This window comes from Arachis ipaensis, chromosome B5, assembly GCF_059453495.1.
Source record: "Arachis ipaensis isolate K30076 ecotype BB chromosome B5, ASM5945349v1, whole genome shotgun sequence".
Classification (NCBI taxonomy): domain Eukaryota; kingdom Viridiplantae; phylum Streptophyta; class Magnoliopsida; order Fabales; family Fabaceae; genus Arachis; species Arachis ipaensis.
In genome coordinates this window covers 143,127,124-143,271,302 of record NC_142440.1, presented here as the reverse complement: position 1 = coordinate 143,271,302, position 144,179 = coordinate 143,127,124, and the positions used below count along the sequence as shown (strand labels likewise).

The 144,179-nt window shown below is 34.4% G+C and overlaps 13 protein-coding genes, 1 long non-coding RNA gene and 2 pseudogenes across 18 annotated transcripts; 6 read left to right on the top strand and 10 right to left on the bottom strand.

Moving 5' to 3' along the window:
* Nucleotides 1-1,755: 1,755 nt before the first annotated feature.
* On the bottom strand, nt 1,756-2,268 carry LOC148566064 (uncharacterized). The gene has a single exon (XM_088487753.1). The coding sequence runs from the start codon at nt 2,266-2,268 to the stop codon at nt 1,756-1,758; it is 513 nt and encodes a 170-aa protein (XP_088343879.1).
* Nucleotides 2,269-36,567: 34,299 nt separating this feature from the next.
* Nucleotides 36,568-43,199, bottom strand: LOC107644247 (nuclear poly(A) polymerase 1). The gene is made up of 13 exons (XM_088488921.1): nt 43,095-43,199; nt 42,319-42,952; nt 42,145-42,222; nt 41,957-42,064; nt 40,985-41,047; nt 40,746-40,907; nt 40,265-40,378; nt 40,097-40,159; nt 39,651-39,980; nt 38,799-38,963; nt 37,593-38,531; nt 37,057-37,127; nt 36,568-36,954 (listed from the first exon to the last, which is right to left on the bottom strand). Exons 2-13 carry the CDS (start codon nt 42,436-42,438, stop codon nt 36,906-36,908), a joined length of 2,262 nt encoding a protein of 753 aa, XP_088345047.1. The 5' UTR covers nt 42,439-42,952; nt 43,095-43,199; the 3' UTR covers nt 36,568-36,905.
* A 667-nt stretch (nt 43,200-43,866) lies between these two features.
* Nucleotides 43,867-45,121, bottom strand: LOC148566063 (uncharacterized). Its single transcript, XM_088487358.1, has 4 exons — nt 44,873-45,121; nt 44,376-44,784; nt 44,176-44,258; nt 43,867-44,076 (listed from the first exon to the last, which is right to left on the bottom strand). The coding sequence occupies exons 1-4, from the start codon at nt 45,119-45,121 to the stop codon at nt 43,867-43,869; spliced, it is 951 nt and encodes a 316-aa protein (XP_088343484.1).
* Nucleotides 45,122-55,977: 10,856 nt separating this feature from the next.
* LOC148566062 (uncharacterized) lies at nt 55,978-56,394 on the bottom strand. The gene has a single exon (XM_088487357.1). It carries the CDS (start codon nt 56,392-56,394, stop codon nt 55,978-55,980), a length of 417 nt encoding a protein of 138 aa, XP_088343483.1.
* Nucleotides 56,395-65,448: 9,054 nt separating this feature from the next.
* On the top strand, nt 65,449-67,340 carry LOC107641170 (uncharacterized). Its single transcript, XM_088487355.1, has 4 exons — nt 65,449-66,049; nt 66,159-66,914; nt 67,023-67,151; nt 67,243-67,340. The coding sequence occupies exons 1-4, from the start codon at nt 65,449-65,451 to the stop codon at nt 67,338-67,340; spliced, it is 1,584 nt and encodes a 527-aa protein (XP_088343481.1).
* A 303-nt stretch (nt 67,341-67,643) lies between these two features.
* On the top strand, nt 67,644-68,063 carry LOC148566061 (uncharacterized). The gene has a single exon (XM_088487354.1). It carries the CDS (start codon nt 67,644-67,646, stop codon nt 68,061-68,063), a length of 420 nt encoding a protein of 139 aa, XP_088343480.1.
* Nucleotides 68,064-68,877: 814 nt separating this feature from the next.
* On the bottom strand, nt 68,878-70,772 carry LOC148566060 (serine/threonine-protein phosphatase 7 long form homolog). Its single transcript, XM_088487353.1, has 4 exons — nt 70,710-70,772; nt 69,882-70,594; nt 69,678-69,768; nt 68,878-69,585 (listed from the first exon to the last, which is right to left on the bottom strand). Exons 1-4 carry the CDS (start codon nt 70,770-70,772, stop codon nt 68,878-68,880), a joined length of 1,575 nt encoding a protein of 524 aa, XP_088343479.1.
* Nucleotides 70,773-81,655: 10,883 nt separating this feature from the next.
* Nucleotides 81,656-84,114, bottom strand: LOC107644246 (uncharacterized). Its single transcript, XM_016348060.3, has 3 exons — nt 83,306-84,114; nt 82,851-83,036; nt 81,656-82,283 (listed from the first exon to the last, which is right to left on the bottom strand). The coding sequence occupies exons 1-3, from the start codon at nt 83,777-83,779 to the stop codon at nt 81,996-81,998; spliced, it is 948 nt and encodes a 315-aa protein (XP_016203546.1). The 5' UTR covers nt 83,780-84,114; the 3' UTR covers nt 81,656-81,995.
* A 1,519-nt stretch (nt 84,115-85,633) lies between these two features.
* Nucleotides 85,634-90,182, bottom strand: LOC107644245 (2-oxoglutarate and iron-dependent oxygenase domain-containing protein CP2). 2 transcript variants are annotated; one of them, XR_002347320.2, is made up of 9 exons: nt 89,498-90,138; nt 89,069-89,116; nt 88,292-88,468; nt 87,723-87,873; nt 87,476-87,559; nt 87,066-87,190; nt 86,509-86,670; nt 86,074-86,185; nt 85,634-85,986 (listed from the first exon to the last, which is right to left on the bottom strand). XR_002347320.2 is itself a non-coding variant. In XM_016348058.3 (9 exons), exons 1-9 carry the CDS (start codon nt 89,801-89,803, stop codon nt 85,948-85,950), a joined length of 1,161 nt encoding a protein of 386 aa, XP_016203544.1. In that variant the 5' UTR covers nt 89,804-90,182; the 3' UTR covers nt 85,634-85,947. The 2 variants fall into 2 exon arrangements, 1 of the variants encoding a protein (XP_016203544.1); XM_016348058.3 differs by having other exon boundaries at nt 86,509-86,627; nt 89,498-90,182.
* A 15,809-nt stretch (nt 90,183-105,991) lies between these two features.
* LOC110263024 (dynamin-related protein 12A-like) lies at nt 105,992-107,938 on the top strand. 2 transcript variants are annotated; one of them, XM_088488790.1, is made up of 6 exons: nt 105,992-106,456; nt 106,679-106,767; nt 106,917-106,986; nt 107,259-107,360; nt 107,492-107,542; nt 107,658-107,938. In XM_088488790.1, exons 2-6 carry the CDS (start codon nt 106,765-106,767, stop codon nt 107,720-107,722), a joined length of 291 nt encoding a protein of 96 aa, XP_088344916.1. In that variant the 5' UTR covers nt 105,992-106,456; nt 106,679-106,764; the 3' UTR covers nt 107,723-107,938. The 2 variants fall into 2 exon arrangements, with proteins under 2 accessions (XP_088344916.1, XP_088344915.1); XM_088488789.1 differs by having other exon boundaries at nt 105,992-106,767.
* A 725-nt stretch (nt 107,939-108,663) lies between these two features.
* LOC107644242 (uncharacterized) lies at nt 108,664-110,774 on the bottom strand. The gene is made up of 4 exons (XR_015883464.1): nt 110,427-110,774; nt 109,976-110,123; nt 109,112-109,869; nt 108,664-108,987 (listed from the first exon to the last, which is right to left on the bottom strand). It is a non-coding gene; the product is annotated as an uncharacterized LOC107644242 (long non-coding RNA).
* A 1,532-nt stretch (nt 110,775-112,306) lies between these two features.
* On the bottom strand, nt 112,307-114,988 carry LOC148566059 (uncharacterized; annotated as a pseudogene).
* An 8,425-nt stretch (nt 114,989-123,413) lies between these two features.
* LOC107644240 (peptidyl-prolyl cis-trans isomerase FKBP62) lies at nt 123,414-124,643 on the top strand. The gene is made up of 5 exons (XM_088487352.1): nt 123,414-123,426; nt 123,529-123,603; nt 123,713-123,793; nt 123,877-124,078; nt 124,170-124,643. Exons 1-4 carry the CDS (start codon nt 123,414-123,416, stop codon nt 124,047-124,049), a joined length of 342 nt encoding a protein of 113 aa, XP_088343478.1. The 3' UTR covers nt 124,050-124,078; nt 124,170-124,643.
* Nucleotides 124,644-126,345: 1,702 nt separating this feature from the next.
* On the top strand, nt 126,346-129,906 carry LOC107644238 (protein BREAST CANCER SUSCEPTIBILITY 1 homolog). Of its 2 annotated transcripts, none has more exons than XM_021102839.2 (7): nt 126,346-126,572; nt 127,116-127,213; nt 127,318-127,371; nt 127,456-127,526; nt 127,600-127,713; nt 128,007-128,304; nt 129,545-129,906. In XM_021102839.2, exons 2-6 carry the CDS (start codon nt 127,158-127,160, stop codon nt 128,126-128,128), a joined length of 417 nt encoding a protein of 138 aa, XP_020958498.1. In that variant the 5' UTR covers nt 126,346-126,572; nt 127,116-127,157; the 3' UTR covers nt 128,129-128,304; nt 129,545-129,906. The 2 variants fall into 2 exon arrangements, with proteins under 2 accessions (XP_020958498.1, XP_020958497.1); XM_021102838.2 differs by having other exon boundaries at nt 127,110-127,213.
* Nucleotides 129,907-131,315: 1,409 nt separating this feature from the next.
* On the top strand, nt 131,316-131,916 carry LOC107644239 (CSC1-like protein ERD4). The gene is made up of 2 exons (XM_016348053.3): nt 131,316-131,451; nt 131,602-131,916. Exons 1-2 carry the CDS (start codon nt 131,428-131,430, stop codon nt 131,914-131,916), a joined length of 339 nt encoding a protein of 112 aa, XP_016203539.2. The 5' UTR covers nt 131,316-131,427.
* Nucleotides 131,637-134,622, bottom strand: LOC107644237 (uncharacterized; annotated as a pseudogene). The gene is made up of 2 exons (XR_015883463.1): nt 133,294-134,622; nt 131,637-132,032 (listed from the first exon to the last, which is right to left on the bottom strand). The product of XR_015883463.1 is annotated as an uncharacterized LOC107644237 (transcript).
* Between the last annotated feature and the right edge of the window lie 9,557 nt (nt 134,623-144,179).

Here is a 144,179-nt window from a genome sequence, read left to right as displayed (position 1 = left end):
TAAGTTAAAAGGCCTAATCCAGCAGATTGACCTTTACTATTTGTCTGACCTCCTTAAGAGGTCGGGTTCGATGTAAGCAGGCGCTTAACACTTATCTAAGTGAATAACTGTCTCCTCTATAAATCTCTCTCCCATTTTTAGAAGAGAGATCTCAACAACCCTAAGATAAAAGAACGATTATCCACCATCAGAAGTGAAACTATTTCAACGGTGGTTATTGACTCATCTCCTATAAATACCCTGACACACTCTGATACATCTAAAATTCAATATTCTAAACCTGATTAACCCTTTACTGACTTAGACATCAAAGTGTCTTGCAGGTACCACCCCCTTCCTATTCAAACATACAAACAACTTGAAAGGCGGCTCATGGACGCGAACTAGTCTAAAATCCCTCTTTTTAACATTTGGGCTACACATTTAAACCCAATCAGTCCGATTTTAGATAATTTCCAAAACAGTAATATTATAAAGTCAACAAAGTTTATTATTATTTGGTCAACAATTAATTAGTAATATATCAAAATAATGGATAAAAATATTGTATTGTATTGTTGGTCTAAATGTATTAGATTGTTGGCTAAAATTATTGGTCAATATAAATTAAAATTGCTAATCCTTAAACATTTTTCTTCTAAAAGTTTTCGTAATTGTGTTAAATAGAATCGTAATTCCTTTTTCATTTTAAAATAGAGTAATTTGTTTTAAATTTATATTTTTTTACTTAAGTATCTTAATATCTTATAGTAAAATTTATTAGAAATTTATTTGTCTAAAATGTTTATTAAAAATTTGATTAAAAACAAATTAATTTATCCAACAAAAATAATTTTTAAAAACTTTAAGAGAATAAAAATTTATTAAAAATTAAAATATTTAATATAAAATTATTTGAAGACAAATTTAAATATTTACTCTTTAATATTTTTGGATTGAGACCTGGACAATCATATAGCCTCGCTCAATTCATGAGTAAATCTTTAATTCGGTTTTTATTTATCTTTATGAAATACTACGTGTGTTTTTTTTTTAAATGACAAAGCAATATTTAATTATTTGTTTTTTGAGATATATTAGTTTAAACTTTAATGACGCCATTTTTTTTGAAGAATAGAGATTATATGATCCACAATTAGAAAATGGAATAATCCAGACAGATTTATAGACATATTTAGTCTTTATTACAGACAGATTTTTGGTAACCGACGAAATTATCGACGGATTTTGTCCCTTTGTAAAAGTTCCGTCGGAAATTATTTACCGACGGATTTTTTCTGTCGGAAAATTACCGACGGATTTTTACTAGTTACCGACGGATTTTTCCTCTATAAATTCTCCATCCATTTCCCCAAAGGCGACGAACTTTTCGACCGATTTTCCGTCTGTAATTACAGACGGATTTTCCGACAAATTTTTCGTCTGTAATTTGAACTTTGGAAAATCATCTCACACTCTGATTACAGACAGAAAATTCGTCTGTAAATTCGTTAGTAAGGTAAAATAGAAATTTTTTATTTTTTTAATTACAAAATAAACTTGTTTTCATATAAAATAAATATAAATTTAATACAAATTTTTATCTAATTTGTATTCGAATATTTATAATATTTCAAAAAATAAACAAATTCATCGTATTATCAAACTAAAAGAAAAGTACTATAAACAAGCAAGTCAATATAATTCAAAACATAAACAAAATGTATTGATCATCAACTATAATTCCTAGTATATTGTTCAACCATACTAAAACTATCAGCTATAGTCTTCAGTGTCATCTTCATCCTCATCATCATCATAGTACTCATCCGAAGACATTGAGGGTGGCGGTGGTGGCGGTGGTAGTGGAACTGCACTAGAACTACATGACGCTCTAACCTTCTCATAATAGCTAACATAAGCCTCATTCCATCTCTTCTGTTTCAGCTTTTCCTTCTTGGCCTTTCCAATTGCCCGTTCCAACTTTTCTAACTTCTTTTGAGTCTTTTCCAAAGGAGCCAAGCGTGTATCTAACAACTTACTAATACGCTCATCTGTTTGTTGAGTAACACGCTGAAAAAGCTCTTCATTGAGATTATAAATCTGTTCTCGCAAATCAGGAACAGAATTTTGATTTCTTGGTGCTCTTTCAGATACAAAATTGGCAGAAGTGATTCCAGACTTGATAGAACTAGAAAAAAATGACCTTTTTCCGTAAACTCGATTCTTCTTTTGCCCACCACGCACTTTCTTCCAAATCAAGTCTTCATCAATTGGTTGTAGCTCCATTCCCTGTGCTTGAGCCTCGGCATGTTAGGCCTGAACTTCTGCCAACTTTTTTATAAACTTCTCCTGTTGCACAATGATTATATCAATTATATTATTATTATTAAAACAAATAGCCATGCATATCACAGTGCAGCAAATGCAGATTATAGAAAACCAAGCTGATGATTCTATTGACTTTTGTAATTGAGATAGCTTAGTTATAAGCTTCTTCCACAAGGTCTAGATTAGAGAGAAGTAAAAAGATTCATTTGATGATGGGTTGGTATTTGGTAAACCCAATCCACACTAACTAATAACCCAAATATACAAAGTAAGTGTGACATGGTAGATGGGCGTATTCAAGGCTCTAACATGGTATCCTATGCTAATCATATCATCATATATATAAAAGAAAGAAAAATAATTGAAAATAATTAAACTGATAAAAAAATATATTAATAATTATATATGTGACAGATTTAGACAATCAATTTTTTGGGGTTTTATGTTCAGTTTAGATAAGCTTCAAAGAAAAACACAATCTTGTTTAATTACTATATCAATTCAGTTTACATTTTCTGTTTTCAAAAGAGCTACCTTCTTATTCTTCAATTCATCATATGCCTTCTTGTTCTTCAATTCATCAATATTTCTATTTCTCTTTAAAGAATTAAGATAATTATTAAAAATATATTATATACAATATATAATATATGCACATACAATATATATATATATATATATATATATATATATATTCTCAAGTGGCAGCATGTCATTAATTTAACATTAATTTAACCACTTCTTGAACCACCTTCCTCACAATTATTGAATCCCGTCTGATCAATCCCTATGTCGTCAATCTCTCCATGTTTTGTCCAAATCCAATAATTTGGCATAAACCCCTTTTTCCACAAATGCATCTTAATAATGTTCAGCTCTTTATAATTTGTGCATCTACACTTAACGCATGGGCATCTACACTTTCCTTCCGACTTCACAACATCTAACTTACTAATTGTTTCTATAAACTTCTCAACCTTGTCATAAAACTCAGGTTTAATACCCCCTCTTGTTGGATTCAACCTATCATACATCCACACTCGATGGTGCCAAGACATTTCTTACGAAGTCGATATTTTTAGTACCTATAAATCATCCAACACAAGCAAAATTTCATCTATCATACAACATCCTATCAATATTTAACCATATCAATGTTTTCAATGCAATACAAGCAAAAACACAACACAAGTAATATTTCATTTATCATACAATACCCTAGAAATCAATGAAGTTTACAACACAAGAATTGCACTAACCTTAACTCCAAGCAAAAAGTTGAAGGGATTGGACCAAAAATCTCTGAGCGATTTGTGTCTTCTACATCTTAGTTAAACACAATATACTTCAATAACATTGTAAAACACTGACTTCTTCCTATATCAAAAATAAAAAATGAGCATAAAATTCTAAGAATATATTTTAAAAGTATCAGTTATCTAAGACAGAAAATTGTTAGAAATGACCCAGTTCTTCTAACCAATATACTTAACATCCAGGCAACTGAAAACACAAGTGAAATGCAAAGGATAACCTTTAATGAACCAAACTAACTAAGAGGGTGAGAAACTCACTAGATTGCTATTTGAGTATATTTGAGTCCTTAGCAGATCAGTTTGAGGCCCAATTACAACTGGTAGTAAAAGTAGAAGTAATACATTAGCCAAACAAGAGAGAAAACAAAGTCAGAGATTCATATAACTCATCTAAAAGAAAACAACGTGGCAATAAGCAAGAGCAGCAAGCAAAGACAAGTTAGAGTAATATAATATTAAGCAGAACATGCAGCCAAGAAAAGAAGCACATGTTCCTAACTGATATTTATTAAAGTGTAGTTATGTGTCACCACAAGAATATGAAAGAAAGAGATACAGAATATAGAAGAATATATCAAAATAGTTTCCAATATGACTCCAATCTAATTCCCTATATCTATATTAAAAATCCAACATGGGGACCATGCCTTTTAGATTCATTAACCCCAAATTCAATAACAAAAAATCAAAATACTATACAAAATCAATACAAGAAATAGCTTAGATCTTCATCTCTTTAATTAGCCACTGATATACCATAAAAATATATATAGGATTAACATCAAAATGAAAATAAAAAATAAAGATCCTAATAAATACAAAAATTAAAAATTGAATTATTAGAAGGTTTAGAAGCTAGCTCTTTTAAGAGAAGTAAGGGTAATCTTAGAGCCCAAGGGTGAAGTTCCAACTTGAATCTCAAAGGAATCATAACGAAAGAAGAGTTAAAAAACAAGAAGCCTTGAAACAAGCACAACAAAATCCTTTCCAGCACATTGCTTGTTGGAAACACTGGAATTATGGAGAATTTTGAGAGCTAAAATTCTAATCCTTCATCCAATACAATACCATTGCATCACTTCCCATCAATCCAAAAAAAAAGTTTAACTAAAAAGCTAAAACAGTAGGAAAATATATTATGGAGAATTTTGAGAGCAAATCCTCCATTGCCAACACATTTTTACAAAATTTAGAATTTCAAAATGCTAATACCTGGGTCCTTGATTTGATGGTTTTCCAATGAAGAGATAACGAATGCCTGTAGCACGCTTAGATATATGATAATAAAGGCCTGCAAAAAATAGGAAAAAATGGAATGCATGTAGAGAAGTTACTTCTGGAAATTTTATCATCTCAATGAGCCTATCGAGCAAAAAGATCACCTTTAAAGTAGAACAACATTAGATTAGCACAAAGAATCAGTGTGTCAAATCACGCACAAAAGGGAGCATCTGGTGGCAGGGTATTAAAACTTTATTCAGTAAAAGCAAAATATTCTTTTAGACAAAGCCAGTTCAAACTTTGTAAGCTTAAGCAAACATACAGCTCCAACAAAAGAAGAAAATAATCGGGTTTCATACAAGGATCAGCCAAGTATAATTAAAATTGTGAGTTATGACTTTTCATACAATTTTGAAGGGAGAACAAATAGTAGAACAGTATATAACTATAACAGTTTTTACAAAAATTATTGAGGATAAATATACCACAGGCCATCGCTGAACCACATGCAACCAAAAATCACTCAGTTTTTGCTTCAATCTTGAAAGAGTTGTACTATGTTGTCCTGATGTTGAAGGACTAACCGCAGAGTCCTGTGAACTACGGCTCCTGTAGCACTTTCACCATAATTCTCAGCAAACTCTGAATCAGCAAGGGCAGTGCCACGGGAAGCAATTCATGAATCGTCAAATAAACAATCAAGTCATCACAAAACTTAACACACAGTGGCTCTTTCATGGTGAATAATCAAAGAACTCGATGAGTTAATCCAAATTTAGGAGAAATAGGCAAACGCAGAGATTAAATCACAAAATCGGAAATGAAATCACAAAATCAAATCCAAACGCTAGCTTAATCCTAAATAAAAAACGCGAGGAGCAGAGAATCAGAAACAACGCACGGCGAGGAGGGGAGGAACCCTTCGCGACGGCGATGCCACGAGCTCAACTCAGAACTTCGTGCGACGGCGAGGAGAGGAGGAACGATGCGGAGAGGGCCGAGTAGAGCTTCCCCAGATGACGAAGGCACCCACGGTCTGTCCCCGCCGGTGGCGACAACACCTTCTACCGGAGGAGAAGAGTTCGAGGGATGAGGGCGAAGGGTTCGACAGCACCTTCTACAGCAACGTTCGAATGGAGTGTGAATGGGTGGTGATAAAATTAGGGTTACCTCAATATTTCCAACGGAAAATTTAAATTATAGACGGATTTTCCGTCTGTAATAATTTAATAAAACGCAGTGTTTTGTCTATTTAATTACAGACGGATTTTCCGTCTGTAACCATTTCCCACGGAAAAAAATTAATTTTTCGACGGAATTATCGACGGATTCTCTTTTCCATTTGTAATTTATGCTAATCCATTTTTTTTGTTTTTCGACAAAAAATTCCTCTGAAATTTCCTCTGTATTTCTGTAGGATAAAATCCGTCGAAAATATCCGTCTGTAATAACTAGTTTATCTCACGGAAATATCCGTCTGTAATATCTCCCAAAACAATGTTATTTTGGATGATAAGTGACTTGTATGTTTTCAAATAGTGAATGATTAGATATTATTTTATCATTTATTTTTTATTAGAGCTCGTATGGCACGTTGTATATTTGCTCAAATTTTATTTGAATTTACAAAAATAAAGCAATATATAAGATTCGATTTTTAGACGTTTTAATGGTAGAAAATATGTATGATATTATGTATTTTTTTATTTTAGTAGTTATATATCTAACGAAATATATTTATATATCTTAACAAAATATATTTATATAGCTAGCTACCAAATTAAAATAGTTTTAATTTTTTTTATAGACAAACATTTTTAAAATAAATTCGACAATATAATAAATATGGGTAAACTACCAAAAATATATTCAAATAAATTTTTTACTGACAAAAATACATCTGAATTTTTCTATCGACAAAAATACTTTCAAATAATTTAAAAATACGACAAAAATATCTAACATTAAATATGTATTTTTCAAAAAATACTTTAGAAATTGAATTATGATGCAATATTTTGTAAATATAATTAAAAAATGAGATATTTTTATTTTTAAAAATTTGACAATTTTTCGCTAACTATATATTTTTTGTAATTTTTTAAAAGTATTATTGCTTGTTGACAAAAAAAATTACAAAAAATATAAATTTTAAGAATAAAAATATATCATTTTTTAATCATACTTACAAAAAATCACATCAAAATTTAATATCTAAAACATTTTTTAAAAATACATATTAAATATTTTTATCTTATTTTTAAATTATTTAAAAACATTTTTATCGATAATAAAACTTAAATGCATTTTTGGTTTATCCATAGAATATTACCAAATTGTGTAGAATTAGTAACTTAAAAAGATTAAGTTTTGTAATTCAAGCGATGTTATCGAACTCGAGTCATTTGTTATATTTTTTATATATTATTAATTTTATAATTAAAATATTTTTATAATATTTTTTATTATAATTAAATTTTTCTTTTAAATTAAAGAGGTTTTTTTTCTTTTATATTTTTACTTTTTATTTTTACATCTACTCTCTCTCTCTATTATATATTTATAACCAAAATACATCATATGATACTATTTTTTGTTACAATTAAAAGTATCCTTCCTCTTTTCTCCCTTCTTTATTTTTCTCCTTCTTTCACCCATTTTATCTTTTTTATTAATTTATAATATCAAATAAAAAAATCACTTTTCCATATATATATATATATATATATTACAAAAAGAAAATACCTTCCTCCACCTCGTCTATCTTTATTCTTATTTTATATTATCAAATAAAAAGGTTAAAAATTTTTTTATATATTAATATAAAAAGAATGATTTTAAAAAGTTGGACATCGCAATCCTATAAAATGATATATCGATTAGGTCGATTGATGACCTGTCAATACTGACTTATTATTAACTTATCAATCGATCATCCTATAACTGATACTTGTCATCTAGCCCACTAAAAGACCCAAACTAATCGATTGACACAGATGACGACCTATCCTGTTCGACTGTAGAGAATCACAACTGACCAACCAACCAACCACCCACTTAACCAACCAAAGATCATCTAGTGTTTGACACCTGATAACCGATCCGCTAATGCCTCCCAACTCCCGACAAATCTATTACTATCCTACCGATATCAAATGAGCCACCACCCGTCGACCGATGACCACCCGTCGACCTACCCGACCAACTGTCTACCGATTGACTACCTACCTAATCGATTGGCTACTGACCCCGATTGATCGATTTCCTACTCCTTAATTCACCGCCTGTTGACCTACCTTGATACGTCGACCCACCACCGACCTATTGACCCACTGCCGACTTATCTTGACCTATCGGCACATTGTCGACCCACCACGACCTGTTGACCCACCGCAAACTTACCCCAAATGATTGACCGACACTTTTGGAATCGATGCCGATTATCCATCAACCTACCAACCAACAACACTGTGATTGACGCTAGTCATCTAACCGATCGACCTTGAGTAATCAACTAATCGTCTGCCCAACTAGTGACTAATAGGCGGACCGATTGCCCTACAACCTACATCAACTTATCGACCACCAACCTATTGTGCATAAATAACCACCGACCTCTTGCTGATCTACCACGATCGACCTCTAATGGCTACTTGTCGAATTGCCCCACCAACCTACCCAGACCTATTATCGACTGACCTCGATCATCACAAACAATTGATCAACTACTGGCCAATGTTGGTGGAATAACATCGGCTGATCATCGAACAACACTTGCCAACCTAACTTGCCAAACCTTTATCAATTGTTGGACGACCCCAAAATGTGCAAGTTAACTACCATTACTCATCTCTAAATGTTTGCCAACCGACCTTATATGACTTCTTTGGACCACGAGAGCTCTTAGCTTTGGTCCACTTGGTTCACGGGAGCTTTTGGCACTACAACCTTTTTGTAAAAGTGGCCTCTTGGTCCTATCGATATTTTACATAGTACTATGTGCTACGATTATTAAGTTAATATAGGGTTGACACTATTGACAATACTACATGTCTCTTTTTTCTCTAATTTGATAAAATCTTTAGTATTTTTTACAAAAAGCGTTAGATATTATTAATTTTTTAACTTCGTAATAAAAATTAAACATTAAGATACAATTTATTTCAAAAATCTTACTATTCTTTAATATTATTACGCACAAAAATAATAATATTGCCTCTAATTTTCTGAAGTCTACGAGAATTCATGAAGAAGAGATTACTAGTACTCCAATATTAACATATAATTTGCCGTTGCCACTCATTGTTGCCATTGTTATGCTCTTTGTTGTTTAGATCTCTCCATCTCCTTTCCGTCTTGTGCTTGAAGTTGGGTGATGTTAGTTTGTGTATGTTGTTTGAGAGTAGAATTGCATTGCAATTTGTTATGTGCTCATGAAGTGATGGTTAACATTGTCAAAGTTACTTGATTATTATATTTTTTTGCACCTTCTCTAAACCAGATTTAGATCTAATCTTAACTTTGGCTCGAAAATATATAATAGGATTTCACAAGGTTTAAAGTCAGGTAAAAATCTAAAAAGTATGACTCAATAAAATTATTGGGCCAATCTAGACCAAGTCAAATAACATTTTACCCGACTTAGAACATTACTAAGTTATATATATATATATATATATATATATATATATATATATATATAATTTTAAAATTTTGCACAAAAAAACATCTTATTATTTTTGCTTTTTAGACTAAAAATATCTTGAAAACAAAGATATACATTAAAAAGAAAAATAGAAAATATTTCCTCAATAAACATACCCCTTATTTTTGCTCTTGTAGTGTGATTAGGCAGTTAGTTATTTTTTTTGTTTTTCTAATTCTCTCTGTCTTATTAATGGATAATCACTATAGTATCATTCTGTATATAATTAATAAATATTATTTTACATAAGATAAATTCTGACTAATTTTGACTTTATTTTTTTATTATCAAATATTTTGAGCCTCTTATATAGCTTTCAATATAAAAAGAAAATCACTCCCATAGTAGTGTCCCTGAATTTATGAGTAGTCCACCATGCCCGTTAACGTACAATTGATTGTGACTTTGCAACCATGCGTTACATAGCATCACCCACTAACCTTAGCTTTCAGCACTGCTGTATTGTGTTGTTAGGTTTCTTTTAACTTTTAAGTGTCTATGCATCTATATAGGGTAAATCAATTCATACAAGTCATATCAATCACTCTTCACCTTCCAATTTTAGTCTAGAAGATAATGAGAGATAATGACATATGATGTGTTTCCCATGTAATAAATTAAAGTCAGCTTCTACTACTATTGGTCCTAATTAAATACCTCTTACGTTAGAAACAATGAAACATCTTGATTTTATTTCAGATAAATACATTAAATTGAGTATACAAAATAAACATGAGATTAATCAAATGGGTTACACCTAGAAAAAAGTTGATTATACAAATTAAAATCAATCCCGTTACTAATAATATTTCTACCAACTTCTGCCAACTCTTGTTTATGACTATGTTTGTATTTAATAGAAATATCTTTATAGATGTGTCTAATAAAAATATTTTTTTATAGTTGTATCTAATGAAAATATCTTTATAAATGTATTTTCTAGATATGTCTCTTTATACATGTGTTTAAAATATAATAATTAATTATTATTGACAATAAATTTATAAATAATATATTGGTAGCCTATACTTTTCTAATTAAAATTATCTATAATAGATAATACATATCTTTTCTTTTCTAATTTGCTCTCACTTCCTATTTATTCGCTAATTTCATTTAAATCATACTGTATGAGTATGACCAATAATTTGGTAACGAATATAAAAAAGAACAAAGAAAAAAATAAAATAACTAATATAAGTATGCTATCTCTTCTTTTTTTGAAAGAGAGTTAAAATAAGATCGTTAATTATACAAATGTTGACTAAAATACTGTTGGCTCACCTGTATTTAGTATTCTGTAGCGGTTAATTTCAAAACAGTTTCGAAAAATCAATTGCACATCAATTTAGTATTTATAATATTAATTAATAAATGTCTCAAATTGGTCATTGAAATATATAATTATAAATTAAATTGATTATTCTATTAGTTAGATGATAACATCCGTCATAATTATTTGGCAACATGTTATTTAATAAGAGAAAAATTAATTTAATTTATTATTGTATCTTTGAGTTTGAGGAACCAGTTTCAAATGTTTAATTTGATCTTGCGAGAATCGAATCGACAAACACATTATCTTTTAGCTAGGGACCATTTACACTATTATTCCTATTTTCCAATTATTTTTTTCCATTTAAAAGTGATATTTATAGAGACAGGAAAAAAATTGATATAGTATGTTGTATGATCTAGAATTTATTTTGGTGCAGCACTTGATAGGTTGAGTTGCCATGACCCATGCAAGGTCCCTACTACTACGGAGAATTTGAATTGTGGGCCAAACACACCACTAATGGCAAGTGAAGAAGATAGATGTGAACAAATCACAACAACCATATGTATGGCATATGGATCACTAAGTTGGTAGCAAAAATATGATGATGATCTCACTAGATTTATAGAAATCCCATTGCACATGGGTGCATATATTACATTATCATCACTCTTGCATAACCCAACATAATGTGTAGGATATTTGATGGACCCTATAGTCTTTGCACCATTCTCTCTTGCAACTTGCAAGCACTAAGATTTGTTATTTATTGAATTCGTAAATATTTGAAGAGTATAATAAATATAAATTAATTAAGGAATTATTAAAATTTAAAAATAATAGTTAATTTAATTTTTAAAATAAAACTTAAAAAAAATAACAATTTGACCAGTTCAAATGATGAGTTAACCTGGATTGATGATTGGGTGATTGAGTTTTTGTTTCTTATAAATTGCGAATATGTCAAGGACCGTTTAGACCAGTAACCAGAATCACTTAAACCTATTATTACTTGAATGTTTAAGAATCAATTAAAAATTTTTAAATTATGAAGGATGCTTGTTCTTTAGAAAATGGTCAAAGACTGAAAAAAGACATTTATTCTTATTTATGTGTGTTTTATTTAATATCTTATGATTTTAGGAGAGATAATTTATTATATGCTATCATAATTTCTATAACCAAAATATTTAATATATAGAATTTGATTTATATAAGTTGTTCTTATTTTTTCTTTATAAACGTCTTAACAATGGAATTCTAGCTGTAATGTCTGTTGAGTTATTGGATGGATAAAATCTAACAATGCAACTAAACATAAGGAAGTTATTGTGTGTATTTTAAACTAAGAAAACTAATAGAATGCAGTTTTAGAAGGTCCATGTTATCTTGAATAGGTCATCATATATTATTAGTGATTCAAGTAAAATTGAGAGCACTAGATAGTGATCTTCCATAAGAAGTAAGGGAGTTAGAGAAGATCAAAATATTTGCACATATTAGGAAACCAATTTGGAATGCATGATTTTTTACATGAAGTACGTGTGAATGGATTAGGAAGTTACCAAAGTGTGTCCTTTTGAGGATATATTTTCTCGTGAAAAAAAGTGGTTACACAATCAAGAGTACATGAAAAGGGTCATGGCAATCAATAGTACTAGCAGTAACTGCTTTGTGGAATCAAACCCTTTTTTAATGGTGCCTACTCTCATGAATGAACTGCTACAAAGAAATAACAACAATAACATGACTTGTGAAGTTTTTTTTCCCTCTTTTTTATAAAAATACCGTATATATTGAAAATGTCACTAAATATTTATATTTAAATATATATAATTTAATTTATTTTTAAAATATATTTTATTTTTTAATATATATTTTATATTAGTGACTTATTTTGATATACACTTAATTAGTATGATTTTTTTTTAATAGGAGCACAATAAAATCTCTTTATCCTATGTATAGTATTGATTTGTAAATGAGTATATTCTTAATTTTTTAATTTTTCCATTCTTTCTAGCCATCCTTTGAAAATATTTTCAAAGTAGAAATAATAATAAATAAAATATTTTATATGCAAATTTTAGCACTACTTTAATTTAGAAACTAACACTGTCTCTTATTTTAACTGCATATTTGATATATAATTGTTATCAAGTGTATTGAAACTAATTAAATAAGATATAGGAAGTAGGAAAAAAAACTAAAAAGTTTTCTTTATGTTAGAATAAGAATATTTCTCCTATAAATAGTCGCTCTTGACCCTTGAGAAAACCAACACAAAAGCATTCCATATAGTTTCCAAGCTATCTTTCTCTTCTCTTTATTTATTCTAATTCTTTTACTGTGTTAAGTTCTTTGGAGGAAGATGAGAGAAGGAATGAAGGAGGCACTATTGGTAGAGTTGTTGACAGAAGATAGAGAGCACAAAAGATGATATGCATATAGATATATAGTCACATACATACACATATGGATGGATCAAAAGCCAATTGCATTTTATTTCTTTGTGCTCTCTAAGCTTCTGTCATCACTCTTCAGCCTCCATTTCTATCTCACACTCTCTCCCGTTATACTCTAATTCTAGTCTTATCATGTTCTTGAATATTTTACTCATATTATAGAGTTAAATGTTAGTTAAATGTTTTTTGGTTAGACCAACAAGCAAATGACTTTATTTCACATGTTCACGAAGAAATTAATTAAACTTTGATTATTCTTCTCAAAATTACAGTTTGATTCAACTATATTATGAGTTTGTTGTTACGAGTTCCTTATATAAAATATTTGAATATACTATCTGATCATTAACAAATAGATTTCTTCTTTAAAACTACTAGATGGCTATCAATTGTAGTGGTTGGACATAATGAATATAATAATCTATTTGCTAATAAAACATTAATATGGAAAAGTAAATGTAAAGTTTGTCATCTTCTCAAAAACAAAAATGTTCATCATAATATTTAGAATAAAATTCCATACGTATAAATTGAATAAAAGAAAATAGATATTGATCTTTTATATGTCTTATTATTTTATTTTAATTCGAATATATATTTTAAATATGTTCAGTTGTTTTATATCGTGATAATGTCATATATTAAGTGATAAATATATAAAATGAAGTTTTTGTAACGATAAATTATAAGTCTACAGCTTGCTTGAAGGAGAAATGGACCAATGAAGGAAAGACATACAAGAGCATAATCAAGCTTAGCAACAATGGCATAGTGTAGGGCATATATGGATCACCATTTTTCTCAAGACAGTACCCCACAATTCACTGATTGGCATGTTAAGTTGACATCTAATGTATTAATCAATATTCTTTATTTATTGGATATACGATGATTTTTCTTGAAGGCATAATCTATAATTATATGTTTAGAATATTTTTTAATTTATTATATCTTATTAAGAATTAATTGATTAGTATAGTTACCATCTTTGAAACGTTTGTTAGAAGATCTATAATATTATTTAAGAAAAAAATTAGATGATCAATAATTCTAATTTTTCTCTCCCTTTCTTTGTTAATGATCAATAGACTTATGTTGGTTACATAATTTTAGATAACAAAAACACAAGTTTATATCTAGAGAGAGATGAATTCTGATGTAAAAATATTTTAGTAGTTACCATGGTTATACAAATGCTGCTAAAATTAAAATTATATTTTTTTATATTGTGATAATATTTTTTAAAGTACCATAGTTACGGTAACCAAAATGCATCATATATAATTATATATACACTGAAAAGACTACTTTGTTATACTCACAATAATCTATATATATGTATCACAATGACTACACGCATTGAAAATAATAATTAGTTGCATGGTAAGATAATCAGTACGTACGTATAGTGGATGATGAGTTAAAGTTCCACCGATTAATGCAAATTTAAAAATTAAAGATGCAAGAAAACCATTACTCAATATAGATAATTAGATGTGAATGGTATCTATCCATAATTAGAATCCATGTGGCACTTTATGCCCAAAATTCAGTTTGTGTTATCATTAAAAGTGATGACGTGCGTATTCCAAGTTTCCAATTGTGGCAGCGAATCAATATATCCCATTAATTAGAGAGGTTGCACTTTCTGTTTTTGAGTCTTAAAGACGAATGAGGAGAGATGTTCTCATTTTCTTTTTATTACACTATTATATATTTAACGATACAATAAGTTAAATTTATTAGGCAGAACCGACCAGATAAAATGATGATAAATTTGTTCCTAAATTAATTAGTTTGTGATAATCCAGTGGCCCAATCATGATTTCTGGTACTATATATTTATAAGTTTTCCACTCTTATTATTGTTCATAAAAAAAATATTCATGGACTCTACCATATTAACAAACTAATCTTTTAAAAATTAATTTATAATTACATTATGATATATTTTTTAAAAGCTAAATTGTCAGCATTCTGATATAAAATTTATAAAATTCAATTTAAGTTACTTGTATGTATATATTTTTCTCATACATATGTAGATAGAGAATTTTAAAATATAATAATCCATATAGATTGCTATAAAAAAATAAACAAAAAAAAATTCTTAAAAAAACTGAATTTATATTCACAAATTAAATCATATTGCATGTGAAAAAAAATTTATAATAAATATATTCTTCGTATATTATTTGTGTATTTTTTATGTACTCTTTATGTACTCTTTCAATTTTATTGACATGTACTACACAATTCAAAAGTAACACATTAAATCCTAAAGTCTAAATAAAAAAGTATTTAAAGTACAAAAAATAATATATCTAAAGTTTAAAAGATAATTATCTAAAAAATAAAAGATAATATCTAATTTTATTTTTATTTAATTTCAAATAAAAAATAATAATAATTTATTTAATTTAGTATTTATAATAATAAATAAAATTATTATTATATAAATTATTTAATTTAAAATAACATAATTTATAATTATTATCCACTAACAAATTCAAACTTTAAAATAATCTGTGTTCGATTACGGACGACAGGGTCAATGCTTCTCCAAACAATCCCTCGTTGCAGAGCTCATATACTGTAAGTGCGTATACTTGTATCAATGTCACTCTCTTTTTTAATGCATGAAATAAAATATTTTATTTTATGTAAAATAATTTAAAAAATAACTTAAAAAATATTAAAAATACTATAAAAATTTATAATATTTGAGTGACTTAATAAATACATGCATGTACTCAAATTTTAAAATACTTTATATAGTCAATAATAATTTAAAAATTAAAAAAAAATATTTTTATCATGTAATTACTTTAAGTTACTAGGATATTATAAATTTTTATAGTACTCTTAATATTTTTTAAATCATTTTTTTAAATTATTTTATATGGAATAAAATATTTTTGTGACATAATTTAAATAAATTTATTAAAAAATTAATAATTTAAAAATTAAAAAATATATATTTTATTCTATACATTAAAAATAAAGCTAACAAAATATTTAATTACGAGACTTCTTCAAAGTATTTATGAGCTATCAATTCGAATTCCATACAATACTCTTCCGCGGTTCCGCCCATTCTTGATAACTCATCAATATTTTGAAAAAGTCTCGTAATTAAATATTGGAAAAGTATAGGATACCAACATATTATCTGCCAACTTCTGCCAACTCTTATTTATAATTTTGTTTCATGGAAGTGTGTTCGTGGATGTGTCTAATAATTAATATATTTTAAATACATATATAAAGAGACACATCCAGAAAATATATCTATAAAGACACTCCTATTAAACATAGCTATAAAAAAAACATTTTTATTAGACACATCCACGAACACACTCTCATGAAACACAATTATAAATAAGAGTTGGCAGAAGTTGGCAGATATGCTGTTGGTAACATAGCGGAACCGATAAATATTTTGTTAGCTTTTTTTTAATACATGTAATAAAATATATATTTTTTAATTTTTAAATTATTAATAATTTTAATAAATTTATTTAAATTATGTCACAAAAAATATTTTATTTCATGCAAAATAATTTTAAAAAATGGCTTAAAAGATGTTAGAAGTAATATAAAAATTTGTAATGTCCTATTGACTTAGCCACTTAGGTACACATATGCATGTACTCAAATTTTAAATAAAATACTCTACATAGTCCATAATAATTTAGAAATTAAAAAAAATATCATATATTTACTTAAGTCACTAGGACATTACAAATTTTTATAGTACTCCTAACATCTTTTAAGCTATTTTTTTAATTTGTTTTGTATGGAATAAAATATTTTTTTGTGACAAATTTAAATAAATTTATTTAAAAAATTAATAATTTAAAAATTAAAAAATATATATTTTATTCCATACATTAAAAAAACCTAACAAAATATTTAATTACGATACTTTTTCAAAATATTCATGAGCTATAAAAATGGCCGGAAGAGTATCGTATGAATTCGAATTGATAGCTCATAAATATTTTGAAAAAGTCTCGTAATTAAATATTTGGTGTTTGCTACGGTACGATCATAAATTTATACGTATCGATACGTTTAAAAGATGGACAAATAACAATAAGCCATGTAGAGCCAATGAGTTATAACTCAAATAGCATAGTCTCCCCATATTCAATTAAGAAGTTGCGGCTTTGAGTCTCCTATCTTTGGTAAAAAAAAATAAGCCATGTAGAATTTATTTCTCACATCAACATCTATTTTTTTAAAAATATATATATATATTATATCACTAATTTTACTAAAATATCTTTATAATTTAATAAAAATAAAAAATATATTTTATTTAATTTTTTAAAAGATTTAAATACCCTTTTTTTAAATAATTATCTTTTTAAATTAATTAAATTGAATTAAATTGTTTAATTTTACAATTTTAAAATTTAAATAATTCAAAAAACAAAAACAAAAACACATTTAATTATTTATCTATACTAAAAAAATTATTTCAATCTTATTAACATCTTTCATAAACCATAATCATTCATTCATACCAAAAAAATAAACAAATTTAAAAAATACAAAAAAAATATCACTTTGTTCTTTTTTTACTAGGTTTCTCACCGAACCTTCGTATCTCTTCTCTGTCTCCCTCTCTTCTCTTCACACTCTCTTCTCTCCAGTAAAGAAGACGAAGAAGCTTCCTCCACGGCGACCTGTCACCGCAGCATTCGTCGCGCGCCTCACCTAGTCGAGGAGAACGTTGTCGTGTCAGAGGGTGTCGCCGTCTTCCTCGTTCATCATCACCGTCGTCAGCCTTTCCCTTCCAGTAACATCCTCTCTGTAAGAAAGACTTTGAATTCATATTTGTGGCATGCTTGTGTTGGTCCTCTTGTCTCTTTACAAATAATTTTGCATCGTTTGAGTTAAAAAAGACAAATATAATGTATAGTATGAACTAAAGTGTGTGATTGCATTATTATTATTCTTGTTTCTGAACAATCTAATTGACAAGGATGTATTTGGATATAAAGGTTGAATCTTAAGACACTGATGCCTAATTGGTGGTTAAAAACATGGAAGATGTTTTGTTTATTCTTTAAATTTGTTAGTATGGCAACATCAATCAATTTCAAATAATCAAATATTGTTGACAATTTTATGATGTATGTGTAACAAGTTTCAAGTTTTAGTTCATGTGATTTTCCATGTTTATATAGTCTTTTAAACACTTCAATTTCTCTCGTTGTTGGATTAAGCAGAAAAGAAAAGAAAAAGCATTTCCAAATTTGATGTGTTCTTGTTGCCTTTGAAGAAGGGGTGGTGTAACTAGAAATTGAAACCATTACATTATGGATTTGGATACCTATAGACAAACTTTCTATGATGGTCTTGGCTTTGGTTAGATCTCTGATTCATTCTTTTTATTTATTTGTTGAGTGTGTAGAGGCTGAAAAGGGAGAAACTTTAAACCCTGTCAATGCCAAACTTAACTACTCAAGAATGGCAGATAAGAAGAGCTTAGTTACTATTTTTTATTTTCAATTATTATAGGCCGCAACAAACAGCTTTAGCAAAAATTAAATGGCTTTGTTGTCTAAATCCAACACGAAGTTTAGGTCTTGTGAGGGATTCTGTAAGTTGTGGTGGGTTTGGTTATTTGGATAGTGGTTTTGCCACTTTCTGTATCTATAATCTAATATTACTGCAGCCATATGCAAGACTTGCTAGCTAACCTTTGCAATTGTGTATTCACAGAGCCTCTTAAGTCCTTCTAATAGATATTGATAAGCTGTTTGGAGAAAGTCTTGAGCTATATCCAGAGTGATTTCAGTCGATCCAGTGTATATAAATCTGGACATTGATCAAATAAAAAGAATATTAGTTGCTCAAAAACTACTAAAAAGTTTCTATAAAAGATATGGCTGCAGAATTTATTAGACCTCATCATCAGCTCAAAAATTTTCCATCTAATATTTGGAATCTCAATATCCTTTGCATCCTTCTCCTGACATGAATAGAACATTTGTATATTAGTGCCAGAAATCTAATAATCTATCTCACTTACTGCTTGAAATTGCAATACAAGTTTTATCAATTATATAAATTCTAAAAAAACAAATATTGCAGTACATGTTATTATAAGGTTGAAAGAATATAACAGCCGATATTGGTGATTTTAGGAATATTATGGGGTGTGAGTGGTGCACTGGTGAAGGCTAAGTTCAAGAATGGTGGAAGTGGTGCCGAGTTATGGTTCGCTTGCATGGTTGGACCTGTAGGCATGTGGATTCGATGGTTCTTAGCTCGGCTCAACGGTCGTGGATTAGGAAGGGCAGGGTTGTTTAAATGGATGCCATTTGGAACTCTTATTGCCAATGTATCAGCTGCTTGTGTAATGGCTGCACTTTCCACCGTAAAGGAAGCAGTAAGTTTCTTTTGTGCTCCTCTCCCAATGCTCCAATATTTGCTGCATTTACTAATCTCTAACCTAATAATAGTAATAGGATTACAATTAAATTAGATACCATTGAGAAATTGTTACAATTGTGTCTAGATACATTAATTTATGAATGTATAAAAAAAGGTTAGTACAACCATCAAAAGTACTGTGTTAAACATACAAGAAATAGCAAATTAGAATCATTTGTACATTAATATATTCCTGATGTAAAGATTTTATTGTTACAAATCCAAATCTTCAACAACCTCTAAAGGTGGATTCATATGAGTCATTCACAAAAAAGTTGTAGTGTGATTGATGTGATATCCGATGGCTGGTACGAAGTCTATAAAGAGTTTGTGATATAAAGTTTAGCTTTAGATAAAGAGAAAACAATTTCACATTGCAAAAATAAAAGAAAAACTCATTTTTCTCATTACAAATTTTGTAGGTCAATACCAAAGATTGTGACACTATTGTAATCGGAACACAGTTAGGTCTCTTGGGGTGTTTGAGTACTGTCTCAACTTTTGCAGCTGAGTTCAATGCAATGAAAGAAAATAGGATGCAAAGAACTCCTGCGGGTAGTACAAGTGGTGGACCGACAAACCACGGCATCTCCCGGATCCGATGGTCTCTCGTCAACCCATCGCTCCCAGAAAATATCCGCGAAGAACTCCTTGCAGCTTTTGACGTTTCCAGAAGTACGGACAGACTCTAACATTTCAATACCCCTTTGCATTTCTTCTTCATTCTCGTGATCACACAGTAGCAACATGGCAGAGACAGGTAACCTGCTTCGACGCTGCCCTCCGTCCAGGCCCTAGAAAGCAGTTCCATCCCAATGTCACGGCGGATAATCCAGAAATACTCCGTCAACCCCTGTCGGAGTATAGCATCCGCATTTCCTGCTTCAACGCAGCGATCGATGAACCTCCTCTCCGGCCGGTCAAGGTAAAATAAAAAGGACACTAACGGTATAACACGCATCGTCACATGTTGGTACATAGTTTCGGAACTCGCTGCATCCAGAAAAACTTTGCAACTTGCCTGCATATTGAACAGATCATGAATCGAATTCAATGCAACCTTAGTGGCAATCCTCACCCATATATCGCGAGGAAGAAGATTCAGCGATCATTCATGCTCGACGGGCACGTTCCCTTCCTTTCTGTTTGTCTTGGAAGATCCAGCCATTTGCAAGGGCTCGCCAGAGGCAGGAGGGTGGTTGTTGAGGGATTATCGGAAATTATTAACTTATCGCGATAATACCAATTTCCAAAACGTTTATATCCTCAACTGTAACACTAATTTTCTATCCTATAAAAGTTAATTTATCTATAAATATATATGTATATAATATATTATATTATATACTGACATTAATTAATTATTACGGCTTAGCGCGTTAGTCGTTTCGTTGCCCAACGTTATGGATAATACCGGATAATTAATACATTTAATATATGTACTTATACCCATATTTATATATACGTACAAGAAGAAGTGTCTTTCTTGGGCTGCCAAATGGCGGTGGGCAGTCTCATTTTTATTTTCCAGTTTACCTCGATATTCGGAAATGGGAAATGGGAAACGTGAAAGACGTTTTTGTTGTTTGCAATTTTAATGAAGCTCATCGATAATGGTTAATATTGAGAAGCATCAGATAAAACAATTAAATACATGTTGTAACTGTGTAGATTAGGGAATCTTAAACCGATTAAAAAACCGTGAATGATCACATTCGAATTAAATGATAAATTTTTTATTTGCATTTAATTGGATTCAATGTAAAATATTGATTGACAGAACAAACCTTTTTTCTTTCTATCTAAGTGGGGTGCAGTACACCCCTACCCCTGACTCTGGTATCCCTGCACATCTGCTTCTGAACCTACTTTGGCTTGAAGTACACGCTTACTCCTGAACGTGGGGTCCGCGTGACAGTGCACCTCTACTTTTTCCCTTTTGAGCATCCAGGCGAGGGAAAACCCCTAAACCAATTTACACCATCAAGCTTAACCAAGTCAAACTAACTAAGATCTTCATGGAACCTCCAGCCATTTTGCAAGAAACTTGGGCCAAGGATTATGGAAAATACCAAGACGACACACGACCACCAAAGAAACATTTTGTGCTATTATTATATCTTTTTTTAAATGGTTCAGTGCGTCGTACGTTTCTTTACTGATTGTTATGGAAAAGATAAGATAATTAATAAGTAAGGGAAGAACGAAATACTCGTTTTACAATGCAAGAATTTAATGTTCACTGTTCGAAATTTGTGTTATATTTATGTCAACTTTAGTTGCTTACCTTAATTACTCGCTGAATAAATGTTATCTTTTCTTTCTATTTTTTTCCCATCAAAGTAGTTTAATTTAATGTTTTATTTTCCTGAAAATAAAGCCCCATTATTGACACATGGACACATTAGTTACGAAAAAAAAGATACCAAGCAACTTTCTACCTACATCATAATATAATATATAAATATAAATATACGTGCCCGTTATTGACAACCCCTAACCCTACTAAGTACCAACCCTTCTTCACTTCTTCCATGCCGTAACTCATTCTCTCAACTCTCTGTCTACCCTTCTCCATTATTACTACCATACGTCATCCTCTTATCCTAAGAAAATGTCGGAGAAACCCGTCACCGACCATGCCATTAGTCCAGACGACCTAGCGGATCTCTCGATCGACACACTTATCGACATCATCCGCGTAGATGAAAAGTTCGCAGATTATGACCTCGTTGAGGCCGCACTGGTCAAGAGGGAGGAGATGTTGAAGGCTGCACTCGTAACGACCAGCGCAAAACTGAGGCAGGCGAAGGTGGAGATGATGGCCGCCAAGTTCGTTTTCGAGGCAAAGAAGGATGAACTGGAGGAAGAGGTACAGGAAAGGCAACGGCTGAAAAGGGATTTGAAAATAGAGCAGCGAAAAATGATGTGCTCCTTCACCAGTTGGATGTCACAGAAAAGGAATTAAAGGCAGAAGTTGCCAAGCGCCGTGAACGGGAACAGGTGGAGGCTCTATCGTAGCGTGACCTGGAACGCAGGATCAACGTTTGGGAGGAAAAACATAAGTTTTTGCTCCGTCGGGGTCGTCATCCAATCGGGCAGAATGAAGACGGAGCCGGAGTTATTTGACCTGCTGCACATGCAAGATATCTGAATGTCATGTTTTCCGTTGAGGCCTGTATAATCCTTTTATTTCCTTTGTTTGTTCTGTCGCCCATTTGATCTTCTGTAGTGGAACTTAAACCCTGGTAATATAATTATACATACTTTAATCTTTCTGTTCTTAACCTGTTAAAACACAATTAGGGATTTATATTACGACGGAGCCAAACGCTAATACCTAATTGTTGAGATCGGAGCCAAATACCAGAGGCAGCGCGATTGATTTTCACGAATGTTTACGGGTTCCTTCTGATTTAAGGTCACGTACCGTCATTTTACACTAGACACTAGATAATAAAACAAAGGAATGCAGACATAGTGTCGTTTTTTTTATATCCTAATATTATATGATATTATAGGAAATACATCTTTCAAAATAGATTGCTTGGACGAACAAAGAATACGAAGCCATTGATCGAAACAAAATTCAAATTAGTTCTCTCTCATGTTATATAATAAAACATACATTTAGTGCGATTACATAATAAAAACTCCTTAAAATATTAAAGCAAATTTTGTTCATTAAAGGATAGGTATTGAATCTCTCACCCGGTTATATTATGCGAATACAATCCCGTGGTTCAATTTGAGCATATCCGCATGATCATTATTCAAACTCTGTACAGATTTTATACACCATCGTCAATTATCATTATTGCTCATACAAAATTTATCCCGTACCCATTTTTTACATGACTTCTTTCGGTCACTCCCTATTGCCTATCCAAGTTACCAGTTTTGCATAAATTCACTGTCGCGGTCTTAGTACCCAGCCCCAGAAAAAACCTTCCGATGGTGTAAAAGATTGATTGACTAAACAGTCTTCTGTCCATTCAAACGTCACTTCAATAGTGCAAGGTCCAGATCATATCCCAGTCAAGAAGAAAGAATTATTTGGACTAAATTATAGCCAAGATACGCATTAATTGCGTCGTCTGTGTACTCCACATGATAATTGATCGAACAGACTGTTCTTTAACAAAAAAAATTACAAAAATTAAATAAAATACATCATCAGTACGCATAGCAATTAGCAAGGGGTCAATGAAGGATCGTAACAAACCGGCAATTGCTAGCCACTGTATTGGCGGATTACAACATAGGCTGACCGAAAATGCGCGGACGAAGCATGATCAGCACCTCCATCATCGGGGTTTAGAAAACTACTTAAACGCAATAAGTCCCTAAGAACTTCCGCACCTCGTAATCAGCCAGGCATTGCACACACGACACACTGGACAAATCGCTCGCATCACCAATGGTTCCACGGGTACGGCAACTACCGGAACGGCATGACACGGGCTCTTCTGGGTCCACCGGGGGTATATCCGACCACGGGCCCGCGAACACCTGCGTGAAGACCTCTTTGCACCTTTCAACTGCGCCGGACTCACGGACCACGCCAAAAAATTCGAATCCACGGTGGATCTCATCATCGGTCTTGTCACCAAGCGACAGTAGCAACATCGCAGAGATGTAGCAGGTCTCCACATTGCCCAACTCTGCTGCCTCAGTCAGGGTCCATATACCACCTCTGCGGTGGCCACACCAGAATAAATGAGACATCCCCACGCGGAGCATAGCGGCCGGATTCCGCATTTTGGCGCAAAAATGTCATTGCAGGCCGCCCAGAGTAGTCCAGGAAGCAAGCGATCGGCAACACCGACACCAAGGCATGCTTGTACACGGTGTCGAAATTGCATGCAGATGCAAATAACCTGCAACTCGCCTGCATGTTGAACAGATCATCAATCGAATTCGATGCAACCATCGTGGCAATACTCGACCATATTTTGAGAGAAAGAAGATTCGGCAGACATTCGTGCTGAATGGATACGTCCAGTTTCGTTTTGCCCTTTTAGGAACTTCCGGCCATTTGGAGGGACTTCGTGGATGGATTATTGGAGATTACAAAAAGAGGATGGACGAATTTGTAAATGACCTTGTGGCATTTTGCTTTTAATATACTGCCGTTGGGGGGGGGTAGGGGAGGGGGGTTGTGGTTCAGTACCGCATACGTTTCCCTAGATGTTTTTGTTTACCGATGCGTTCAGATAGTATAATAATTATATTGATTAAAGAAGCATTTATCGCATTTAACTGGATTCCCATTTCCTAGGTGGGGCTAATATTCTCAAGAATGAAGTAATTTAAAGGAGCCTTAATAGTGGTGAATAAGATAAATGTTATTAATTTGTTCTTTGCTGGTGCAAGTACACCACTATTCGTGAACCTAGTCCCTGCACCCCTACTCCTGAACATAGGGTCCGCGTGAAAGTAAACCTCGACTGCTATTGCACCCCCCACCATTCTAGTTGCTTTATTTGTTTACTCTTCCATTTCTTAGCCTCCAGGTGAGAGAAAAACCCATAAACTGTATATTCTACCATCAACCCTAACCACCTCTCCCTATTAAGGGTGTACCAGATCTCCTCTAACAGTCTGATGGCAATGCGCACAGAAGGTGTTTGGTACGTCGTCTTTAGAGGGAGGATACCCGGAATATACCCCAACAGCGAAACGGCAGCGGCTCAGGTGGATGGCTTTCCACGGAACCTGCTTCTTCATTACCGGAGTTACCAAGAGGCCGTGAACGCCTGGAACGACTACTTCCAGGTGAATGCAATGCCTGTTACGGAGCTGGGCAGCGAGCTCCCGCCGGCGTTAGAGTTCAATAAACTCGTTCGCGGCGGACAGCACGATTCGATGGTGACGACGACTCCGCCTGTTCCAGGTCTGGGCAGTGAGCTCCCGCCGCCGTCTGAGTTCAATCGATTCGTCATTCACGGTAAACGGCACGATACGACGGTGAGAAATATTACCGCGATGGAACCGGTGCATTTGATAAGCGAAAAATGTGTTCTTGCGACACCCCCACGTCTAGTCACTTGCGTCGGTATCAATACGTTGCTAACAAAGTTACATCACTTGTAGCCAGCCAATCGATTGAGGACATACAACGGGCCGTTGCGTCAATCGAGTACCGTATATCCCAGATGGAGAGAGAGAGACAGAGACTCAGGACTCAAGTGGGAGAAATCATACAGTAGCTGGCCGACGTTTTGCTGGATAGGTGAAGTCCCAGGTCTTAGGGGTCAGTGCAACAACGGGATGGAGACACCGTAAACCGACCCCTCCCCTCCCTGGCAATGTATGTTTAGGTCTAGCATTGTACTATTTAGGCCCAACGCTAATATTGAACTGTTCTGGTGTGTTTGTTTTTTTTTTTTATATATTCCGCTTGGCTTATTAGCTAATGAAGTTATGAAATAGTGCTTCTATCGAAGGTTATGCGTGTGAGTGTTTAAAAGTTAAAACATGGTGATATGCATCGGTTCGAATATGTCATTTGTCTGACCCATGAAAGCGAAAATTTACAAAGCCACCCAACTCAACCGCACGAATCATTAGCAATGAAATACATTCAACTTTGGTTACAACGAAGCTTCATCTGAAAGTAAACAGACTAAGGAAATGCAACACCTCGAACTTGGCAAGGCAGCGGACGCATGACACACTTGACGAATCGTTGGCGGCACCCATGGTCCCGCGGGTCGGGCAGACGCTTGACCGGTAGACGACAGGCTTCCCTGGATCCGACGGGTGCACCCCAATCAGCGGATTTCCGAACAACTGCCCAAAGAGTTCTCTACATAATTCGATTTTTCCAGCAGCCAGTACATTCTCATATATTTCAACCCCCTACCAGCGTCCGCTTTGTCCCCAACACCTGGCGTCAGTAGCAGCATCGCACACATGTAGCGGGCTTGGACGTCGCCTGCATCGGCGGCCTCAAGCAAGGTGTCGCACCCACCGACTTCTCGGCCCATCCAGAAGAATTCCCTCATTCCTATACGGAATATAGCGGCCGGATTTCCTGCGCGCGCACTTTTATAAAGGAACCCATCCTCAGGACGGTCCTCCATGTCATAACCGAACACGACGGGTATCTCCGCCATGGAGGCCACCTTGTACACCGCAGATGAGCGGGCTGCGTCCAAAAACACCTTGCAGGTCGCCTGCATGTTAAACAGATCATGGATCGAGGCCGACGCAACCCTTGCTGCAATTCTCTCCCATATTTCGCGAGGCAGAAGAGTCAGCGGACAGACGCGTGGTGGCACCCCTTTCCCTTTCCCTTTCCTTCTCCCATATCCGGCCTTCTTTCCCCTTCTGCCTTTCTCGGAGGTTGCACCAAATTTCATCCTATTTGATTTAAATTTATTGAATATATGGTGGAAGGGGAAGGTTACAGAAGGACCGTCGTTAGTATGGATCACCAGACGCGATGAAGGAAAGCTGGGTAGTGAACTTATATACTGCAAAACGACTCACCAGATAAGTCAGGTACCGTGCCACATACGCCTTCATTTACGCCCACTGTAACCGATGCTTCATTTTTGGGTTTGGCACGGGAATTGAAGACATCATAAACGTAATTTTAAAAGCTGAACACTGAAAAATAATTTTAAATTTAAATTTAAATTTAAAACTATATTAAACTTGTTATCCCTTCTCTTTCCTTAAATATAAATCGTTTATTTTTCCAAAAAAAAAAAACGAAGTATTACTCATTTTCTACGAAAAAAATATTCGAAGCAGCTTCCCACTTTACACTATATATGTATACGTGCCCGTTAATGACAAACCATATCCCTCCTAATGCTTCTTTCCCAGTTTTTCTTTGCCGTAACTCCTTCTCTCACCTCTCCGTCTATCCTTATCCCCCTCCTTATTTCTGTCACCATCCACTGCTCTCTCCGCTGTGTACTTCTGAGAAAATGTCGAAGGAGACCGTCACCGACCACATGGTTAGTCCCGTCGACCTCACAGAATAGCCGATGTCCAATCTGATCGACATCGTCCGTACAGATGAGAAGTCCGCGAATTGTGACCTCGTTGAGGCCGAAGTTGTCAGGAGGCAGGAAATTTGGGAGGCTAGGCTTGAAAAATTCTTAGATGAACTTTTCGAGGTCAGGTCCGAGAGGTTAAAGTTAATGGTCAAGTTGAAGAAAAAGGAGGTTCAACTGAAGGAAGAGGAGAAGGCACGGCGCCTGGAGGAAAAGTTGCTGCGCAGGGAGCAGCAAAAGTGTGAAGCAACCGTTCGCCGAATGTATGACAAAGCAAACGAAATGATGGCGGAAAGCTCAAGGTAGCGTGACCTGGCACAAAGGGTCGTCGATGTCTTGGAGGTCAAGGAGAAATCTTTGTCCCGCCAGGCAGGCGTTCAACTGGTGCAGATTGAAGACAGTGACGGAGGTATTTGACCTGGTGCACATGTGTGACATCTTTATGTTGTTTTGGTTTTTTGTCGAGGCTTGAAGCCCTGAATGATCTATCTGGTTTGTTTGTTTGGTCGTCCTTTTGATCTTATGAAATGCTAATTAAAACCCTGTAGCGATTATTATATCTACTTTCATTGGTTCGATATTAAAAATCTGTTTATCTTCAATTGTTAATCGGTTTATCCTTCCTCGCCAGTGAGTATCACACGAAAAGAACAAAATTTCTGAGTTATTTCCATTTTGATTGCCATTGATTCGGAAGATTAATATTCTATGCTTCGTAGCCAGTATAAATTCGTTTAATCCAGATGCGGTTAACAATCAATATCTTCTCATCTCCTTGCTTGTTAGTAATAGTTTGAATTGATTTAAATTGAAATAAATATTTCCTAAACATAAGCAAAATACGTTTTTTGGTGACTCCCCATTGACTATCCGAGTTACCAATTTTCTGGGCTGTTTGGTATAAATTAATTGTGACGGTATCATATAGTTCACAGCCCCAAGCAAAAAATGGGGGATGTAAATCATCCAATATAAAACAAGTCATCTGAGTGGTTAATCCATAATTAGGGAATTATCTTGCGTTGTTAGCATGGAAGACCAGACGCGATGAAGGAAAGCTGGGGAGGGAACTTATATACTGCAAAACAGCTCGCCAGATAAGTCAGGTACCGTGCCACATACGCCTTCATTTACGCCCACTGTAACTGATGCTCCGTCTGTGGATTTGGCACGTGAATCGAAGAGATCCTAGACGTAATTATTAAAGCTGAGCATTGAAATTGAAAAACAAACTTAAAACTATATTAACGTGAAATGTTAATTTAAGGTATTATGTAACTAAATTATTATCTCTTCTTTTTTTTTTCTTCCATCGAACTAGTTTAAATATAAATCGTTTATTTTCCCAAAAATAAACGAAGTACATTAATTACTCATTTTCTACGAAAAAAAGTATTCGAAGCAGCTTCCCACGTTACACTATATATGTATACGTGCCCTTTAATGACAAATCCTATCCCTCCTAACGCTTCTTTCCCAGTTCTTCTCTGCCGTAACTCCTTCTCCCACCTCTCTGTCTATCCTTGTCCCCCTCCTTATTTCTGCCACCCTCCACTGCTCTCTCCACTGTGACTTCTGAGAAAATGTCGAAGGAGACCGTCACCGACCCCACCATTAGTCCAGTCGACCTCACGAATGAGCCGATATCCAATCTGATCAACATCGTCCGTACAGATCAAAAGTCCGTGGATTGTGGTCTCGTTGAGGCCGAACTTCTCAGGAGGGAGGATTTTTGGGAGGAGAGGCTTGTAAAAGCCTCAGGTGAACTCTTTGAGGTCAATAACGAGAGGTTAGCCTTAATGGTCAAGTTGAAGAAAAAGAAGAATCAACTGGAGGAAGAGGAGAAGGCACGGTGCGGGCAGGAAAAGTTGCTTCGCAGGGCCTTGCAACAGTCTGAAGCGACCGCTCGCCGACTGTATGACAAAGCAAGCGAAATGATGGCGGAAAGCTCAAAGTTGCGTCTCCTGGCAAACAGTGTCGTCGATGTTTTGAAGGTCAAGGAGAAATCTTTGTCCCGCCAGGCAGGCGTTCAATCGGTGCAGATTGAAGACAGTGACGGAGGTATTTGACCTAGTGCACATGGGTGATATCTTTATGTTGTTTTGGTTTTTTGTCGAGGCCTGAAGCCCTGAATGATCTATTTGGTTTGTTTGTTTGGTCGCCCCTTTGATCTTCTGAAATGCTAATTAAAACTCGGTAACAATTATTATATCTACTTTCATCGGTTCGTTCTCTGCTTATCGTGAATTGTTTGGAGTTACTCATAACTCAGCCCCTCTGCCTATAAATCAGCCAAATAAAACAAGTCGTTTGAGTGGTTTAAACAAAATTAGGGAATTATCTTGTGCCGTTAGTATTTAACGTTTCCAAATCATGATCCTAGAACATTTCAGCAACTATTTACGGGTGCATTATGAAAGACCTGTCTATCGAGTTATCCTTGCAAATCAGTTTTACACTTCCGGAATAAACATTCGGAATTATTTTCATTTACCGTATCGTAATGTTATGCCAAATTCCGTTCCTTTATAAAGGATAAACCTGTTTCCAACTAAAATAATTGGATCAACAAAGAATACGAAGGGACTGGTTTAAACAAGTTTCAAAGTACGTACCTCAGTGTGAGGCTATAATAAACCAATTAGTGAAATCAAATAATAGAATCTCCTTAAAAAACCTCATTGCTCATTAAAGGACAGGTATTGAACCTCAACCAACTATATTGTACGAATACAACCCGTGATCAACTGGAAAATATGTGCATCAACGTTTCTATAATTTTATGCACCAGCATCATTTTTTTAGTGCACATCTGGCAAAACCTTACATTAACCTGCTAAGTTTGTTTTGCATAGTATTTTAATTATTATATCATACAGAAAATTAATATTGCTGTTAAACGGTTCAACAAATTATTATACATGCAATAACTATTTTGGTGTTCCTCTTCCTTGTGCAGCCATGTGAGGATTTTTTTTTTCGTGCAGTGAAAAGGACCATACTAAACTATTTATCTAGTTTTAACAACATTTTTAATAGCCCAACACTTGAGCCCACTATTGGTTCAGAAAAAATGTGCATCTCAAGAAAAAAAAATATACTCCAGAAGCCCATCAAGATTGATCCAAGTTCAACCAACTGTGTTCTAACCTAACCCGCCCGACCCGTAACACCATCGACCATCTCCTTCGTCATCCTCTCGCCACTATCCCCACGCCGCTTCGATCCTTCCTTGTTGGTCGTCTCCGGCAAAGCCATACATCTAGCCGAAACACTATGCAGCTCCGGCGAGGACACTATGCAGATCTTCATCCTCCGAACTAACGAGTCGCGACAGAGGCCGCACTTCGGAGAGCAGGCAGCTTTGCAGTGTGACTCCGCGGAAGAAAGCTTCCTGCAACTCCATTACTCCATTGACGGGTCAGTGACGGATACGTAGACATCGCAGCTTATCTTGTATGCGTCAAACGACGTCCACGGCACTTTTCCTTTCCTCCCAACCCTCCTCCATCATCTCTGATTTAGCGTTAAACAGAATCACTAACTGCTATTAATTTAGTTCTTAAAATATGATAAACTAATTCTACATAAACCTAAATAATTTTTTATTGTAACAAAAATAACCAGCTACAAAGTGAATTTCGCAGACTAACCCCTCTGACACATGATGCCCACTAACCAATCATAGAAGGAGAGAGAAAGAGTAATCTCTACCATTGGATTGAAAAAGCAGAGAGATCCGACGGCCAATATCAAATGGCGCACCGGTCAGCCAAACATAAGTGTCATGTGCACTGGTGTGCCAAAGAATTTTGGCACACCGAATCTGCGCCCAACAAATTGTGCCATTCCTCCAAACTCAAACTACACATACAAGTTTTAAACCAAGGATCAGATTGGCACCTTTTCCTACTTTCCATCAACTGCATTTCACAAAGCCGCTGGAAGATTTGGAGGACTCAATATCTATCACAAATCTGTCATCCCAATCCCTACTCAATATCTATCACAAATCTGTCATCCCAATCCCTTATCCAAACCCTGCTGGTGATTTCACTTTGCTCATTGGTGATTGGTTCAAGACCAACCACAAGGTAATTAACCAACCAGGATTATTACACTTTGCTCCATTCTTGATGAATCATAAAGAAATTGAATGTTAGTCTTCCTGATTGCAAACATTAAGGCAGACTTTGGATTAAAGCAATAATTGACAAAATTAACAACAACGAATATAAAATCACAGAAATTAAAGTAAATCACATTAATTACAGAAATCACTACAGTGCTATAATAATTAAAAGAAGTCACGGAGGGGGAGTTACCGGAAGGGAAAGGCTGACGACGGTGACGAAGAACGAGAAAGACGGCGACGCTGTCTGACGTGACGACGTTCTCCTTGGCTGGGTGAGGCGCGCGACGAATGCTGCAGTGACCTTGGCAGGGCGCCATGGAGGAAAAGAAGGAAGAGGATGGAGAAGGGAGCTGTCAAAGAAAATCGGGAGCCGAGTGCGAAGGAGAAGAGACAAAGAAGAGACTATGGCAGTGAGTTTGAGATTTGAAGGTTGGGTAAGAAACCAGGAACATTTTGATATTTTTTTTAGTACGGTTTAAATTTGTTTTTTTTTTTTTGGTATGAATGATTAACTAGGATTCATGAAAAATGTCAATAAAATTAAAATAATTTTTTTTAGTATAGATAAATAATTAAATGTGTTTTTATTTTTATTTTTTAAATTATTTAAATTTTAACACAGTAAGATTAAATTATTTGATTAATTTAAAAGTGTAATTTGTTGTCTAATATAAAAAAAAGGGTATTTAAGTCTTTTAAAAAATAAATAAAAAATATTTTTTTATTTTTATTAAATTATAAGAGTGTTTTAGTAAAATTAGTGATATAATATATATTTTCTTTTAAAAAAATTAGATGTTGATGTAGAAAATAAATTCTACGTGGCTTATTGTTATTTGTCCATATTTTAAACGTATCTGTACGTATGAATTTATGATTGTACCGTAGCAAACACCTTTAATGCATGGAAAAAGTAGTGAAATCCTCTTTCTCATCATTTTCTAAACTAATCAGATAGACACTATTCAAATAGATGAACCATATACACAATTTGCAAATTGGAAACATAATTCTCATCATTTTTTGAAAGGCCCAAACTTTAGGTATAACATTTAATTAAGTTTAAGTATGTTAAAGTCCTTAATTAAATTACAGTTTTATTTGTTGTTGTCTTCGTCAGAGTCAGATATATATAGAGAGAACTTCTCGTGAAATTTAAATTCATGCTATATTATGCCCTTTCATATTCAATGTCTATAGTTGTAGTTAGAAGTTAGCAAGAGTAAAATGACTATTGAAAATAAACTACAAGCAAATTGAAGAACTTAAGTTGAATTCCAAATGGTAGAAATTACTTGAAGATATAATTGTTGCGAAATTACTAAGTGCACCAACATGCATGTACCTAACTTTTCTAGTAGAACTCTAGCTAGTTAATTATTACTATTTTAATATTTGTTGTAAAAGAAAAATTAGCAAAAACAGAAGTTAGATGGTGGAAGATGAGGACGTAGAGTCTAAAGATAAAGCTATTAAAGTTTGAAGAGTAGAAACTCAATCGAAGTTGACATATAGTGATGATGAAGCAGTAGTAGTCTATCTCAGAAAGAAACTAGCCGAAACTGAGAACACAAATGAGATATCCATCAAAACAAGATTAAGAGGGAGAAGAATGGCAAACCAAAGACATAAAGGTGACATCAATTAAGAACTTCATTCACATGAAAAGAGAAGAGATCTTACAAAGTAAAATCTTTTTTGTAGGTGATATTAGATTACTTAGATGGTGTATTTGTAAGGTGTTATTGCTTAGGTTAGGAATCTTTTTAGTATTTGTGTTTTCATTGTTTTGTTTTTATTAAGTTGATATGAACTTCTGTTTGTTGTCTTATAGGAGTGCTTACTTTTTTTTTTTTTTATGGATTGAGAGTTTTACCAATGATCGAAAAAATATTTTTATCCTGTAAATATTTTTGTAGCACTGTGATTAAAGAAGTTACAAATATCTATAAGTTAAATTGAAAATCTTTACTTCTTTATTACAAGAGTATAATCAAGAGTAGAGATATATATTCTAATTTTGCTTTGCTTTTTTTTTTTTTTATATGTCTATATGTTAATGCCTAAAAAAGAAATTACATTTGAGAATTATTCTGAGTTAGTTGTTTTGATTTGTATAATGTTAAATAGCGACCATGAGTCCATGAATCGAAAGCAGCAACGCGATAACAAGACATTAACTCCAAGAGGATATTGCATGATATAGTATTAGAACCTTAGCTATTTTGTTTAGGGAAAAAACAAGTTATATTTTTCAAGTTTTTAAATATTTTAAATCATATAATTCAATTAAAGTCAAAGTCTTTAGGAAAAATAAGTTTTAATTTAAAACATGCTTTGGAGTTTAAGGATTAATTTTTAATTAAAAAAAAATCAAAATCATTGACTTAGGTTTTGAAAAATTGGACTTTTGTTGTTTTTATCCATGAAGATCGATCACTACAGTAAAAATTGAATTGTCGTTGGATGTGTAAATTAAATTTCTTAAAAATTAGGGTAAAAAACACAAATAAACTAATGGAGGATAGTTATTACATGAATAAGCCAAATTGAAGATTGATTCACAAATAAGCCAAAGCATACTTAATGTAATTTGAACCTATTTGGTTCGAACTCCAATTGTATATAAATCGAACCTATTTGATTCGAACTAGACACATAATTCGAACCTAATTGGTTCGAATTACACACGAATTGGGCTATCACATAATTCGAATTACTAAGGAATAAGTGTGAATATGTTACGTGCATGAGATTGTAATTGAAATGAAACAAATTTAAAATGTTAGTAATTTAAAATGTTGTATAACTGAAAATTGGAATTAAATTAAAAATACACTTTATATATGCAACTTGAGGATTATTTAATTTTATTTAATTTGAATTTTATTTTATTAGGATTTAATTTTCTTTAATTAAATTGAAATAAGGATAAAATTAACACAAAATAAAATGTTGAAAGTAAATCTAAACGAAATAAAATTTAACATTAAAAAATTAAGACAATTAAAGATATAAAGTATATTTTTCTCTTACAAAATTTGTAAACCAATTATTAAAAAAAAGTTAAAAAAGATTTGATTTTAGAAACATTTTTTAACAACGCAGAACATTAAAACTAAATAGAGACTAATATATTTAAAAAAAAAAAGCCTAATTTTTTATTACAATAAGTGATAAGTAAAGTACAAGTTATATTAGAAACCAAAAGATTTTACACTAACTATAATTTAGAGAAGTTTAGAATTGGTCTTAAAGATATTTTTTATAAATTTTATATAATAAATAATTTTTTCGTATATATTACACGATTTTAAATTTGTTCCATTTCAATGAATATATAATTTATTACAAACATTTTTTAATGTCAATAAAAAATTTGATTTGCCAATGAGTTATAGCTCAAATGGCATAGTCTCCCCATACTTATCTAAGAGGTTGCGGGTTCGAGTCTTACGTGTATATTTCTTTAGCTCATCGCGCTATTTCTAAAGATTATATAGTTAAATATTTGAATTAAATTAAAAATACACTTTATATATGCAATTTGAAGATTATTTTAATTTTATTCTTAAATTTTATTTTATTTAACTTTATTTAATTTTAATTTTATTTTATTAGGATTTAATGTTCTTTAATTAAATTGAAGTAAGGATAAAATTAACACAAAATAAAATGTAAAAGTAAATTGAAACGAAATGAAATTTAAGATTAAAAAACTAAGACAATTAAAGATATAAAGTATATTTTTTTCTTAAAAAATTTGTAATCAAATTATTAAAAAAAAATAAAAAAAGATTTGATTTTAGAAGCATTTTTTAACGAGGCATACAATTAAACCCAAGTAGATACTAATATATTAAAAAAAAACTTATTTTTTTTACAATAAATAATAAGTAAAATATAAGTAATCTTAGAAATTAAAAGAGTACATTAATTATAATTTAAAAAAGTTTAGAATTAATTTTAAAGATATTTTTTATAAACTTTATATAATAAATAATTTTTCTGTATATGTTACAACATTTTAAATTTGTTTCATTTCAATTACAATCCTATGCACGTAACATATTCACACTTATTCCTTAGTAATTCGAACCAATTAGGTTCGAATGATGTGATAGCCCAATTCGTGTGTAATATGTGTGTCTAGTTCGAACCAAATAGATTCGATTTATATGCAATTGAAGTTCGAACCAAATAGATTCGAATTACATATAAGTATACTTTGGCTCATTCGTGAATCAATTTTCAATTTGGCTTATTTATGTAATAACTATCTTCCATTGATTTATTTGTGTTTTTTACCCCAAATTTTATGTATAACAAAATTATTTGATAAGTAACCAAAATAGATTTCAATCATTGACAAATGACAACGTTGCAATAATTAGAAGAATTATCAAATCACGTAAAAAAAATGATAAATTATAATGAAATAATAAATTACGTTACGAATTTAAAATTTAAAATTTTTACTCATCATAGAATTTAAAATAAAAGTAATAAATGTGACAATAAATATCCAAAATTCAACTAAATTAGTTTTAGGGCATATGAATCTTGTTAAGTGCAGATTTAGTTTTATCTCTCAAATTTAAAATGTTTTAAATTAAATTAAAAATGATTTTAAGTAATACAATTCAAATTGGTTTAAGATAAAATTATATATATATATATTTTTTTTTTGAGAAATTTTTGAGAGATTTAGACAGGGCTACTAATACATTTCAAAATTATACAAAGACACATTCAAAAATTAAGTTAATTACAAACCCAGCTTACTATAGTTGAAACATTAACCTTGGTCAAATTTGGACAAGCCAAATAGTGACCAAATCAAATAACCAACCATTAAGAAATTAACATTAGTTCAGGATAGGAATCTCCCTCCCATGGAGTGTCTCAATTTCAAGCCTCCATTGATGGCTGTTCTAGCTCAGGATTGTTCACTGCATAATAGTTATTACAAAAATGAAAGCTTTCCAGCTAGCAGCCTAAGCTTTAAGCGTCTAAGTACCTTCTTTGTCAGAAGCTTTCCCTAAAGAGGTGAAGTTCAACCTGAAGAGCAAGAAACCAACCAACCAAGTTTTAGCACAACTTAACCAATGCATTTACTCTATAATTGAATCTATATGAATATACGAAGATATTGTTGATTACCTGATAAGAGGCTTCTTCTGAGGTAGAGGTGCAGGATTCATGCATAAAAATGGTGCTGTCAGTTCAGCAGGCTTTCCCAAAATGTAAAAGGTAAAACAATGGAAGGAACCATGCGGAAGAGAGGAAAAAGAAAAAGTTAATAGTCAGAACAGTGTCAATTTGTTGATGCTATTGCATGGAACCATACTACAATACTATCATATTTGCCATCTTTTAGCCATATTAGTACCAAATATAATTGGACCAAATTACATGAACCAAATTCTATCTGAAATACCAAAAAATTAGACAAGGAAAACTACCAAAAACATGAAAGACATTGTGCAAGAGTGCATGCATGCAAGTAGAGTTAGACATTAGATCCAACCTAACTTGTAATTATAGCTGTCATACAGATTTGGCAGAATTTTGAGAAATATTTGCAGTGACAATTGCACGAAATTCATGAAAAAATGGTATCTAGAATCTACAATTGTTGTATAAATTGAATATGACAATCTAAATCTTCCAAATTTAAGCAATAATAAGTGGTTAACCTCAAGCTCCTCCAAGCCCCCATTAGTGCATAACTGAGTCGAACATGTTTCCTTGGAAATAACTGGATGTTCCGAGACAGCCAACTTTGAGATTGAAGAGTCCGAGTTGTCTCTTTTCATATCCCGACCATTCTCTCTAACTTGATTACTACCCGCATTATTATCTTCAAGCTCTTCAGGTTCTTCTGGAAATGCTTGAGGTTGATGTGCTTCATATGGACCAGATATGATCTTGTCACTGGATAGCTTTTCTTCTTTAGAAACAGATGTATCAGTAACGGGAAGTATAGGGTCGAGTTCTCTGTTGATTCTCAATGATCCATTGGTCTCACTATCTCCAGACGGAAATTGTAAAGAAGGTTTCTCACTCTTTTGGTCACCCATATTGTTAACTTCAGTCTCATCAAACTTCACAGAACAAGTACTGGAAGCGCTAATGAAAGTTCTATCTTCGTGAACTTCCCGGCTGAAGGGCGTTAAAGATGTTAAGGACTTGGAAACCTTCGAGTTATCATCCATGTTGTCCTCCGATCGTTTTCTCTTCCTCCCGTCATCTGCTCCAGATACAGCTCCTTGAGACATTTCTGCTTGGCCATTCTGGCCAGAAACCCTTAATTCAGAACTTCGTTTACTGTCCCAAGTTATTTTAGATGGGTGGGAAGGTCGGACACCACCAGGAAATACAAAGTTAGGTATATTACGTCGTTTCACATGGGAAACATGGATGCCCATTCCAGGTTTCAATAGAGTATATGCATTAACAGAGTGCTTGAATTCGTCAACGGTTAGCCTTATATCAAATTGTTCACCTTCATTCACTGGAACTCCTTGCTTACGCTGAAGTCCCATAAAGTAACAATGATGGAAAGGTCTAGATTTGTCTGAAAATTCACCAGGGTGTGGATGACATTGAAGCATGCCATAAGTGTGCCTCTCAATCTAGAAAAACAAATTACGTCATACACCGAGAACAGAACATATGCAAAACCATGTTATCCACCACCCCCCAATCCATGAAAAAATGAAAATAAAAAATAAATAACAAGAACCAACAAAACAGGGGAAGCAAGAAAGAACAAAACAAACAGGTAATTGCAACAACCGTTTACCCCAACTAAGTGGGGTCAATTGTGCGGATTATAAGCATCGTTGCTTAATTATAAACCATGTCTGTAGGCAAGACAAACATGTAGAACAGTGTTATACCTTCAGTGTCAACTGCCGGAGGCGAGATTCGACCCAGCCCTTCCATTGTCTGAGATCATCCGCATTCTCCGCAGCAATGTCAATCCGTAGATAATTCTTGTAAGCTTCAAAAAAGGGATAACGCTCAAAAAGGGTGTCCCAATCAGCATCTCCTGCCTCCATTTCCTACAAATACCATAAATCCAGGAGATTGACTATACTTTTAAGTAATTCAAATATCATAACAAGGTTATAGCAAAAAAATAAAATAAAATAACAATGGAAACAAAATAAAAATCTCACAACAAGAACATAACTATTCTTTGTGGGATTGTTTATGAAAATTCAACCAACATGTAAGGCTTGTCTTTAATAGGTCAGGTCATCTACATCAATAAATGTTCAAAACTGCTATGAAAACTTCAATGCTTATAAAAAAAATTCGCCTTGATAGGGACCCAGTTATTTATGTATAAATAAGCATACTTAGTGTCATCGAACAAACAAAAATTGGCTCATGGCAAGGCTTCCCCATTTAGTTCAATTCAAATCAGAAGCAGCAAAGTTATTGCAGACAAGCGAAGTATCTACTAGAAAGCATCATGTTAGTCAAGAGAAGCCAGACTTCTCTAAATGAATATTTAACCTGCATATCTAACATAACTTCAACATAATTATAGCACCATACTTGATCACGGAAACTCTAAATTGAAGCCCGTGATATAAATCATCTTGGTGAATGGGTAGCAACAAAAAGAGGGTTTAGGCTTTTAGGGGAGGCTTGAACAAAGAATTATTCAAATTTTCAATTTCCATAAACACTGAACTTCCCAAGATTTTTCGGAGAAAAAATGTTGAAAAACAATGTAATACCTCACATATTTCACTTCCCCTCTGAAATTCCTGTGACATAATACGCAAAGTACTTGATGTCACATTGTAGGTAGAGTTCATGCAAGGATAAGCAGGAGTAATTATAGGCATCAAATGATATCTATCCCTGGGATTTCTTCTAGGATCCCAAATAGGAAGTCCAAGAGATCCTTCTTCAATAGCACAAAGCATGACTGGATTAGGCCACCGCCACTGAGTATATACCCTAAAGAATCGAGACACTAACATATTAGGCAGTGCATTAGGATATAGCTGGCATATTCGGGCAACAAGCAATGCCAAGTTTATACCACCAAGAAAACCTGAAACCTGCACATGAAATAGCAACAATATGCATTAGAGAAATCAAAGGAATATATCAAAAGATGATAGAGAACAAGTTCAGAACAGAAAATAAGCTATCCTGGATGCGAGCTATGCCATACATTTGAATAAACACCACGACGCTTTGCCCAAAACCTCATGCATCTCAATGTGGTGTGAAAATTCTGTATTTCAGGGGGAAAATAGATTCAATCAGTGATAAGAATGTCATAAAAAACACTGGAGAAATATAAAATAGAAAATCAGTGAGTAAATGTTTAATCCACCACCTGAATATTAGGAACCAAACGTAAGACTTGATCAGTTACTCTGCAACCATTAAGACTAAGAACAGTTTGTTCATCTGCATTTTGCAATATTGAATCTTGCGATATATCTAAGTCCTGACCCACAAAAAACCCATGATTACGATAAAGAGAAGATTAGGTGCAATTTACACTTTTAGATCATAGTGCAAGCACACAAAACATGAGGAAGTAAGATGTATGCATGTCCCTAGAAGATTCGCTTTCAAAGGATCTAAATGTTCTAAATCACAAATTAACAGTCTCTTCCCTGCCACCAACCAAGGAAGGACAAGTCTTTAACACAGTAAAGAAACAGTTTAGAGACCAAATGACAATGCTGTCCAAATGACATTCATATATGTTCCTTGAACTTGATGCTTTCAAAATATCTGGAAAAACCAAGTCCATAACTCCAGGGAAGGAGATACAGAAAGGAAAAAAAATTATTCCCAAACTCACTCACCTCAGGAATAACCCACAAAGCTAATCTTGCATACAGGAGATCTATAGAAATTCCATTGAACTTGAATTTCATCACAGGGACATGAGCGTCAGGCACAGGGTGCAACTCTGTTACCTGTGGCATCTCCAATAGCATCTTATGTAGCTCACCAAAGAAATCCTCCTAAGACCAATTGAAAAAAACAAGTTTAGCAGCCAGCAGATATGACCTAAAAACAAAATTGAATGAATTTAGCATACTTCTCGGGTTGCATGTCTAGGTCCCACACAAAGAGTGTCTATATCAGCTCCGGGGCCATGTACCTATAAAATTTGTTGAAAAAAATTTCAGTAAGATAATAAGACAACAAATATCATTGAGGATTTTCCTGCTAAGTGGGGATTAAGATAATGTAAGCAACCAGGTTAAACAAAAGTGAGAAATATATTGCACGAACTGAATGTCAGATCTTGGTCCTAGTTTAACATAAATGCAATGGTAGTATCATATGTCGTTCATTCTGAAAAGACTTTTTACCCTACAACCTCAGAAGTCTCTCTCTAGACAGTATCTAAGTTTCAGGACATGCAAAGATGAAAGAAACTCAATGGAACTGTGCATCAGCAAAGATTTTGCAGGTGTGTAATTAACTATCTTGGCTGGCTTTGATGGTAGTTTCTATCATAACTTTCTATGTAATTAACTATCTTCTTCATCAAATACATACAGCTTTGGTAGGTATATCAAACTTCATCAGTTCATCCCCCCATGGGATATTGGGATTTGGGATAGAATAATGAAAATGAAGATGAACAAGTCACCTCAAGAAACTAAATTATCATTACTACAATAGAGCCTAATCTTCAGCACGGACCAATAAGAAACCATACTACCTATGAAAAGCATCAATATATATTTTCGCATATTCCAAGTTAACAACAAGAATACTCTCTGGTCTCTGCATATAACCAAGCTTTGAATAGCAAGACTGAGTAAATAGAGTTGCAAGCTTTAACATCATACAAGCATTTACAAGCTTCTATCACATATAATTCGCATGAAAAACACACTATCATCTAAAAAGGCAATAAGCTATACAACAATACTATCCTAATTAACATGCAGGCACTCCAAACTAAGAATCTGAAAAATGCAGAGCTAATATAAATGTGTATGTACAGGTACATATACAAAAAGAGAGTAAGAACTAGAAGATAAAAGTAGCTCCATACCCCTAGCCGATATGAGCCAAAGGTGAAAATCTTGGCATTTGCTTCATGCACCAGTTGATCATTGAGTCCCTTTGCATGGCTTATGGTTTTAACCCATGTCTTCACAATCTGAATAGCACAACATCAAAATAAAAGATCTAATTCATATAGAACTCCACTAGTTGAACCAAACAATAAACAAGTTGAACCTGGTCTAGCCTGCCAAGAACTTCCTCCCTAACCACTGCCTCCTCCTGACTCTCATATAATCCAGCATCTTGCAAGTACTTTAAAAATTATCCAAATTCAGCACAAAAAAGAACCATAGAAAAAATAACTAAATAATCAGCATGAATTCACAATAAGTTAAAAACAGTAGAAACCTTCTCAAGTTCCCGGGTCTTGATCACATCATACTCAGTTGGTCCAGCCAATGAAATAGGCTCAGTTATGCCTAATCTTTGTTGACCATTACTGAGATTGCTCAATCCATGGATCACCATTATTAAAGTGAGAATATTTTTTCCCTTATTTTTAATATTATATTTGAGATTGTTTCTTTACAATGACAAGGAGCTATGAGAATTATCAGTTATGATTTTTTTTTTTTCAGCCTTTTCCCAAAAAATCAAAGCAACGTTATGAAACAAAAAAAAAAAAAAAACGCCACTATAACAATGTTATGATGTTATGATAATTGTTGATTGTACAGTACTTGGGGGAACATTCAAATCTATGAACTTTGACCATAAAGCAATGAAAGAATAAATTACAACGCCACCTAGAACAACTTCATTGCCAAAAGGGGCAAAAACAGAGTACAAAATTTCAATTAGGTTTCCTACTTCCGAAGCAAAATCGAAACCCTAAAGGACTAAATCAGCACCGAGCAATCACGGGAACCAGATGAAGATGGAGAGATTGTGCTCCCGCGATCAGAACTGGAAAGTCTCAAACTTGAGGAATTCTCGAAGGTTTAGCATTTCCACCAGCTTCGAATATAATTGAAACTCCATGCTTCAAAATAGAAATTAAAACAAAAACGTGCATTGTGAATAAACAAATCAGAAAAAGATATTCAAATAAATAAATGATGAAAATGGAAAAGAAACAAGAGTTATAAAGGATAGAGATTGCAGAAAGGGACAAAAGTGCTTACGAAGAGTAACAGAAAAAAAGGATTGTTTTAGGTTTTGGAAACGGTTTGGAGTGATGAACTGATGATGAAAGCGAAGAAAATGATTTATCTTATTTTCTTATGCTTATATAATTTTTTTTTGACTAGTGTATCACCCCGTGCTTAGCACGGAAAAATTTATAAAAGTAAAAAAAAATATATATATATATATATATATATGCTTCGATATTTAAAATAAAAGTACAAAATAATTATTATTTTAAAAAATTTATAAAATTATTATTAAAATTAAAGTTTAACTTAAAAAAAGTAAGTAATAATTATTTTATATTTTTTAAGGTCAAATAATTATACACTGATACAGAATTTAAAATAAAATTAAAATATTTATATTAGAATACTATTTTTTTCAAAGACTTCTCTATAAACAACATTGATGATTGAATTTGCAGATATTCCTACTTGATTCATAAGTAAAACTTTTAAACCTCTCTTGCTCTTAACTCTTGAAAGTGCCACATATAGTTGGTCATGTGTAAAAACTGGTTTGGGCAAGCACAATCCAACATGAGATAAAGTTTGTCCCTAAAACTTGTTAATTGTCATGGCAAACGATACTATTATAGGAAACTGTCTTCGTTAGAATCTAACTGGGATGGTTTTATTTGTTGATACCATATTCATTCTTGGAATCAAAGCAATATGACCAACATTGTGTTAAGACTTCACATTCTATGACATGATTTCCAAACTTCCTAACTTGTAGCCTTGTACCATTACAAAGACCACTAGATTAGTCAATATTTCTCAGTAACATCACCGGAATACCAATCTTGAGTATTAATTTATGTGGAGGCAAACCAGAGTAATTTATGCTATTCAATAATTCAGGACCATAGAGATCTAGCTGACTCTCCATATTCCCTTCATCCATACAAATGGAATCCGAACTAAGATATAATTTTTCCTCTCCAGGAATGATAGCCATCAGATGGTTGTTGACCTATTTAACGATGTCTAATGTGGGAGCCAGTATAGTTCCTGCTTTGAAAAAATCTTTTGAGGACATATTTTCCAAAATATTTGGATAAGAAAAATGAACCAACTCATCAAATGTCTGGTCCGAAGAAGGAATAACAATATCTCCTGGAAGACATATCTCAGATTCACCATCCATATTGTCACCTATTAGACCATCACTAACTTTCAATAACCACTCACCAAATTGCTCTGTCTCATCTTGATCTGAAGCAGTCGTCCTTACAGAGAGTCTCATATTTTTTGTTAGTTTGAGCACCTAACAAAACTTCCAAAGGTAAGACGAATTCACGGTTGAATGAACGATATCTTGTCTCGATCCTCGTGAAATGACAGGAAGAATTTGTCTAAAGTCTCCACCTAGTACAACCACTTTTCCTCCAAAGGGCAAATCTTTGCTATATGTTGGAGAACACCTCATGATATCACCCAAGCATTTATCAGGCACTTCATAGCAGTACCTACTAACCATTGGAGCCTCATCCCAAATTATAAGTTTGGCTTTCAACAGCAACATTGCTTGAGGAGAACCAGGTTTGATGTTACATACAGAATCCTCAGTTATATTCAGCGGTATTTTGAACCTTGAGTGTGCCGTTCTTCTATTGGGAAGAAGTAAAGATGCAATACTACTCGAAGAAACGTTTAACATTATATCACCCCTTGAGCAAATCTCAGCAGACATAAGGTTCCAGAGAAATGTTTTTTCAGTACCCCCATGACCATACACAAAGAAAAAAAACCCCTTCATCACAATATACAGCTGTAACAATTTTATCAAATGCATATCTCCGCTCAGGTGTTGCGATGTCTAACATGTCTGAGGCATTTTTCTTTAAATCATCCATGTTAAAGTTTAGCTCTTCCCTAATAACCCTTTCGGTTAACAAAGAATTATCAACTTCAGTTGCTAAAGGCATTGGAGGATAGTCTTTCAAGGTTTTACCATAGAAATGTAAGATCTTATCTATATCCATTAAGCACAACTGCTTAATCTCATCATCTGACATTGTTAACTCTGCATATTATACGATACTGTAAAAATTCAATCAAACTAAAAATGATCAATAAGGAAGAACTTTTATCATTGTAATTAATAAAAACTTACCCCTATGTTCATCACAGCTCTTTGTCGATACAAAATATCATCTGAGAGTTCATGCCAACATCTATCTCAGACATGTTCTGGTCTTGAGATATTGTTAGATGTTAATAGAATGACAAATAATCTCCTAACATATGATCCTGAGGCCCATGAGCTTGCTTCCTTAATTGCATCAATGAATTTTTTGTCATCTTGCAAGAGTCCAAGGGCGAAGCATGCATCTCTATACATAGCATAAATTGTTTCTCCTACTGTTCTTATATCTCGAAAACTCATATATCCTCTCTGAGTATTCAAGAGAAGTCGTTGGTAATATTCTTCAATATTTGCTACAAAAAATTTGGTTAAAATCCCACTTTTAAGTTGTTAAATGGATTAAGCTATGCTATTTTAATTATTATGTAGCTACACATCCGCATAAGAATAATTTTCCTAAAAAATATAGAAAAATAAAAAATTGTATAATCTACAGATTATAACTGTTGAAAGTTATTTGAACATTTATTTTCTAGTGTAGATAAATCGAATAAAATGGACGTGGGGTATAGGCTGTTAAGATTTTAAATTTAAATCATTAAATAAGTAAGATCAAAATTGAATATAAACTCGTCATTACCTGTAGGTACATGAGTCTTCCAATTGCGAAGCCTTTCTTTCGAAGAAACCACTTTGAAGGATCGTCCTTCCAAACAAACTTGGTTGGAAACTCAGCATAAGTCAGACTTCAAGCATAAGGATATGACATGTTCGCCGCCATCCATCCCAAAAACATGGACTTATGAGATATTACTCTTTCGACGATATCATTCACATTAGAAGTTTCACCATAAACCACAGGTTGCTCAATCACCAAATGGAATGGAAGTCTAATCACAAATGGTTCTTTCTCTTGGATTTCGTATCCAAATAGACGCCAGACTGCCTCACATGGCAAAATGTACCTACAATCATAGTAATTCCTAATTTCGTCAACAACTTGTGTGGCTTCTGACGGATCACCAGCATTGTATAGAGTAGCTGTTACGCGGTCATTACCCTTGTGTACATACTTAAATAGATACTTAATAGAACTTGTTTGACATGTGTATTCCACATTTATGTGGCACCCGAACTTGAGCAACAATTCTAGATTATACGAAACAATGAATTTATTGTCTAGTACACATTCCCTTTTCTTCACTGTTCGACCGTTATAAGTACGCCTATATTTGGAAAATCCGACCTCATCAATGAGTGTTCGCTGTCTAAACTCTTTAGGATAGAACTTTGAACATGATCTATTCTTCATGCAAGGTGAATTCTTGTTGTACGGACCACATGGACCATGTACCATGTAATTTTGAATAGCTCCATGTAGATTTGGCCTTTCATTTTCATCAAGAATCTCAACTGTTATAGATTTGGCCTTTCATTTTCACATCAATTTCAGAGAGGAGAGGAGAGAAGTGTGGGAGTGGGAATGGGTTATGGACTTAAGCCGTTGGGGATTCAGTTTTTTTTTTTTAAATCAAAACGGCACCGTTTGGAGGAATTATTAACAAACCGGAAACCTTTTAAAAAAATCAACCAGTTCTAACGGTTCACCGATTAATCACATATACGACCAATTTTGTAATGAATTTTTTGTTAGACGATTTACTCATAACATCTGTTAAGCCATTTTTAAATTTTATAAAATTATTTATAATAATTACAAAAAGTGCTCATAATAAAAAATTTTAAAATTTTTTTATAAAAATATTTTATTTAAAATTGTTAATAAAATCTTAGTTGTACTTTGTTTCAAAATAAATAATTATAATGATATTAGTATTTTATACAACAACCCATACAAAAAAAAATTCAAATTTCATACAATATTTTTTCGTTCATTTTTAATAGCTCATAAATACAAAAAAAATATTGTACAGAATTTAAATTAATTTTGTATTAATTTTTATATAAAATACCCATAACATTATAATTATTCAGAAGTTGCATATAATTCGAACATTATGAATTTAATTTACTACGTATTTGCCTAAATCGAATTTATTCAATTCGATTTATATAGAGATGCAAATTCGATTTATTTAATTTAATTTATTTTTGTATGTGGTATGATTTGATTGAAAGAGCAACAATTTATAATTTTATCTAGTATCAATAAATGCAAATTATGATTTGATTCTTCTGTAATTTTATCTAGCATCAATAAAATTCCACTATCACTGGTTTTAAAAAAAATTAAAATCTAAAACGATGGTTAAAAATAAATAAAGAGGATAGATTTAATTCTTCTATAATTGTATGCGTTTTTTTTCTCTTGATTTACGTTTTTATCACAATCCACAAGTTCTATGTTTTATAACTTAACGTTAATTCATATATAGTATATAAATAGATTTAATTAGAATAAATAATAATTTATTTATTTTATTTTAGACTTTATAAATGAAAAGACTAATTCACTAATATAACGAATTATAATTAATGTAATATAATTAATTAAGTAATATAAATTATAATAAATTATATTAATTATATTAATATTTAAATATCTAATCAAATAATTAGTTGATATAATTAAGTCAATGCAATAAATTGTATTGAATGAGTTAAAACAATTAAATCGGGAAACACTCTTCGAAGCATGCCACGTCAGTTTTATCATTAAGTGCAGACATCCGATTTTTATATAATAGAATAGATTTATAATATATAATAAAAAGTCAAAAAGAATAGGAATTTGATCTAAAATATTTTCTAAAAATAATACTTCGTTCATATAGTATTGAAAAAATTCATAATTTTAAAACTTGAACGTAAATTAATTATTAATTTATTAAAAAATAAAGTACTATTAATCTTAATTAAATCAAATATTAGAAATAATACTTGTTTAAAGGAATGAGTAAACTGATTATTGATTATTCAACTAATCTAAATTGATTTTGATATATTAATATGATGACAAATATTTTTATTGGTTAAAACTTAAAAGTCCAAAAATAGTCATAAAAAAATTTGTTAGAATTTTATTTTTAATTTTTTAGAGTTTTAAATTCTCATATACTATTGATAAGTTTATTTTTGAACAATTCCTTCACCTGGTTAAATGGAGAAACACCATTGCTAGAGGTAATATTACAAAGAAAAAAAGTAATTACAGTACTAAAATTTTTACAAAAAAAAATAGCATCGAACAAAAACACAAGAGAAATGAACATTAATGTTAATGGTATTGGTGTTGGTGTTCATAATGAAATAATGATAAAGTATAATTGCAAAACAGAAATAATAGAGATAGAAATAATAATAATAAAGATGAGAAAGGTAGTAGTAGTAGTGGTGGTAGTTAGTCATATTGTTGAAAAAAATTTTGTAAGAGTTTAAAATTTTCACAAATTATAAATAAAATTTTCACAAAATTAATTTTTGTTATTATTTAACGGATTTTTTAACAAAAGTGTCGTATTGTTCCAAACAAAAAAGGTTGAGAGACGAAATGTTATTTATTTTTCAGAGATCATCCTATCCTTCAAAAAAATAGGCAAAGACCATATTAAACCTTTACTCAAATTTTGTTGCAGTTCAAAGACCAAAAAAAATAAAAAATTATTCGAAATTGGAGTTGGGATTGAAATTTCAGGAGTTGAGTATAATTGCCTACAATAGACAACATTTTCAGCTGCATAATATTATTATCATTAATTATAATTTATAACTAAATCAATTTAAATTAATATTTAACCATTCATAAGTAGGGATGGCAAAAAAATCTACATCCATAAATATATGTAAAGATTATCCGTGATGTAGAAGTTAAAGAGGACTTGTAAAATTCCCACAGCGATCGAGACCCACCTCCCACAAATTAATAGAAATGAGGGCAAAGATTGAGGTACTTGTTTTATGGGATTCGTAAAATTTTCAAAAAAAATTATTTAAATGTCCTTATAAATATAAATTATGTAAGTAATTTTAATTTATTTTATTTTAATTTATATATTGACAATTTTATGTATATGTTATGTTAAATTTGTATTTGAATTATGTTTGGTTTGATATAGTTAGTTGAATGAAATAAAAGAAAAACTCATAACAAAATCCCTAATTATAAAAAAATGGAAATCAATATAAATTATAGGAAATATTTCAAGTGCACCGGAGAATACCGGTGCACCATTTGTTTTAACCGTTGATTTCAATTAATATATATTATATATATTTTTTATAATTTAGATCAACGGTTAAAACAATTAGTGCACTGGTACTCCCGGTGCACTTGAAATGTTTCCTAAATCATATAAGCAATAGAGGCAAAAACTCCAATCATAAGTATGCGCAATGACAGCCAACAATCAGGATCAGCCGATCAGCAATGAATCATGAGTCAAGGTTCATAACAAAAGAAGAAACAAAACCAGAAGTCCACCACAACTAAAAAAAGAAAAAATATTTTGAGCCACCATTAAGTTTATACCAAGATTTTTCAACTGACTATTTAGATCATTTTAAAGCTATTCTATTATACAAACTAATATGGTTATTGACTACTTTATTACAGTACAAATGGAAAGCTGATGAATTTTTTTTTGTACATAGAATATGATAGTTTCAAGAAAAGATACAAACACACCTGAAACATTTCTAACCAAAAGTAATCCTCACATTAAGTGATGGCATGTTAAAAGCGGCCACAAATATCGGCTAAAAATTTTGATATGGAAAATTTTTTAGAGATATGTCTCAAGATGGGACAGAATAGTGTTATGCCTAGAATGGTATATTGACTTCATTTCCTTGTATGGGCACAAATATCCTTCCTTCTGGCCCCTTTTATTTCATTTCCTTTTGGAAATTGACTTCATTTTAAATACCAAAGTTTTACTTGATTTTTGTCATTTGCTTGAAAAAAAAAAGTAAAATCACCTGGGCGGCGTTTGTTTCTGAGAATAGGATAAAACAAGACACTGAAAATAAGATATAAAAGATAGAGACACAAAATTTTGTATTTTTATATTCTGTTTGGTGATAAACTAGAATAAATTATAAAAATTTAATTTATTCTCATTTTTTTCATTCAAAAAATTTGAGGCGAAAAATATAATTATAAAAAATTAACAAGAATAATAAAAGAAAAAATAAAAAATAAGTTGTGTCCCTTATTAGTGTCTTTGTATCCTTTCTGTCAGGATAGATACAAAATACATTAATTCAATGTCCTTGGACACATTATCTCTGCTCATGTCTCTTCCGTCAAACACGATTTTGTGTCTTCGTATTCCTGTCTCAGTACATAACTCTTAAAAATATTCAATTAATGATAAAAAAAATTATGTATTGATATGATTATACAAAATTATCTATTCTTGTCTTCTTTTTTTTTTGTTGGTCTTCTTGTTGAAGATGTGATATTTAAATTTTGGAATATTTTTTATACTTATGCAAATATCTATTTTATCAGCTTTAATTTTACAATTATATTATGTATATACTAAAATTAATCACTAAAATTAATTATTAGTATAAAATATATTAAAATATAAATATATATTAAAAATAAATTAAATTATATATATTTATATATAAATATATTGATGAATAATTTTAGTATATAAATAATATTTTTGATAATATAATCCCTACTTTGCACCCAAATTTTTTTCTTTTTTATTATCAACTATATCAATGTACACCTACCAGGCTACCACTTTTCTAAGCAAATACCCACTCCTTTAATATATTTTCTTTAGACGTTAAAAGGCAAAAGTTCTATTCCTTGTTCGAGATCTGATCCGGAATTCCTAAAAATTCTGAATAAAAAAAATATCAATTTTATATTTTTTTTTATCAAAGATAGAAGACTCGAACTCGTAACTTCTTAATTAAGTATGAAAAAATTATGCCATTTAAACTATAACTCATTGTCATCAATTTTACATTTTCCTTTGCAAGATTCCCCAAGTAACATTCTTAGTCATCATTCATGCATCCCCTAATTTGCCGTTTTAGATGGGCGTACATCATATACAGTCACGTTCATTATTGATATGATAAAAATTGACATATAATTATTTTTAATTATTAATATTACATGAATATAATTGAATATAAATTAACACCTACCGATTTATGCTAATCATAAAATGATAAAATGATGCACACTGATTTTTTTTTAATATCCTAAATTAGTTTTTTAATTTTTAATTCCCAACCATTTTTAATACATAAATACATCTAGTTAGAATAATAACTTATTATATTTAATAGTTGAGTAAAATCTCATGCTGATCCTTAATTATTGTTTAAAATAATAATTTACTCTTTATTGATTGAAAAATGTTCGGTAGGTCGGGTACCGGATTGATCGGGTGAATATTCTGATCGACAAAAAGGGGAGGTCGTCTGGTCGTATGTCTTCGGGTTGGAGTAGGCGAGGTTCCGAGCTCTTCAGATGTGAAAAGGGAGGGTGTTACTTGCAAAGACACTCCGACGCGCAAGTCAATGAAGTGTGCAGGCGAAAAAAGGGGTAGAGTCATGTTACGTACCTTGGGGGAAGGGTAAAAACCTTCCCCTTATATACTGTGTCAGAGGTGGGCCCTGCAAGGACAGGCCCACTTTCTCTGAGGCGTTCTCCTCACAGCTGTAGGTGAGCTGTCGGGGACACGCGTCCGGGTCGGCTGTGGAGCGCCTTACCCCTGACCGTTAGGGTCGGGTGGCGCTTGGGTCGGGCCAACCCGTAGAGAGTTTGGGCTAGGCCGCAACAGTGCCCCCCACGCGCCAGTAATAGTCGTGAGAGCTATCAGTGGCGGGTTATTTCTTGTTCCATGCGTCGTCGTCAGGTCGGCCGCCCGTGGGAGGGACATGCCCCCTGTGCGCGTGTCTCTTGGTTGTTGGGGCAACCGTTCGTCACTTCGTTCTTCGCGCTGAGCATTAAATGCTCATAATGGGTTGCAAAACCCTACACGCAAAGACTATTTTGCCCCCAAGTCTTTCGCGCTTCCTGGGTGGCAGTTTTAAACAGTTTGTTTCAATTTTTTCCTTTTTCCACTCTCGCTCCTACCATCTCGTTCTTCTTCACCCAAAAATTCCCAGATCATTCCAGAGCATCCCAGAGCTTCATCCTAGCATCTTCGTGCATTTTTCCTTCTTCCCTCTCCGTTTTCACAACCGTTTCAGGTAACCTTTGGTCCTCTCTCTTTTCTGCTTCGTTGTTGTATGCTTGTTGTTTGTATTTGCTTTGCGTTCTTGCTGTATTGTTTGATTTTTGTTGCTAGATGGCTTTTTAGTGCTGAGTAGATGTGTTAGGGGAGGGGTACCATTCCAGGGTAGGTTTTTAGGTGGCTTGCGGGATAGGTATAGCTTTAGCCATGCTTGATCTTAACTGTTGAATAGGATGGACATAGTTTCTGGGTTTTTCCCGGACTCCCGACCTCATAGACTAATGGAGTGGTACCCCCACTGTAGGTATGCCTCGCATCGTCTCCCGGGCTTCTGTTTCCGCCGCGAACTATGACCCCTACGCTTGGGTGACCTCAGATGTGAAGGACTCACCGAATCAGATGGATCTGGAGGAATTGACGGAGTTTCGGCAAGCCGGGTATCTGTGCGGGGGGACAGACGAGGAGGCCAATTATGAGACCTTCGTTCCTGCCCCCAATGAGCGGTTGTATGAGATTAATTTTCGCTCTCCTCGGGTTGCCGACTAGATTTGGTTTTACAAAGCCATGTTCACCCAGGTTGGCGTTCGCATACCGTTTTCCGATTTTCAGATGTCGCTTCTTAATCGGATATCCGTGTCGCCGTCGCAGCTCCATCCGAATAGCTGGGCTTCTATCTGCTGTTTCGAGATGGTTTGTGAATATCTCGAGCTGCCGGTGTCGGTGGATGTCTTCCTCTTCTTCTTCAACCTTACCAACCCCTCCAGACAAGGGAAGGCAAGGAAAGGGTTCCTATCCTTCCGGTCTGCCCAAGGTCGGAGGGTATTTGGCCTGTTCGAGGACTTCTATCATGGGTTCAAAGACAAATTCTTCAAAGTTCGTCCCGTTAAAGGTCGCCATCCCTTTTGGTTGTCATTAGAGGGGGAACGCCTCATCCCGACGTATTGGAGCTTCGGGGCGGGGTCTAATTCTTTCATTAAGGTGACCTACAAGGGAATGTCCCCTGTAAATAAAAGGATTGCCGATGTGTTGTTTGCTCTTTTTGGAAAGAACCCCGTGAACCCCCACCTCCTTATGGGTGAACGGGAGTCCGCCAGGAGTTATATTTGTGAGTTGTTTTGTCTTGTACTTTTGCGTTGTTTATTATTTAATTTGCTCTTCCCGACTTCACGACTAACGTATTTATTCCTCTGTTGTAGTGGAGATGTCTGCTTCGGTAACCGGGCTCGAAAATTTAGTCAAGACCTTGGAGGATAGCGATGAGGAGAAGGCTGACGAGAAGGATGCCGAGAAGCCGGAAGGCCCTACCGGGGAGAAGGAGAATCAAGCTGTACCTTCGCCCCGAGACGTCGAGATGTCTGACAAGAATTCTGCCGGGAGGCAGGCTTCTCCCGTTCTCGATGAGACGGCCGGTATTGGGCAGTTGTCCTCTACTCATCGGGAGTATGACAATTTTAAGCTTGTCCCTACGCCCAAGAGACAAAAGGCATCCTCCAGCCCGAAAGGAGCTCTCACCGTGATGGAGAGGAACTTCGATGCTGGGGCCTTTATTGATAATCAGCTGATTCTCGGTACGAAGGATCACTTCCTTAGTACCGAGCTCGCGGGGCAGCAAGGTGGATGTACCGCACCCTTCTCCGCAGAGCGGTGATAGCCCAGAAGGCTGAGTTCGAGTTGTCGGGCATGCAGGCGTTGCGAAGGAAGCTCGATACTGCTGCCCAGGCCAACAATGAATTCAAAGTCCAGGTTGAAAAGCTTCAGGAACAACTGGCCACGGCGGAAAGGGGGCGCAAGGATGCCGAGGAGAAGGCTGCGTCTTTTGAGGAAAAAATGAATGCCTCCGACGCCACCGTCTCCCGTCTAACTGAGCGGGAGATGACTCTAGAGAGCCAGCTTAACGCCACGCAAGGTCGGGTGGTCGCTGTGGAAAAGGAGTGTGACGCGGCCGTCTCGTCGGCTGAGGCTGCGCGAGCTGAGGCAGAAGAGTTGAGAAGGAAATATAAGGCGGTCAGGAAGCAGGGAAAGAACACGATCTTTATGACCGAAGAGGCTCTCAAGGTCCAGGTGAAGATCGTGGTCCCAGAATTCGATACGTCGGCTATTGGAGTCTTCAAAACAATCCAGGACGGCAAGATTGTCGATATGCCCCGGAAGTGAACCCTTGTAACTTGCGCTTTTTATGTTTCCTTGTAGAATACTTGTTGAAAACGCTAACTTTTATACTTTAGTGGTCGCCTGGTCGGCTTGTAATTATCGCCTTTATCTGTTTGTTTGGTAGCGTTTTTTGTTTTGATACCGTTTTTTCGGTGTGGACTTATTGCTTGTGTCCGTTTTGCCATTATGTTGGTAACTTGGGCGAAACCGTCTTGGTCTTATTATCGTGGCCGTTTGTTATGGCTTTGATTTGTTTGGCTCCCGGGGTGATCAGTCCCGGGTTACTGTATCGTAGTCCCGTTTGCCATACATTGAAAAACATGACGATGTGGGATACATATTGGGGAATAATAGATAGGAGAATTTAGACAAATAAAAAGTAGTCGTTAGCTAGACAGTTCTATGAACACGGTAGGCGTTTAATGAAAGTAAATCATTGGAAATTAACATTTGATAAAATTAAACACCTATCTAACTCGCCGGGCCGCTTGGCTAGTGTGCCCAAGCTACGAGTAGAATCTTCTTAGGTTACCTGCATTCCATGTTCTCGGGATTTCTTTGTCGTCGAGTCTTTCCAGCTTGTAGGCGCCTTTGCCAAGCACTTCTTTGACTCTGTAGGGGCCTTCCCAGTTTGCCGCCAGCTTTCCTTCTCCTGGGACGGTGGTCCGATGTCGTTTCGTTGCAGGACGAGGTCTCTTTCCTCAAATTCCCTTCTGAGGACCTTGGTGTTGTATCGCAGGGCTATCCTCTGTTTCAGTGCTACCTCTGACAAATGGGCCATCTCTCTGACCTCGTCTACCAGGTCTTTGTCCACTGCTTCTTCTACTCCTGCAAGGAGTAGCCGCGGACTTGGCTCTCCAATCTCCACGGGTATCACTGCTTCAACCCCGAATGTTAAGCGGAAGGGGGTTTCCCCGGTGGAGCTTTGCTCGATTGTTCGATATGACCAGAGAACCGAGGCAAGCTCGTCGGCCCACGTGCCTTTTTTGCTATCTAAACGCTTTTTAAGACCTAGTAAGATGATCTTATTTGCAGATTCCACTTGCCCGTTTGTTTGGGGGTGTTCAACTGAGGAGAACTTCTGTTTTATCCCCAAGCCGGTGAGAAACTCTGCGAACTTCTTGTCAGTGAATTGCGTCCCGTTATCCGAGATGACGATCTCCGGGATGCCGAAACGGCTTATCACCTGCCTCCACATGAACTTCCTACAATTGGATGAGGATATGCTGGCGAGTGGTTCAGCCTCTATCCATTTGGTGTAGTAGTCGATGGCAACTATGAGGTATTTGACCTGTCCCGGGCCAACTGGGAAGGGTCCCAAGAGGTCGACTCCCCACTGTGCGAAAGGTCGAGTGAACGTTTGTAAACTCAGCTCGGAAGTTGGCGCTCTGTGGAAGTTGGCATTTTGTTGACACTTCGCGCATTTCCTTACGTACTCCTTGGAGTCATTCATCATTGTCGGCTAGTAGTATCCAGCACGGATGAGCTTCCTTGCCAGGGCCTTGCCCCCGATATGGTGGCCGCAGCACCCCTCATGGACTTCTCTAAGAACGTAGTCCGTCTGGTTGGGGTGCAGACACTTCAGCAAAGGTTGGCTGAGTCCCTTTTTGAATAGCTGATCCTGTATGATCGTATATTTGGCGGCCTCCCTTCTTACCGCTTTGGCTTCCTTTTCGTCCTGGGGGAGTTTTCCGTTTTGCAAGAAGTCAGCGATGGAGTCCATCCAAGAAGGGGCTAATTTGGTCAGGTGGAGGGCAACTGCTGGCTCTTTCGTGATGCCTTGGATGAGGGAGTGGTTGCCGGTTCCGGGTTTTGTGCTCGCTAGCTTGGATAGGAGGTCTGCCCGTGTGTTCATCTCCCTTGGAATGTGTTGGACCATGACCTCTTCAAATTATTTGCTTAGCCCTTTGACCCTCTCTAAGTATTTCTGTAGTAATGAGTCTTTGGCTTGGTAGCTTCCATTCACTTGCGAAGTGACGACTTGCGAGTCACTGCATACTTCCAGCCTCTTTGCCCCGACTTCCTGAGCTAGAACCAAACCCCCTAGGAGGGCTTCGTATTCTGCTTGGTTGTTCGATACGGGAAACTCAAACTTAACCGATTGTTCATAGATGACTCCGGTCGGACTTTCTAAAATGATCCCGGTGCCCCCGGACGTCTGGTTGGAGGCTCCGTCCACATGGAGGTTCCACCGTGTGTCCGTGTCCTCGGTTGGATTCCCAGTTACTTCCACCAGGAAGTCTGCCATTGCTTGCGCATTAATCATGTGTCGGGGCTCGTAGCCTAGGTCGTATTGGGATAGTTCGATGGCCCAGGTCATCATTCTTCCCGCTAGATCAGGCTTTTGGAGCACCTGACGAATCCCATGGTCCGTTCTCACGACCACCTGGTGACTCTGGAAGTATTGTCGCAATCGGCGGGAGGAGACCAGAAGTGCCAGCCCCAGCTTCTCCAGCTTGCTGTATCTGAGTTCTGCCCCTTGCAGTGCTCTACTCACAAAGTAGATCGGTTGCTGGGCCTTCCCTTCTTCCCGTACCAACACCGCTGCGAGCGCCCCCTCTGTGATGGCTAGGTATAGATAGAGTGGCTCTCCGGCTTTCGGCTTCTCGAGCACTGGAGGTGATGCTAGAATCTCTTTGAAGTGGTTGAAGGCTTCTTCGCACGCAGGGGTCCACTCAAATGCTATTCCCTTTTTCATCAAAGCGAAAAAGGGTAGGGCCTTTGCTACCGACGCACCGAGGAATCGAGACAACGCTGTGAGCCTTCCCGTCAGCCACTGAACGTCTTTGATGCAGCCCAGACTCCTCATCTGGAGTATTGCTTGGCACTTTTCAGGGTTAGCCTCTACTCCCCTCTGGGTTATCATGAATCCCAGGAACTTTCCGGCCTCCATGGCAAAGGCGCACTTAAGCGGGTTGAGCCTCATGCCGTGTTGTCGGAGGGACGCAAACACGTTCTCCAGGTTGCTTATGAGATCATCAGGGCGGGTAGTTTTTGCGAGGATATCATCCACATAAACTTCCACCGTCTTGACGATGAGGTTGCTGAATATTTTGTTCATCAGTCTCTGGTACGTTGCCCCCGCGTTCTTTAGGCCAAACGGCATCATTCTATAGCAGTGGGTCCCCCTGGCGTTATGAACGCCGTTTTATCCTCGTCTGGCCGGTGCATCGGTATCTGATTGTAACCGGAGTAGGCATCCATGAAACTCAGATACCGGTATCCCGCAGCTGCGTCGACAAGTGCGTCGATGTTGGGAAGGGGGAAGCAATCCTTAGGGCATGCTTTATTGAGATCGGAGTAGTCCACACACATTATCCATTTTCCATTGTGCTTTTTTACCAGGACCACGTTTGATAGCCAGGTCGAATAGTCCAGCTCCCGGATGAACCCCGCTTCGAGGAGGCCGGCTGTCTGTCTGGCCACTTCCTCTGCTCTTTCCTGAGATATTTTTCTCCTTCTTTGGGCCACTGGTTTGGCTTCCGGTCTGACGGCTAGGTGGTGCGACATGAGACAGGAGTTTATGCCCGGCATGTCGGCGGGTGTCCAGGCAAACAAATCGCCATTAGCTCTGATCATTTCTATCAAAGGTTCTTTTAACTCATGGAGAGGTTCCTATTCACGAACGTGAATTTTTCCTTTGAGTTCCCGACCCTGAACTTCTCCAGGTCCCCTTCAGGTTCGGGTCTCGATTTGTCATCGACTTTGGCGTCCAGGTCGGCGAGAAATATTCCCGATGCCTCTTTAGACTTTTTTCTTAGCGAGAGACTGGCGTTGTCGCAAGTGACTGCCGTTTCCATGTCTCCTCTCACAAATCCTACTGACCCTTTCTTAGTTATAAACTTCATTACTAACATCCTCGTGCTGATGACTCCTCCTAGGTCGTTGATTGTCTTTCTTCCCAGGATGATGTTGTAGGTGGTGGAGTCCCGTAGGATCACAAATTTGGCCATTACCGTTCTCCTCCCCTATCCTTGTCCCAGTGAGATCGGCAGGGTGATTATACCATCTGGCTTGATGAAATGGTCGCCAAGTCCTATGGCACCGTGCTGGTGCGTCTGTAGGTCGGCGTTCTTTAGGCCCAAAGCATCGAACACGTTGCGGAACATGATGTTCGAGTCCGCCCCCGTATCTACAAGGATATGTTTGACGAGACCGGTTCCTACTCTGGCCGTTATGACCATGGGAGGACTCTCTCCGATCTCGTCGAACCACTAATCTTCTGGGACGAACGAAATGGGTAGGAGTTTCCTAGTGCTTCGCGTAGAGGATGAGGAGACCGCCAGGACTTTGGCATCTTTCTTGTGTGCCGACTTTGACCTAGGTGCTGCATTCCTAGCTGTTACCACGTTCACTATGGTGAGGCCCTGGTTGTCATCCTCCGGTTCTTGGCGTCGCTTCGGTGCCCAAGTCCTATCCTCATCGTCGTGGTCGCGATTCCGTCGCCTCGGCTCCCTTATGAGGTGGGAAAATGCGGCCAACTTTCCATCCCTGATGGCCTGCTCCAGTGCGTCCTTTAGATCGAAGCAGTCTTGGGTTTTATGCCCATAACCCTTGTGATAGTCACAGTAGAGGCTTCGGTTTCCCCCTGTTCGTTCTTTCAGTGGTCGGAGCTTCAACAAGATCCCCTTTTCGATAATTTGTTGATAAACTTCCATGATCGGCGCTGTGAGGGGGGTGTAGTTGGTGAACTTCCCGACACGAGGAAACGGTCTGGGAGCCTTGCTCGGGCTGCCGTCTCTGGCGTGTTCCTTTTGTCCTTCTCCGCTTCTGCGGTGCCGGTCTTGGTTGTGAGAGGGCTGCCGTTTATTGGCAGCCACGACTCGGCTCACTTCTTCATCGTTGATGTACTCCTTGGCCACACATTGGATTTCCTGCATACTCCACACTGGTTTCGTGGTAAGGTGCTTTCTGAAGTCCTCGTTCAGGAGTCCATTCGTCAGGCACAAACTCGCGACTGAGTCCGTCAGTCCGTCGATTTCCAGGCACTCATCATTGAATCTGTCTAGGTATTTCCTAGTTGACTCGTTGGGTCGCTGGGTCACCCCGAGTAGGTTGATTGGGTGCTTCGCCTTTGCAATCAGGGTCGTGAATTGGGCTAAGAAAGCGTGGCTGATGTTTGCGAAGCCGGTCACCGAGCCCTACGGGAGGTTATTGAACCACCGTATTGCAGGCCCCGCCAGGGTGACCGGGAAGGCGCGGCACCTTACCTCGTCTCCCACACCATCAAGGTTCATTCTGGCCTCAAAGGCCGTGAGGTGTTCTAGCGGGTCTTGCATTCCGTCGTACCTCATGTTCGTTGGCTTGTCAAAGTGTTTTGGTAGCCCAACCTCGAGTATGGAACGATGAAATGGGGTCGCCCCCATTATCACGGGTCCCCGTGTTCTCCTCGTTCTTCCTTCGTCGTCCTCCCGACGAGCGTCTTTGGTTCCCCGACCTGTAGTGTGCCGCCTTTCTTGTCTGGCATAGATGACAGGGTCATGGCGTCTTCTAGCGCGTCCTCTTTCCCCAGCGCTCTCGGATTCAGCCTGGGGGCTGGGCGTGCGTTTGGAATGGCTCCTAGAGTGAGAGCGGGAGTGGCTTTGTTCTGGGGTGTGCTGGTCGTGTTCCCTGTCTGCCAGCCGGCGTTCCAGGTCTTGCATCCTGTGGCGCAATTCTTGCATTATTCTGGAGTGGTTGTTGCCAGTTCCCCCGAAGGGGGGTCCTTCCCGAGATTGTGTTGGGTGTCTTGGAGGGGATCTTGTGTGCTGCTGGGAAGTAGTCGTGGCAGCGTCCCCTCCGGGCTCGGCCTCGCGGCCTGTTCCACTTTGGACCAGTACGAAGTCCATGGACCGTCCCTACAGACGGCGCCAATGTTCGGTAGGTCGGGTATCGGAATGATCGGGTGAATATTCTGATCGATAAAAAGGGGAGGTCGTCTGGTCGTACGTCTTCGGGTTGGAGTAGGCGAGGTCCCGAGCTCTTCAGATGTGAAAAGGGAGGGTGTCACTTGCAAAGACACTCCGACGCGCAAGTCAATGAAGTGTGCAGGCGAAAAAAGGGGGTAGAGTCATGTAACGTACCTTGGGGGAAGGGTAAAAACCTTCCCCTTATATACTGTGTCAGAGGTGGGCCCTACAAGGACATGCCCACTTTCTCTGAGGCGTTCTCCTCATAGCTGTAGGTGAGCTGTCGGGGACACGCGTCCGGGTCGGCTGTGGAGCGCCTTACCCCTGACCGTTAGGGTCGGGTGGCGCTTGGGTCGGGTCAACCCGTAGAGGGTTTGGGCCAGGCCGCAACAAAAAATAATAATATATTCCCTAATTATTAATTCCGTTAGATTTTTTAGTCTTTCTATTAAACTTTTCGTTTAAAGTTAATAGATTTTATTTACATATAACGTTAACAGATTATGTATCAAGAATCATTCTAATGGAAAAAACACTTCCTGTCGTGTCAGCAATGTGGTGCAGTAAAGTAGAACAAATAAATTCCCGTAAAAAGTTTTATAAAACACTTAAACCCTTAACTAGTTATAAACATAAACACATAAATCCATAATGAACTATAAAGTAGGATAAATATCCCTAAATTTCAACAAATTATTGTACCTGCTATTAGACTGGTTATTGGCCTTTTTTTGGTAATAATCTCAGTTCCTTGCTAATTATTCTTCTTATTAGGTTGCAGGAATTTTGTTTGATGAAATATGCAAAAAAGAGTTCGTCTCAAATAGTGTTACTTTTCTCGTTTTTTTTTCTTCTTCTTCTTAGGAAACAATGTAATTCGTTTTCAACGGAAAATGAAAATAAAATCTTCTTGTTATTAATAGTATCGACTGGGTCTTCGATGACGATGTCGAAATCTTTTGATAAGGTGGCCAAATTGATCTTTTTAATAGATTTTTCAACTGGCCCTTTGCTTTTACTTTTGGTAGGGAAAAGTTTGGAAGACGAAGGAAAGGTCATTCCTGCAAATTGGAATTAAAATTAGTCAAACAAATGCAAAAAAATATAACCTTTCCACCATTACAAGATGAACAGTGAAAGAAAAACCTATACAAAAATGTAGTAAAACTAATGATGATTAAGTAATTACTGGCATTCGAGATGAATAAAAGAGGATTTTTTTTATCCTAACAGAATTTGTTCTCAGAAGAACTCACAACTGCTAATTTACTGAGAATAGAATAAAATTTTTTCTCCTTTATGAACAATCAAGTAAATGTTATAGAGTAGAGCTTAAAGGAAGAGGAAGAAAAGTAAATAGTTAATACGAATTATGCAAAACATACCTGATTCAAAGAGTAGATGAAAGTGTTGTGAAGATTGAAGTTTTAAAGACGACAATAGCAACAATAGCAACAACAGTAGAGACGTTTCTTTGGAGAAAGAAGAAGATTCTTTTAAAATAAAAAGTTTAGAGTGGAGGAGGAAAAGAAACATTAGATTGTTATATGCGTATCTTGGGAATTGACACACTACAGCATGGGATTGGTCGAAAAGACCTATAAATAGAGTAACACGATGAATAAAGGGTTAGGAATTCTCTTTAGAAATACACTCACACAAACTTTCACTCCCAGCGACTTTCTGAGATTTAGTTTTGAGTTAGTTTTCTGTAGATTTTCTTCCATCTTCTTTCTTATTCTGCTTTACAAATTATGCACTTTATATTTATGCAATTTATTTTTCTTGCAAAATTGATTTCGTTTCTCTTGTACTTTATTAATTTCTTCATTTTAATTAATACCTTTAAAATTCTGTGAAGGTTTCTTTTCATTGTATTTTTGTAATACTTTGAAAATCTATAAAGTGTTTTTTATGTTAAGTTGTTCAAGTAAAATCAATTTATTTTATTTTAGAGTAAAATCCCACTTAAGCCCTTAACTATTGCTCAAAATAACAACACGTCCTTTATCGATTGGAAAATAATAATGCAGTCCCTAACCATTAAATATGTCAGACTTTCTAACCCTTCTATTAAACTCTCCGTCGAAAGTTAATGAATCTGGCCTACGTATAACGTTAACTGATTACGTTAACTCTCAGTTCCTTGCTCCTCTTTCTCCATCTTTTTTTCTGCAAAGTTCTTATATAAGTGCAGTAAAAGCTACCTCATCAAGCTTAATCTCCCTCCAATCTATCATTTTCTTCTTGATCTCCAATGCATATTTCATATATCATCCTTACAATATTCATCTATTAGTGTTGTGAATGTGATATTGTCAGGTTTTAAACTTCTTTTATTCATCTCATTCATAAAGTTTCTTCAAATCACAGACCTTACAAGGGTCATTGATTAGCGTAATGTACGTGATCAAGTTCAGCCTAATGCTCTAATTAATCATTACCTACAACTAGGGCTAGAAGTGAGTCAAGCCAACTCATGAGCCAGCTCGAGTTCGACTCGTTAACAGCTTGATAAGCTAAGCTCGTGAGTGGTGAGCCAAGCTTAAGCCTGAAATTGAGCTCATAAATTAAAAGAGCCGAGCTTGAGCTTGGATAAGCTCAGCTCATTAGCTCGTGAGCTGGCTCGATTATATATATATATATATATATATATATATATATATATATATATATATATATATATATATATATATATATATATATATATATATTATAACAATCTTAATTATTTAATATTTATATTTATTTTTTATATATAATTTTAATATAGGACATAAATAAAAAATTTATATTTTATTGATAGATAAACAATATATAAAATTGATCTTTTCAAATATTTTTAAAAATATATAACTTATAATTTATTGATATAAAATTATAGATTATGTATCTATGTTTCTTTTATTTGAGCCAGCTTGTGAGCTCGAGCCAGCTCGTGAGCTTTTGGTGAGCCGAGTTTGAGCTTAAGAAATAAGCTCGATTGTTAATGAGTCGAGTCGTGAGCCAAGCTCAATTTTCGTGAGCCGAGCTTGAGTTTGGTCTAGCTCGGCTCACTTCCAGTCCTACCTACAACTTCTTTAAGGTCAAATCAATTTTTTATATTTGTATTGTCCATCAATCAAAGTGATTCATTATGAATTTATGTGTCTATGTTTATAATTAGTTAAAGGTTTAAGTATCTTATAAATTTTTTACAAAAATTTATTTGTCCTACTTTACTGTAATATATTACTGACACATAATCAACTAACTTTACAAGTAGACAAAATTTGTTAATTTTAAATAAAATTTAATAAAAAATAAAAGAATTTGACAAAATTAGTCATTAAAACCACATTATCAATTTTCAATTCATGAAAAATAGATTATTATTTTGAACAATGGTTAAGGACTCAGACGTTGGGGGGAATTTTACTCTTCAATAATTAGGAATTTGGATTCTTTAAATTTTAATTTTTTTATTTTAAAAGATAAAATAAAATTTTTTATTATTGAATAATATTTTTTCTCTCATATTTTCTTTTAGTCGTACCTATAAAATAAATAATAATAAATTATATTTTACTCTCTAAAATAAAATTTAAAATTTAAAAAATTCAAATTCAATAATTAGTAACTAACTGTAGTTGCTCATTTTTTTAGTTATTGTAAAAAATCGGGTTAAGTATGATTTTGGTCCCTAACGTAGGGGTTAAAAATTTTTTTCGTCCCTCGCCTTTTTTTCGCTCCAAAATGGTCTCCAAAGTTTCAGTTTGTTTTAAAATGGTCCTTCGGACCAAAATGCTCCTATCCCTTCTTCCCTAAAATCATGCCACCACCACCACCACCACCAGAACCAGAACCACCACCACCACTCCCCACCCACTGTCACTCCATCACCATCTCTATCACACCAATCAAAACTCATAAAAAACAACATCATCATCGTCATCCTCATCCGAACTCAGATCCAGAACTCAGATCCAGAACTCAAACTCAGACAAACAAAAACTCAACTCAGAAAATCATCATCATCATCAAGAACCCAGAATCAGCAACAACAATACTCCAAATTTAAATTTCAGTAACAACAATATTCCACAACAAATTTCACAAAAAAAAATTAATTCACAGAATTCACAGAAGAAGAAAAAGAAGCGGCGGACGGCGGTGGGTGCGGTGGCGGGAAGAAGAAGAAGAAGAAGAAGAAAAAGAAGAAGAAGAAGAAGAAGAAGAAGAAGAAGAAGAAGAAGAAGAAGGGCGGCGGTGGGTGTGGCGGCGGGAGGAGAAACAGGCAGCGGTGCGGCGGCGGTGTGGTGGCGGGAAGAAGAAGAAGAAGAAGAAGCGGCGGGAGGGGGCGGCGGTGCGGCAGCATGGGTCCCCTTTCTCTCCCCCCTCCCACCTTTTCTCGCCCCCCCTTTCTCTCCCCACCCACCCCGCTTCTGTATCCCCCTTTCTTTCTTTTTTTCTTTTTTTATTTATTTATTTTATTTTATAATTTTTTTAATAAAGGGTAATTTGGTAATAAAAAAATATAATTGGTAAAAAGGACGATTTTAAAATAAACTGAAACTTTGGGGACCATTTTGGAGCGAAAAAAAGGTGAGGGACGAAATAAATTTTCAGCCCCTACGTTGGGAACCAAAATCATACTTAACCCTAAAAAATCTGGTGTAATGCCTCAATATTGGAAGTGAGGGTGTTTTGCAAAACTATGGCGGCGGGAGAATTCACACTCTGCGAATTGTCAGGAGCAGATTCTGCTTGCCACAGCCATGAGGACAATACGCAAAGGACGGATTGTAATTTTATAATATTTAAGGGACAATACACAATCTGTGTATTGTGTTTTTTAATATTAAAGGGACAATACACAGTCTGCGTATTGTCAATCTACAGACTGCGAATTGCAAAAACACAAATTGCGTATTGTTAATCCGCAAATTGCGTATTGTATTTTCGTAAATAAAAAATTATAATTGAAGTACTATAAAAGGAGGAACGGTATTAGGTTGATTGAGTGTGAGAGTGTTTTATTTTTTTGAGAATGTAAGAGTATAAAAATGGAGAGAGGTATTAGTTTGAAAATGTATTATAATGGTCAAATCTTTCCCCAAACATCTGAGGGTGTGAGTTTTGTTTGTGAGAATCCACGTGATATTGTTATTCCTTTTGCAATAACATACGAGGAATTTAAGAGTATACTTTGTCAATGTGGTGATAATCAAGTATTAAAGAGAGTCGTTAATATTTTTTATAGACAGCCTATTTTAGTGTTCGGTGGTTTCGTTCAGTTTCAAATGATGAATGTGGTTGACGAAGGAAGTATGCAAGGAATGTTTTCGATCTACCAACAAACACGGGCACAAGTGTCTATTCTCGAATTGTATGTTGAGTTTGAAGAATTAGTTGAGGTTGATTTACCGGAGGCTAACATCGACTGGACTGTTTATAACAGTGAAAGCGAAGAGGAATTTGAGGGCACCTACCATATTGTTGGTCCAACTGAAGAAGTGGGTGAAGATGATATAATAGTTGAGTCTAACGTAGCAGATGTGGCAAATGCACTGGCGAGCCAATATCCATCTAGAGAGCCTTCTTTCATGCACGCCTTGGATGTAGACGCTATGAATGCACCAGAATTTCCTGAATATATCAATTCAAGTAAGCAGTTATTATTATTATTATTATTATTATTATTATTATTATTATTATTATTATTATTGAATTGTAAAGCAATAGTTAGAATTATTTATTGTTGTTATTGCTGTAGATCCTGTTGTTGTTTTGGACAGTGAATTTGTTGTTGGCATGGAATTCAGTTCTAGAGAGACTGTTATTGCAGCAATTAAAGATTATACCATTCGCAGGGGAGTGGATTACCGGGTGTGTGAATCTGAGCCAACGACTTTTTATGCTAAGTGTGTACAATATGGAACAAGTTGCGATTGGCTTATTAGAGCTAGTCTTATTAAGAGAAAATTTTGTTGGGTTGTAAGGCGATACAATGGTAGTCACACATGCACTAGAACTAGAATTTCTCAAGATCATGCTAAGCTAAATTCAGACATGATTGCAGAGGTGATAAAGCCATTGGTTGAAGCTGATCCATCTTTGAAAGTGAAATCAATAATTGCTGAAGTGCAGTCAAAATTCAATTATACGACAAGTTACCGCAAAGCATGGCTCGCGAAGCAAAAGGCAATTGCAAACCTTTTTGGTGGTTGGGAAGCTTCTTATGAAGCTTTGTCGTCGTGGTTTGAAGCAATGGTACAAAAAGATCCATCAGCAGCAGTCGAGATTGAAACTGCACCAGCATACCAAGGGGATGAGGTAGTCCATGATGTAAGGATACTGACGCGGGTATTTTGGAGCTTTTATCCTTGCATCAGAGCATTTAGGAGCTGCAAGCCAATCGTACAGGTGGATGGGACACATCTGTACGGAAAATATAAAGGAGCTCTACTAGTTGCAGTTTCTCAGGATGGCAATGGCAATATTGTGCCTCTTGCATTTGCCGTTGTTGAGGGTGAGACTTCTGATGCATGACACTTCTTTCTTACTCATTTACGCACACATGTGGTGACTCGATATGGTGTTGGGCTTATCTCTGATCGTCACGACTCTATTACCTCAGCAATAGCTCGTAGTAATGGATCATGGGAACCTCCAAGAGCTATCCGAATGTTTTGTGTTAGGCACATAGCATCCAACTTTTTGAGGAATTTCAAGGCACCGTATTTACAGAAGCTGATAGTCAATATGGGTACGTAGATTATTGTGAAACTAAGGCGTATTTGTTTTTACAAGGCATATAGCATCCATTTTATTGATTTTGTTTTGTTGGTTATTTACAGGCTATTGTAGGACTGTGCGTGAATTTAATGTGCAGTATGCAAGATTGCGTGAACGTGGTGAGGCTTACACGCGATGGCTTGATCGAATCCCACGATAGCAATTTACTTTGGCATTTGATAATGGATATCGTTGGGGTCATATGACCACAAACCTAGTGGAGTGCATCAACGGAGTACTGAAGGGAGCTCGAAATCTTCCTATCACGTCACTTGTGAAGGCAACTTTTTATAGGCTAAATGAGTTGTTCACTAGGAAGAGGGCTGAGGCTGAGGTTCGAAGGAATGCAGGACATGTATTTTCTGAATATGCTAGCAACAAACTGCAATCAAATTAAAAAGCAGCAGGAAACATCCAGGTTAACCTATTTGACAGGCAAAATGAGATCTTTGAGGTACGTGAGATGCCTATTGGTATCGAGTATGCGGTGAATCTCCGTCAACGGTATTGTGATTGTGGTGAGTTTCAGACAGATCGAATCCCATGTCGCCATATCTTTGCGTATTGTGCGAACCAACGACTTGATTGGCAACAATACATTCATGAGGTCTATAGGATGGCTGAGATAAGAAAGGTGTATAGAGCACGGTTTAAGACATTAGGAAATCCAGCAACGTGGCCGTTGTATCAAGGACCAAGACACATACCTAATCCGCACTTAAAGCGGGTTTCCAAAGGGCGTCCCAAAATAACCCGCTTCTTGAATGAAATGGATATGCGTGGTCCTAGGCGTTGCAGGCTTTGTGGAGGCGAAGGCCACAGTCGAAGTAGATGCCCCCATCGTGCAGGGCCTAGTGCTGGTGGATCTGCACCTATGTCTTAGTGCATTTGGTTTTTCCTTCATTAGGAATTGGATTTAAATACTACATCAATTGTATTAAATACTAATTTATGAAATCCCTGTGTACTCGAATTTGATGTGAATTTATAAATTTCATAACAATTACAATTGCGGTCTTAAATTAAAAGATAAATAACAATTATTTGCTAAATGTCTTTTTCACAAATTTAGTACATTTTTTAACTGCCTTCTTGATTGTGGAAGGGGTATATCTACTTGCACTTCTACGTGTTGGCTCAATCCTCAGATTATACCCTTTACCATGAATATTTGGAGTATCCGTCCTATCCGCACCTTCCGCACCACCTATATGACATCAAAAATCACAATAATAAATATATCACAATAATAAATATATCACAAGAAAACACTAATATATCACAATAACGAATATAAAAATATATCACAATCATACACTAATATACCATAGTAATGAATACAATAGTATATTATTACCTGCATCGTCATCACCATCGCTGTCACTATCACTATCATCCTCGCCAACATTATCATCCTCAGCCATGGGTGCCTGCACCTAAGGAAAATCAACAGCATTACTAAACCCAATCCCTCTGGCGACACTCTGGATCGAATCACTCTGAATCGAGTCAATAGACCTTCTAGCTCCAGAGCGTGGAGAGGGGCTACGACGTCGTACTTGCGAATCAACAGATGACCGACCAGAAACAATTTGAGGCGATTGTCTACTACACTGCGGAGCCTGCTCGTTAATTTCAGGAGGTTGCGGCTGAAATTGTTGCACTTGCAGTTGAGGGTCCAACAACTCATTTACCCATTATGACGTGTCTGTTTCAGGTGCCCACCGATACAACTGACGATTTGAAGATTGCTCTGCTTTGTCCCTCTGCTGTGACATGGCGGGTCGATAATATGCTTGATATGGCGGCATCTGTAATGAATGTGAGTCATCGAATAACTGACTAAAGAATGAGACTCCAGGCTCAGTGTACGGTTGTGTGTACAGGTACTGGTATGGGTGCATCATAGGTTGTGGCTGTGGCTGAGGTTGTGGCTCTGGCTGTGGCTGAGGCTGTGGCTGTGGCTGTGGGTGTGGCTGTGGCTGAGGCTGTGGGTGTGGCTGTGGCTGTGGAACATAACCAGTTAAACGCAGGTGAGCTCCATATTCGTCATTATACCATTGCATATACGCTTCAGATGCTTCATAGTGCACTACGGGATCACCAACCAGAACAGAGGTCAAATGGTTTGTCCACATCATAATGTATGCATAATGCTCATCTCTCCAATCTTTGTTCTTTGGTCCAGTCAGGACCATGTTGTGAGCTTCTGCAAGCATCATCGGCTGACTAGGAACTTCCTGCTGTAAACCAAATTGTCTTTTGACCCTATCTGATGCATGCCATTCAATGCACTCAAATGATATCAGTGGCACAGTTGCACTCCACATTAAGCGATGTTGCAAGATTTCATTAGGAACTATAATGTTTCCCATACGTTCATGGCTGTACAGGTTCCACACAAACTGCAAACGCATAACAAAACAAACGTATAAACATAACTACAAAACAATGCACAATAATAATAAAACTAACAAATGTAATAAAAAAAACTTACCCCATCTGCAGGAATATCATCTATTAACTGCCTAATATGCGAGATGGTCCACTTTTTATAGCCATGAAATTGCGAGCTCCAAGCAATCCAGCTAAAATAAAATGAAACTATATTATACTAAACCCATACATTTAAATCATATATTTGAACAATGCATACTAAATAATTCATAGTAACATGTTATATTAACATTAGTAACCTTACCTGCACGCAAGCGGAAAGCTTGGTTGCGATCGCACAGGTGTTAGGAACGGTAACCGTTCCCAAGCCCATACACAAATCAGCGCCAATGGACCATCCACATCTTTACAATTATAACGTGATGCCCGACATAGTGTCCTATACAAATGTGCCAGGCAAGCTGAACCCCAACTAAAGTCCCTAATCTCAGCAAAATTACGGAGCAGAGGCAAGAACTTCCAGTGGATTGTCATTCCGGACTTGTCACAAAATAAATTTGTGCCGAACAACAATAATATATGAATCTTTACGTACATTTGCCTGCCCAAGGCGGTATCTAACTGCATGCGCCGCTTTAGGGTGCGGAGCCATACAAGTTTGACACCGCTTCCTTTGTGATCAACTGCAGTAGGTACTGTCGCAAATTGTATCATGAATTCATTTTCGAGGCTACTACTACTGCTATCTGTGAATCCTGACACCGGTAAACCATCCGTGGGGAGTCCAAAAATTATTGCAACATCTTCCAAGGTAATCGTGCATTCACCGTATGGAAGGTGGAATGTGTGAGTTTCCGGGCGCCATCTTTCAATTAAGGCATTGATAAGTGCATTGTGCAAAGTAAGTTTTCCTAGTATCTGAGATATGTGATAAAATCCACTATCCCGTAACTCGATTTCAACTCGAGGATCATACACATCTTGGTGGAGATATCTTGATCCCAAATCTCTTGAATTCTGAAACAAAATAAGAAATATAATGAGTATCAAAAACAAAAACAACAACAACAACAATAAGAACAATAATAATAACAATAATAATAATAAATGAACAAAGATAAAAAATAATTACATATGGTGGACGATCCAGATATTCAACAATATGATCTTCAGGACGCGTAATGTCACGAACCATATTCTGCGTTTATTTTTTCCTGAAAAAAAATATATTATATAAACTTTATTAGTCTGAATTTAAATATTCATATTTAAATTAAATTTGAATTTAAAAAATTAACTCTTATTTAAATTTATTATATTTAGATATTTATAAAAAATATCAAATATCTTTAACATATTTAAAATATATTTAAATTAAAAAATATTTTAAATCAAACTTAAATATATATTTAAATACATATTAAATTAACAATTAAAAATATTTTCAATTTTAAATATATATTATGACTATAAATATATTCAAATTCAAAGTTAGATATATAGTTAAATTCGAAACATGTTTAATTTATATCTAAATTTAAATTATTAATATATATTTACTCAATTTTAAATAAATACCGAAAACCAACCAAAATGTAATTAACGACATTTTCTGGACTGTATTTTATTTCAAAAAATATATAATTTTAAATTGTAAATATGTATTTTCATACTTTTAAATTTTATTCAAATTTAAATTTAAATATTTAATTAAAACCAAAATATATTAAAGTCAGATTTTAAGGTAGATTTAAATATAGATTTAAATTTTAAATATATTCAAATTCAAATTTAAATTTATAATCAAAACCAGCGTAAACTTAAAGTCAAATTTAAATATATATTTACATATGTTTAAATTTAAATTTAATTTTATAAACAAAGCTAAAATATAGTAACGTCAAATTTACTTATATACATAAATTCAAAATATATTTAAATTCAAATATCAATATAAAATTAAAACTGAAACATATTTAAATATTTATTTAAATTTAAACTTTCTAACATATAAATTAAATTCACAATTATATTTTATTTTCTGATTTAAATAGTCTAACTAAAATATTATATTAAAATTTAAAATATATTTAATTAGTATTAATTACTAATTAACATCATCATCATTCATCTAAATATATAATAAAGGTATAATTTTTATTTATATATTTTTTAACTACTAATAAATAAATACTATTTAATTTAAATAACAACTATATATATTATTATCACATTATCTCTATTTCAAATAAAAAAAACACACAGTTAATCTACTAATTATATTAATAATATTTAAATAACTTACTTGTTTAAACTTGAAGAAACAACAAATTTGGCAAATGAAGACGAAGTCTGTACAGGAGGAAGCATGAAAGGATAGAACTGAAAAAGTATTAAAGAGTAGAAGGAAAGGAACGTTTGAAACTGTGGTTGTCTCTGAAAATGTTTGCAAATTGGGGAAGCTTGTGTACATTGACGAGAGAGAGACAGTCAAACATCACCTTATTTACGGGCTTGCAGTTCTTTGACGCGTGTCGACCATGCATGCAATACAGGTTTTGCGTATTGTAGGGGAATACGCACTTTGCGTATTGTGCTTCCCAAAGAACGCGCTCCCAGACCCCTGTTAAACACCATTTTTCTAATATTTTCGTAAATCTCACTCTTTTCATCAATAATGAAATAAAAAATCCACATGTTGCAATGACAATAAATTTATGTCAGTTAAGACAACAACGTCATTTACCATCATATTTTAAAATAGACAAACAAAGTTTTCAGGATTTTTTTTTCTTTAATAGAAAACATATCAGCTATTGAAAATTTTTAAAATTTTAAAGTTATTCCTTCCATTAAAAACATTATGGTTTCTCTCCGAACTATCTTATTTTCAACTAGCACAAAAATTTATCGAAATAATCTAATTGATTCTAAAATTCTCAAATCGCTTTAATTAAATCTTCTATTTTTTAAAATAATTAAATATATTTTTTATTTTCAAAAACATAAATCTCTATTTGTTTAAATATTATTAGTCATTTTAACATTATTGATGTGTTAAGTGTTAACTTGACAGTTTACTGCAAGTTAATGTAGACAAACAATGAATTTAACTCAAATTAGTATCTCAATTTTTTTTAAAATACTCAAATTGACCCATATACAATTATAAAACCCTAACTCTTAAATCGTCATCTTTAAAATTTGTTCTTCCTCCCCTTTCTTAATTAGATCCCCTAAATTTGGACCTGCTCTTCCCACTATAACCAATCGCAAACCTCTTCTCTCCTTTAAACCTATTCTCTTTCTTCCCACTTCCACCCTCCTTCCCGTTTCTTCCGCTTCCTCCCTTCCTCCGACCCCTCCCACGTGAACCTCGCCCCGCCTTTATATTCCTCCTTTGCCAACTTGTCTTCAAACTCTGGTGCAACCCACTGTCTCCCCAGTGTCGCCCTTCTTGATGAGCCTCTACTTGGCTTCGACTTGGACAAATTGTTATCGTAGACCGGAGTCTGCGAGCGCTCATAGCGTTGCCAATTGCCACCATCCCTTTCGTCTTCGTAATCATCGAGGAACGCATCATCATGATAGAGTTCAAGATCAGATTGAATGTCATTGTAATCCATCAAAAGTTCTCTGTCCTCATTGCAGTACTTGAAAAAGCGGGTCTGTCGGAGAGCAACATGGAGATGCCAAGGGCAGCCTGCTTCATAATACTGGCAATGCACATGGTACTTTAATCGATCTAATTCCATGACTCGATACTCAGCACTTCTGCGAATGCTGTAATTCTTCATATACTGCATTACCGCATCTCTGCTTTTGAACCTGTGCCCAATCCAAAACTCTATACCACCGTCTAAGTTGTAATTGTCCTCACCCTTGTTGGAAAATGGATTTTTCTCTTGCATCGCTTCCATATCCAATGTATGATAGTGACTGGGTACAGATGATAAGGTCGGAATTGGTTGCGGAGTAGGCAGAGATACCGACGTGATGGCTCGACGGGGTCTCCGGTACAAACTCCTCCTCATCATCATCTTCAGAAGAACCGCTCTCGTTGTTATCCGCAACATATCTTCAGAAGAATCGCTTTCGTTGCTATCCGCAACATACTCCTCGTCGAAGTCCTCACCGTCAACGTCCATATCTTCCACTGAAGTAGCAACGTGTAGCGGTGGTGGTGCGAGAGGTTGGCCATCCTGCACAAAGTTCGACTGGCCAGATCCACCGCCACCGATATCACCAACCTCCGCAGAAAGCTCCATCACTTGTTCCCCCAAGATTCTCCCGTGGATGTCAAACATTAGGCACACATGCTCGTCGCCATGGAGTCAAACCAGACAAAACCGAAAAACTCTGTTTCCCATTGATGCTAGCAACCGATACCCCACCCTTTCGATCTCTTTTCTCCCGCTATCACCGACGCTACTCCATATTAGACTCTTCAGCAACGACAAAGAACTTACTTAGCGAGTACGCAACAGAGTGGGATTCTCACACTCAAATATCATCCCAGTATCACAATTTCTCATATGGCAATTGGGATACATACTTACAACCAAATATCCACTACTACTAGATATTTTGGCTTATTTTTCAGAAGAAAAAAAGTAGAAAAGAAGAGAAATGTTTGTGGAAAATACAAAGGGTTGCACATTCTTTTATAGCAGTTGAAAATTTGTCGTAACGTATCTCGTTTATACTATAAACGTTATAATTCTTTACGTATCTCATTTATAATGTAAACGAAATATACACGTCTACCGTTTCATGCCTTATTTCGTTTACATTATAAACGAAATAAGAAATATGATGTATTTCGGTAAAAATGCTACAAAATGTATATTTGTTTAAAAAAAATTCTCTAATGGTACTATGAGTTGGAACATATTTGTATATTAAAAATTATTAAAGATCAAAATATCTATCCAAAAAATAAATTAGTTGGGGTATTACTGTAAAATAAAAAATAGAAAGGAAGAAATGAAACCCCTCTTGTGAAATTTATTCTTTTGCTAACCACTAGGGCAGAAATTATTTTCTTTATGGAAACATTGTTGGTATATTGGCCCAATATGGGTGAGACGGGTGTTTTGCGGGAGGGTGGTGTCAGCAACAACACGCCGGGGCGTGATGCTTGAGCAAGGTCAGCGACGTAGCGGCTCCCCGACAACACACCGGGGGCGTGATGAGCTGGTGACAAGAAACCGCACTGACAACACGGTGGGGGGGCGAGAAGCGGTGTAATCCGTAAAGCTTGTTGGGTTCCAAGGTGTGGCAGCATCACGCGGGGACGTGTTGCAGGCCTGCATGCAAAGAACACCCCCCCTTCCCGGTAACCAGCGCCCAGCCCCTTATAAATTCAGCTTCTTCAAAGCCCCTTCCCCCCCCCCCCCCCCCCAATTGAAGAGAACAGAGAGTGTGGCATCAGGTTTTGAAGCAAGAAAGGCGAAAAAAAAAAAGCAGTCTGTTTGAGTGAGTGTGAGTGTTAAAATAGAGTGTGGGTAGCTTGAGTAATAGTAGTGGAAGGGAAGGTGTAATTAGTTTGGGTGCTTGTAGGAAAAAAATAATAAAAAAAATTGTAGAAATTTTAAAAAATGGTACGTAATTATGCGGCGGCCTGAGGAACATATTATCAATTATTTGAAGCATACAATTTATGTAAGTTGATAAATTTTAATTTTTTATATACCGAAGTTTTTTAAATATTGTCGTTGTTAGTATTTTATAAATATATAGAAGAAGGCTAATTTCTTTTTATATTTTACGACTGTTTTAGAATAAAATTTTAATCTGTAAAATATAATTATATTTTTTTGTATATAATTTTTTTTAGTATTATCATATATATTTTTTTTATTTTTGAATATATAAATTTTGTTATGATTAATGAAAGTAATGCATAAATGATAAATATTTGGATTTTTTAAGACTAAATAATTTTCAGTATTAATAAAATATTAATAAGAATAAATAGATAAATAAATATATATGAAGTATTATTGAAAAAATAAATATTTTTACAAATACGTATTTTGACAAATAAATAATATTAAAAATATTATTTATTTATGTAAAAAAAAGAAAAGAATTATATATTTATTTATTTAAAAAAATGCGTGACAGTAGCTAAAGAAAATATATAGTTCAGTGAATAGTTTAATATATTTATTAACATTTATTTATTTATTTATTTTAATTCAATAATTTTTTTTACAGTAGGTAAAGAAATAAATAAATGTTAATATATAATTTTTTTAAATTACTTTTTTTAAAATGGATTTATTTATTCGTGTGGTTAGCAAACAATTTGAATATTAATAAATAATTTAATAAATATTAATAATAATTTTTTTTGTAATATATATAACCTATTTAAACTAACATTTTTTTATGCAGTCTAATAGGAATTTGTTGGTGCGTAAACTGGATCCGTCACAGACGTGGAATCCGATGGTGGAAAACTACATACGCGCCACGGGATTCTACCACGTCTCTAAAATTGGGATGATACGTAGATTTCACCCGTTATTAGCTGCTCTGGTTGAAAGGTGGAGGCCAGAGACTCACACCTTTGTATTGCCGGTGGGTGAGGTTACAGTGACATTGGAAGATGTCGCTTATATATTTTGCCTACCCATTGACGGAGAGGCTGTGAGTGGATGGACAGATAGTAGTGGCGACTTCGTGCAAAGCCAGAGCTACGCGATATTCGGTCATGAGCCAGAAGTCAGTAATTCTTCAAAATCCTATATAAAGCTGGCTTGGGTACGACCTGTCACAGACGCGGAGCTGTTAGACACTAAGGATTCCGTTAGGCGATACGTCAGATGCCATATCTTCTGTTTGTTGGGGTCGACCTTATTCGCGGATAAGTCGACCGCATACGCCCACGCGAAGTATCTACCATTGCTTCGAGATTTCGATCGGATCCATACTTATAGTTGGGGTCAGCATGTCTCGCACATATTTATAGAGCATTGTGTTGTGCATCACGATTTGATACAAAGGAGATGGATGGACCTCTTAATTTGTTGTTTGTTTGGGCATGGGAGCGAATGCCATGTATTGCGCCCGTACCGAGGAACACCCTTCCACCCGCTGAGATACCAGTTGCAAAGAGGTAATAATTCTTATTTTAGTCATGTGTTATATTCACGATGCATGTTTGATTTAGGGTTACATATGTAAATCTTTTCAATGAATCATGTTTCAGGTGGAGTCATTCGGCGCGCACCACAGCGTGGTCATCGAATACTGTAGTGACATTTAGGCATCATATAGACTACATGCAGGAGGTAAACATTTATGGTTCTTGTGAATCCTATTTCCAAATATTAACGTTAGGGTTCTAACATACGAATTATGATTGGTAGTTTGAGTGGCGGCCGTACGCCGGATTGATCATACCCGACGAGCTACACGGACATCTTGATGTGTGTGACACCGTTGCTCCGTTGTTGTCGTTTGAGTGCATCGAATGGCACCATGTGGACCGAGTGATGTGTCAGTTTGGGTATGCACAACCTCCCCTGCAAAGAGCAAGGGAGATTCCACTGGACCTGCATTGCATGGCTCTTCGCGGAGTGCAGCTTCATGACTGGACAATTTTGCATCGGGTATGGATATGGGAGTGGGGCAACAGGCGAAACACTCGGCTGCAGGATCTGCACCCCCTTCTGACCTGGGATTTTAGTCCGACCACGGAGTATCGGGATTGGTACCTGCGCTCATATGGGCATCTGCTGAGATTGTCGGAGTACGTTCCTCAGGATCCACAGCCACCTGTACCACAGCCACCTGCCCCACAGGAGTACGTACCTCAGCAGCCACAGCCACATCAGCATGCAGTGTTTGAGCCATTTCCATATTATGTACCACAGCCACCGGAGCACAGTCATGGTAGCCATCACAGTCACCAGAGTGAGTCCAGCCATCAGAAACGTCACAGTCAGCACGGCCAACACTTTCAGGGCAGCCACCACTCTCAGGTCAGCCACCACTCTCAGCAGCCTATACTTACGATTCCATCCGGTCATGATTGGTTTGAGTTCTCTGTTGGTGGTCACGGAGATCAGCAGCCACAAAATTGAGCCAACGCTAGTTTGGGTGGTTGGTCAGATTTTAGCGCCATGCATTCACGGTCGGCGTCGGCTACTCCACATGGGGCATCAGTAGGTACGGGCCATGGTTTGCAGGGTCATGCTTCCGACCCCTCGTCAGCGACTGTGTCATGTGATAGTGGTTTCCATCGGCGGGCATACACAGTTGTTGATGACTACAACACAGGTGCATCCGCTCCGACAGAGGCAGGTGGGTCTTCCACTCCGGCAGAGGCAGGTGGGTCACGCGATTCGGGCGAGGTAGTGGGTCGGTTGCTCCGGCAGAGGGAGGTGGTTTGGCCGCTCCGGGTCACTCGTATGACCTACGGACGGAGCGAAATCCACCTGATAGGTATACTACGTCGGGGTTCGGTCAGGGTATGATGGGTAAGGGACTGAATTGGATGGCTGGAAAGAAGTGAGCTTGGATTTAGGGTTTTTAAATTTAATTGTAAGAATTAAGCTAATGTAATTCGTATGTTCTGTATGTTGACCTATGTAAAACGTAGTTAACGTTTTGTATGTTTACTTCATGAAGGCAGTAAATGATAATATTAAAAATACAAAGACGACTAGTATGAAAATCATCAGCTTACAAAAAACAAATTTAAAAATACAAACACAACTACTATGAAAAACATCAGCTTACAAACACGAAAAAAAATAAACATCATTCACCCCCACCACTCGGTCCAGCACGATGAGGACATCGGCTCCGACTATGACCCTGAGCACCACAGAGACGGCATACCCGAGGACCACACATGTCGCGTGAATCCATCTCATTCAAGTACTGGGTCAATTTGGGGCAACCTTTCGACGTTTGTCTCAAGGCGGGATTAGCGACCAATGTGGGTCCCTCATATACGGGCCATGTCTCGGGATCACTTAACAGTGTGAACTCAAATCTATATAGCTCACGAATCTCTATCATCTTGTACACGTCATGCACATACAGCTGCCAATCGAGACGCTGGTTAGCATAGCAAGCAATAACATGGCGACAAGGTAGTCGTTCCACCTGAAAGTGCCCGCAGTCACACGCCCGTCGCGCAAGGTCAACAACTGACACCTTCCCGCTAGCCATGTCGCGCACCTCAAACACCTCATTTCGTCTGTCAAACCGGTGCACTACTATATTCCCAGCCTGTTGCATATTTGCCTCTATCCGCTGTTGTGCAAATACGGAGTAAGTAAACCCAGCACACTTGCGTTCGTGAGCCTCGGCACTATTCCGTGTAAAAAGTTCATTTAATCGATAATATGTTGCTCGGACCAGCACTAGCACAGGTAGATTACGGGCACCCTTCAACACTGAGTTAATGCACTCGACAAGGTTGATCGTCATATGGCCCCATCGATGTCCCTCGTCGAATGCCAACACCCAATGTCTAAATCCAATGGCATCGCACCACCTAGCATATGCCTCGCCTCGCTCTTCCAGCCTCTTATAGTTGATGTTGTACTCCTCCACCGTTCATGAATACCCAATGTTGACAACAAGCTTCTGCAAGTGAGGGACTTTGAATGCTCTTAGGAAGTTGCTGTCGATGTGCCTTATACAAAACATCCACCATGCTCTTGGAGGTTGCCAGTCACCTCCGGAACGATTTACTGCTGCCCAAATTGACTCATGCCGATCTGAAATCATACCCACACCGTCTTTTCTGACAACATGCATTCACAGATTTCTGAGAAAGAAGTGCCACGCATCAGCTGTCTCCCCTTCCACCAGCGCAAAAGCTATAGGCACAATGTTCTGGTTCCCATCTTGTGCAATAGCGACCAGGAGTGTTCCTTTGTATTTTCCGTATAGGTGTGTGCCGTCTACCTAAACTAGAGGCTTGCAATGCCTAAATGGCCTAACGCATGGATTGAAGCTCCAAAATACGCGATGAAGTATTTTTACACCTTGCGCCTCCTCATTCCCATTGTACAGTGGGCATGTTTCTATTTGCACAACTGACCCAGGTATCTTCTGAACCATGACCGAGAGCCACCATGGCAATGCTTGGTAAGAATCCTCCCAACCACCGAAAACTTTCACTATAGACTTCTGCTTTGCCAACCAAGCCTTTCGGTAACTGATGGTATAGTTGAACCTTGACTGGACTTCCGCTATTATAGATTTCACCTTGATTGACGGGTCAGTCTTGACTAACGGCATTATATTATCAGCAACGGTATCCGAGTCCAACTTGGAATGATTCTGTGAAATCGTTTCCATTGTGCACGTGTGCCTTCCATTGTATCTGCGTATCTCCCAACAATCTTTTTTCCGTATCAAGCTGGCTCAGATAAGCCAGTCGCACCCACGCCCGTACATCTTGCATTTTGCATAGAAGGTCTGTGGCTCAGACTCATACACATCGTAGTCAACTCCTCTAGCGATAGTGTATCTTCTAATTGCAACCACGACCGACTTTCGGGAACTGTATTCCATTCCAATCCGGAACTCTCCGTCCTCAGGATCAGCAACTCCTACAGAAAGCGGAAAATCATCGTTCATTAAACAATCCAAAAGTATCAATTAACAAAACGTATTATTCATGCATGACGTACCTATGTTTGCATATTCTGAAAATTCCGGTGCATGCATGGCGTCGAGATCTAACTCACGCATGAATGGTGGCATGTTCATCGGTTGACTGCTCGAGGGATGAACCATTATATTCTCCGTTGCTGTCTCAACTCCCACATCACCATCCTCGTCTTCATCGCCGGCTTCATAAGTGGCTTCGAAGTCCTCTTCGCTGTCACTATTCATTTCCTCGTACACTGCAGCTCTATCATCCTCTATATCTAAAACATTTTGAATCCCTTCTGCTTCTACGCTTTCAAACTCAACATATAGCTCAATCTGTGGCTGTCGCATCTGAGTCTGCCGGTAAATTTGAAACATATTCTGCATACTCCCTTTGTCAGTGATTGGCATGGTATCAAACTGTATTAGACCACCAAAAACTACAATTGGATTCCGGTACAAAATTCTGCTCACTCTCATTAATGTACCGTTCTCCATGCTTTGACAGAGACCATTCTGAAGCTCCATTAACGTCATGGTGCATGGAACCACAAACAAAAACGGATTCTAGTAGACAAACATCACTCCCTCATGAGTATTGCGTATTATTTCACCGTTGCGATACACCACCAAGTTTGCGGTACCCTCCATTGCACTACCAACACTCACAGAACACTCAAAGAATGCTCACACACTCTTACTCAGAATGAAAATGCAGCCCAGCTCTGCCTATATATAGATGGGAGCATTCACCATGCCCCCCACGTGCTGCCTGCCGCAGCCAATCATGTGTCGCCACGTGTTAGCACGCCCCTGGTGCTGAGTCAGCACGCTCCCCACGTGCTAGGGCCACGTCAGCACGCCCCCCGTGCTGAGTCACCACGCCCCCCACGTGGAACCTTAGCCCACCAGTCACATTCTGCCACGTAATCCCCCCCCCCCGTGTTGAGTCAACACGTCCCCGGCATGATTCCAGCTCCGACTAACGACGTTGCGCCACGCCTCCTGTGTATTGACCTTGCATTACAGACGTCCACCAAGCAGTAATACACATGATTCTCCCATTTCTGGCCAAATCACCACCAGCTTTCCCATATTCAAATTCTTGAGCCCCACTAGGGCTGTAGTATGCTTATATATTGATATTTGGCAATTGAGGAGCCAATGAATAAAACAATTTCACGTGTGGAAAATGAACAGCTGGAATTCGGCAGTTGATGTGCATACTTCTATGATAGGTCTTTAAATAATTGGAAACTAGCTAGCAGCAATGATTAATTAATGAATAATTTCTATCCACTACGCGTTGAATTAATCCTCCAGCTACCAAAGGATACTAATTAAACCAACGCGGGGAAAAAAAAGCTAGGTTAGTTGGTTATAGTTAACGTGTCAATTACACCATATATAGAGTTACATTACATTAAAAAAAAAAAAAGAAAAAAGCAATTAAAACAACACTGGGATTGAATAAATTTAAATAATTTATCATTTTACATTGAAATCCAACAAAGGACTTTAATACAAAAAGTAAAAGTTAAAAAAAGTATTCATAAAATTAAATTCTCCACCGAACCCAGCCACTAACATGTCTTTATCTAACCACAATTTGAGGCATTTTCAGCTGCAAAAAGAATCCAAAATAATGAGCCCTGAGCATCATGCAATGAGCTGTACCCATTTCATTCCCCACCCAACAATAAAAAACAAAAAATAAACCACAAATTAGAAAGAGGAAAAAAAATAAGTCTTTTTGTTCCTTCTAATAATTCTTTTCCATGTGAACCAATCAATCATCATATGTGCAAGACTTCTTGAGAGAAATTAGGGCATTGAGCTTCTTGGGATCCAAAGTGATGGAACAATTAACCCTCTTGTAGTACTTTGGCTTCACCAATTTCCCAAGAACATAGGCTCTAGATCTCACCACAAAGCTAAGTTTCAACGGCACTGGCACAGTTGGAACACCCGTTGTGCTACTCAAGCTATTACCACTTCCATAGAGAGGGATCTTGTTGCCCATAACTGAAACACTCACCAACCTTTGACTCTTCCTAGATTGATAAAACTCCTTCATCTGCAACAATTAATAGCATTAGACAAAATAGAAAACATGCTTGTACTCAACCAAGAGTAAAACCCCAAATTAGTTCAGCTATCACTAATTCATTGTCGATCATGCTACTGGATACAAAAAATCAGCTACTAAATCAACTACCATATAGAGGATACATATTTCGAATGGTGATGAAAGAACATAATTTAAAATTTGAAAGACTAATTTGCCTAGGTAAGCCCCAAAGTGGTCACCTAAATTAGCTGCGTGTACTAAAATAGTTTTCGAGATTTCAATTGCAGCAATTATATAGGCAAAAATGCATCATGTTAGTCCCCGGGTCCTTTTTCATTAAGTGACTCGTCATACCATGGTGCACTTTTGCCAGCCTAATTGGTGCAACTGGGATCTCGAAAACTATTTTAGTAACCAATATGAAGGACCACTCTAGGCGCTTAACAGTTTGTCCCATGATTTGGGCAATTCTTGACTTTAATTGATAAGACCAAATTGGGAGATTAATCTAAAACAAATTAATGAATGATGTTAACGAAATAGTAGGCAAGGGTATGAATAAGAGTGACTCACATTGCCGGAAGCAATAACAATATCTGAATAGGAGAGATCCAAAGGTGTTGCAGATGCATGGATCCCAAAGAAGGTGCCAGTGTTGCGATATGTGAACTTGAGAGTAGAATTCATAGTGATCATGTCAGTGGCCACACCAGTAGCATCTGAACCAGCTTGGACTCTAAGATGGTCGAACTTTATGCTCTGCAAAAACAAACCCACGCCACAAATTGAACCTAGATCCCTAAAATTCCTTATTGAAATAATATGCAAAATACTGAATTTATCAAGACCCACTTCAGATTTGACTCTGAAAATATCAAAACAAGTGGAAGCAGTGGAAATGAAAGCATAATGGAAACAGTAATGAGCAAGAAATTGCAAAATTGAGCAAGACCCAGCTCAGATTTCACTCTCAAATCCTAAAAAAATCAAGACTTTAAGAGACTCCAACGAGAGAAAGGAAGAAGAACCTTGACGGAAATCTTGGGCTTCATGGGTCTGCTGGCACCCCAAAGTATGAGAGAGAAGAAGCTGAAGAGAACAAGGAAGCCAAGAACAAAAGCTAGAACATAGCAGCGGCGAGGGAGAGTTTTATCGTGTCGATCGTCGCCGTAGAGAAGGTCTTCTTCGTCAATGGCATCGATGTGGCTGTTCCAGGCCTTGTTGTTGTGGCTCCGGTGGTGGTGGCGGTGGTCCTTGATGGTGCTCTTGCCGTTGAGGTTGCTGTTGCTGTTGCTGCGAGTGGTGGAGGCGCGTGGAGGTGACGCGGCGGGGCTCAGGAGAGGCGTGGAGTGGAAGGAAGCTGACGTGGCAGTCTTCTCGCCGTCGTGGGAGTCCCTTGAAGGGCTCTGGACGTAGTAGAGAGGGCGGCGCGGCGGTGATCTCGCCGGCGATGAAGTTGCAACGCTTGTTACCTCTGAGTCTGTCTTTGCATGATGATGCATTTTTTCTTCTTCAAATTTTTTATGATCAATGAGACTCCCTTGTTGTTGTGTGTTGATGAATGATGAATCAATGAAAGTGAGAGAGAGGGGTTATTATTTGATTCAGAAGGGAATGGAAATATGAAATGGTTCAGTCAAGGTTCCATAATAATGGAGTTTTTTTTATTATTATTATTTTTTTTTTTTTGTTGTTTCGGTGAAAGAAATTTTTTAAAAAAATATTTATGAAATAATAATTTGGAGAGTGTGGAAGGATCAAGGAAGAAGAATGGGACACAACTAGATCTCTGAATTGTGACTTTCTGTGATAGCTGAGAGGGTCAGCAATCAGCAACGACTCTTTGTTTTTGCCTGACGTACACTTTTTTTTTTTTTATTTCCTTTTTCCTTTTTAGTTTTTTTCAACTTTTTTTTTTTAATTACGAAGAATATTAGATAGTTGCTGCAGTGACGTAGATTATATTTTGCTTTTGGATTAAAGTTTTCTTACAAAGGTTTAGGTTTTATAAGATAAGAATAATTTTAATAGAGTGACAGAGATAGTATAAATTTTATACAGTTGTTTAATTATATTTATTTTTTTATTATTATTTATACAATTAATTTATAAAATAATTATTTTTATTGATATAATATTATATAATTGTATATATATATATATAATTATTTTATACTGATAATAAATTAAACATCTTATATTAATATTATTATTATTATCAATGTGACGTAAAAATAAATATGTATTTGCAAAACAAGGAAAATGAATACAAAATGGTAATGAAACAGAGCAGGAATTATTAACAAGGGACAAGGAACTAGTGGTAAGCAACTTTCTTTCTCGGTTGAATTGCATTTGTGAAGTGAAAAACGAAATAATTTTTGGGTAAATAAAACAAACTATAACAAACAAATCATAATAGTAAAGGATAGGACACATGGGAAGATGGGAATTAAAAAAAAGAATATGCTTGATGGCTGATGAGAGAGAGAGATGGTTGTTTATGTGATTTATGAAATTGTAAGGTTGGTAAAAGGAGAGAAGGAATTTGAGCAGCCGACACATTACAGGGATTTTTTCAACAAACAAGAATCTGCCAGTAGTTTGTTTTGCGGATGCATGTCATATTGTCAATTAAAAACAGCAACACATGATATTTAAGTAATGTGCACATGTAACCTGTTTTCCGGGGTCAATTAAGATCATACCGTACATTAGAATTTGTTTATATTTTCATAAACTTTTTTTTTTTTTGGCTGAAAATGGAATTGTAACTGTCCTCCCTCTGATAGACTTCGTTACAAATTCTCAACAAGTAAGCATTTTTCCAGGCATTGGATTGTGTTATCTTGCTCTGCAGTTTTCCTCTCATTTTCCCCCCAGATTTTCGGTTTGACCTAAAACACCAATGATTGTTGGGTAGATTAAAACATTGCCATCATGTAACAAATCCAGCCACTTCCACAACAATAGGTATGACTTATGATCATAGTGGGGAAGAAACATTTGTGGGTAAAATATCCATTTAAATCCTGGTTTGCCTGGTGGTTGGTAATGGTAAGTATATTTTAGTCTAATATTGGTTGAGTAGGTCTAAATTAAATTTGGATTTAATCAATTAAAAATTTTCTATAAATTTTATTAAATTTATAAGTGAATCCCTGTACTTTAAAAATTAAAAGTTAACTAACATATATCCTTATAGTAATTTTTACATATACCTTTAGAATACATGCTAGCTAAACCTTTCAAATTTTGCAATAAAATCTATCCTTTAAAAGTTTGTAATTTAATCTTGTCCCTAAAAAGGAGGTAAAGAAAATTTCGATATCTCTATATTGATCATTAATTTAAACATTCTTGAAATAGGCAACAGGCAATTGCTGGATCTCTTCTATTCAAAATGAAAAATGATAGGGGAAAATTGAGTTAAAATACAATAGTTACATAATATATATATATATGTATACATAAATGAAACTAGATGTTGCAATGCACAATAACCTTAAGTGTAAGATATTATCAGGGTTAGAAATCAAAGCTTATTTCAACAAAATTATCCTCATCCAGCAGAGATAACTTTTACAGACTCCTGGATCATGAATCACAAGTTCATTGCCTTTGACAACTGAAAACAGTTGCATCATTTTACAACAATTCACATTGCAAATCATTTCGAAGTGGATTCGCCTTCCTTTGCAAGCAACGCCTGTAATAGCGTAATACCATAAAATCACATATGTCATATTTTGCAACCTCCTTCCCGAGCATAAAGAATTCGGATTAGAGAGATTACCGATTTGGTAGAAGTGATCCGCGAGCACTGGCTTTCCTTTTTCACTTTACTGCACTCCCCACACCAGCTGGAGCAATCGGTTTGATACCTTTTCACCTCTCTAAAGACAGAGCTACACAGAAATAATGCAACCATTAATTCAACAAAATGGAGAGTGACATACCTTTGAATTGACTAATCCATTCAAGCAAAAATTAAGGGTAATATAATAAAAATGCAAAACAGAATTTCAATATCGCAATCCAAATGAGTTGCTGGTAGACATGCATGCAACTTCTCATCTCAAACCAATGATGACAAGGGTGGGACTGTGATGTATGAAACACGAGCAAAGACTGGTGCTATTTGCTATTATAAAATTTTATTTTATTTGAAAAGAAAGAAATTACGGGACAAACCAAATTTGCATGGAGGCCAATCTATAAGCAAACAAACCTTCTGCACCACAGAAGTAGGTTGACACGATGGCCAGATGTTGTAGCTTTGGCACCACGGCGATGGCGACCTCGATGAAGCACAGCTCGTCCAGGTTTATGGGAATAGTCAAAGTACTCCTGCTTTCAAATAATGGACTCCATAAGAAAAGTGTACAACCACCTATGAAAAATAGCAACAAGCAATGGTCCATAAATCTCCTTAAAAATAGTACATTGTCACAATATGAACCCAAAATGAATAATTTCATCTGGATTCATCAGCACTATCAAAGCTAACATATGCCGGTATACATATAATGAAAAAAACAGAAATACATACAGCAAAAACACACATGAAGAGTATAAGTCTCTTTGCAATTTAATGCAAAATCCCCCTTTGTGTTAACCAAACCCACAGTTCATCAAGCTAACAGTCTCGCAGAAACTTAAAATGAGATTTGTTTCTTAAAATGCACTGCCCCTTTAGTGAAAGTAGATCCTTGCATACTCATGGTGAAATTGGAAAAAGAGAGAAGAAATTAAGCATAAAATCTTCCTAATACCACTAAGACTTACCTCTGTATAGGTTGATGTATTTACATGTTTCTCACATCTTGTGCCCTGAAAATACAATTCCCCTCCAGAAAATTCCTTGCCCAGGCAAACATTTAAGGTTACTTCTGAGTCATCGACATGAAAACCTGCGAAAGTACAAATGCAAGACTCTTTCTATTGAAACATCCAATGCAGATAAATTGGCTGCTATAGGAATAGGAATCCAAGCTTAGTTTGAATTTGGAATTTCTACAAAAGCATAAATTGGTTCATCGAAATTTTTATAACGGAAGAGATTAATAAATGATAACAGTAAGAATAAAATGTTTTAAGATACTAGCCTTCTTCAGTATAAACATCAAATATAATCCAGGTGACCTATGGAATTGCAAAAAAACAAAAAATAAATACTGATCAGGAGGTTCCCTTACCCATGTCAACAGCTTTATCTTTACCATATTCAACGACAAATCCATGATGAGAATCCAGCGATGATCCAATTTCGGGAAACAAGACTGTATAAAAATAAACAAAAGAAGTAATTGAACACATTTCTCTAGCACGAACCAAACAACGGAAATTGAAAAAGATTTTAAATAAAAAAATCAATAAGCAGGATAGTCATTTCTAAAGAACAAATTCCAACAAATCATCCTGACTATCAATCACAACGTTCACCTCGAGACAGTGGTCGAATAAAACCTTCCATAAGTTTCTCAAGCATTGGTCCAAAGCCAAAGTCATCAAGCACAACGCCATACTTATTCATGATATTGGGACGCATGATACGGAATTTTGTTTCAGCTACAAACTTCTCAACATTTTCAATCTGGACACCAAGACGAAGTTACATAACGTGTAAAAAATAAAAGAATACAATCAAGGATATGCATATATGCATTTGGATTGTCTTTTGAGAAAGTACCTTGTTTTAATAAACAATTCATTCAAAACCCCGCAAAATATTACTAGCTTATTGCTTTGTATATTAAAATTACTTTTTGGTAAACATGATTCTATCCAAACACCCTTAAAAATTTATAAAAGAATTTGTGTGTGTGTGTGTGTGAATGTTTTTTTCTTTTTGTTTTTTTTTTTTTTTTGGGGGGGGGGGGGGTTACACTTATATTTGGGAGGGGGAGGATGAAAAGAGTAATTTTTTCCTTTCAAGAAGTCAATCCAAGCGCACATTCTAATTTCTAGTATGGTATATATGACAGGTAGTGATGGTTAACATTGTAATGTACCTCAGAGAGGAATAACTCACAAATGCGTGGTTGTAGCATTTGAAATATAAAAATGCCTGGAGAAGGCTCGGATATTATCCTTCTAAAGCTTTGTTCTGTATTTTCATTAATTGCATTCAGAAATGCTGGGACAAAGAATGCCGTAGGATTCAGAGTATACAATTCTCGGAAACGAGGCTGCAAAATTGGGATAGAAAACCTGTCAGTCTTGCTAAAAATTACCACAAGAAAGGGACAGGGAGGTGGAAAGACAATTGTCATTACAGTACAGCACATCTACAATTAAAAAGGACAGAAGTTCTTTTGTATTACAAACTCCATCGAGCCTTAATCCTTGCAATTTTGATGTAAGTAATAATTTATTCAGTTATAGCATATTTGATTATCATGTTTATCGAAATCCTTTCCTTCAAAGATGGAGAAAATGCCTAATACACCGATGCCATACATTTAGTGGGATCAAGAGAAACTTTAACCTCATATTATGGCTACTAGAGTAACGAAAGACAAGATAGGAAGTAGGATTCTACAGTTAGCATATTCGCAATTCAGCCAAACTAGAGGTTCATTATAATAGGAAGTAGAATTTATTTTCAGATTCAAGCATCGTAATTTATTATACATTCTCAATTTAAAAAAAAATAATTTATGTGACATTCTTTCCTTCTTCCACTTCCGTCTCCAGAAATATTCATTTCAGGTTCAAAATCAACTCCAGGTCCACAAAAGCATACAAAAAGAACAGTAAAAGTTAAAAGTTCGGTTATCGCCGCATACCCGATAATTTGCTATTATCCTCAGTCTGTATGCTCTTAGCTTTTGTATCTGCCAATGAAAATTTAAACAGTCATGAAATTTTGTGGAAGACAAAGTAACAAAAGAAATAATAACCATAAAACTAAATGGTAATAACAATGATGTGATGATGCATTTTACAACTTAATTATAATTAGTACTATAGAATATAAAACTGCATGCATAAGATTGTCATGACTAATTGTCTATTCTGAGCACAGCAACTACCTAATATTTTATGAAAAACTATAGTAATGCATGTACGTTTTGATGTTTGAACCACAAACTTTCAACAGGGGCAAATATGTACGTTTTGATGTTTCAAACCACAAACGAAATTAACCGAAAAATAAAAAGCTTATACTTAAACAAAACAAAAACAAAAAAGAAAGAAAGAAAGAAGCACCATACTCTGGTCTGCTCTGCGCGGGGCATATACTTGGCTAGAATGTCGTGCATGAACTTGGCCTTGTGTTCGCGACGAACATTGAGCATGTTCGGCGGAAGGTACCTCTCCAGCGCGGTGAAAACCGCTGGGCAGTACTCCAATTGCAAGTCTTCGTACTCCTCCGCTTTGTGCTCCTTGTTCGGATTCAGCCTCAGCCTCAAGCTCGAAGAAACCAACGCCCTCGCAGGTGGATTCTCCGCCTTCGCCGCCGCGGAGCCGTTTGCGGCTGTCGCCGGGGACGGCGCCTCCGGGCGGTCGTTTTGTGACATTCTTCAAACCGCTGATTGTGGGAGCAATTGAATACGCCTCAGTTCGCACTTCACACCATGGAGATGCGAGAATCGGAGGGGTAAATTAGGGTTTTGTTGAATTGGATTTGGGGATTTAGGGTTTTATTATTAGTAGTATCTTCTTTTTCTTTCTGGTTGAATTACTGAAGAAATGAAGTTGGGGAGTTGGGAAATGGGAGTGAAGTTCGTTCGATGTTCGGTTTTGGTAAAGTGTTTTCAGAATTTGAGGGATGGTTTTAAGTTAACTTCGGATTTTGGTCTGAAGCATTTTTGGGTACGTGCAAGTTACGCTCCGGAAATATTGGTGGGTGTAATTAACTTTCCGAGTGTGCCCAACAGTGTAAGAGCAACTCCTTTCGTTTAATTTCGTTTTGAATTATACAAAAATATCATATTACTAATTAATATTTGAAAAAACATATATCATAAATTTATTATTTTAATATTTAGTCTTAGTTTATTTAAATTTTATATTATTTTTAATTATTTTATTAAAATAATTATACAAATAACAAAATTTTATTAGTTAATTTTATTAGGATGGGACAATTTTTTTTAAATAAGACTAATTTTATTTCATTTATTAGTAGACATGTCCCTGCTATGTACGAAAACAAAATAACAGAAAAATAAGAATGCTAATGTATACTATAAACTAACCACTCAAAATGAAGAGCACAATTGTCACAAAAAAAAATGAATAGCACAATTAAGTCCGAACTCATTTTTTTGACATTTAAATTATTTTCTATGCTATTAATATAATAATCAATTTTAGATCCATACACACTTATAATGGCTCTTGGTTGGGTGGTTGTGCTGGTTCTTTATCACTTGTTACTATTTTTTGAAGCGAGCTTTTTTTAATTTGGAGAGGGCTAATTCTAGCATGGAAAGCTGGGTTTAGAGAAATCACTTGCAAGACGGACTGTTTGGATGCTTTTATCCTTGTTAATGATAGAAACAACTAAGTGCAAAGTTCTGATAATGATTTAGTGACTAAAATCAAAGAGGTCTTAAGCTAGAATTGGAGAACAGAAATCAATCTAATTCAAAGAGATGTCAACCAAATTGCTAATGCTTTGGCTAAATATTTAGTGTATTTTCTTTTGTTTATTCTTATTCTTTAACACACGAAAAAAATCCATACCCACATCGGATATATCCATAGATATCGAATACTCGTTTTAAGAAAGGGAAGTTCTATGGTGTGGATGGGCAAAAAAACCACACCTGTGGATACTATGTGGCAAGCTTCATATGTTAACACGTTTTGCTTGGGCATAGTGAGAAGTTTAGTTGATGGGACAGTTGGTCAGGGAGAGGCAGTGGGTTTGCAGCGATACTGCACACTGCAACAAAGTTAATAAGTTTAATTAGATGTTAATTTTTTTGGTATGTTGGGACTATTGGGCAAGTTTAATTTTTCTTCTGTCTATGTGGCCAGGAGTGGGTTTTGGGCTTGGATCATATTTTTTTATTTGCAAGTGTGCATAACAAAATTTCTTCTTGATAAAAGTTAGAGAAAGATAACATTAAAAAGGAAGTGGGCTATAATTATTTTTAGACTTGTCTGGGTTAACCGATTTTTTAATTTGCAAGGATTGTGGCTAAGCTTATTTAACTGCTGTTTTGTTAGGGTGTTCCCATAATATGTGACATATGTTACTAATAAGACAGTAAATAAGTATTTAAGACAAGAAATAATTAAACTTGTCTTAAATAATTATGCTGTACAAATAATTACTTACAAATATGTGACATATGTTTTGTTATGCTGCACAAATAATTACTTACAACACACTAATAAAATAGAACTTTTACAAAATAATAAAAAAATTATTTCTTGTCTTAAATACTTATTTACTGTCTTATTAGTAACATATGTCACATATTATGAGAACACCCTAACAAAACAGCAGTTAAATAAGCTTAGCCACAATCCTTGCAAATTAAAAAATCGGTTAACCCAGACAAGTCCAAAAATAATTATAGCCCACTTCCTTTTTAATGTTATCTTTCTCTAACTTTTATCAAAGAGAAATTTTGTTCTACACACTTGCAAATAAAAAAATATGATCCAAGCCCAAAACCCACTCCTGGCCACATAGACAGAAAAAAATTAAACTTACCCAATAATTCCAACATACCAAAAAAATTAACATCTAATTAAACTTATTAACTTTGTTGCAGTGTGCAGTACCGCTACAAACCCACTGCCTCTCCCTGACCAACTGTCCCATCAACTAAACTTCTCACTATGCCCAAGCAAAACGTGTTAACATATGAAGCTTGCCACATAATATCCACAGGTGTGGTTTTTTTTGCCCATCCACACCATAGAACTTTCCTTTAAGAAATAGTAGATGGTACTACTCATTATACAGGTGTTTTGTTACTTATTTTTTTTCAGCATGTGCTGAAGAGATGTGACTGTTGACAGACATCAACGCGTGTAAAAATTGTTCCATTAAATGATGCAGCTGCTGCATTACGTTCAGATGTTGCAGGTCTTGTCGGCTGTTTGGTTCTTAATTATGTGAAATTAGTGGTCATGATTAAGCTTTTGGGCTTTTTTGGTGTTGACTCGCAAGTTTTGGTAAATGAATGGGTTTGGGTTGTTAATGAACCTTATGAGTCCATGGAATAACATAAAAAAAGAAGTTGAGTTTAATGAAAGTGTTATTTGGCTTAGGAAATAATAATAATAATAATAACAACAACTTAGGAGCAAATTACAAGTTAAAACCACTTGAAAAAAATTTAAATAAAATAAAACAAGTCAAAATCCAAATTTTTAATTTTTTTTTCTAAAGTTAAGAGTGAAATTTGAACTTACAACTTTTAGATGAGTATAAAAAAACTATACTATTTAAACTATAGTTCATTGGTGAAAACATAAAATTTAAACTTTCATTAAACATAGCCAAATATGTTTATCCTATAATTTATTAGATTAATGATTATGATAAATAATATTTTTTAATTTATATTTTTTTTGAAATTTTTTATTTATATTAAATAGGCATAACTGATTTCTCTAGGGTTAAAATTTTATTTTTATTAGGTGATTGGAAATTAACCCATTCAATTATTTGTGTGTATTAAATTTGTGGTTTTCATTTGTTTAATTTTATTTTTATTTTTTTAAGTGGTTTTAACTTGTAATTTGCTGCTAAGTAATTATTATTATTATTATTATTATTATTATTATTATTATTATTATTATTATTATTATTATTATTTTTTTTTTTTTTTTTTTTTTACGATATTTCTCAATCTGATCGGCCAAAATTAATCTGTTGCGGATCTGAGCTTCATTTAAAGGCCTACCGTTGAATAATAGATTGCTGAATGCACAAAATGAGGTTCGAATTCCTGATTATTATTTAAGCGGACTAGTTATTATTATTATTTTCTTGGATCTTTGTTTTAATTTTTTATATATAAAAAAAATTATTAATTTGATTATTGGATTAAAGATTTTGATGATATTTCATAGTTATTTAGATTGAGGCTAAAAAATTAATGACAGTAATGGTGGAAAGCAATGTTGGTAGTGGTGTTGCAGTGATAAGAATAAATATGATATTTAGTTAAGATCAATGTGTCTTGTACATCATTACCAAATATAACAAAAAAATTTGTGTATTTTGTGTCTATGTATTTTGTGTCTATGTCTTAGTGTGTATTTGTGTCTCAAAGACACTATCCAAACACTGCCTTAAAGCACACGGATGAAGCATGTTAGACCCAACATATTAATCATTGTCTTAAACTTTTACATCTTCAAAATATTTTTCACTAAAGTAATTACTTTACCCATAACATATCAAATCTAAGAGTCAATCTATAACTTTTTTAAAAGCAATTTTATCACAAACAACTTATTAAACCACTTACCTAATTTCAAACCAATTAACATCGGCTACTCTTTTTAGTTACGCTTTGTAATTACTTTATCTACAAATTCCTACTAATATTATAGTCAAATATGTAAATTAAACATATCACAAATACCACACCATAAAATAATTTGTATTTTTTTTATGCAATTTCACTGACCACATTATTCTGTTGATTTCATCACAAAAATTCTACATTTTTTTACGAATGAAAACATTTCTGCATTTAAAATAAACTCTTAGAAAACTATTTGTTATTCTCCATTTATTAACACAGTGGGCTATTTCGATCCACAGCAAAAACAAAACTTCTTCTCTAGGTTCTAATTTTTTGAGGCTCACACTAAAACCCATCTAAAATTGTTCTTTATGGCCCAGAAAAACTCTTTTTTTCGAAGCTATCAAAATACACTCTATCTTACAAGTGCTTTACAAGGCCCAAAAGGTAAATTCAAAAATCATGCCACGTAGAGCCCGACTCGGTTGTAGAAGGAATCTTTTACATGAAAGATTCTTTCACAGTAACGCGACACATATTTTTTACAGCTATAGAAGGAATTTTTTTCTATATCGTAGCATTCATTTTTATTGTAATATGGAGACGATAAAGAGGAGCCAAGTCAACCAATAATGTGATCATGAAATCACTTACCCTACAACTTTAAGTTAATAAAAAAAGGGTAAAAAACCTTAATAAGCCAAGACAAGAATCATGTAACGTAAATACGCCAAAGCGAAAATCGTTTCAGCAATAAGCCAAATCATATTTTTATATAATTCGAATTCCATTTCTACATAATTCGAACCAGCTTGGTTCAAATTATACACAAACACATGCATACACATAATTCGAACCAGCTTGGTTCGAATTACACACAAACACACACACATAATTCGAACCAGTTTGGTTCGAATTACACACAAACACACGCACACACTAATTCGAACCAGCTTGGTTCGAATTACACACAGTAATTCATGGTATAATTCGAATTATGCTGTTAAAAAATTAATAATTTATTTAAAAAAATTTATTAAAAAAATTAATAATTTAAAAATTAAAAAATATATATTTTTATTTCATACGTTAAAAAAAGCTAACAAAATATTTAATTACGAGACTTCTTTAAAATATTAATGAACTATCAATTCGAATTCCATACAATACTTTTCTGTCCATTTTTAATAGTTCATGAATATTTTTTAATAAATTTTTTTAATAATTTTTTTTAAATTATAGTACAAAAAATATTTTATCCTATGCAAAACAATTTAAAAAAAATGGCTTAAAAAATGTTAGGAGTACTATAAAAATTTGTAATGTTATAATAACTTAGGTAAATACATGCATGTACTCAAATTTTAAATAAAATACTCTACATAGTCAATAATAATTTAGAAATGAAAGAAAATATTTTATTCCATACAAAATAATTAAAAAATATATTTTATTCTATACAAAATAATTTTAAAAAATGGTTTAAAAGATGTTATGAGTACTATAAAAGTTTGTAATATTCTAGTGATTTAGGTAAATACATGATAAAAATATTTTTTTTTTAATTTCTAAATTATTAGTGACTATGTGGAGTATTTCTTTAATGTCCTAAGTCATTAGGACATTACAAATTTTTATAGTACTTCTAACATCTTTTAAGCCATTTTTTAAATTATTTTGCATAGAATAAAATATTTTTTTGTGGTATAATTTAAATAAATTTATTAAAAAATATTCATGATAATTTTTTAATAAAATTATTTAAATTATATGATGAGATATTACATGATTCGAATTACGCATAGGGAAGTTCGAATTACTCTGATTCAAATGATATGGTGAGCAATTTGAATTCTATACAATACTCTTCTGCCCATTCTTGAGAGCTCATGAATATTTTTAAATTATAGATAAAAAAATAATCAGATAAATATAGATAAATAATTATGTATCTAATAATGTTTAAATTACTAGTTTAGCAAATTCATTGCATTTTTAGTGAGAATGATCAGATATAACTGGTAAGTTCTGAAAGTCTTTTAATTGTATTTGTTGTGTGTGAACGCATGTAAATTTTTTAAAAGAAAGTATATCTGGATGAAATTAATTTTTGGTTAGTTAACATTAGCTAATTTTAAAGTTTAGCTTTATAATTTAGTATTTAAGTTTAAATATTTATAATTTAGAATTTAAAATAATTAAAATAATAATTAAAAAATTGACTGATATTAATAAAAAAAAGTTAATTAACTATACTTTTTACCAATGCCTATTTTATAGCTACTTATTATATCTACTCAACGTTGAAATCTAACTAATACAAAAAATAACTTTGAATAAAAGGTAAAAACTAATAAATTTACGAATACATCTCATCACTCTCTCTAAATTACACTATTACTTATAATTGATCAAAATTCTTTAAACAATACTTTGCCCCATTGAAAAATTTGTCATCTTTTTTATTCATTGGTGATTCTCTATGGGCTATATTATTTCAGTTATTCCCAAAATATAAAGTAACCCTTCCGAAATAGAAACCTAATTATTCTTCTGTTTGTTAGAAAAATCGAATTGAGTTGACTAAGTTAAAAATCACATTAGTTTTCGATTAGATTAAATTTTACCAATTTAAAGTAATGGAATAATGAAGTGTAAGAGACACACTTCCATGTGACTAGGGCAAAATAATTCAGCATGTTCTGTTTTGCTTAATTAATTAATAATAAGGATATATTAAAATGAAGGATATCACAACCAACTTCTAAAATGATAATAATTGAAAGAAAGAAATAGAACATGATAAAAATAAATCGTACATTTATTTAATTTCTTGCAACTACTAACATATAATAAGCTGAAAACACCTAGTAAATAATAATTATTATCATCATTAATTATATTAATATCTTAATCAGTATAATTTGTCACATGATGGAACAATTATTGGGAGATGGATCAGAATTATTATGTTGGTTGCATTTGTTATCATCATTCTCCTTTAATTCATGGACACTCACAAGGTTTACACATTTAAACTTCTTCCTAAGAATCCTAACCAAACACACCGCATCAACTTTTCCAGTCACCACCAAAATGTCTCTATCATCACCTTCCAATGCCAATGAGCTTACACCTGAATAATAAGTAATTATTGAATTGAAATCATAGCATTAATTAATTACTTGATAGTTGATACAAAATACGTGGTTACCTTTTTCTTGAGAAGCAAGCTTGAGTGCCTTGCTTCTGCATTTGTCACAATCCAATTGCATCTTTATGGTTATTTTTTGCTGCACAAGAATAAATATATTTATAGTTAGTTTCACATGCATGTCATCACTTATCACACTTCCTTCCTATCATATAATGTTATAACCACATATATATAGCTAGCTAGCTACTACAAAATTAGAAGCTTTATCTGCAAATTTAAAGTTTAATTAAAGTGGTCCTGCACACTTTATTCAAAGCCAAGTAGTTATAATTAAAGCATTATTAATTACAAGTATACTAATTATTAAATGTCAAATTGATTTATTTTTAATTTTTATGAATTTAACTAATATGTGCTCTAAAGACATATTTTAACAATTTTGTTATATATTACTTTTCTCAAAAATTTAAACTAATAAAAGGAGACAACATAAATGGTTATATCTCTAATAATTTTAAATTAAAAAAAGACAAAGTTTAAGTTTTCAATAATACATTTGTTGTTTATTTATTAAAGTAGAAAAAATAAAAAATTTTTATTAATAATTACCTTAGACACAAGTTAACTAAATTCTAATTTTATTTAAAAAAATTGTATCTGGATAATAAAAGAGTTTTCTTTAATAATTTTTTTAATAGTAATTAAACTTTTAAATACATATTTTTTTTAAATAAAATTTCAATGACAATAAATACACGGATTTTATTGAATTCTACAAAACCCTTTTTTTTTTTTACTTTTAACGAGTATTGTTAAAGTAATATTTAACAAAACCCATTAAAAATATAGGTGTTTATTAATGTTTAACTCACTCAAAGGATAAAAAAGATATGAGATTATGTCATATATACTAGAATACAAAAGTGGTAAAAGTAGATGCTAATATGATAAACTAGAAATTGAATATTCAAAACAATATCTCTCTTTATAAAATCAATACTAGGCAAAACCAAAGTTATTTTTTTAATCTCTCTCCAAAGACAATGTTCCCTTATTATAATCATCTAATTGATTTTAATTAATTAATATGTAATACGTAGGATTAAAAATATAATAACGACGACAAAATGATCCTATACCAATAAATTGTTTCAAAGGGTTGGATTTTATGTATAACCCTAAAATTGAAACTGCTATAACGATTAATTTATTAATGAAATAAAAAATTTGCTTATAAATTATTGCAGGTTTAATTTATTTGTAGGTTTTACGAAATAAAAATGTAAAATTTATATCCTTAAAAAACGGTATACACTTGTTAAGGAAGTTAGAAATATCGCTCATAAATCATTGTAAGTGTATGAATTTTATAAACAAAATGTAAAATCCTATCACCTATAGCAATTTATGTAAATTAAAAAATGCAAAATATGCATACAAATTCGGTTTGAGATAATTTAGTAGCTGAATATTTTTTTAATTATATTTATGTATGTGAAAATAATTTATATGTATATAATATATAATGTCATATGAGATGTTACCTTCATGATTGGAGACAAAATGGGTAGCTTTATGTAGTGTTGTTGAAACCTATCGGTGAAACAAGCCTTTCTTATTGGTTTTTCATGTAAAACTTTAGAATGAGGTGCTTATTTACTTTCTGCCTCTCTCTTTATATATATAGTGGAGTGTATAGTAGTAGTTTCTTAATATCTTAATTATTTCATTTTTTAAGAATTTATAAAGTAAATATTCATATATATATATATATTTTCTCCTCTTGATAGTGTAACTGTAAATAAAGTAAAAATAATTGAAATAATGCATCAAGCTGAATTGGTAAACTCTTTTGATGGGCCCAAAGAGAGTGAGATGTTATAATAAAATCTTCTACGAACCATACAAAGAAAGATTTAAGAGAAATTTGGTCTCAAGGAATGTCACATTTAGAGTAACGCGTGTAAAACTGCAACTAGGCTAACCGTTTTTTTTTTTTTTTGAGAAAAACAGAACAAATTAAAGCATAAGTATGTAGCTAAATGTTTATGTAAAATATCTTGCATTTAATGTCTTAGTTCTACCTATTCCACATATCCTCTTTTCTAACTAGTAGCATCTTTAAGTTTGCCATGCAATGATGCAATATTTTTAGGAATTTTCAATGCCCAAAAGCCACCTCCAATCACTCCTAATATCCCACTTGCAATTTTGATTCAAAATTCGCTTGTAACAACCTTCACTTGTTGAATAAACTTTTGGTAGTTGAGACCTATTTCTCCTCTTGGTCAAGAGCTTACTTCAGTGGCCCAATATTATTGGGCATGGAAATTACTACTAATGTTTAGTTTGGTAAACCTTTTACTTTTTAAAAGTAGTTTATAAAAGTTAATTTTAAAATATGACTTTTTAAAAGTTGTAGTATTTATGTTTAATAAATCAAATCAAAAATAGCTTTTAATAAACACAAACAACATCAATTATGTTTGGTAAAATAGCTTTTAAAATTTAAAAATACTATAATAGACATAAATGTAAGTATTAAATTTAAAAATTAATTAATATATGAGGTTATATTAGACTTTAAAATTTTAAAAAGTACAAGCCAATTTTAAAAAGTTCTATCTTAGGTGCTTTTAAAAGTACTTCGATCTTTTAAAAACTGCAAGTACAAGCACATGATCTTTTTAATTTACTAAATACAAAATGAGGAGTTTGAGCTTTTAAAAAGTTCAAATACTTTTTTAAAAAACTTTACCAAATCAAGCCTAAGAGTGAATATACTACTAAGGAGCCAATGATTATAGCAAAAAAGAATCATTTGTATTAAAGAAGTCATTTGTATTTACAATATTCAAAACAAGACCTGAAGATAGGATTAGAAAGACACATTAATGTTTTTGCAAACATATATATAGGACAGGAACGGACCCACGTTTGTTTGTGTGGGGTCAGTTGCCCCCATTAAGTTTATAGAAAAAAATTGCCCTCATTGTTATAGTAAATATATATGTATATAGATAATTGCCTTTATTGTTATAATTCATTTGTCTCCTATACTTTAAAAAAAATTGTGTAAGAAAAAATTGTTATTAAATATTAATACAATGATAAAAATTATTATATCATATATATTTAAAACAAATAATAACAAAAATAATAATAATTTAATTAGCTAATTATCTAAAGTCAAATATAACTTTTTAAATATAAATGAGATTATTAGTATTTAGTAGTTTATATATATTAGTTACTTATTTATTTTTATTATTTAATTTAATTTAATTTAATTTTGGTCTTACTCTTACATATAATAATTATTTTTGTCGAAAACTTTTTACCATAAATATTAAAAAATGTCAATTTTGTAATTAAATACTAACAAATTATTTGAATATTTGCATAATATAAAAAGAGATATTATCTTATCTATACTTATATACAAAGAGAATTATAATTGTTTGATTTAAATTTTTATTTTTCTCTCATTTTTTTATCTCTCACACAATTTTGATAAAAATTTAAAATTAGTTAATTCGAATTATATTTCTCATAGATTCTTTAATTATTGAACTATAATATCTTTTGTTTTACATAAAAAATAATCAATAAAAATATAATTTGACAAATATGAAATAGCATTGGTATTAATAATAAATGTATCACGCAATAATGTGCCAAAATATTGAAATGAGAAAAAAATATATAAATTAATATGTTTTTTAATGTGTTAATTATATTCATTAAAATTTTGATTAACTAATATACTCCAAAATTTAAATATCTAAATATATTGATATTATTTTTGCCCCCACTATTATAATTTTCTAGGTCCGTCACTGTAATAGAATGTGTTCTTCAAATTCGAAGCTTCACTTATATATTGTCTCAATGGTGTTTATATATAAGCCTTGAAAAAGAGTTGAATCAAGGTGTTTTAAGACTTTTTAGATGAATTTGCTTTCATTTTTTTCCGTTGTGAGATGAATTTTTTTTACAACAATTCTTACCATACTTGATAATTGGGCTTTTCATTTATCAAATTTGGGCATACAAGACTAATAAGTACATCTATGAAGTACGAATATTTTTCTAATTTGTCGTGTCTATATGTCGTAAACATTTTAGATATCACATTTATTGATATTTGTTTGACACGCATATTTTTTATGTTTAACCGTGTTATACTAAAAAATTCTATTTTGGATATTATTGGAGACACCTAGGCTGCGTTTGTTTTTAAGAATAGGACAGGACAAGACACTGAGAACAGGACAAGACAAGACACTGATGGACAGAGACACAAAATTTTGTGTTCTTGTATTCTGTTTGGTGATAAACTAGAACAAATTAAGAAAATTCAATTTATTCTCATATTTTTCATTCAAAAAATTTGAGATGAAAAATATAACAATAAAAAATATAATTATGAAAATTTAACAAGAATAATGAAAGAAAAAATAAAAAATAAATTGTGTCCCTCGTTAGTGTCTCCGTGTCCTTCCTGTCAGGATGGACACAAAATACACTAACAAGGGACACAACTTATTTTTTATTTTTTCTTTTATTATTTTTGTTAATTTTTCATAATTATATTTTTTATTATTATATTTTTCATCTCAAATTTTTTGAATGGAAAAAAATAAGAATAAATTGGATTTTCATAATTTGTTCTAGTTTATTGCCAAACAGAATACAATAATACAAAATTTTGTGTCTCTGTCCATCAATGTCTTATCCTGTTCTGTTCTTAGTGTCTTGTCTTGTCCTGTTCTTGAAACAAACGCAGTCTAAATATCATTACGTATCAGTGTGTCTAGTCTTATTTTTTATATGTATTTTTTAAATGAGTTTAGAAATAATATATATTATTAATTATTGAAACCAAAATATTTTAATAACAATAAAATATCAAAATATCATTATAATATATTAAAAAAATACTTTATATTTATATATATGTTGTATCCCAATACTTTATAAAAATTTAAATTATGTATCTATATATTCCATATCATATTATATTCTATATTCGTATCAAGATTCGTAATAGACTACATCAAATAAGGCTGAGTTTGGACTAATCCAACTAGTCTTTTGTCGTCATAAGATATATATATATTTCCAAACTCAGGAGTCTTATTTATGGGTCTTACTAGAGCATAATTGCCAAACAATAACAAACTTATCAAGCAAGCTACATTCGAAATCCAAGAGTCCCTCACTCCAGCACCAAGCCATCGGATCTCTTTGAAGCAATCATAGTGTTCAAAAGAATAATAGTATTAAGACCAAGATTCTAAAAATCAGTTCAGATCGACCAGTTAAATCGATTAAATCGTAAATTGCTGTAAAAAATGAATCGGTCAAATGTTAAAACTGTCATTATCATTGAACTGTCGAATCAGTTGGTTGAATCGAACCATGATTCAGTCGATTTTTTGAATTAGGAAGCAAATGCTGTTGTTTTGGTTGTACTGAACCCTAACTTCACTACTCCACTCCAGTCCAGCCCTAACTCCAGACTCCAGGAATGCACTCTCTACCTCTCTCACACTCAGTCCAGAGCTCCTCTCCTTGAGCTCCTGGTCCTCCCTCACTTCCGTCCAACCACCGCCTACTACTGCCATCGTCGGAACTTCCAACTTCGAACAGCCATCGCCTGCTCCCTCACTTCCCCTTCATCGTGCAACAGCCATATCGCAACCTTCCTTCGCCTCCATCGCGCAGCCACCGTGAGAACGTGGAAGCCTCCATCACACAGCCACGGTCCCGCCGACGCTAGCTCTGTTCCACCACAATCACTGTTCCGTTCGAAGCCCGTTCGAAAGTGCTCCTTGTCTCGATGTCTTCATCTTGTGTGCTCTGTTCAAGGTTTTTAGGTAATCTTTTTTTAACTATAATTGAATAATTTTTTGTTACTGTGAAGTTCTGTGAACTGTGACCTGTGGTTTTTTATTTTTCTGTGAATTGCAAAGTTCTGAAAATTGAACCGGTTATCGAACCGTTCTAACTACTAGTTCATTAATTTACTGGTTCAATCGGTTCAATCGTAGTCCAACCGAAATAACCGTTTTATAATAAAATAATAAATAAAATATAAATAGACATACTAAAACATAATTATAGTCTAATATAAATTTTAAAATATCATCCAAATTAAATATACTACATCAACACTAATATTATAATCTCATCCAAATACAAATTCAAGAATCAAATAACAATAACAAAATCAAGAATATTTTATGTATTATAATAAAAAATAATAAATGAATGTTGATATATTTCTTTATAGTTGACAATCTAGAGTCGAGGATAAACAAACATTCATTCACGATTAGATAAAAATGCTTATGAAGAACTTTTATATGATATCATTTAAAAGTTACTTCTTTATAATTCTCCACCTACTGATTATTATATATAGACACATTCAGTTAGCACAGCATAGAATAAGTACCACTGAATTACAACTAAGTACCACTGAATTACAACTAAGATTAATGTTAGTAGACACAATTGTGCTTCGCGACTAGAATGATTCATTTGTTCCTTGGTTATCCATGCTTCATGATGAGGATCAAACACTTCAACAATTAACACCATTGTGCTCCCATCAAAGCCACCAAGTGCATGCTTATAAAGTGAATAGATAAATTCATAACAGTGCAAAATTAGTCACATAAGTTGTTATTAGGAAAGAAACTAGTGTAAGTCTTAATTTAGGAATTAAGAAATGCATAATTGGCAAAATTCATATGCTAAATTAACTAAACAATCTAAGCACAATTAAACCCAAAGCATAGTTTTAATTGACTTAATTGAACACAAAAAAACATAACAGTGAACAGCAAAACACAAAAAAATCCAGCACAACAGCAAAAAAGACAACAACCACCCAACAATCTCAAAGATCATAACAACAATTTTACAAATTAGCAAAAACACAACCCAATAATCTCAAAGACAAATAATAAGTACACAACAATAGTAAATCTAGCCAATAATCTCAATCTCAAAAATCACAAACAATAGCAAATCCAGCAAATAACAAATCCAGCATCCTAATAACAAGAAATAAGAACAATCTCAATTTCAAAAATCCTAACTACAACAATTTAGATCATTAGCAAATTAACAACAATAGATACACAACAACAAAAATTTATTGAATTTAGCAAATAAGCAAGAACAAGACCTAAATAAAAAATTCAACAACCCAATAAAAAAGAACAATCTCACTCTCAATCCAGCAAATTCAAACACAACAACCCAACAATTTCGCAAAATAGCAACTTAACAAGATCAAGAACAGAAAATCATAGTAAAAAAAAAAAACACAACAGAACAATGCGGTGGGAAGAGGTGTGTTGAGTTAAGAAATATTGTTTTGATGAAACTACATCATCTTTAAGGACCGAACCTACATCAAACAAGTCGGGTCTGGGCTATGTATAAAAAAATGAGGTTGCTTTCAAAACTCCACAGTTTCACAAAAGAACCTCTTTTTCAAGAAGTCCATATGCTTTCAAAAATTCTGATTCGAATGATCTTGCAAAAAGAAACAAAGTCAACAAAAATATATTTGTCAAGAGAAACAACCATTCTTCAAAAATCAGAAAACCTCAACCTTTTAATCATTTCCAGCATAAAAATTTAAATCAATTTCAGCAACATGCATGAGGAAATCATTGCCTTGATTGTAAGAAAACAGGTCATTCTTACTTACAATGCTTCATTGAAAAAAAAAAAGTAGGAAACCAAACTTACAATGTTGTTTGTGTGACTTTAATGCACTTGGGCAACTAAGGTGGATTAACTTCAAAGGATCTAAATTAATTTGGATATCTAAGATTGATTAAAATCTTATGCAGATTTGCCTAGCATTCAAGAAAAAGAAAGATATGTGGTATTTGGATAGTGGGTGTTCTAGGCACATGACTGGAAGGTCAACTTTCTTCATCAAACTAAACAAGTATAATAGAGGTTTTGTGACCTTTGGAGATGATGGAAAATGTAAAATTGTTGCTGTTGGAAAAGTAGGTAACAATCACTCTACTTTCATTGATGATGTCTTTTTAGTTAATGGTTTAAGGCATAATCTTTTGAGTATAAGTCAATTGTGTGATTTGAGTTATTTGGTGATTTTTAAAAGATTGGAATGCTGTGTTGTGAATAAAAAGACCAACGATGTATTGTTTATAGCTAAGCGTTGTGATAATGTATATGGACTTACACTAGATGAACTAAAGGATCAAAATGTAGCTTGTTTTCACTCTAAAGAATCTGAAAAGTGGCTATGGCACAAGAGATCAGGTCATGCTAGTATGTTTCAAATAAACAAGCTTGTCAAGAAAGGATTAGTAAGAGGTCTTCCTTTGATAAAATTTGACAAAGACATCACTTGTGATGCTTGTCAAATGGGAAAACAAACAAAGAGTTCATTTAAATCAAAGGAAGACATCTCTACTAAAAGACCACTTGAATTGCTACATATTGATTTATTTGGTCCAACAAGAACTCAAAACTTAAGTAGTAAACATTATGGGTTAGTGATTGTGGATGACTACACAAAGTTTGGTTGGGTTTTATTCCTTGCACACAAAAATGAAGCATTTTCGGCTTTTGAAATATTTAGCAAAAAAATTCAAAATGAAAAGAATTTAAAGATAGCTTCAATAAGTGACCATGGAACCGAATTTCAAAATCAATCTTTTGTATCTTTTGTGAGAAATTTAGAATATCACAAAATTTTTCTTGTCCAAGAACAGCACAACACAATGGTGTTGTTGAAAGAAGAAACAGGAGTATTCAAGAAATGACAAGAGCTATGCTTTGTGAAAGTAATGTTCCAAAATTCTTTTGGGCTGAAACTGTTAACACAGCTTGCCATATTTTGAATAGAACAATCATAAGAAAATTTTTAAAGAAAACTCCTTATGAACTTTGGAAAGGTCACCCACCAAACTTGAACTATTTACATATCTTTGGATGCAAGTGTTTTGTCTTAAATAATAAAGAAAAATGGGATAAATTTGATCCAAAGACATATGAATGTTTATTTGTAGGATATTCCACAACTAGGAAAGCCTATATAGTTTATCATCAAGATGCTAGAATTATAGAGGAGTCCATACATGTTACCTTTTGTGACACTAACTTGGTTCAAAGTATTTTGGAAGATTGTGAGGTAGAAAATCAAGTGCAAGACGAAGAAGAAGAAACCCAAAATCAAGAGAAAGAAAATTTTGGGCCAGCTGTATCAGAAATTGCTATTGCAGAAAATTCTGCACGAGATAATTCTGTTTTATCTCTTGAAACTGGCAAAAATTCTGAAAATCCATGTTCCTTGAATCCCTCAATGACCGAATCTGTTTCTAAATCCACAAAACCTCATGAGTGGAGATTTTTAAAGAACTACCCACAGGAATTTGTCATTGAAGACATCTCACAAGGTTGCTTTAATTCATCCAGGCTGCTGTTTTCTCCTTATTGCGTGTGGCAAGTGAAATTTCATCCCGAAGAGATAGCAGCGACGACAGAAATGTCAATGTCTTTGTTCAAAGGAGGTAGCATGTTGTTTTGCCTTTTGTTCATTATTTCTTTCTTTCTTTTGCTTTAGACATAGCAAACAATAAATAAGTTAGGAAAAGTACTAATTCAGCTTTTTTGTACTACATAATTCTTAGATTTTTGTTATTTATATGAAAACAAGTTTTCTTTTCATTTTGTATTTCTATACTGCTAATTATATTTAAGTGATACACTGACTGTTCACAATTATTTTGCAGATAGATACCTGTAACTCGTTTTATTATGATCAATTTATACCCACTTCTCTAAATAGGCAAAAAATTTGGGCCGAAAACTGGGCTGGATGGTATATGCTGGATTAATTTTACCATGTCACAGTGACATGTATTTATCTCAATCATGTTTAATAATTTGTAGTGGTTTTCTTAATATTTTTGTCTTTTGTATGTTGTTACTGTAATTGGAGAACTAGCTTATCTAGTGACCACTTTTCAGTTTCATAAGATTGATGAAGGGAGGGAGTATGCAGAGTTTATGCATTTTTCAAGGAAGTTTACTGAGTTTGGTAATTCTGCAACATGAAATATTTTTTCCTTTTCAATAATCAGTCTTTTATTTCTCATTTCCCCTGTCATGTATGTATTGTACTTAATCTGATAAATGTTGCTTACAATTATTTTGTAATAACTAAGTGATAACCTGTTCTAATAATAATAACAACCAAGAGTTCTCAAACTCTCTTGTTAACCTGTACAGTCCTACAAATTTAGAAGTTTAGTTTCCTAGATTCATTCAAGAGTAAACTCTTTAGTGGATACTAATTTTCCTTTTCTTTAGCTGCCGTTTGGCAAGAGATCTCTGATGAGATTGACAGAGAAACTAGTCGCTCCAAGGACATTTCTTCTGTTCCTATCCATCTTAGTATCTACTCCCCTCATGGTGAGACAAGATTTATAGAACATATTTAGTAGCAATCATTTTCTTTTCAGCGGTAACATTATCATGCATCCTTCAATTATTTTCAAGTTTAAAGGATTCGTTTCATCCATTAAATTTGGTGATTTTGGCAGTTTTTAATCTAACACTGGTTGATCTTCCTGGACTTACAAAAGTTGCCGTTGGTGAGTTCCAAAACTTGAATTTTTCTTAAAACCATTAAGACCAAATTTCTAGCATATAGTATGAAAAAAAAGAAACGTTTATAGTAATCACTAAATTTTAATCGGGTTATTGTAGAGGGTCAACCAGATAGCATTGTGCAAGACATTCTACCAAGCACTCCCTCCTGCTTTGTCAATTGAACTATGCTGGATGATTTTGAAGGAAAGAGGAGATATGTCATGGTGCTGATAGTTTGTGAAAGCACTACTGAAGGAATGTAGAACTTGCTTATTACATTCAAATCTGCATGATTGAACTATGCTGGATAATTTTGAATTTTTTTAGGATGTATGCAATATGCTTCTTAATTTGTAATCTATTCATAAATATCTATTTTCTTCTTGTTTTGAATACTAAGGTGCCTTGAAAATTTTATATATTGTGAATTTTATAATGGACAAAAGATTCTTTTCTACTTTTATATTGCATACTTTCAGATTCTCAATCTAAAGAACAAAGTTAAAACTGATTATCCATAATCAAGTATATATATATATATATATAAGAACTAACCTTAAATGGTTCATTATTGATTCGAAACTTAATCCCTGGGATAAAATGCAGCAAATAGGAAAACTCCTATCACAAGTAAAACCAAATTATGCATCAAACTTGCTTAGCTTATAACAGATTATGGAAATTAGTTAAAGGATCCAATAATTTGTACCCGTAGTTCCATTCAGCATAAACATATGGACCAATCAACCTTCTTTACACTCATTGCTGCTATCATTTTAGTGTTGTTTCCAGTAACTGAAAGAACACACCAATCCCAACAATAATGGACTACTGCTATATGCTTAGCTTATTGGTATATAAATAAACATAAAGAAAAAGATGCATACAAATATAAGAAGTTGAAGAAAATGACAAAATTGACTTCAAAAGTAAAAATCTCAGCCTTTCTTGTTATCTTATCTTTGAAATTTTAATTAGCACATATATAAAACAAGCTTTTAAATGCTTGCAATGATTTATTCTACGGCATTGCACTTTTGTCACATGTGTATAGAACGTTAAAATGTCTTTGCATGCATAGTTTTTACTTCATGAAAAACAAAAGATAAGACAACCGATGCTATTTATAAATATAATATAATAATAATATAAACTTTAAGATAAGGCATGAACTAATGGAATTACATTCAATATACTATTTTATTTAGAATATTTCATTCACCGTTTTTACATTTGGCTAATCAATCAGCAGTAATCATGATTTTTCAACTAAAAAAAATCTAAGATCCTTCATGTCCAAGATATGAAGAAGGGTAGGTACTTCATGAAGCAACAATGTCTATGTACAAGAAGCTTCAACAGCAAGACTTTTAGTTACTCTTCTACATGGATCTCCAAATATATCAATTGATACATTAATTTTATAGCTGCTTAATCCAATGCAGGCCTGTGTATATAATCAAAGAAAACTATGAGTTGATTCAGCGTACGATACGATACAAAGTGAAATGAAAAATAACTAACAAAGGTACCTAAGAAAATGTTGTTTAAAGAAGCTCTGTGTGTATTACCTTCTTAACAATGGATAGAGCCTTGTTGCTGCTGCAGCTACCATGGTTGAAGTTTCCACAAGTTCCACTCGGCGTGCCAAAACTGGCGAATTTAATAGAAAAGATGATCTGCTTAGGATTAGGACACTCTAGTGACAAAACTGGCCCTGATCTTCCTGATTCTGAGGGTAAGTTTGACTGTGGGTTCTACTGTCCAACACTTCCACTAGATTGACCTAAGTCTTCACCTTGAAGACCAATCTGCATTCACAAAGATATAGATTATACAACCAAGAATCAACAATGACAGATAAAAGCAAACGGAGTGTAACCTGATATGATCGTTGCTGGGAGGAGAGGTCAATAGTTCTGATTTGTATAAGAATCACATCAGCTTATATATATAGCATGGAAATATTTTGACTTCTAGTTTCTAAATCACATAGGAGAAAAGATAACAAGGCCAATGCTTCAAAGAAACAAAATTTCCTCTATTAAATATGCTTATATAGTATATAGTATATATATTCAAAAAAGAAGAAGAAAAAGACTATTTCCTTTTTCACTCCCTGAAAATATACTTTCACTAATATTATTTGAAAGAAGGGAAGCCTTGGAGAAATGGTTGAGTTGTCTCCACGTGATCAGGTTCAAGCTGTAAAATCAGTCACTGATACAATTCACCTGCAAGCTTCCCATTTATGAAAGCATGAAGGGAATGTCCAAAGGATTCGATGTGAATAACAGTTTGAGCACTAACATCATCTTCAAAATCAATGCTTCAAATAAAAAAAAAAAAAACAAAAAAAAGGATCATAATGGATCATGCATAGATTTCAAATCAGATAGAAGAAAGCTTTTTCAACCATTGAGAGGCCTATATACCTTAATGAGTACCACAAATAGTCACTCTTATCATCAGTGGTATTTATTTGCTCTACTAATCCAAATTTTGAGAATGAATCATTCTTTGACCTCACTCAATCACCCAATTCTACATATATATGCTTTTCAAGAAGCTATCCACGCACTCCTGCACATATTTCGGCCAAAATAGAAACTTGTAATTTCTTAGCTTCTTCTTAATTATTAAAAACTTCCATTTAATTTGCTTCTACAGTTGTTTAATACAAAGGATATTGAAAATTTCAGTGTTTTCATATAAAAACTAATATGGCAACAAACGTGGAATTATCAAGAGAAGAGAAGGGAGAATGCCTGCGCTGAGAATGCTTGTTATAAGGAGACCGTGAAACTTGTCTAAAAATGAAACTACCGTTTGTCTAATGTCTACCTTTCATGTTTGTTTCATAGTTAATATTGAAGTAAATCTTACCAGAAGAAAACTGATCATTTGGGATATTCTTGATGGCACTCAATAGCTCATTGTTGGAACCCTCAGCCTCCTTGCATCCAGCTCTATAAGACTATACCAAGGAACAACCACAGCAAAATTATTATCCAATTTATCATCTTAGCTCTGAAAATTGGATCCATATGAGGCTCCAACAACCCAATGTACCAATCAAATTAGAACGCAGCTTATCTAAATGCTTAGTCAGGCAATAAATAACTTTACTTAATGCTTTAAATAACTTGATTATTACTCTTTATATTTAGTAATTTTTTAAAGGAAAACTGGCTCCAATTTAAAAAAGCTGGAGAACCTTCTATTATTATCAAGAATTCACTGTTCAAGACTTTACATAGACAATGAATTAACAGTATTAAGAGAGGATATATTTTACTTACCCTCCTTTAATTTGACAGATCAAACATTATATTCTGATTTTGTAAAGTAGTAACTTGGAAGAGTCTTATTTGGAAATGAAGAAAGTGGTTCTCATGTTAAAAGTGGTGGAGATATGAATGCCTTGAAAAGAAAGGTAGCTTTCAAGGTCTACTAGACAATATATTAAGGATGGCATGGATCTCTTGCTTTACAGTTATCAGTCAAAAATTTATTGTTACCACACTATTCTTTTCTAAGGTTGACATTTAGAACTTTTATCTAGGTTTGAATAGGTACCTTTCTTCTATTATTTATTTAACTTGAATTTTGTTTAGGATAATTGGAGTTCACCTCCATGACATTTTCTCCATACCATGTGTACTTTAACCTTGACTTGGAAATTAGTTCCTAACAGATAATCATGGTACATACCAATTAAGTATTTAGAAGATAATCTCTCTCACTCAATATCAAAGTTTGGTCTCAATTATATGATTTTTATTTATATACTAATTCTGTTGTCACAATTAGTAGTTTTGTGTTAACCTCAATCATAGCAGTTCACTAGTCTTGCAATAAGCTTTTATGCTATTAATATTGATTGGTGATTAAGGTTGTAATGATTAGTTGTTATAATTGTCATGCAATCAAATTCATAAGCTCTTAACTGCGACATGTATTGCTTGGGTTTTTCAAGTTTTGTTTGGTTTGCAAGACCGTTTTCTATTTTATTTTTAGTGTTCCATTTTCATAATTTTCAAAGAAAGAGGCGTAAATAGAAAAAAAAAAAAGGAAAAAAAGAAATCCTATATTTGCAAAATCTTGGAAATGGAAAAAGTTGGAAAAAAATAGAAAAAGAAAAGACAACGCAAAGAAGACCTAACATGGCATTTTGCATAATGGAATGTATAACTTTGGATGCTTTGTTAAAAGGGACGGTGAAAATTCATGAGTTAACTATGAAAGAAACCATTAAAAACACGCTACTGGAGATTGTTTTAACAGATATTTAAAGAGAGCCTAATGGCATCTGTTTAGCCATGTTGCCAATGCCATAAGGTACAGTTGTCATGGTTTGTGTATATTTTTGTTGAGATCTATTTCAAGTTCTCATTGGGTGTCACTTGACTCACATGCCAGAATTGTTGATCTCTTCTTTACTAAGTAGGCTGTTTGTTCAAATTTGTATGTGAAATATAAAAGTCTCTGGATTTTATGAACTTTGGTGTATGAATGTTCAGGATGATTATGAAAAATCGTAGATTAAGAAAGTGTGCTAACAGGCTAACATAGAAATGATGAGCAATCGTAGATTCTTAAATTAAATGTGCCACATGCACATGTAAAATATCTAAGTGCATATAGGAGAACTCAACCAATATATAATCCAGTGAGTATGGGTTCAACTAGAAACCAAATAAGTTGAGAAGATTCCGAAGGGGCCAAACAGAAATCAAAGAGAAAGAAGATAAGATAAATTCACATTAGAGAGCTGCAAGTCGGTACCTACAAAGATAAGGAAAAATAAGTCGCAAAGCAGAATTTACAGAACTATGATAATATTCAGCAAGAACAGAAATGTAATTTCAATTTGAGTTGCTGTATCTTACCTTCTTTTGTCAACTTCCCGAAGAACATGCTCCGCCATGTCATACTCATCTGTGTGAAAGCATGAATGATAATTACAAAAGTCACCTCATTTGGTAAGCAACCATTGTGTTCCATTTCAAACAACAGGATCAATATTTCTTCAAACAGTTCCTTTTTGCAGAGCCCATTGATCATAATATTGTATGTCCTCACATTTGGAGGACAGCCTTTAACAGAAAGGTCTTAGAAAATCGCTCTTGCATCTGAAAGTCTTCCACCTTTGTATGTGTATATTTGGATCAATGCCACTCTCTTTCATTTGATTGAATAACACAAGTGCCTTGTCAAGTTGTTGGTTTTTGAACATCCCATTCAACAAGGAATTCTAAGTGACTACATTTGTAGGTTAACCTCTATCATGCATCTGGACCAAAAGCTCCAAAGAATAAGAGATTCTCTTTGATTTGCACAAGCTATCAATAAGAGTGGTGTAAGTTACCGTGTTTGGAACCAAGTCCTTACGAAGCATTTCTTCAAAGAGACTCAAGGCTTCATCTAGCATTTTACTTTTGCAGAAGCCATTAATCATGATATTGTAACTTTGAACATCCGGAGAAATTCCCTTAGTTGTAACTGATGCTTTTCATTTATTCTCTGAAATGCTTGCTGAGGGAATTTCTCCGGATATTCAAAGTTACAATATCATGATTAATGGCTTCTAAAATGCTAGATGAAGCCTTGAGTCTCTTTGAAGAAATGCTTTGTAAGGACTTGGTTCCAAACACTCTCATTGATAGCTTGTGCAAATCAAAGAGAATCTCTTGTGCTTCGCGCGAATAAGCTTGATACTACTGTCAGTCTCTCAGGTGGAAGCAGTCTTCAACTCATTGCATTCAATTTTACCATACTCCTCTTGTTGCAAGCACTGACCCGGATCGCTCATCAACCGGCCCAAGTCAAGAGTGGAATAGAGAGGAAGGCCTCTGTTTGGGCTAAAGACTTAAGACTATCATAAGAGTGAGAGCACAATAGGAATGAGGAAGGAGAATTAGTTACGACTGGATTGGAATATAGTGGGACGGGTTGCAGTTTGTTAATGGTAAGAACCAAGAAGAGAATCGGTTTGTGAGAGGTGGGGCCCATTCCCGGGACACGAAGAAAGGGAGTGTTGCAGTGTAATTCTCACTGACAATAGTCATTTCTCTATCTCATATCTTCTTCAATTTCTCTAATTCTCACTGCATTAATTCTTAACATCTCTTGATTTGATTGCAAGAATGTTGTCATTGTTCTCATTCTCACGAATCATGTTAAGGCATGCTCTTCAAACCCCCATGCTCTCTCCTTATTCTGTTTCCCCACTCCGCTCTCTGTCTTTGCTTCCCTTCAACTTCATCCCTACACTCTCACTCTCACTCTCAGTCCCAATCACTTGATAAATATGTTGATTTCTTCACTGGCTTGCTCTCTAGGCGTCCTCTTCCATCCATCAACACCTTTAACATGATTTTGTGGGCTCTTGCCAAGAGTAGTATCAAGCTTGTCTGTGTGCTCCCCTCTTTTGTCGCATCATTCCACCATTTCCAACATCAAGATCTCCTAATCTTCTCCTCTTCAAGTGCGGCACACCATTCTGCCACTACGCTCTTCCAGAGATGCCATTGAGCCACTGCCCTGTCTGGTGCTTCTGGCTGCCTTGTAAGCTATCCAACAAAAAGAAGAAATAAACAACTATCAAATGCACAAATTAAATTTTATCCATAATCCAATATCATTTGATCAGAGGACAGATCAGAAATTCTCAATGTTAATAGTACTTTATCTATAGTCAAGGATATGATTTTTAAAAGGCGGATCTCAAAAAACGATTTTAGATGAATAGTTGAGAAAATGTATGAACTTTGGAAGTGAATACTACCATATGTGCTTTTGGTCACAGAAAGTCATTATCACTATTACAAAACCGGAAATACATGTATCCCAGTATCTATAGAGTGTAAACTTGATAAAAATCAGGTCAATGGAGAATAAAAAGAAAAAAAATAACAAAGGTCGAGCTGTTTGAGGTTTTTTTCTTTCTTAACTTCATGTTATAATCTCCTTTTAATATATATTTTTTTAATCTCCTTTACATTACCACAGAGACAGAGACCTTTCAGGATTGTTGTAAATGCTACCGAATAAGGTTGATATCCCATCGTGAAAATCTTGGCCAACACAGAGAAAGCAAGCTTCATACGACCCATGCTGGAAAAACAATTGATTAAGATGTTCAAAGTAAGCAAGTTGGGAGCGATTCCCAGCGCTTGCAATTTCTGAACAAGGAGAATGGGGGTGGGGAAATCGTTCCTCTTGGCAAGAGCCCACAAAATCATGTTAAAGGTGTTGATGGATGGAAGAGGACGCCTAGAGAGCAGGCGAGTGAAGAAATCAACATATTTATCATGTGATTCGGACTGAGAGTGAGAGTGAGAGTGAGAGTGTAGGGATGAAGTTGAAGGGAAGCAAAGACGGAGAGCGGAGTGGGGAACAGAATAAGGAGAGAGCTTTGGGGTTTGAAGAGCATGCCTTAACATGATTGGTGAGAATGAGTATAATGACAACAATTTTTTATTTACCAAATACAAAATGAGGAGCTTTCAAAAATGGACGGAAGAGTATTGTATGAAATTCAAATCAAGGTTCTGAAAATCGGACCGGTCATCAAACTGCTCTAGTCACTGGTTCATTGATTTACTGGTCCAACCGGTGGTTCAACCGAAAAAACCGTTTTAGAATAAAATAATAAATTATAAATAAACATCCTAAAATATCTTCCAAATTTAAAACACACACAAAAAATCATCAACCAAATTCATATGATCTTATCAAAATACAAACTCAAAAGTTAAATAGTAAAATGAAATATCTAAATATTAAATTTTGACTTTTAACAAGATCACTTAACACCTCAGATTCTAATTTAGAAATGTCAGGAGACAAAGGATTATCAATTTCAAAAGAATGCTGAGCTAGTTCAGTTAGAAAATGTTGATCATTCTGTGGTATTATGCTAACTGAACATGAACCTGAACCTTGCAATCTGTTGTAAGAGAGCTCTCTTAACAACAACAACAGCAACAACAGCAGCTTAACAAGTCACTAATCAGAAATTCCAAATTCAAAACACTGATCAGTTATCACACAATCACAGTGCCATAACAAAACAGCAGCATAACAACAACAGCATCACAACAAGGGGAAAAGAACAATGAAAGTCACAAAAGAAATTAGCAATCCTATTCCTGTTTCGTGCATTTAATTACTCATAAACAAAACTCAACAAAGAACAACACAAAGAACAAAAACAAGACTAAAATGAATCAACTAATCAGTAATCATTCAATCCAAAACAGAGCTAATCATTCCATGATTCAAATTTCAATTAGTAGCACTAACAGAATCCCCCCAAAAAAATCAATGTTCTGATCAGAATTAAGAACAGAGAAGGAATATTCATTAAGGTGTCCAAATCCTCATATCAAGTCTTCAACCACTAGCAAACCCAGAACACAAAAACACAATAAACAAAACTTTTGATTCTAAAACTAATAAATCTCCAAAAAAATCTAGACCGATTTAAATACTCACTATTTTCAACAAAAACTAAGGCGTATCAACCCTCAAATTCACATGAAGTTCACCATTTTAGAAACAAGTTCACATTTTGGTACCTATTGGAAGAGGTGACAGCAAACTAAGTCCAACCAACTTCATCTCCTTCCCACTTTAGAATCCGGCCATCGGCGACGTTGGTATATGGCCCTCCGCCGTGACAATCGAACACAAGACTCTCAGGACCAAGGGCTCCGGTGACGTGGAGGAGGCGCGCGGCGTGGAGGAGTGAGCAGAGAAGCCATTACCTTTGATCTGAGCAGTTTGGGCAGAGTGTGAGGAAGATCTGTTGAGTGCGACGGAAAATGGCGATCAGGCGACGGACACGACGACTGACGACGGCAGAAGCGCGGCTGAGAAGACGAAAACCAGACGCGAATATCGATCTCAACGAAGAAGCTGCAATTGGTGAGACTGTGAGAATGAACAGGGGTTGGAGACCTGGAGCACGACGACAGCGCGACGGACGGCGGTACTGCCTCACTCCCTGCGCCGGTGGTGGAGGTTAGATGGCTAGGGTTTGTTTGAGGGTAAAACCAGAAAGCTCTGAAGAGAAAACGTGTGAGGAGGGTGTGTTGGACTGTTGGGGAAGGGGGGGGGGGTGAGTGAAGGCTGAACTTGGGTTTTTTCTTTCTTTCTTTTTTTTTTTAATCAAAATGGTGCGTAATCCGACCGACCGATTCTCGGCCGGTTAAGCGATTTTTGAACGATTTGTGGATGGGCAGTTATTAGTGACAGATCGGACCGTTTTTACTGTCGGTCCCGTTTGACTGGTTCAATCGGTCGGTCTGGTCCAATTTTTAGAACTATGATTCAAAATGATAATTCATAAATTTTTTTAAAAAGTTTCGTAATTAAATATTTTGTTAGCTTTATTTTTAATGCATGGAATAAAATATATATTTTTTATTTTTAAATTATTAATTTTTTTAATAAATTTATTTAAATTATGTCATTCTGACTCGAACTACCCTAACACTATATGCATGTATAATTTGAATCAATCTGATTTGAACTATCTTAACACTCATACATGTATAATTCGAATTGATCTGATTCGAATTACTATTGGTTTTTAATTCGAATGAGACTCATTCGAATTACATAAGAAGATGGTTTTGGATAATTCAGGTAACATTTTTGAATTTGGTAGAATCATATAATTTTGTACTCTATTTGATTTAATTGTGCATTTTGTCCTAAATGTAGTATATAATAATTACAATTACAAATTTTACAAAGTCAAAATAAAAAATAAAAAAATTAATACAAAACAAAAATAAAATATATCAAAGAATAAAAAAAAATCATACAAATACAAAATAATAAAAATTCTATAAAATCAATAACATATATATGAACAAAAAAAATACAATAAAAAATAAATAATTCATATGCTTTCTATCTCCGCAACTCTCTTTTTCGTTATTATCAGATTCAATTACAGCTATCTATATCCCCAGATTTTTAATTAGAACAGAGTCCCGCTAGGAAGACAATAGAATATCTGTATAATGTGTATAATGGACTGTTTATATGGCCCAATATAAAATAAAATTAAAAATAACCCACATTTATTCTATATTCAAAAGGGATGTTCATTTTTTATGTTTAACAAAACCACATAATCCCTGGTCCTAATTTTCTTCCATTCCTCTGATCTCAACCGACGGTAACCTTATCCAGAACAGCTACCCAAAGTCGCCGCTGAACATCCCATCCCCGCGCCTCCACCCGACCTTGAACCTGCACCGGCGGCGAACAGAACTGTAGCGCCATTGCCTCCTTCGCGCGCGTCGACCCTCCCAGGCAGCAACCGGTTCGCTCCCTTGCCGCTGCACGTCCTACCGCCGCAGGACCTGGAGCCTCCATCAGCGCCGACCCGAAGTGCACCGCCCATCCTTCCTACGCGCGCGTCGACCGTGCCTGGTGACAGCTATTTCGCTTGGCAAGGGAACTCTGGATCGGGTGTCTTTTGCAGCGCCAATAACACGGGTCGAGTGCGTGACCTGCGTCAGCCTGCGGGCTGGATCCTGCTTCCGGGGTCCGCCAATTGAAGCCGTGAGCACAGATTATCGTCGACAACCCACGGTTAGTTGGCTAAATTCTGATTTTCATGGTCCCTTTTGTTGTTGCTTCTAGTTGTATGTATAGATTATGTTGCTGAGGTGCCTGATTGTTCATAGTTAAAACTTCAGCTGTTGCAATTTGAGTGAATTAGACCGTTTGGCATAATATGTTGGTGTAGATGGTTGCAATTGATGTACTATTTGCACACGAAGAGTCACAAAAGTTCAGTTTAAATATCATATTGTTTTTTTTCTTTTTCGCTATGTGGACCTTTGCATGCAATGTGGGGTAATTTAGTTGACCTGCGGCGTGCTTTAGTTGACATTAATTGGATGGTTACTTTATTATGTAATCGGATGGTTGGTTTTCATAGTCGATTTCTGCTTACTTGACTAAAGTTTTTTTATTTTGGACGGGTTTTCCTCTTACGTAACTAAGCTCGGAATATAAGTCATGAGAAAGTAAAGATGGTTGCTTTGCGGACATTTGGAGAATTGATTTTCATGATCATGAATGCCATTTTGATTTTATTATGTTGAAGGCTTGTTTGAATATGTTGATATTTGATGGTTTTTATTTTGTCTCTTTTTGTTTAGTAAACAAATGCATATATGATCAGAATTTTCTCATTAGATTATGTTGCTGAGGTGCCTCATTGTTCATAGTTAAAACTTCAGATGTTGCAATTTGATTGAATTGAACCGTGCGGCCGTAGATGGTTGCAATTGATATATTGTTTGCGCGGGAAGAGTCACAAAAGTTCGGTTTAAATATCATAGTATTTTTTTTCTTTCTCGCTATGTGGACCTTTGCATGCAATTTTAGTCGGATGGTTGGTTTTCATAGTCAATTTTTTGTTTACTTGACTAATTTTTTTTTATCTTGGACGGGTTTTCCTCTTAAGTAACTAGGCTCAGAATATAAGTCATGAGAAAGTAAAGATGGTTATTCTATAGACATATGGAGAGTTGATTTTCATGATCGTGAATGCCATTTTGATTTTATTATGTTGAAGGCTTGTTTGAATCGGGTGATGTTTGATGGGTTTTTTTTTCTCTTTTTGTTAATTAAACAAATGCATGCATGATGATCAAACCAAGTTCTGATTTGAAATAGCAAGTCCTGGTTTTTTTACTGGAATCAATGGCTAATTTAATATCCATTGGTATGGTTGTTTTTTAGATGTAAACATTGCTTTCTTGGGCTGCCATGTTGTTGCATTGTGTGAAACTAATTTACCTTGATGATTTCTGTGTTTATAATTGGTTGAGCCGGTCTCGGATACCCATTAAATTCTTGTTGAGGGAATCCGTTCTGTTTCTGAGGGAATTCTCTTTAATTTTTTACCAGGTTATATACCGAAGAGCATCTTGCAGTGGGTTGCAGAGGACATAGTGAATAATTACCCAGTAACTGCGTTCCAACTGTCCTGAATTCTGCAGTCGTTAAAAAAAAATCAGATGGGCAAATCACTTGAATTTGGTTAAGCATTGAATTCATGATCGTTAACTTTGAACAAAGTTCTCAGTGATTTAAAGTAGGCCGCTTATGTTTTAGCGTAACGTTGAATTTGCTTGTTTGGCTAATGTACTGGTTAAAGTATTGAGAGTTTATTATGGGACAGTAGCAGGACGTAGTTGTGGTGGATCTTTTTACTTTTTGAATTCTTGTAACTCTGTTGATCTATAATTATTTAGGCATGACATAGTTACTAGTTAATCAAAATGAACATCCATGTTGTTTATGAAAATAACCATCCATATACTTATTGAAATGAACATCCAGCTTCTTATGTCTTGATTCAGGGATTCATGTTTCGTATCTCAAAAGGGAATGACTTGAATTTAGTTAAGCATTTAATTCATGATCGTCAACCTTGAGCAAAGTTCATGATCATTAACTTGAACGGGTGTATAGTGAACACGGGGCGAAGCCCCGAAATCAACCATCGACTTGTACAGTAATTGTGAACATCTAGTTATTCATAGACATGAACATCCAACATATGTGTGTAAGTATAATAATAAAGTCACTACACTAAGTGGTGTTATATAATCTAAATGACCGAACATCCAACATATGTTTTGAATCGTATATTTCTTTTGAAAAAAACAAAAGAAAAGTGGTACTTGTCATCACAAAAACCAAACACAGTTTGCAACAAGACATGATAACTTAGAAACTTCATAGCAGGGGTCCAAGGGAGAGCTTAATTGGCTTTGCTCTAACTTTTTCATTTTTTTAATTCTTTCTTGAAAGTGGTATTGTTTCCGTGTCACCAATGGACCCTGCTAGTCTTTGAGGAAACTATAATAAACTTTGGGGACCATATTTTTTTAATTCAGTTTATTGTTTCTAAAACAAAGGGAAAAGAATGCAGTTACATCAACGCAATAACACATTTAATCTGCTCCAGAAATAATGTTTATCATCATACAATATAATAACTAATAAACTAATAGAAATAATCATATTCAGTACATAAGTTGATTTTACAACAACTTCGTCATACATAATCTCTTCTACATTGAGAAGGTGGTCGCCTAAATACATCAAGAAGATGAAATTGTCAAACTTCACCCGAAAAGCAGCTGCTGTTCATGATTTCTATGGATCCAAGTGTTGTCTGTTTTTAGAATCTTTGACCTTCTCTGCTCAATCTTCAATGTATCTACTGCAGGACTCAGAGGTTAGTAAAAAGATTTCAAGACTAAGTGTTTGTCATCACGAAAACCAAGCACATACTTATCATTCTACAAACTTTGTTTTCTTTTTATTTTCTATACCCTTTTGTGAGAATGCATAATAATGCAGTTATGTGAACATCTCATAACACAATGTTGGATCATTCTTTAATTATGTCTCAAAAAATCAAATATTCTATAACAAACTGCACGTATCAGGATAACTAGACCATTAGCTACATTCATTGTATGTCTATACTTTATTTAAAAAAAATAGAAAAAGAAAAAAAAAGAAAGGATTTATTTTAACGGTTTAAATAGTAATAATTTTGTTCTCTATTCATGGTCAAATTCTTATTTATGTTTAGGCAGAAACAAGAACTTATTTGTTGCAAATACAATAATGATAAAAATAATATACAAAAAAATAGATAGATACAGAGACTTACTGAGCCATTAGTAAGAGAGTTGTGATCAGTTGGTCCTTGAATTCCCATGACTAATCAGAATAATGATAAAAAAAATCTACAAAATATCCAACAAACTTTTATTCAAATCTGAAAAATTAATGACACTAAAAACATACATATTGAAACAGCACTACCGAGAGAAGATTATCGTGTTGGTGGGCGTCAGTGGCGGAGAGCAGAATCGCAACAAACTCGGTGGTGAGCAAGGAGGAGGCCGGACAGCAAACAGTGGCGAGCTTCAACGGCCGTGCTAACGATGGTTGGAGTCGTTGTATCATGGTGGAGGGAGACATGAGGGGAACGCGCCCGCTGGGTTGAGGAGGGCGACGCGAGGGGAGCTTGGTGCGATGGATGATGGCAGCATGAAGGAGGAAGCGGGGATGCCGGTGCTAAAAGGAAAAAAGAAGAAGAACGGCGCTGAGAGGAGATTAGAATTAGGGATGCCATTTATGTTGAGGTCACTGAGGAGAATCCTAATTTTATTCAAATTTTAAATATGAAACAATTAATTAGTTACTCATAATTTAATTTTAATTACAATTAAACATTTAAACCCCTATTGTATCCATAATTTTATAGTTCAAATTTCTGATGCAGCTAAACTGGAATTTGCTGAGATTTTGGATGTCGACCCTGCCATCATTCTTCCGATTGCATCCCTGACCACCACTACCGTAACTCCATCTCTAGTGGTTACTCGATATGCTACATCAATATGTGCTTTCACCCAAGACTCTGGTGGAGGATTCCAGGTAACAGTTCTTCCCTCGCTCTTTTTGTTATTTTTCTCTGTAATATGCATATCCTATAATGTTTGCCTCAATGCCATCTCAAGGATTTTTGCTCTAATAATGACTCTCCTAGAATCAACATCTTCTTCCAAATTTTCCGGGAAAGAAAAACTATTTTCCCAACCATAAGTTCCTGGTCTGAATATGCATTTAACTTAATCTTTCCAATAACCAATCTCCAAAGGATGTGACATTCTTCTTTGTGGGATTAAGTTGACATTCGGCTCCAAACCAAGCCGCTCTTGTCCAAGGGCATAGAAGGATAGCATTTCCATGCTTTCTATTCCATGATTGCAGATTTCTCAGTATCATGTTTGTTGGCCTGGAATTAGAACTGAAATTTCAGTTTAAGACACAAAATTTCAGTCTTTTCAGTATTTTTACAAGAATAGGAACACATGAAACTGAAATTTTTTGAGATGGAAACTGAAAATTAACTAATAGTTGTTTTTGAAAAATACACTCAATCCAAATTTGTAATTTCAAATTTACCCTTTGCGCTATTTTCAATTAGGACATCCTGAGTTCTTCTCACCTCCCCGTCGTCTCAATAGCTGTTCACCATCGAAGAGCTCCAGTTGAAGCCAAGTCCCGGTCGCCGTCATCGGACCCACCGTGAGCAGGTTAGTCGCCGTCGCACCATCTTTGTAAGCACGTTTTTCAGTTCGTGTTATCCTCCTCAACCTCTGTTTCTCTTTTCTTCTCCTCCATGTTCGCGTTTGTGTTGTCTTCTCTTCTCTGTCGCAGCTTGTCTTCTCTAGCTATGTTTGTTTTTGTTGCAGTTTTATATGAAGTTATATGGAGTTATATGAATTTTTATTTGAAGAGTTGTGTTGCTCTGTTCAAGTTTTTGTTTGTCTTCTTTCGAGGTGTTATATGAATTTTTACTATCATTTTGTTTAGTTACTTGTCAGCTCTGCTCAAGTTTTTGCTTGTCTTCTCTGGAGGTGTTATATGGAGTTTTTGATTGGTCAAGTTTTTGTTATCATTTTTACTATCATTTTGTTGATACAGGACAAATTTGCTAGGAATAATATGTGATGTGCTTGGCTGCTGCTAGGAATAATATGTCCAATGCTTGCTACCCATGCTATATTACATTCCTTTTTAGTTGAATTTTCATTGTATTTTATTTTAAAAACATCAATGTCATATTTTAAGGAATCAGTGAACTGATTTTTTTTTTTTTTATTTCATCAAGAGTCATTTTATTTTTGACAATTGACACTTTAAATAATAACTCTTGGGTTTTAGTTGTGAGAGTTGAAATATGATTTTCTGAGCCATACAACATCATCTTAGTTTGAATATAGTTTGGGGAGGAGGGGCGGAATGGGACTCAATGGCATGTTATTTGTTATTGTTGTTGTACTGTCATCCATGTTATTCATTCACCTGTTTGGGCACATTTTTGTTAAATTTTTGTTCCTTCTTTTGTTCTCTGCAGTTAAATACGTGGCTAAGCTTGAAGATGGGACGGTTGTTCTGAAATCTGATGGGGTGGAATTCACGGTGGAAGAAGGTCAGTCATCGAGTTTGTGCTCAAGTTAAAACTCTTAAGTAGTGCTTTTAATTGGATTCTGATTTATTTTGCATGCACTAATAATATGTGGCTTTTTCTTGTTGTGCAGGTTATTTCTGTCCTGCATTGGCCAAGGCTGTGAAGACAATGAAGAAGGGAGAGAGAGTCATCTTGACCGTGAAGCCAGAATGTGAGTTAGATTGATTTGTTAACAGAATCAACGTACATGACATATTTTGGTTGTGCAAGTTCATTGGCATGTTAGTTTTGCAGATGCGTTTGGTGAGAATGGAAGGCCAGCATCAGGTGATGAAGGTGCCGTGCCTTGGAATGCTTCTCTGCAAATTGATCTCGAGTTGGTATCTTGGAAGGCTGTATGTGACATAACCAAGGATAAGAAGGTTCTCAAGAAGACCCTGAAGGAGGGAGAGGGATATGAAGTATGAACGTCCCAATGATGGAGCTGTGGTTCAAGGTAAAGCTCTTGGTCAGCATTATGATTATTTTTATTTGATTTACTATCTTATTGGTTGTGGTTGTTGAATTCATTATTTTCATTGTTGCAGTGAAACTTATTGGTAAGCTGCAAGATGGGACTGTTTTCGTGAAGAAGGGTCATGATGATGAGCAGCCATTTGAGTTCAAAATTGACGAGGAGTAAGTGATTGATGGACTTGATAAGGCTGTAATGAACATGAAGAAAGCGGAAGTTGCATTGGTGACCATAAATCCTGAATACGCTTTTGGCTCATCTGGGTCAACTCAGAACAGTACATTAGTGCAATCCATTCTCAAGTAGAATGAGTGGTGATTGTCTCGAGTTGTGAAGTCACGTGTATTTGAGTATGCGGTCTAAGATTTTGTTTGGGAACTTAGGATGATTTAAATATGCACAAAATCCAAGTACTTATTAGGTGAAACTTTTTAATGCTTGTTAAGTATGCACAAGTTATTATTAGACTATGATATGAAACCAATTATTAATGCTTTGTAAATTTATATTGATGAGTTCAACATGCCAAATTTATGGTTTCATACCATTTATGCTATTAGCAAGTTATTGCAGCCATCTATATTAATGCTTTCTAAACTTGTGAACATAATACCTCTGACATCTTGATGTAATAATAATTTGTATGGAATCTGTATGGAATTATGTGTAACAAGAATTTATACACTTAAAATAGTCTCTCACTTCCTGCTATCAATTAGCTATGAAGTTCAACTAATTCAGTAACCCTCAAGCATGGGCACACTCATTATTATTTCCAATATGTGCCATCACTACTCTATTTTTTCTTAGCAATATCCAGCCCACAAAATGGTTATTCAACATAGCCATAATATATAAGAACACAATCATTTCATTGAAGAATCTAGCTTTTACAATAATATTTATATGCTTAATACATTCCAAAGCACTTATTAGAGTTTAAAAAATAAGACTATGATGAGAAACATACAAACTACAAATCTAAAATTAAGAAAACAATTTAACAATTTCATAAATAGGCTAATAGCATTTCATTCTCTAGTTTTACAACAGGTTCATTCACAATCGCAAAACCATTCCCCCATGACATTAAAACTGTCACTGCCATAGGAACCACTTGTCAATCTTCTATTTCTAGATGCCATTGTTAAAATAGGCTGCTATACCTGTGAGAATAGACAAAACTCAGAATAACATTCAAGAAAGAGTAATATAAATAGGTTTATTCAAATGCAAACTGTTTAATGGCTGACCACTTCTCAACTAGTCCTAGCACACCTTTGATTATCAAAATCTATTTAGTATACTACCATTCAACACAAATTTGTTCTCGTAACTTTAATTCCATTTAACCCTTCACTCCAACCAAACTTCTTAGTATTTTTTTGTTCTAAAAAACTTTAATTCCATTCAAATATTCACTCCAACCAAACATATGAAGTTGAAAAACATTGCATAAAATAAGACAAATTATTCTACTAATTTTTATTCAATTCAAATATGTTATGATAACTTTAATTCCATTCAATTGCACCTGTAGATACTTGCCGGGATTATCTGCGACGGAGGACTAATGGGAATCCGCCACCCGCTCTCCGAATAAATGGGGACGGGAGACGGGGATTAAGGTATCTGCTCTACGGGAACATGTGAAATTCTAACGAAGGAGAATTTACTTAAATGTCTTTATATACATCACAAATACGATAAAAACAATAACATAGAATTTCTACTATAATGACAAAATTTACATAACATATTTATTATACATATAGCCGTTCTACCATTTTAGAGGTGGTTCGTGTTCATCTAAAAATTACTGGTAATATTGGATGTAATCAAAATTAAATATTATTGTAAGATAGCTTAAAGGATGGAATCAAACCATAAATTTGTGAGTTCTTAAACCATTAAACTACAATATTTCTTTTTTTTTTTGTATTTATTGTATTATATAAAAAATTATTGATAAAAATACAATTTGATAGACATTAAAATATCCAATAATATACTATTTTTTATAAAATCAACAATATTAAAAATTTTACTTTGATTTTTCAGATTCAAATTTTTTAATGAAAACCTTTGTTATTTATTTATTTAAAAAAACATTTATTTAAAAAATTTCAACCCACATAATTTAATATAATATTTGTTAAAATTTAACGTGATTAAGGAGGCGAGTAAAAATAATAAGAAAAGAAAGCGGGAAACGAGTTGGCAGTTGGCACGCCTTCAAATTCAAATAATAAAAAAAAATAAAAATCAGTCACCACTCTTCTCCCTTCTGCCCCTTTCTTCCATCTCTCTTCTTTATTCCCCTCCGTCTCCAAGGCAGCCAGAACAGGACATCCCCTGTTTCTTCTTCACGCAAGCTACGCCGCCAGCCACACTACCCCAGTGGCTGCCATTACTGCCGCGGCTGAACCCTTGCAACCTTCCCCTCCCTTCTCTGTTCTTTTTCTTTTGTTACCAGGTTACTTTCCTTTCTTTGTTTTTGCTTCTGTTTAGCTTAATTTTGTTAATTAGTTAATTTTGATTAGTTAGAATTAGTTAAATTTCATGCTGTTAGTTGATTTAGGTGGTTAGGTAGGTTTAAACTTAGTTTGTAGTAGATTCTAGGTCTGGAATTTTTTGCTGATTGTGTTTGGATTACTCTGTGATTTGTTGCATGATAATGACTTTTTTGTTTTATGGATTGAATTGTGACTTTACTGCTTCACTCAATTACATTGATTTGTTGATTCATATGCATTGGTATCTGATTTACTACTGCATTCATATGGAAACTTCTTTGATTGAGTGAATTTAGGAAATGTGATGGTTAACTGCTGAATTGCTGCTGGAGATTGTTTGATTGGTTTTAACTGTTCATTCTTGATGCGGCTGATTAATTGAATTTGGCATTATGCTAATCCTGCTTTGAAACTTTAGTTGATTGTCCGGCTGTTTGCTCTAATGTTTTGTTGCAAAGCACAAATATCTGAACTCTCTTCTCATATAAACTGAATAGAATCAGAATTGTTCTTGCTCTTGTTTGATTTGTCAATCGAGCATAACAATGGCGAATGGGACGGATCTGGAGGAAATGGGCAGAGAACTCCAGTGCCCCATTTGGTATTCAAATTTCAAACACACTTTCTATCTTATGTTAATAATCCTCACAGTGCAATTAATTAATTAATCAATTTCTTCTCGTTGTTTTGTAATGATTTGTGAAGTTTAAGTTTGCTGAATTCTCCGGCCAGTCTTCCATGCAGCCATGTCTTCTGCAAGTAAGTATCCTTCTTGTTATTCGTTATACAAAATCCGAAACAAAGCATTCTTATGTGTTCGTAATTCAATTTTGGTGGTTTCAGCTTTTGTATCGTCAACTCTATGAAGTCGTCTTCTGATTGCCCTGTCTGTAAAATACCCTTCTTCCCTCGAGGTAGCCCTTCTCCTCTTATCCCCTTTCTCTATCTTAAAGGTTCTTTTTGTAATTTTGGCTATTTTGTATGAAGAGGTTCGCCTTAGTCCTCGTTTGCTCAACTTGGTTAACATTTACAAAAGAATGGAACGCTCTTCTGGTATGAACTTATTCCTCACCCAGAATCTGCACTACTATAAGTTTTCAGGTTAGCTTTTCCCACCTGTTTTTATCCATGTATAGCTTCACCTACTTCTAAATTATTATGGCTTGTGCTTGTGTTCAAGTTTTTGTTTGCGTTATGCACTATTTTATTGATTTAGTGTGTTGTAATAAGCATATGCCTGTGCTATCTTTTAGTTGCAAGCTAATTTGTCTGTCTGGGTTTATAGGTTAAGTTCTAGCTTTGTTTAAAATATAGGAATGTGCTGTTATGTATGGATTATACTATGCATTTATGTCCTCCTTTTTATACTTTACTGACATTTATTTACCTGGCAGATGAAGAAACGCAATGTCAAGTTGATGCTGACTGTGGTAAAGAGGATGCTTATGATAAGAAGAGTTCCGATGCCCCATGTCGAGGGGATCAGAATTGCAACCTGCTACAACAACTGTTGTAGAAACTAGCTCCTCAAGACCTATTAGGAGACCACGCGGAAGACCTCCGATACGTCGAGGTGTACGAGGTCACGGGCGGCCTAGGAAGTGACCGCTTGCCAATGATGAAAGCGTTAGGGTTCCGCCTCTTGTCAGGTGCCATAGGCAGTGGTTCTGAAATTTCCAGTGGTCCACTAAGGTAGGAGGAGTTCTGATTTTTGCTGATTTTTTCCAATTTCTAATTATCTGGTAATCTGAATTTTTGATGTTTCTAGTTTAGGGTTTCTGATTTTCTAGTTCATTAATAATGTTTGCTTGTGTTTTTGTTTGATTTTACTGAAATTATATAGTTTGTGTGTGATTGGCTTGGTTATGAGTAATTGACTTGATTAAGAACTTAATTAAAAAGTTATTGTTAGATATTTTTCTTTCAACAATTGCCACATTGTTCCTCAATTGAGCCATTTTTGATGATAATGGCTGGCACACACTGTCTGAAGGGAGAAGGGCTAGAATTGTCTATATATAGCTTTATAGTTGACTTCTTTTTTTTAGAGAGGTTTTAAATTAGCATTTTGGGTTAAAATTAGCACTGAAGTTCATTAATAAATTTGATCTACAAGTTATATGCTGACCAACTAAATGGAATTTTATTTGGAGTGCAAACCAACCTCTTGTTTGCTATCTACCTATGTTAGCATAGAGGAATCAGTGAATTGGAAAGGAAGAAAAGAAGGATGTGTCCAGAACATCTACCAGAGTTTCATTGACTAGTCAATTGTACATTATTAATTGTGGTGTTAGTTATAATCTAGTCAATTGTACACTAATGCTAAATGAAATTGTATATTAACCTCCTGCTTTTGATTTGAAAAGTGTAAACTAATGGATTTATGTATGTTAGACATCTATTTATACAAATTCTAGAAGTTTTTATAGCAATATGTTTAGTTTGTACTCAGAGAGTATGGAACTGAAACTTTTGGAGGCTCGGAACTAATGGAATTGTCAATTCTATATCTATAGATCATAGCACTTTCTAATTTTTATGACACTTGTCTTGGAGTCTAAGTGGCAAAAAAGAGGCTTTTAAAAGGGAATGAGAATTATAATTTTGTTCTTAAATGTTTTTAGATTTAAATCACACATTGAGAAAATTGCTTTCCGTAGCTCAAGTGAAGAAGACAAATAATACGGATGACATATTAGTAAATACTAAATCTTTTTTTTTCTCTTTCATTGTTCTAATTGTGATCTTGGAGCAAGTACTGTGTTTGCATTATCTTTATGTTTGGATGCTGCAGATTAAATAAATATATACTCCTATATATGTCTATTTTTTGCATGAAAAACTAAGAGGAAGGAATTTATGTTTTTGAGTAATTTGTAACTTTAAGCACCTAAAATATGCTTATATAAATCATGTAATTTTCTTCTAGGTTGTCCTTTAGTCTGGAGCAGCTGTGAAAGAAGTAAACCACAAATTGAAGAACAAGGACTACAAGGCATTTTGACGCATTGTTGGTTATGAAGAATCGGATTTGGATTAGGATAGGTTTTGTGCATTGGTGTTTAAATCCCTCAAAAGGGGGCAGGACTTGTGTAGGTATCTAGTACCCTAGCCAATTAGTTGTCCTTTTTCCTTTGGAGATCTGTGTTTTTTATTTTTAATTTCATGTTGCTTAATTTTAATGGAACTCTGCTCTTGTTTGAGTCCATTTCACTTCATGAAATCAGCATTGGAAAAATGTAAGGGATCCACAAATTATATGGCAAGAATGAATATGTTTATGGTTTTCAAGATGAGGTGTTCTTCGTGACTTGTTATATTTTATATCACATTGATTGTGTGCTCTTAACAATTAAGCATGTTGTAAAAAAAAAAATTAACATTTTTTATTCACTTTCTTGTATTTTTAAATAATTTTGGAACTACTAAATACATAATAAAATATAACGTTAAGTTATAGGGAATTTTCATAATTACAATAACTTTGACCACACTTTTCAGGATGTTGCTTTCAAGAATTCAACTTTATTAGATTCGAAATCCTAACATAAACCCCAAACATACTTTATTGCATGAAATATCTCATCTGCTGCTACTAGAGAAGATGGTCCTGGAATCTCAACCCTCCTAAAAAAATTACGAAGTCCTGTGTTGTTATTTTAGCAATGAAGTTTTCATCGACAAGAACATTTGCCATTTGAAATCCTTGTGCACCAAATTGGGGGTCAAGGAGTGAAGATGAGATGAATGAGGTTTTGAAAATCAGAAACAAGTTCCTTGGAGCTTTTGTATGCATACACGAGATATTATTGTATATATACCAACACCAACCCTTCCTTATGCATCAGTTCGCACTCACGAAAGTAATTTTTGCTCATTGGCTTGATTAGCCAAATATTTTATTACTAGGGTACTGATGTTATTAATCTTGCAGGTGAATAAAGCAATATCCTTATGAATGATGCTCGTTTCAGAAACGTGCACATAATCCTATACCTACACAATTTTCACCATCTTGTTGAAAAATGTATTCTAATGCTCATGACATGTATGCTTTGCCAATAATCTTCTAATCCAGCGTAGTGCTTTCAGAATAGGCTCTTGGGCGGTTAAGTTTTTGTTGGCACTTCTCTAGTGTGGTGCCTTATGATTTAAAAAGAAATTTGAAAATTGCATCTCTTTCTTTTTCAAACACTTTCAAATTGTATACTTCTAATTTTCCAATTATTTGAAAGCTTGTTTATTGGATAATTTATGAATAATGTTTTCAGTTTTTAACTAATGTTCTTCTAATCTTCTTGTTGATGTGCCAGTAGTGTTGGGTATCCTAGTTTTTTCTGGCATGGTTCTGCTACCAGTGCTTCTGCCTGTTGCCGTCACCGATGATGGTGGGAATCAAACAACTAGTAAAGGAACTTTTAGTGAACTTGACAAGTTATCCATGGCAAACATCCGGGTATAATTGCATTGAATCACAGTTTTTTTATAACAGTATTTATGCTAATTTTCCATACTTTTTTCTCCGAGTGAAAAAGAAGACTAGCTTGTTTTATATCTTAGTATGATGGCAATGCCAAAGACTAAATAGCTTCTTGTATCTGCAGCAAAAGAGTAACCGGTTGTGGGCATTTTTTATTTGCTGCTATTGGGTTTCAATTGTTTCATTTATCCTCTTATGGAGAGCTTAAAAACATGTGGCGTGGCTGAGAGGTGAAGCTCTTAAGGCCCCTGATGTGAAACCTGAACAGTTTGCTATGGTTGTGAGAGACATACCTGCTGTTCCCGAAGGCCAAACTCGAAAGGAGAAGGTCGATGATTGTAACAGACCACAAAAAGGTACATACTTCATTTTGTTGCTTTCTTATCCTAAACCACCTACATTTCTGATTCAATGCCTTTCATTATATATATCACATTTGTCCCGGTGCTTCTGTCTATTTTTTATTGTGTCTGAATTTGATCACTAGACTTTATTATTGCTAATAGGCAGACAAGATTTGGGAGGAGTTAGAAGGTTATAAGAAGAATCTCGCCCGTGCTGAAGCTGTATTTGAAAAGTCCAAAGCAACAACCAAACCTGAAGGAACAAGAACTACTAGCAGGACTGGTTTACTTGGACTTTGTGGTAGTAAGGTAGACAGCATAGAATATTACAATGAGAAGATTAATGAAACCGTTACCAAGTTGGAAGCCGAGCAAAAGGTTGCACTCTCAGAGATAAGCAACAAAATGCTGCTATTATCTTCTTCTCGAACAGGGTTGCTGCAGCATCAGCAGCTCAGAGTTTACATGCTCAAATAGTTGACCATTGGTCTGTGTTTGCTGCTGCTGAACCCCGCCAACTATTATGGCCCAATTTGACAATAAAGTATTTTGAAAGAGAGGTGCGGCAATATGTGGTGTATTTCGTTGTCACACTGATATAAGTTATGGTGGCTGAGTAAGTCATATTGACAAAAAATAATGTAAATGACATTTGAAATAAAAATTTACCAAACAAAAAATTTTAAAGTAAAGCATTAGTATTAAATTTGATTCCGAAGGGGCCAAACACAAATCAAAGTATAAAGGAAAATTCACACTAGAGAGCTTTAACATTGTTTGGATTAATGTGTAGCCAGTTAAATTTATACATGTAACATGGTAGATTGATATTTACCCATACATAACAAGGATGAAAGCCATGTCAAGCCTCAATCTAAGTTAACCACCAATACAAGATCAAAATCATTTTCATAAATATGAACAGTGAAGCTAAATCATAGTCCAACATCTGATTGAAAACAAATAAACAAATACAATAATTATGCAAAGAAATTCACCAAATAAAATCAAATGCAATTCCAAAGAGTTCTGTATTGTTTCATTTTTAACATCCCCATCACAACACCACACAACAAAACTCCAAGCCAGTACGAGTTTTTTGAAAATGCTTATAAACATAGACTTAGAGACAATGGAATAATGTCTCCGAAAAAGTATTTGATAATGTACATATTTTCAGCAGGAACAATCTCCAAGCAATACAATTGAGTAGCATTAATTAAGAAAATGACCAAAAATTTTGAGATAACTGAACCATATTAACCTTAACTCGATGTTGCTAAGGCTGATGAAAAGAGGGGACACACATTTTAGAAGGTGGGTTTATTTTTAAGATGGAAGTGAAAACCATATGGCCTAAAAATAAATCCTCAATACCTACTTAAATTTCCTTTTACAACAATTCCTGGAGGATTCAATCAAAATAAACAATAGTTTATGGTTGCTTATGATAAAACAGTCATAGGAATTAGTTGATATATATATAAGGAAAAATAAGTTGCATAGCAGCAGAATAACAGAGAACAAACAACAAAACAAAATTTTAAATCTTTTTAGTTTTGCTTGGCATGATAAATATATCATCTCATAGAATAACAATAAAGAGCATTCAATTGCTATAAAGAGATCTTAAACACTAAACCTGTAAGCTATAACTAGGAATATCATCTAAAGAATCAACAAAGCAGTGGAATTAAAAAGGATGATAGCAATTGCAAAAATCGAAAGTGCAAAATTAATTGATGTTATGGCATTGCCAAAGTCCTCTGACCCAACAGACCCAGAATTTACAGAACTAGGATAATATTTAGCAACAATAGAGATGTAACTTCAATTTCAGTTGATGTATCTTACCTTCTTTTATAAATCCCACAAGCCTCTAGCAATCATTTCCCGAAGAAGTTTCTCCGCCATGTCATTCTCATCTTTTTCAAACAAAGCATGAATAACAGTTACAAAAGTCACAACATTTGGTAAGCAACCATTGTGTTCCATTTCCAACAGCTGGGTCAATGCTTCTTCAAATAAGCCCTTTTTGCAGAGCCCATCGATCTTAATATTGTATGCCCTCACATTTGGAGGACAATCTATAACGGAAAAATCTTGAAAACTCTCTTTTGCATTGTATAGGCCATCAATAAGTACTCTGTATGTGTGTATATTTGGATCAATGCCACTCTTTTTCATTTGACTGAATAACATAAGTGCCTTGTCAAGTCTTTTGTTTTTGAACATCCCATTCAATAAGGAATTGTAAGTGACTATATTAGCGGTTTGACCTCTATCATGCATTTTGTCAAAAAGCTCTAAAGCACAAGAGATTCTCTTTGATTTGCACAAGCTATCAATAAGAATGGTGTAAGTTACCGTGTTTGGAACCAAGTACTTGCGAGGCATTTCTTCAAAGAGAATCAAGGCTTTATCGAGCATTTTACTTTTGCAGAAGCCATTAATCATGATATTGTAACTTTGAACATCAGGAGAAATTCCATTGGGAGAATAAACGAAAAGCAAGATTCACAAGTCCTTCCTTGCAGAGGCTATCAATAATTGCGCTGTACATGACGACATTAGGAACAATCCCATTCATTGGGATCTTTCTCAACACTTGAATAGCAGCTGATGTGTGTCTGGTCTTACAGAGTCCCTGAATCAAGGTCACATAAGTCACTTCATTAAACTGAAATCCCCGGGCTTCCAACAGCTGAACATGGGGTAGGGCGGTGGGAAAATCGTTCATCTTGGCAAGAACCCCCAAAATCATGTTAAAGGAGTTGATGGATGGAGGAGGACGCATAGAGAGCAAGCGAGTGAAGATATCAGCATATTTATCACGTGATTGGGACTGAGAGTGAGAGTGAGTGTGTAGGAATGAAGTTGAAGGGAAGCAAAGACGGAAGGCGGAGTGGGGAACAGAATAAGGAGAGTACCTTAACATGATTCGTGAGAGTGAGAATGAGAACAATGACAACATTCTTGCAATCAAGAGATGAATTCACAAACACAGAATTAAGAATGAAGAGAAATTGAAGAAGGCATGAGACAGAGAAATGATTATTGTGAATGAGAATTACACTGCAACACCCACCCCGTTTCTTCGTTCCTCATTCCTGTTGTGTTCTCACTCTCACTTTCCCATATGGTCTTTACAGAATTACAGTGCAACACCCACTCTTCGTTCCTCGTTCCTATTCGGTTATTCTCTCACTTTTCCATACGTTAAAAACTCCAAAATAGCCCCTACAGTTACTTCAAAAGATAAGAAGGTCTTTGACAAAAAAAATATCAATTCAGCTTCTGAGATTTATGTTTATGGGACTGATTAATTAATGTGTCAAAATAAATTAATGTTATTTTTTTTGATACAGAGACTAATCAATCCAAAAAAAATCAAAAGTTAGATTGGGTGTTTTTTTTAACTTCGTTATCCAGTTATCTTTACGAGATAATTGTCAGAGATCGGATAGAGTATTCGCTTCTCATTTTATAATAACACTTAATTCTAAGCTTTATCCTAATTACAAAATTTTAATAACCGAATAAATAAATAAATAGATAAAACCGTAATTGCCACTTGCCAGTTTGACATTATAATTAAAAGGCAAAAGCTAGTACACTCCAAATAAAGTAGAGAGTGCAGCACTCTTTAAAAGTTAACTTATTATCAAAAGTTATCAGATAAAACAAATTGACACTAACAACAAAAAATTAATTCCCTCGTTCAACAGGACGACCTTTACACCACAAAAATACTCAGAAAAAATTGATCGAATTCCTCTATTACTTTATTATTGCCGATGTGATGTGATGTCTTCAAGCATCTTCACTGTTTTGTTTGCGCGGTGCTTTCACTATTATTTTGGCTAGCCACAGATTTTGACGCTTTTGAACCCACTCCCTTCCACCTCTACTATGAATGAAGTCCGAAAAATCACTGCCATAGAAGAGGAAGACTCCGCTGGTTGGCTAACTAACTCCGGACGCAAAATCGATTTTGTAAAAGAATTTCGGTCTCTATAAAGGCGCCATGATTCTCAGATAACGACGTAGTCAAAGCATAATATATGACCGTTACAACAAGTCTATTATCTTTTATTTCAAATTATTCTCAACATGTATGTAATAGGATAAAAAATTTAAAATACAATTATATTTAAACAATTATTTATATTACCTTCTTATTAATTTATTCAAAAAATAATTAAACTTTGAAGTTAATTAGTATAAAATATTACAGATATGAAACTAAAAAAAAATTCTTATTTGTATAGGAATAAGTCTAATAAATAATTATTCTATTTAATATATTAAAAGTATTTCTTTATTAAATTTTTTTGTTGTCATAGTATTTGAACCAAAGAAAAAAATATTATTTTAAGAAAAACTAATAATATATTTTTAATAATATTCTTAATACAAATTTAATAAATTTTAAATTTTTTTAAATAATATATATTAACTAAAATAATATAATTATTTCAAATAATATATTTTAAATATAGTAAAGTAAGATATTTTAATAAAAAATTATTAATAAAAAAAATTATATAAATATTTTTTTATATGAATTTTTTTATTAAACTTCTTTTTTCTTTTGCAAGAACAATTATAATATCATCCAAATTTGATAAAAATAAATTTAAATATTTGGCTTTATTTTCTATTTGGCTTTATTTTTTATTTGATTCAAATTTGGTCAGTAATAAAATATAACATATATAAATTGGGATCATACAATATAGATTATTTAACATAATCTACCTTATCATATGTATGAGTATATGAATTTATTACATAAAATATTTAAAATATAGATCTTGTGAAAAACGATTTTGACAAACAAATGTATTGTGGGAAAAAAAAACCAATACTAATTCTCATATTTTTGTTTACTTTTTACGTTGTATATATGCTTTTTAAATTAAATTTATATAATACAAAATCTTTTATCATTCTGTTCATATTTAATGTTATAATTTTGTTTCACACAAAATAAAATTATATATATATATAATTTATATAACACAAAATTTTTTATCATTGTGTTTATATTTAATATTATATACATAATATGTATTTAATATTATTTTTTTTAAGATTCTAATATATCTTTTTTTTTCTAGATTTAGTACATGGATTTTTAAGTTATTTTTCATGTATTATTTATTTTAATTCTAAAGTCCAGTAACTTTTTTTTTTTTTACACATGTTGCTTTTAATATTTATATACTATTTTTTTTATTTTAGACTTCAGCCCAATATCTAAAACTTACAAAAAATCTAAAACTTATAAAAAAAATAGTTAACTTGATTAATAGGTTACCTTTTTAAATCCAGACCACTCAAATAAAATATAACAAATAAAAAGTTTACACTTAACAAATTAATAAGATGTGCAGCACTCCATACTTAGGAAGAAGTGTTTAAGAATGAGCCCAATTAAGGTACTAAATTATATAAATAAATCTTAGTTGCCAGTTTGACATCAAAATTAACATACTAAATTTCACGGTATTAAATTATACACTTGTGTACCAATTTTTCTTATAATAAACTAAATAAAATGTACTCCCTTTGGTTCCCTTTACCTTTATACCTCATGAAGACAAGTTTGTTCAAAAGGCTACTTGCCTCCGCCTTTTCATTCTTAGTAAAGAATTTTTTAACATCTTTCAGAAACTGTTTGGCATCTTTATCCTCAGTAATTGAGCCCCGAAATGCCTCAAGAATTGAGCGTTTCATGATCATGGTGCTCATTCGATTGGATCTCTCCCACTTCTCTATTTTAACCTCATTGAGATTTTCTGGAGTGGAAGTGGGTTTCTCTTCTCGAAGAGCTATATCCAGATCCATACAACCGAGGACAATCTCCACGGTATCTTTCCAAACTTTAAAGTTTGAACCATTCAGCATAGGAATACTGCTAATTTGTGCAGAAACATTGGTAGCTGAAGCCATAGTTTTTTTTTTTTTTTATAAGAAGGAGGCCAAAAGGCCCAAAGAAACAAAAAAAGCACTAAACAGCCACTATCCTTGTGAACTTCATTCCTCTAATGTCAGCCAAGAGATGAAATTTCAACCAGAGAGGAGGATGAACGTATCCTGTGATTCCTGCCTCTTTCTCATGACCCTTCTTCGCAAGAGCATCTGCGCAAAAATTTCTTTCTCTGAAGATATGCTTAATTCTGAATTTGTTCAACCTTGTGAGAATCTCCTTAATTGATCTAATAAGTGACGAGCTAGCATGAAGATTGAAAGAGCGAAACTCTCGCGCGATCTAGAATTTTCACAAATAAATTTCCGTTGTAAGTATAGCTTCTAGACCGACAAGAATTCCTTTCTTACAAAAGTTTTGTTTGTCACTAAAGCAAACCCAATAAAATTGATAACCGAAGTATTGAAACCTCGAGTCGTCTTCTCAAAGAATTGCAGGGAAGTATGACTTATCATTAGCTATGGAAAAGGTAGAATTTTTGGGTTTTTAAAATAAGGAACAAGTAGCTTAAACGACGAGAAAAATAAATTAATAATTATATAAAAAAAAGAACTCTTGGCAAGATATGAGAATTTTGAAGTCCTATCCTGGTTATCCTTATCGATGGTGATGAGAATTAAGTTTTAATCCCACTTAGTTAACCTTTACTAAAGCAAAGGAAAGTCAAGTGGACTAATTAGTTTGATCTTCAGGTCCTAGCCAATTCCTAAGAAAGGACTAGAGTTATTGGAATTCAATTCAATTAGCAAAAATAACAATTATCAATCACGATGAGTTTGATAACTCAAGAGTCTCTAATTAATCAATTAAAGCCAAGAATATAAAAAGCCAAATAAGAATCATAAATCTGAAATACCTCAGTTTATATTGAATAAAGAAAATCCTAACATGAATGGTTCATAAGTCAATTTGGCAACATAAGTAATTAACAAATAAAAGCATTAAAGTATCTGAAAGTAGAAGAGAAATATAAAGTAAAAAGAATATTGAACCTGTGACTAAAGATGAAATGAACTAAACTAATAGAAATCCTAAAATCCTAAATCCTACGAGAGAGAGGAGAGAGCCCCTCTCTTTAAAAAACTACATCTAATCCTAAAATTATGAATTATGAATGTATGATCTCCCTAGTATGGATGTATTCCCCACTTTATAGCCTCTAATCTATGTTTTCTGGGCCGAAAACTAGGTCGAAAACAGCCCAGAAATCGTTGGAGAAGAAATCTGCCACGCTGATTTTCGTCACTATGACACATCCGCGTGGAGCACGCATTCGCGTCACCTAGCGGTATGGCCACTATGGCAAATTATATATCAAATCGAATCCCCGGACGTTAGCTTTCTAACGCAACTAGAACCACATCATTTGGACCTCTATAGTTTAAGTTATGACCGTTTGAGTGCAAAGAGGTCAGGCTGGACGGCTTAGCAATTTCTTCAACTTCTTGTATTCCTTCCATTTTTGCATGCTTCCTTTCCATCCTCTAAGCCATTCCTGCCGTGTAATACCTGAAAACACTTAACACACATATCACGACATTGAATGATAATAAGAGAGAATTAATATTAGCAAATTTAAAGGCCAAAGAAGCATATTTTCGATCATAGCACAAAATCCGGAAGGAAAACATAAAACATGCGAATAGTATGAATAAGTGGGTAAAGAGTTAATAAAAGTCACTCAATTGAGCACCAGATAAACCATGAAATAGTGGTTTATCAACCTCCCCACACTTAAACATTAGCATGTCCTCATGCTAAGCTCAAGAGAAACTATAAAGGGGTGAAGAGGAATGGTAGAATGTATGAAATGCAACCTATCTATATGAATGCAACTAAATGCAAAATGTTTCTACCTACTTGGTCAAAAGCAAACAAGTTCTCCAAGACAAATGCAAACCAATTTTCACTAATTTAAATCGTACAATAAAAAGCAAGTAAACTTGTAAGAAGACAGCTCATGAAAGCAGGGAACATAGAATCAAGCCTTGAACCCTCACTCGTAGTGTATATCACTCTAGTCTCTCAAGTGTCTAGGGTTAATCACTCTACTATTCTCTAATCATGCTTTCTAAACTTTGTTCTTCATCTAACCAATCAACAAAATTTAGTATACCAATGCAAACATCATAAGGTCTTTTCAGGGTTGTAATGGGGCTGAGGTAAAGGTAAGGATATATATATATATAAGGCTAAGTGAGCTAACAAAGTGAATCCTTGATTAGTCTAAGATCTCACCTAACATATACATACTTTATATAATTTAAAATGCTTTATTTAGCTACCCAAATTTTTCCCACTTTTGTATTACATGCTCATGTATCAAACTTATTTTTGAATTTTGTCCCATGTGCATTGATTCTTTTTATTTTACATTTGGGGTAATATATATTTTTTTGTATCCCCTTATTTAATTACTTAATAAATTTTTTTTTATCAATGCACATGGTAATTTAATTATTTTGATTTCACATGAGCATGCTTCCCAAATTTTCAAATAACTTGTTCAATTTAATTCCCTACTTTTTCCTATCATCCCATGTTCCCATAAAATTCCCCACACTTAAATTATACACAATATCTATCTTAAGCTAACCAAGGATTCAACTTGAAATTTTTATTTTATTTTTCTGTTTAAGGCTAGTAATGTGGTTATGAAATAGAAGGGGGTTAAAAAGTTCAAAGTGGCTAACAAGGGCGACATAAAAGGGTAGGCTTATTTAGGATAAGTGAGCAAAAACAAGTAATGGCCTCAATCATATGCAAGCATGTAAATACACTAAATAATGGACATATAGAATGGAACAAAACAAAGATTGCAATTATAGAGAAGAAAACACACAAGAATAAAAATTTATGGTTAAATAATGTAACCATATAAATAAGCTCAAAATCTCATAGGTTGTGTGTTCTTTTGCTCAAAAATCATGTTCCAAATACAACTTCCAAACAAGTTTAACACAAATTTTTCAATTTAAATTAGTGAAATACTATAAAAATTTCTTGAAAAAGAAAATATTACTTCAACCAAGTAGTAACTAAATGCATAAAATCAAACAAACATGCAATCAAATATGCAAATGCAACAATGAACAAACAAAGAAAATAGAGTATTGGTATTGAAAAGAAGGTAACTAACCCCTGGAAGTCGGTATCGACCTCCCCACACTTAAAGATTGCACCGTCCTCAGTGCATGCTAAGATGTGCAAGTGGATGGGGGTTGTGGTTCCTCAGCTGGGGCTCTTTTTGTTCCTTTCCTTGCCGGTAGTTTGGGAGTAGCTTTCTCTTTACCCTTCTTGGTGGCCATTATGAAAAGGAAAAAAGAAAGTAACTTTTAAAGCTAAGGGTTAGAGCAAGGAAGAGAGCGGAAAAGGTGGTAATCAATGCACAATAAAGAAGAATGACATTAACACATGGTCATGACTACATGTGAAAGTTCATCAATGAAAATATAGCAAGTGCATGTAATGACAATTAAATGCAAGATGTTTATTGGCATGCTGGCAAAGGCATAAGTAGCATAGATCAAGCATTCCATGTCCAAGTTAGATTACAAAGTCTTTCAAACTAACAACATGTTTGTAATAACAATTATATTTAATTAATAAAATATAAAAAGGGTTTTATGAAAAGCAAGCATTTAGAGTAGTAGAATAAAAGAAATCTAAAAATAATGCATAATGCCATACGGGTTTTTTCACAAACACTTAGCATGCATGGTAAATAAGTTATTGAAAGTATTAAATTGAACATGCAAGCAACCCTATAAAAAGTAATATATAATTGTCAAACAATTCCTAATAATCCACAAGCAAAATCTAGAGAATAATGACCCAAATAAATTTCCAACACCAATTAAAAGAAAAAGAAAGAAAAAGAAAAAGAAGGGAAAGAAAAAATTTAGATTTGGGGAAGAAAAGATAAGATAGTTGGTGGTGATTTGGATAAGTGATGAGCGGATAATTTATACGCTTTTTGGCATTATTTTTACATAGTTTTTAGTATGATTTAGTTAGTTTTTAGTATATTTTTATTAGTTTTTAAATAAAAATTACATTTCTGGACTTTACTATGAGTTTGTATATTTTTCTGTAATTTCAAGTATTTTCTGGTTGAAATTGAGGGACTTGAGCAAAAATCTGATTCAGAGGCTGAAGAAGGACTGCAGATGCTGTTGGATTCTGACCTCCCTGCACTCGAAATGGATTTTCTGGAGCTACAGAAACCCAAATGGTGCGCTCTCAATTGCGTTAGAAAATACACATCCAGGGCTTTCCAGCAATATATAACAGTCCATACTTTGCACGAGTTTTGACGACACAAACTGGCGTTCAAACGCCAACTTTCTGCCCTATTCTAGCGTTAAACGCCAGAAACAAGTTGCAAATCAGAGTTAAACGCCAGAAACAGGTTACAACCTGGCGTTTAACTCCAAAAGAAGTCTCTACACATGAAAGCTCAATGCTCAGCCCAAGCACACACCAAGTGGGCTCGAAAGTGGATTTCTGCATCATTTACTTATTTTCTGTAAGCCTAACTACTAGTTTAGTATAAAAACTACTTTTAGTGATTTATTTTATATCTCTGGATAATCTTTTGAATAATTTGGTGTTCTGAGATCACGTTTAGGGGGTTGGCCATTCGGCCATACCTGGACTTTGTTCTTATGTATTTTCAACGGTAGAGTTCCTACACACCATAGATTAAGGTGTGGAGCTCTGCTGTTCCTCATGAATCAATGCAAAGTACTATTATTTTTCTATTCAACTCAAGCCTATTTTTTCTCTAAGATATTCATTCACACACAAGAACATGATAAATGTGATGATTATGTGATGCTCATCACCATTCTCACTTATGAACGCGTGCCTGAGAAACACTTCCGTTCTACATGAAAACAAGCTTGAATGCATATCTCTTAGCCTCCTGATTTACGATCAGAGTCTTCATGGTATAGGCTAGAATTATTGGCGGCCATTCTTGAGATCCGAAAAGTCTAAACCTTGTCTGTGGTATTCCGAGTAGGATCTGGGAAGGGATGGCTGTGACGAGCTTCAAACTCGCGAGTGTTGGGCGTAGTGACAGACGCAAAAGGATCACTGGATCCTATTCCAACATGATCGAGAACCGACAGATGATTAGCCGTGCGGTGACAGCGCATTTGGACCATTTTCACTGAGAGGACGGGATGTAGCCATTGACAATGGTGATTCCCAACATACAGCTTGCCATGGAAAGGAGTAAGAAGGATTGAATGAAGGCAATAGGAAAGCAGAGATTCAGAAGGAACAAAGCATCTCCATACGCTTATCTGAAATTCCTACCAATGAATCACATAAGTATCTCTATCCTATTTTATATTTTAATTATGTTTTAATTATCAAAATCCCATCACCATTTGAATCCGCCTGACTGAGATTTGCAAGATGACCATAGCTTACTTCATACCGACAATCTCCGTGGGATTGACCCTTACTCACGTAAGGTTTATTACTTGGACGAACCAGTACACTTGCTGGTTAGTTGTGCAAAGTTGTGAAGAAGAATTAAGATTATGAACGTGCGTACCAAGTTTTTGGTGCCGTTACCAAGGAAAGAAACAATCACGATTTTGTGCACCAAGTTTTTGTCGCCGTTACCGGGGATTGTTCGAGTTTGGACAACTGACGGTTCATCTTGTTGCTCAGATTAGGTAATTTTATTTTAATTTTAAGTTTTTGTTTTTATTCTTTTTATTTTCGAAAAATTTTCAAAAAAAAAAATTAAAAAAAAAATAATAAATCATTCTATGGCTTCAAAATTTTGAAGATGAATTCTAGAGTTTCATGATGATCTGTTGATATCTGGCTGGCTGTAAAGCCATGTCTAATCTTTTGGACCAAGGTTTCAACTCATCATCACAAGAACTTTTTTTGATTTTCATCAATTCAGCTGTTGTATGCCTGATTTGTATCTTAAAGCTTGGCTGGCCATTGGCCATGTCTAGTGTTTTGGACCGAGCTTTCACTGAAGGCTTGGATGGCTAGTAAGCCATGTCTAATTCCTGGACCGGAGCTTTAGACTCACATTGCGTGATTCATGGAATTCTCATTAGAAATTTTGAAATCCTTATTTTTCTTTTCCAAATGATTTTCGAAAAAAAAAAATCCAAAAAAATTAATAAAATCATAAAACCAAAAATAAATTTGTGTTTCTTGTTTGAGTCTAGTGTCAAATTATAAGTTTGGTGTCAATTGCATCTTTGTAATTTTTCTTTGAATTTTCGAAAACCCATGCATAATGTTCTTCATGATCTTCAAGTTGTTCTTGATGATCTTCTTTGTTTGATCTTTGCATTTTCATGTTTTGTATCTTTTCTTGTTTCTCATATGCATTTTCAATTTGTTAGTGTCTAAAGTTTGAAAATTTCTAAGTTTGGTGTCTTGCATGTGTGTCTTTTCTTGAAAATTTTTAAAAATAAAGTTCTTGGTGTTCATCTTGACATTAAAGGTGTTCTTGATGTTCATCTTGACATTCAAAGTGTTCTTGCATGCATTGTGTGTTTTGATTCATAATTTTCATGTTTTGAGTCTTTTCATTGTTTTTCTCTTCCATCATAAAAAATTCAAAAATCTAAAAAATATCTTTCCATTTTTCTCTCATAAATTTTCGAAAATTTGAGTTGACTTTTCCAAAACTTTTTAAAATTTAGTTGTCTCTTATGAGTCAAGTCAAATTTTCAATTTAAAAATCTTATCTTCAAAA

Excerpts from the sequence above, each read along its gene's own strand:
- LOC148566064 (XM_088487753.1), bottom strand. The coding sequence starts at position 2,268 with ATGGAGCTACAACCAATTGATGAAGACTTGATTTGGAAGAAAGTGCGT.
- LOC148566060 (XM_088487353.1), bottom strand. The coding sequence starts at position 70,772 with ATGGTTCGTGACATTACGCGTCCTGAAGATCATATTGTTGAATATCTG. Across the intron at positions 70,595-70,709 it reads ATCTGGATCGTCCACCATAT|AATTCAAGAGATTTGGGATC; the intron begins GTAATTATTTTT and ends ATTTTGTTTCAG. Across the intron at positions 69,586-69,677 it reads ATGATATTCCTGCAGATGGG|TTTGTGTGGAACCTGTACAG; the intron begins GTAAGTTTTTTT and ends ATGCGTTTGCAG.
- LOC148566062 (XM_088487357.1), bottom strand. The coding sequence starts at position 56,394 with ATGGTCCAACACATTCCAAGGGAGATGAACACACGGGCAGACCTCCTA.
- LOC107644238 (XM_021102839.2), top strand. The coding sequence starts at position 127,158 with ATGGCGAATGGGACGGATCTGGAGGAAATGGGCAGAGAACTCCAGTGC. Across the intron at positions 127,372-127,455 it reads TGCAGCCATGTCTTCTGCAA|CTTTTGTATCGTCAACTCTA; the intron begins GTAAGTATCCTT and ends TGGTGGTTTCAG. Across the intron at positions 127,527-127,599 it reads AATACCCTTCTTCCCTCGAG|AGGTTCGCCTTAGTCCTCGT; the intron begins GTAGCCCTTCTC and ends TTTTGTATGAAG.
- LOC107641170 (XM_088487355.1), top strand. The coding sequence starts at position 65,449 with ATGGAGAGAGGTATTAGTTTGAAAATGTATTATAATGGTCAAATCTTT. Across the intron at positions 66,915-67,022 it reads TGCATTTGCCGTTGTTGAGG|CAATAGCTCGTAGTAATGGA; the intron begins GTGAGACTTCTG and ends CTATTACCTCAG. Across the intron at positions 67,152-67,242 it reads GAAGCTGATAGTCAATATGG|GCTATTGTAGGACTGTGCGT; the intron begins GTACGTAGATTA and ends GGTTATTTACAG.
- LOC148566061 (XM_088487354.1), top strand. The coding sequence starts at position 67,644 with ATGCCTATTGGTATCGAGTATGCGGTGAATCTCCGTCAACGGTATTGT.
- LOC107644239 (XM_016348053.3), top strand. The coding sequence starts at position 131,428 with ATGATTGTAACAGACCACAAAAAG. Across the intron at positions 131,452-131,601 it reads TTGTAACAGACCACAAAAAG|GCAGACAAGATTTGGGAGGA; the intron begins GTACATACTTCA and ends TATTGCTAATAG.
- LOC107644245 (XM_016348058.3), bottom strand. The coding sequence starts at position 89,803 with ATGTCACAAAACGACCGCCCGGAGGCGCCGTCCCCGGCGACAGCCGCA. Across the intron at positions 87,560-87,722 it reads TATTCGACCACTGTCTCGAG|TCTTGTTTCCCGAAATTGGA; the intron begins GTGAACGTTGTG and ends ATTTTTATACAG. Across the intron at positions 87,191-87,475 it reads AGATAAAGCTGTTGACATGG|GTTTTCATGTCGATGACTCA; the intron begins GTAAGGGAACCT and ends GTACTTTCGCAG.
- LOC107644240 (XM_088487352.1), top strand. Across the intron at positions 123,604-123,712 it reads GGAATTCACGGTGGAAGAAG|GTTATTTCTGTCCTGCATTG; the intron begins GTCAGTCATCGA and ends CTTGTTGTGCAG. Across the intron at positions 123,794-123,876 it reads CTTGACCGTGAAGCCAGAAT|ATGCGTTTGGTGAGAATGGA; the intron begins GTGAGTTAGATT and ends TTAGTTTTGCAG.
- LOC107644247 (XM_088488921.1), bottom strand. The coding sequence starts at position 42,438 with ATGGTGATCCATGGATTGAGCAATCTCAGTAATGGTCAACAAAGATTA. Across the intron at positions 41,048-41,956 it reads TTGGCTCATATCGGCTAGGG|GTACATGGCCCCGGAGCTGA; the intron begins GTATGGAGCTAC and ends CAAATTTTATAG. Across the intron at positions 36,955-37,056 it reads CAGAAGAAGCCTCTTATCAG|GTTGAACTTCACCTCTTTAG; the intron begins GTAATCAACAAT and ends CTTGCTCTTCAG.
- LOC110263024 (XM_088488790.1), top strand. Across the intron at positions 107,361-107,491 it reads TAGTATCTACTCCCCTCATG|TTTTTAATCTAACACTGGTT; the intron begins GTGAGACAAGAT and ends TGATTTTGGCAG. Across the intron at positions 107,543-107,657 it reads ACTTACAAAAGTTGCCGTTG|AGGGTCAACCAGATAGCATT; the intron begins GTGAGTTCCAAA and ends GGGTTATTGTAG.
- LOC148566063 (XM_088487358.1), bottom strand. The coding sequence starts at position 45,121 with ATGTCAGATGATGAGATTAAGCAGTTGTGCTTAATGGATATAGATAAG. Across the intron at positions 44,785-44,872 it reads TTGATAAAATTGTTACAGCT|ATTTGCTCAAGGGGTGATAT; the intron begins GTATATTGTGAT and ends ATGTCTGCTGAG. Across the intron at positions 44,259-44,375 it reads GTCTTACCTTTGGAAGTTTT|GTGACAATATGGATGGTGAA; the intron begins GTTAGGTGCTCA and ends ATGGTCTAATAG.
- LOC107644246 (XM_016348060.3), bottom strand. The coding sequence starts at position 83,779 with ATGCATCATCATGCAAAGACAGACTCAGAGGTAACAAGCGTTGCAACT. Across the intron at positions 83,037-83,305 it reads AGCCCAAGATTTCCGTCAAG|AGCATAAAGTTCGACCATCT; the intron begins GTTCTTCTTCCT and ends TTGTTTTTGCAG. Across the intron at positions 82,284-82,850 it reads TTGTTATTGCTTCCGGCAAT|ATGAAGGAGTTTTATCAATC; the intron begins GTGAGTCACTCT and ends TAATTGTTGCAG.